General features: G+C 42.6%; 9 protein-coding genes across 14 annotated transcripts in view; 8 read left to right on the top strand and 1 right to left on the bottom strand.

The window, feature by feature from the left end:
- The window catches only part of magixa (MAGI family member, X-linked a), a 43,194-nt gene extending 35,169 nt beyond the window's left edge, over positions 1 to 8,025 (top strand). The window contains exons 17-22 of one of the 3 annotated variants that reach the window (XM_074681482.1): positions 1,140 to 1,334; positions 1,848 to 1,924; positions 2,031 to 2,177; positions 4,545 to 4,683; positions 5,346 to 5,433; positions 5,708 to 5,851. In XM_074681482.1, coding sequence (XP_074537583.1) covers positions 1,140 to 1,334; positions 1,848 to 1,924; positions 2,031 to 2,177; positions 4,545 to 4,683; positions 5,346 to 5,433; positions 5,708 to 5,714 — 653 coding nt within the window. In that variant the 3' untranslated portion in view covers positions 5,715 to 5,851. Of the gene's footprint in view, positions 1 to 1,139; positions 1,335 to 1,847; positions 1,925 to 2,030; positions 2,178 to 4,544; positions 4,684 to 5,345; positions 5,434 to 5,707 lie in introns of all 3 variants that reach the window. The other 2 variants (XM_074681481.1, XM_074681480.1) reach the window with 2 other exon arrangements.
- An 11,183-nt stretch (positions 8,026 to 19,208) lies between these two features.
- On the bottom strand, positions 19,209 to 23,999 carry cdk20 (cyclin dependent kinase 20). The gene is made up of 9 exons (XM_074682366.1): positions 23,343 to 23,999; positions 23,028 to 23,141; positions 22,767 to 22,955; positions 22,542 to 22,663; positions 20,936 to 20,998; positions 20,678 to 20,801; positions 20,419 to 20,574; positions 19,361 to 20,222; positions 19,209 to 19,261 (listed from the first exon to the last, which is right to left on the bottom strand). The coding sequence occupies exons 1-8, from the start codon at positions 23,415 to 23,417 to the stop codon at positions 20,031 to 20,033; spliced, it is 1,035 nt and encodes a 344-aa protein (XP_074538467.1). The 5' UTR covers positions 23,418 to 23,999; the 3' UTR covers positions 19,209 to 19,261; positions 19,361 to 20,030.
- Positions 24,000 to 25,182: 1,183 nt separating this feature from the next.
- On the top strand, positions 25,183 to 28,492 carry uxt (ubiquitously-expressed, prefoldin-like chaperone). Its single transcript, XM_074682367.1, has 6 exons — positions 25,183 to 25,458; positions 25,589 to 25,670; positions 27,316 to 27,383; positions 27,487 to 27,594; positions 27,854 to 27,917; positions 28,008 to 28,492. Exons 1-6 carry the CDS (start codon positions 25,343 to 25,345, stop codon positions 28,068 to 28,070), a joined length of 501 nt encoding a protein of 166 aa, XP_074538468.1. The 5' UTR covers positions 25,183 to 25,342; the 3' UTR covers positions 28,071 to 28,492.
- A 4,234-nt stretch (positions 28,493 to 32,726) lies between these two features.
- elk1 (ETS transcription factor ELK1) lies at positions 32,727 to 57,608 on the top strand. Of its 2 annotated transcripts, none has more exons than XM_074681205.1 (11): positions 32,727 to 34,095; positions 41,992 to 42,200; positions 44,203 to 44,388; positions 44,474 to 44,644; positions 44,721 to 44,864; positions 44,987 to 45,424; positions 45,510 to 45,654; positions 47,232 to 47,347; positions 47,442 to 47,525; positions 47,602 to 47,703; positions 51,801 to 57,608. In XM_074681205.1, the coding sequence occupies exons 1-11, from the start codon at positions 34,071 to 34,073 to the stop codon at positions 51,897 to 51,899; spliced, it is 1,719 nt and encodes a 572-aa protein (XP_074537306.1). In that variant the 5' UTR covers positions 32,727 to 34,070; the 3' UTR covers positions 51,900 to 57,608. The 2 variants fall into 2 exon arrangements, with proteins under 2 accessions (XP_074537306.1, XP_074537305.1); XM_074681204.1 differs by having other exon boundaries at positions 47,190 to 47,347.
- A 7,527-nt stretch (positions 57,609 to 65,135) lies between these two features.
- On the top strand, positions 65,136 to 83,938 carry LOC141799471 (leucine-rich repeat neuronal protein 1). Its single transcript, XM_074681715.1, has 13 exons — positions 65,136 to 65,325; positions 73,993 to 74,139; positions 74,224 to 74,369; positions 74,482 to 74,583; positions 74,667 to 74,851; positions 74,975 to 75,217; positions 75,304 to 75,426; positions 77,128 to 77,250; positions 77,525 to 77,939; positions 78,031 to 78,163; positions 78,589 to 78,773; positions 80,048 to 80,206; positions 80,310 to 83,938. The coding sequence occupies exons 2-13, from the start codon at positions 74,058 to 74,060 to the stop codon at positions 80,853 to 80,855; spliced, it is 2,442 nt and encodes an 813-aa protein (XP_074537816.1). The 5' UTR covers positions 65,136 to 65,325; positions 73,993 to 74,057; the 3' UTR covers positions 80,856 to 83,938.
- A 3,508-nt stretch (positions 83,939 to 87,446) lies between these two features.
- otud5a (OTU deubiquitinase 5a) lies at positions 87,447 to 115,293 on the top strand. Of its 2 annotated transcripts, none has more exons than XM_074682169.1 (9): positions 87,447 to 88,333; positions 94,279 to 94,369; positions 110,640 to 110,704; positions 110,781 to 110,937; positions 111,018 to 111,166; positions 113,108 to 113,293; positions 113,418 to 113,622; positions 113,748 to 113,819; positions 114,310 to 115,293. In XM_074682169.1, the coding sequence occupies exons 1-9, from the start codon at positions 87,746 to 87,748 to the stop codon at positions 114,441 to 114,443; spliced, it is 1,647 nt and encodes a 548-aa protein (XP_074538270.1). In that variant the 5' UTR covers positions 87,447 to 87,745; the 3' UTR covers positions 114,444 to 115,293. The 2 variants fall into 2 exon arrangements, with proteins under 2 accessions (XP_074538270.1, XP_074538269.1); XM_074682168.1 differs by having other exon boundaries at positions 94,276 to 94,369.
- Positions 115,294 to 118,244: 2,951 nt separating this feature from the next.
- pim2 (Pim-2 proto-oncogene, serine/threonine kinase) lies at positions 118,245 to 122,301 on the top strand. Its single transcript, XM_074681585.1, has 7 exons — positions 118,245 to 118,654; positions 119,517 to 119,617; positions 119,770 to 119,820; positions 120,508 to 120,716; positions 120,807 to 120,976; positions 121,062 to 121,238; positions 121,321 to 122,301. The coding sequence occupies exons 1-7, from the start codon at positions 118,597 to 118,599 to the stop codon at positions 121,479 to 121,481; spliced, it is 927 nt and encodes a 308-aa protein (XP_074537686.1). The 5' UTR covers positions 118,245 to 118,596; the 3' UTR covers positions 121,482 to 122,301.
- Positions 122,302 to 123,355: 1,054 nt separating this feature from the next.
- Positions 123,356 to 136,422, top strand: slc35a2 (solute carrier family 35 member 2). The gene is made up of 6 exons (XM_074682478.1): positions 123,356 to 123,708; positions 127,953 to 128,135; positions 129,351 to 129,502; positions 129,613 to 129,735; positions 129,822 to 130,417; positions 135,755 to 136,422. The coding sequence occupies exons 1-6, from the start codon at positions 123,645 to 123,647 to the stop codon at positions 135,780 to 135,782; spliced, it is 1,146 nt and encodes a 381-aa protein (XP_074538579.1). The 5' UTR covers positions 123,356 to 123,644; the 3' UTR covers positions 135,783 to 136,422.
- Positions 136,423 to 137,478: 1,056 nt separating this feature from the next.
- The window catches only part of slc6a8 (solute carrier family 6 member 8), a 49,852-nt gene continuing 47,355 nt past the window's right edge, over positions 137,479 to 139,975 (top strand). For both annotated transcript variants that reach the window (XM_074680581.1, XM_074680579.1), the window contains exons 1-2: positions 137,479 to 137,661; positions 138,418 to 138,478. The gene's annotated coding sequence lies outside the window, so the exon portion shown is untranslated. The remainder of the gene's footprint in view (positions 137,662 to 138,417; positions 138,479 to 139,975) is intronic.

The following is a 139,975-nucleotide window of genomic DNA, read 5'->3' as shown; positions in this document are numbered from 1 at the left end:
TTTGTGAATACCGGTCCTGGTGAAGGTCTGATGTGAGCAACCTGAGAGACAGGTCAGGACTGATTCATAGACGGTTGGTTAGACATGGTCACGGTCATGTGACCTGTCTTGAAGAGTCATGTGACCTTTGTGCAGCAGAACAGTCTCCGTCTGTCTCTGGGCGTCTTTGTTCTCTGGATTTCAGTGATTAGTTTCTGAGCCTGAACATTTTCTCCTCCTCCTCCTCCCCTCCAGGTTTCTACAGCACTAGGTGTGTGTGTGTGTGTGTGTGTGTGTGTGTGTGTGTGTGTGTGTGTGTGTGTGTGGAACCCAGCCATCAGTGTTGTAAGACCTCACTCCCACAGTGTTTTTCTCCGAGTTTCTCTGCGGGTTGCTTCAGACAGTTTAAAGTCCGGTCCTGTTTCTCAGACTGAGGTTTAGTTTTTCCTGTGAGCTCTCAGACGCTCTGCGGCTTTAAGATCAGAGTTTGAAGAGAAAACGTTATAATGACGTGACGTAAACAAGAGAGAAAGTTAAAGAAACTCATAAACACACACATACACACTCTCACAGTGTAGAGTCTGATCTCCAGAGACGTATTTTTAGACGTCATCTGAGAGAAATCTCCACCAAACACTGAAGCTTCACCTCCTCTCACAACTCAAAATCCTTCCCAGCATGCTCCTGGAGCTTTGACACGTGGGGAGGAAGAGGAGGATGAAGAGATGGAGGAGACACAGAGAGGAGCTGGAGTCAGAGCGGAGGTCAAACGGCCAGCAGGGGGCACTGTGAGGTCAACATGAACAGGAAGTTCCTGATGGATGAACGCTCACACACAATCTGTAGCTTCATCATCTGAAGAACAGCTTACTCCTCTTCCTCCTCTTCCTCCTCTTCCTCACCGTGAAGCAGCTGTGAGTTCAGCCGAGCAGAGAGAAGAGAGCTCAATTATTTAACCTCCAACACATTTATTATTACACAGCTGGAGGAGGAGGAGGAGGAGGAGGAGGAGGAGGAGGAGGAGGAGGAGAAAAACAGGGATGGTTCCTCGTTAAAGCCTCAGTCTGTGATTTTTAGGCCTGTTGATGAATTCGCACCACGTTGTCTCTGTGAGCTTCGTTTTCATTGGCTGATGTCTGATCATGTGACCTCCCCCACAGCCCCCTCCCTGATGTCTCATCGCTTCGTGACGGTGCGGCGGGGCAGCCCGGCGGCGCGCAGCGGGCAGATCCAGCCCGGGGACCAGCTGGAGGCGGTGGAGGGACGAGCCGTGGGGGGACTGCAGCACCGGGATCTGGCTCAGATCCTGAGGAGAGCCGGGAACACCCTGAGACTGAGCATCACACCCCGCCACCGTGAGACACACACACACACACACACACACACACACACACACACACACACACACACACACACACACACACACACACAGGAACACAGCTGAAAACAGATGTAAAACTTTGTGAACTTACATGAACTTTTCCTTCTCTCCTTGTTTCCTCTCCTTACTTCCTCTGTTTATTCCCTTCACCTGTGTCCTTCCCTCATCTTCACTTCTTCAACTCCTCATGTCTGACATCTTATCCCCACACCTTTCCTTGTCTCCTTTCCTTCTCCCCCTTCTCCTTTGTTCCCTTTCTTCACATCCACTTCATGTTTCTTTTCCTTGTCTCCTTTCCTCCTTTCCTTGATTTTTTACTTGCTTTCCTTCCTTCACCCTTGTTTGTTCTCTCTTTCTTGTTTGTTCTCCTTTTTTGTATCCTTTGGTGTTCCCTTTCCTCCTTGTCTTCTTGTGTCCTTTCATCTATTTGTCTTCTTTCTTCCCTTGTCTCCTGTCTTCATCTCCTTCCCTTGCCTCCTGTCCTCAGACTCCTCCTCTCTGTCAGAAGGAGCAGAGTTGGATATTGATGGTCGGTTGATGAAAGGATCCAGAGGGAGGTCAAAGGTCAGTGCAGGGACATCCACTATCCTTAGCTTGCTACAAGCTAGCATCGCTAACATCGCTAACAACGCTAACAATGCTAACACCACACGTTCCCTCCTTCTCTCAGGATGAGTCCAGGTTCTACAGCGTGGATCTTGAACGAGGTCCCACGGGATTCGGTTTCTCTCTGAGGGGGGGCAGCGAGTACAACATGGGTCTGTATGTGCTGGGACTGATGGACGGGGGGCCGGCTCAACGCAGCAACAAGATACAGGTACACACACTCTCACACACACTCCTCCCGTTCAGTGTGCTGGTGGAGAAATGATCTGTTCAGACTGGAGTCCTGAGTTGAACCAGGCTGTGAACATGTTTGTTTCTGCTGTATCAGCTCTATGAATGGGTGTGTTTGTGGTTTCTGCTGTTTCTGCACAGCCTCTAGTGGACACTCAGGGAACTGCAGCGTGTAGCACACTTAGAGATATGAAGGACTCTGGTTTTATGACAAAGAGATGAAAAACAGCAGACTGCTCCTTTAACTGACGTCATGTCGTGTTGTAACATCAACATTAGACAGTGACAGCAGACGATGTGATGATGGCAGAGATTTAATAAATAAGCTGTTTTCTGGAGTTGTCTTAAGTGTCTGTCACTGATATACAGAGAGTCGTCCTAGTATCTGGTCATTAAGTTGTATCTGTCTTCATTTCTTTGTAACTTTAAAACGAAATTGCTAACACTAGCTAGCCTGAGGTAGAAGCTTTGCTTTTGTGTGTAAAGTAATAAAGACCCCGTCCTGCTTCAGCTTAGTTGTACTTTAAAGAAATCATTTGTGAATACCTCTTACCTCATGGGTCAGGATCAGTACCTTTAATTAAGTATCAGGTGAAAACGGGGCTACACATGAGATCTCTGTGAGCGCTCACTGATACATAACTTCCTCACCGGAGATTCCTGTTCCACACATTTAACATGTTGGACATCTAGATGTATGTTTTCATATCGTTTTTATATTGTTTACCAAACCAATATAAAAACTTAGTGCTAGCTTGACGCTAACATACAGAGGAAAACTGCATCGGTATGCTAGTTAGCATACATTGCTATAACCTTGGTTTTACAGCATAATTTCAACTTTCATCACTGAACACACAAACAAGTCCAATGTACGTCCATCTCTCACAGGAGATTCCTGATTCAACATGTTATGAGGGGTGGGAACCTTTCACATTTGAAATTATACGGTACCGATGCCTGGAACCTGGCAGTCGGTATTAGTTCTCAACGGTACCAATTTTTTTGTACTTTTGTGTTTATATGTTTTTTTGATTTCACAGATTTTTTTTCCGATATATAACCTTGCAATGCTGTGTTCATGTCCAGCACAGAAAATCAGCTTCTCTTCTACTCCCTTACAGTCACAAGGATGCGTTTAGGTACCAAAATATGGTACCGTTTGATTTTACACAAATTGGTTCCTGGTGCTACAGACATAATTCAGTTGGTACCTATAAAAGTACCCAAATCCCATCCCTACATGTTGTACATCTCCTAGTGTATATTCTCTGTATGTACCAAAATCAGTATGGAAGACTTTGCGCTAGCTTGATGCTAACATACATAGGAAGTTGCATTGATATGCTAGCGCTTAGCATACATTGACATAACTAAAGTTTTCCAGTGAAAAAAGCTGTCATCCCATCTCTGAAGGGACACTTTTGTATGTTTACATGTGATCGCGTTAAGCGTGAAAAGAATTTGGCAACACTTAAAAACATCAACATAAACAACACAACAACAACGACAATAAACAGTTTTGGATGTTTTGACGACAAACCTTCAGTGGTATCACACTGTAGCACAGCACTCTACAGTAACCTGAGACTTAACCAGAAATACGTCATGATCACCTGTGTGTAATGCAGGCAGAATCCTCTTCATCTGCTTCCTGCTGTTTCTGCAGACGGCCTCTAGTGGACACTCTAGGTACTGCAGTTTATAACACTCCAGCATCAGTTTCATATTTTAAGGGCTGATTTTGCAGCTTCCAACAAGAAATCAGCTCCTGATCAGTTTCTCTACAGATCGATTAGTTTGGTCTGAAAACCTGAACAGGATGAACTTCCTCTCTCCGTCCAGCAGGGGCGACCTCAGAGTCAAACATCTGAGAGGAAGAAGACATTTGTAGGTCTTATTGGTAAAAACAGCGCTCACACTTATAAAAGAGTGTGTGAGAGTGTGTGTGTGTGTGTGTGAGGCACGCTAACTACTTTTATTATTTAAAACATTTCCGTCTGTTTCTGGAGCCTGAGCATCAAACTTTAAAGATCACAGCTGTTAACACGCTCTCTGCTTCCTCTGCTTTAAATATTCAAACACTCTGACTCTGAGGGGCTCACAGCGCCCTCTGCTGGCTGCTATCTATCAGGATCAGGCTCATTAAAGGGACAGTACGCTGTTTATGCATCTTATTAGCCATGCTAGAGTTAGCTAAAAACTTAGCATCAAGGTTGCTAAAGGCTCCAGGATACAGTTCCTGTCCGCTCCTCTCCTCAGTCTGAGGTATAAATACCTGAGTGCTCTGGCTCTCAGCAGGGGGCGCTCTCTGTCTGTGAAGCTGTAACCATGTACCTGTCCCCAGGTGTCAGACCAGCTGGTGGAGATAAACGGAGACAGCACGTCAGGGATGACTCACAGTCAGGCTGTGGAGCAGATCAGGAGAGGAGGACACCGGATCCACCTGGTCCTCAAGAAAGGCAACGGATACGTGCCCGACTACGGTGAGACAAACTGAAACAGGTAGAGCTGAACACCTGAGAGCACAGGTGACTCACCTCTCAGTCAGTATTCATCACTGTGTTAGTTTTAGAGTGATACCTGACCTCTCTGAAGCTGAAAAACAGCTCAACAGCGAACAATACTTTAAAGAGGGGGTGTTGTGTTTTTCTTTTTGTCTTTATTTTGTCCCTCTGGTGCCCCTGTAGTATCGTCACATGATTTTTAGCTCTGTTTTTCTCTTCTTGGTGTTTCAGAAACCCTTATTTCAGTCTCTGTCTGAAACACTTTCTTTAAGCTGCCCCCCTCAATCTGATTGGCCAGCCCTTTGGAGGCCTGTATGGGCAGAACTTGGTGTTTGAGATCCTTATGTGATGAATGATGATGTATGAATATTTAGAGGTTTGAAAATCTGCATATGCTCAGTCCGAAACTCACAGGATTGTTCATTTATATCCATGTTTGGTACAGCTGAGTACCCCCTCTTTAAGTTCAGATACCTCTCTCTGAGTCTGCTAATAGACGTCACTAACTGGAGCTTTAATACCTGAAATATTTTCTCTCTGAGTCTGAAATCAGCCAATCACAGCTCTGGGATTCTCTGGGTTTCTCCTTTCTGACTTGCCTTTTTTCCCTTCTTCCTCCTCTTCCTCCTCTTCCTCCTCAGTGGAGCTGTCCAGTCTGTCTCTCTGTATGACAAACTCCAAACAGGGGGAGCCCTGCTTCTACGTGATTGGGCGCACGGAGAACTCGCGGTTGGTATTTCTCTGATCTGATCTTCACTTTTGTTTCCTCTCACTGTCTCTCATCCTTTCATCTTCATGTGTTCATCCGTGTTTCCATCCTCAGCGCGTTGTCTCGGTGTCAGGTGACCACTCTGATCTGACGTTTCAGGACGTATAAGTCTTAAATTAAAACATTAAAAAAGATCAGAGCAGAGTCTGACCTCAGGAGGTGAAAACTGTTTGGTCACAGCTCCCCCTGGTGGCCGCCCAATGAACTGCAGCTCACTCTCACTCTGTTTTTCAGGCCCTGAGGAAGAAGCCCTCTCCCCTTCCTCCTCCTCACACATGGAGGAGCAGGACACCGTTACCATGACACCCGCCTCCCTCAGCCCGCACAGGGGAGGAGGAGGTGGTACAGGAGGAGGAGGAGGAGGAGAGAGGAGGAGGAGGAGGGGAGAGGGAGTAACCAAACGAAGAACAGGAGGAGGAGGAGGAGGGTTAGGACCTCCTGATCTAGACCTGGACCTAGTGGAGGAGGAAGCACGGGAGGAGGAGAGGAAGAGGGAGGAGGAGCAGGAAAGGAGGAGGAGGAGTCAGCAGAGGGAGCAGGGGAGGAGCAGCAGGAGCTTACCCAGCAGCAGTGCTCCATCCTGGGACACGGGGAGGGGGGAGGAGAGGGAGGAGGTGGAGGAATCAGGAGGAAGAGCACAGGAGAGGAGGAGGAGGAGGAGCGAGACAAAGAGCAGGAGGAGAGCCATGGAGGCCGACAGAGAGGAGGAGCAAGAGCAGAGCGCCACGCGACACGCAAAGCATGCTGGGACAAGCTCGGCGTCTCCTCAGAAAGCAGCGTTCTCCTTCCTTATGCCCATGAACGACGAAGACGACGGGAGCGAATCAGCAGCCAGCTTCTCAGACGTCAGCCTATCAGCAGCCAGCATCGCCACCGCCAGCTGGAGGAAGGATTCTGATTGGAGGAGAGAGGAATCACCATGGCAACAGGGGGACACGTCGGGACGGTGGCTGAAGCCGACACCTCAGAGACTGACGCAGGTTCTGACTGGCAGTCGACTCGGTGGGCGGGACCTAGCAGGAGGACTCTCTCTCTGATTGGCTCACGTTAAGACATCCTTTTAATTGGCTTTAAATAAGGGCTTTTTTGATTGGCTCGCTGAGAGAAGACACGCCTCTGCCTGCATCTGATTGGATTACAGACATTAACAATTGGGAAGCAGAAATGACTTATTGGTTGGCTGGTGGGCGGAGTTTAGAGGCCTCTGATTGGCCAATGACATAACAGCTGCACACAGAGCCAGCGATTTAACAAAGTACCGGTTTTTATTTTACCCATCATCCCTCAGGGCAGCCTGAGACCTGCTGATCCAGCTTCACATCCTGGTTTCATGACGCTGGTTCCTCTCTGACCACAGGAAGTCATCACAGCGAGCCTCATGTCAAGGTCACATGACCTCAGAGAGAGAGATCAGCGCCATGATCCCAGCGGTCAGGGCCCCTCATGTTGGACTGATACCTTCATCATCATCCTCCTCATCCTCTGCCACTCCTAACTCGTATGCAAACAACATGAGAACCTTAGAGACTGAGCCGTCAGCCGGTGGCGCCGTGTGTGATTCTGTAATCTGAGCATGTGAATATTCTGGAATGATTTTTTATTTTTATAAACCTGTAAACGCTCAAACACCTGAGGATGATTATTACTGTTCTTATTATTAGAGATTACATAGAGATGAACTGTTTGCCTGCTTGCTTGTAAAAAAGAAAAAAACTACCCTGATGATGTAACAGAGCCATACACACACACACACACACACACACACACACAGTCATGCCATGGAGGAGCAGGCGCCGTCCTGCAGCTCCGATCATAAAAAGTGCCTCTTTATATTTCAGCCTTCGTCGTGCAGAGACGCCGAGGCTGCAGGCAGAGACACCGTCATGACACCTGCACCACTTCCTGTTCACACCCCCTGACTTCCTGTCTGCAATCACCTCTTCTGTCTCATCATGTCCCGAAAGAAATCAGAAAGATGAGCGCTGGTTTTGTATTCCCAGTTAGTCTGAGATCTTCAAAGATTGTTTATGAAGTAAGGATGCTCCACTCTGTAACACTGATCAGGATCTGTCGTTTAAATCTGGCACAGAGTGAGACCTCTGCTTTTCATTAACATCTCAAATTTAGATTTTAGTTTAGACCCTCATCTTCCTCAGATCGTTAACGTCATTTTACCCTCCATCCATCCGTCCATCTGCCTGCACCCTCTGCAGGTAAAACTACAACTCCCACTCTCCTTTGCGCTGCCCTTTAGCCCCGCCCCTCAGCCCGCGCTCTCTTTTTCTCTCTGGGCATCTGGATCTTTGTCTCTATGCATTTTCTCAGACTGTCAGCTGATTGGTTCTCTGATCAGCTGATTGATCAGAGACCAGATTCTGGACTATGACGGGTCCGCCTATCAGGAACCCGTCTGATGAACAGGAAGCAGCGAGGTGTAAACAGGAAACAGTTTGATCCTCAGACAGGTGGAGGATGGTCACATGACTGAACTGTTGTTGCTTTAATAAAACTTTGAACAGTCAGCTAACTGACCGGCTTCCTGTGGTCTGTTCATACAAACATGTCTCTGTTAGCGTCAGGCTAACTGCTAGCTGTTAGCTTGCTAGCCTGCCAGCAGCTTCATCACAAAAAAACACGAGAGGGTAAGTCACTCTGAGATTATTATTTTATTTTTTAAATCTAGCGTTTGTGTTTAAATATAAAGCTAGAGTTAGCATGTGTTAGCTTAGCTTAGCATAAACACCCAGAATAAGTGGAAACAGCTAGCCAGGCTCTCAAAAATACACCCAACAGAGCATCTGAAATGTTTGAGTTTCAGAGAAGAATGCTATGATTACATTTTTCTTGATTTCCTTTATTTATGCTAAGCTAGGCTAACTATATTTGACTCCAGGTCTTAACACACTGATAAGTGAATAATAAACATTTATCTCTCACATAAAGAAATAAAGAGGATAAAATGATCTTAAATATTTTCTTTAACATGCTAGTGTTAGCCTGCGTTAGCTTTTAGCCTGTAGGATGATTAAACCTCTATGGATAAACAGGAAGCAGTTTTTTTTATGTGAAAGTGTCAAACAGGTTAAAACACAGACATCACTTGAAAGAGGTCCTTTCACGTCTCATTTCTCTTTGAATAAATGTCCTTGTTTCCTCTGTCCTCTCTTCAGCTCCTTGTTTCTTCTCTCCTTGTTCCATTCAGATATTTAAACATGACTGACAAACATCAGATGGACGTTTTTGTTCATTCATCTTATTCTCAAACACTGTGACGACTGTTTATAAACGGAGTTATCAAATATTACAGGTGGGTCATATTCATACTGCAGAGTTTTCATTGGTCAGTTCACACACTTAGCTCCTCCCTCTCCTCCAGGGGACTCTGCTCCTGTTGGACAAACACAGCGTCAGTCGGACAGAGAGATAACAGACTCGTAAAATGATTAAACATCAAACCACAGTTTTACCGTCAGCCCCACGTCTCCAAGACTCATCCCCCCGAGCTCCTGGAGAGTTTAACAGAGAGCGGTCAGATTTAGACGGGAGTTTGCGCCTGGTTCACAGTAAAATAACGTTAAAATGCTTGCAGTAATGGCGATGGTGTTTTTTAACCGTAAGTAAATAGGAAACACAGTGGACATAAGAGCATGCTACATGTTAAAATGTGATTCGGCAGGCGCAGGCCGTCTGTGCTCCAATCAAACCACTTCCCCAGTAGCAGTATCTTCAGTAAACTGAAACAAAACTTTTGTTTTTAAAAGTCATTTTAAAATTGGCTAACAGGGTAAAATCATTGGGTACTTTGTCCATGCCATGTGGAGTACAGACAGCAATTCATAACAGCTATGTGTAACTGAGCAGAGGAAGCCATTCTGTGCTATTTAGAGCATAGACAGCTGGTTCGTGCCATAAGAAGCAAAGACACCTGATTCATGCCATGTCGAGCACAGACAGCCAGTTTATGCCATGTGGAACACAGACAGCCAGTCACTCCCATGTGGAGTACAGACCACTGGTCCATGCCATGTGGAACAAAGACTGCCAATTCATGCCACATGGAGCACAGAAAAACAGAATCAGAATCAGAATCACCTTTATTCGCCAAGTATTTTCAAGAATACAAGGAATTTGACTCTGGTTTAAACGTGGTCCATGCTATTTAGAGCATAGACAGATGGTTCATGCCATGAGAAGCACAGACAGACAGTTTATGCCATGTGGATCACAGACAGCCAGTCACTCCCATGTGGAGCATAGACCACTGGTCCATGTCATGTGAAGCAAAGACTCCCAGTTTGTGCCATGTGGAGCACAGACAGTTTATTTGTGCTATGTGGAACACAGACAGACAGCTTATGCCATGTTGAACACAGACAGCCAGTTCTTCCCATGTGGAGCACAGGCAGCTGATCCATGCCATGTGGAGCAAAGACTCCCAGTTCGTGCCATGTGGAGTACAGACAGACAGTTTGTGCCATGTGGAGCACAGACAGTTTGTGCTATTTGGAGCACAGACAGAGAGTTTATGCCATGTGGAACACAGACAGACAGTTTGTGCTATGTGGAGCACAGACTGACAGTTTGTGCCATGTGGAGCACAGACAGACAGTGCCTTCTGTAACATCTCAATGTATGGCAGGGTCTCAAATCCCTTATTGAAACATCACAGAATTTTTACTGATGAAATTTCCTCACATATTTAAAGTTATTTGTTACAGTGTAGATGAAACTCAGCAGGTATGTAGAGAGCGTTATCAACCTGATGAGGGCGATAGTGGGAGCTGTCACCAGCTTTCTTCTGTAAAAACAACTTCAGGCTGAAGAAACGAGCTTTAGACTCATCACTTAGAGCAGAAACCTCCCTGAGCTCACAGACTCACAGACTCAGGGTCTAGAGACGGTCTCTAAGCATGTGTGATCTCACCTGCCCCTCTGAAGCTCCTCCCACTGAGGCCTCAGGTCTCACTGACCTAGTGACCAGCTCCTCGGCAACGTCGAAACAGTCCTCCCAGCGCCTCCCGTGGATCCGGGCCTGGATCTCTTTAGTCAGCTGGTCTTGAGCTGATTTCCTCAGGACCTCCTTCAGGATGCCGCCCTCCTCCTTCAGGATCAGTTTGTAGTACAGGAACTTCCTGTTACAGACGGTGGAGTTCCTGCAGCACTTTATCCGTACCAACAGTTTCATGAGGAACCCCAAAGTGATGATCAGCAGGAGCAGGATCCCCCCCCAAAACTGGGACAAAGACAAACATCAAACATCATATTTTATTTGTTTTGTTGAAATTTTGACCTTTATTTTGGTAAATATATCACCATTACTTGCACAAAACTTTGATCATTAGTCTGGTCAAAGTCTGACTTTTATTTTCTAAAACGTTATTATTTTTTCCGGTTAAGTTCAGACTTTATTCATGTTAAATTTGACCTTTATTTCTATCTCCATGTTCTTTTGTTTGTCTGGTAATCTGGCTCATGGTATCAACATGTTCGTTTATCGCCCTTCCTGTATTTAAATAACCTTTGACCCCATGGCGTGTGGACCAGACTCACCCTGGAGCTGTTCTTCAGCTCGGCGATCTTCCCGTGCTCGGTGTCTGTGAGGCGCTCTGCAGACTTACAGCCCAGCAGCAGCTCGCCGTCCGAGCCGTCGTTCTGACAGCACACGAACCAGTCGCCATCGATTAGCACGAACGCCACCCACAGCAGCCCCACGAGCACCGCGCCCGCCACCTTTGAGGAAGAGAAGAGCAGGAACCTGCAGCCCTCACTGCCACAGAAGGTACAGGTGTACCTGCAGACCCCCAGGAAGGACCTGCTGGTCCACAGGGTCAGGATGAGGATGATGAGGAAAGGCAGAACCATGTAGGAGTGACACTCCAGGTGTTGCAGCACACAGGTGCAGGCCAGGTCCCGGTCCAGCAGGATGGTGTAGGTGAACATCAGGAAGATGGTGGCCCCCGTGCTGAAGTGGTGCTTTGGGGTCAGTTTGTTCAGAAAGCTCTCCATGTTTGACGGCGTCCGGCGTCTGAGGACGAGAGGACGAAGTCTGGGGACGAGGAGTTTCTGCCAGCCTAAATGGGACCAGCAGGAACCACAGATTCCTCTTTCTGAAGTCCATCAGAGCCACACAGGGTTCAAGGTGCTGAGTCATCCTCAGAAAGAGAAAGAGTCTGACGTGGTCTCTCATGTGAAAACAGACCTGTGGGAAACAGACCGAGTGTTCCTGAAAACACTGAGTCCGTCTGAGGTAAACTCACCAACTGCTGCTTTAACTCGTTTGACAGTTTTGACTTTTATCATCATTATTATTATCGCTGTTGGTTTTACAGTTTTTGTCTGATTCAGTGGTTCCCACGGCACAGGTCTGGACCCCCTGAGGGGTCAGGAAACACTGAGAGGGAGGTCATAAAATTCTTTAGAAAATCAAAAACTGTTTAAGTTTCATATAAAATTCATTATTTTTAAACTCAAATATGAAGATTACATCAAATCTATAAAACCTGAATAATGAAAATTGGTTAACTCAGCACTTTGAAGTCGCTGAGCCAGCTGGGAAACTTTCTGTGTGTGTGTGTGTGTGTGTGTGTGTGTGGTTGTGTGTGTGTGTTAACCAGTGTGTTAACCAGTGTTTGACTCTGAATAAACCTTAAGTTTCATCAGCTGAGCACAGTGAGTCACAGTGAGACACTTTCTCTTTCAGCTTTTTCTCAGAAATGATCATGAATAAAATGTAAAAAATTAAAAAGAAAGTTCCACAGAGCAGTTTGTTAAAGTGATTTAAAAATGATTGTAAAGTGTGCCATATCACTGACAGCATCAACAACTAACTCAATCTCTTTTTTCTGATACACTGACCTAATTACATTTTGTGTCGTGAGATCAATTGTCAGATAATCCTGAAGAATCTATCACTTCATGGTGAGCAACAACAGAAAAAAAACCTTGAAACAAAAAAACACTTCATTGCACAGACTTTTTGAAGGGCAGGGGCAAAAGAAGAAGGAAAGTGCACATACAATTTGCATTTATGCCACCCAAAGAAAAGTTTATAATATTTTAACCGACCAAAAAGCAGTAGAGTGTATTTTGCCAACAATGAGGGCCCTTTAGCACACGTTTTTGGGTCACAAGGGGGTTAACCATGTTTCTTAAAGAGACAGTTTCATGGTGTGTGTTTTTCTTAAAGTATGCCTTGATTTGTCTTAAAGGGACAGTTCCATAGAGCTTTGATGTCATTTAAAGAGACAGTGTCACTAAGACTAGATCTTTCTTAAAGGGACTGTTCCATAAAGCCTTGATGTTATCTAAACAGATATCCACTTAGCCTTTATGTTCTCTTAAAGAGACAGTATCACTGGGCCTCAATGTTTCGTTAAAAGACCGTTTCATAGAGTCTTAAATTTTCTTAAAGAGACAGTGTCACCAAGACTTAATATTTCTTATCGAGACAGTTTCATGGAGCCTTAAAGTTGTTTAAAGAGAAGGATCCATAGAGCCTTTATATTTCTTAAAGAGACAGTTCCATAGAGCATTATTGTTTCTTGAAGAGACAGTTCTATAAAGCCTAACTGTGTCTTAAAGAGACAGTTCCATAGAGCCTTAATGTGTCATAAAGAGACACTTCCATAGAGCCTTTATATTTCTTAAAGAGACAGTTCCATAGAGCCTTTATATTTCTTAAAGAGACAGTTTCATAGAGCCTTAAAGTTTCTTAAAGAGACAGTTTCATAGAGCCTTAAAGTTTCTTAAAGAGACAGTTCCATAGAGCCTTAAAGTTTCTTAAAGAGACAGTTCCATAGAGCCTTTATATTTCTTAAAGAGACAGTTCCATAGAGCCTTTATATTTCTTAAAGAGACAGTTCCATAGAGCCTTTATATTTCTTAAAGAGACTGTTTCATAGAGCCTTAAAGTTTCTTAAAGAGACAGTTCCATAGAGCCTTTATATTTCTTAAAGAGACAGTTCCATAGTGACTTGATGTTTTTTAAAGAGACAGTTTTTTTGTTATGTCTCTAATGTTACACCCTTTTATCCCCAGCAGGATGGAGACAGCTACTGCACATGCTCAGAGTTCATTCAAGAGTCAGGTAATGACACACTCTGGATCTGGATTATCAGCACTCTAAATGGGACGGCACATCATAATGTAGGCTACCAGCTCTGTAAAGAAAAACAGGTAGAAAAGCAAACATGGGGTCATTGAAGGTGTTTATTTTATTTTTTTGAGAAAAAATAAAATAAAATAAAATAAAATAACATGAACATCCACTTCTATTTTTTATTTTATTTATGAGCCCTTATCTGAGCCACAACAAATGAATAAATGTACATAAAAAATACAAAGTGAATATTCTGAAAATGTCTGAAATGTTGAAATCCTTCTCTCTCCATTGAACAACTGTTCCTGAGGGATTCCTGTAATCTCCAGCAGAGGGCGCTCTTTGACACAGAACGGTCTGATCTCTGATTTCTGCAGGCTGTTCATCAAATCAGCCAAAGTTTTTATTCTGCATTGTTTGGGATCAGTTTCTCTGCTTCACACTGAGCCTGAACAAATAGACAGGAAGTAGTAGAAATAATAATTATAATAAAGATAATGAAAGTTTATTATTCATATAATTAAACAAGTTAAAAAAAGATTTGGAACGTAAATGTGCAGATTTAGAGAAGAAGCTCTACATTTGTTCAGTCTTTTCCAAGTTTATCAGAAAGGTCAAAGGTCAGTGTGACCTTGTTTCACTGTTGGGGAGATTCCTATGAAGGGGATATCCTGAACACACCTGTAGGTTTTTTCATGCAGGTGAATGTGAAGTCAGGACTCAGCCGTTGGAGTCAGAGACGTTGGTTTTTCGCCGTCTGTTAGAGAGCAGGATGCTTCAACGCGTTCCTCAGAAGAGAGGACACGATGTCAACATACTGTACCCTCACCAACCGTTACCCTGACTGTGAGTGGGTATAAATGTATGTGTGCTGTGGTTGCCTATCATTAGCACACACACACACACACACACACACACACACACGCTGACAGTGGCAGCAAAGCTCTGGCCAGCCTCAGACCACTAACCGCCCTCTGTTCATCTCCCTTTTCCTCTCTTAGCCTTTTTTTTCTGACTCCGGAAAACCAGAAGCCTCCTGCTTGCACAACCTGGCCTCCAGCAGGTCTGGGAGGAAAGGGGGGCAGCGTGGTGCCTTCACTGTCTGATGCTCTCTGACAAACTGAGGCCCCCCTACACGGAGCCGTGAGGTGTCATCAGCGTATATGTTTAGCCTCTTTTAGCTCCTCTCTTTGGAACAGAATGTCTCTAAATCTCAGGATGTCTATCGGGTGAATCTACTCTCTGAAAGTTCCTGTTTCTGTCCCCGACAGGCTCAGATAGTTCCCAAACCTCACAGAAAGGATCCTGCAGAGAGAGTCTGGTGTGTTTTCTTCATGTTCAGATCACTCTGAATCAGTTTCACATCATTACACTCTTCACCGATCTTAGCCTGACGTTACCACACTTATTCCAGCTACTCTCCCTTTTCTGTCAAAAATACTGGAACGTGCCATTGCCTCCCAGCTCAAAACCCACCTCTCTTCCAATAACCTGTTCGAACCATTCCAATCCGGCTTCAGACCCAAACACAGCACTGAAACAGCTCTTCTCAAAGTCTTTAATGACCTTCTTATCTCTGCAGACTCTGGACACCTCAGCATTCTCATCCTTCTTGATCTCACTGCAGCTTTTGATACCATCAACCACACCATCCTCCTCTCCCGTCTACAATCAACCCTACACATCACCGGCACTGCACTCTCTTGGATAAGATCATACCTCACAGACAGATACCAGTTCATTCATATCAACAACTGTACCTCCACCACAGCTCCCTTGACCCATGGCGTCCCCCAGGGCTCGGTGCTTGGTCCCCTCCTGTTTATTCTCTACATCCTTCCCATTGGCAAAATAATCCGTCGTCATGGTCTTCAGTATCACTGCTATGCTGACGACATCCAACTGTACATCTCCACCAACTCCATCACTGCTCCAACCCTCTCCACCCTGACCAGCTGCCTCTCAGACATCAAATCCTGGATGAAAGCCAACTACCTCCAACTGAACTGTGATAAATCTAACCTTTTGATCATCGGCCCAAAATCCCTCACCACTACCACAAAAAACATTACACTCTCACTCGACAACGTTTCCCTTGCTCCATCCTTACATGCACACAACCTTGGTATCCTATTTGACTCCCATCTCACTCTGGATTACCATATCAACCAACTTACCAGAACTGCTTTCTTCCACTTAAAAAACATTGCCCGTCTTCGTTCATCTCTCTCCTTCTCCACCGCAGAAACCCTCATCCATGCCTTTATCACTTCCAGACTCGACTACTGCAATAGCATTTTCTACGGCCTCCCCTTGAAACAACTCAATAAACTACAATACATCCAAAACTCTGCTGCCCGCCTGCTCACTCGTACCCGCTCCCGAGATCACATCACTCCTGTTCTCCAGAAACTTCACTGGCTCCCCGTCAAACAGCGAATAAACTTTAAAATCCTCCTCCTCACATACAAAGCCCTCCACAACCAGGCCCCTTCCTACCTCTCCAGCCTGCTCCACCACTACACCCCCTCTCGAATCCTTCGATCATCTGAAGCCCACCTCCTCGCCGTTCCACCTGACACCAAGCACCGAACCTGGGGGGACAGAGCTTTCTCTGTTGCTGCCCCCACCCTCTGGAATACTCTACCACTAAACATCCGTACATGCCCCAACCTCTCCACCTTCAAAAAACTCATCAAAACCCACCTTTTTAAAGATGCTTTTAATGTCTGATTTGTCTCTGAGTTTACTTGGCTGTTCTTGTCTATTTTGTCTTGATTCTTCCTGCTTTATCTTCTGTGTTATTTTATATGCTTTTTTTTAAATATTTACCTATGTAAAGCGTCTTTGAGTACCTTGAAAAGCGCTCTATAAATAAAATGTATTATTATTATTATTATTACTGTCTCTTTCAGAAATATAGACCAGCCAAATAACGTAAAACCAGGTCACAGTCTTGTTAATTAATGTTTTTTTATTAAAAAAGTCTTTAAGTACAGATAATTGATCTATAAAGACACAAAAATTCAGAAAACATTTCAAACCGTTATAGAAAAGAGGTTTTAAATGTTTGTGGCTGGAGGTCACAGAGAGAAGGAGGGAAATAAAGCCTCCTCAGTGGGCGGGGCCACCCTGCAAAGCTCAGTATCTGATTGGTCAGTGTTCTCTCTCCTCTTGTTCTTATTGGTCAGTTTTCTCTTCCTAGTTTGAATCCCATCTCTCCTCAGTGACAGCGGCCTGTTCACCTGCAACACACAAAACACTAAATATTTTAAAAATCCTGTAGTTTACCTGGTGTAATTTGTTGTATTCCAGGTGAAGTTTGGTGTAGTTTACCTGGTGTAGTTTGTCATTCACTTGGAGTAGTTAACTTGGTGTAGTTTGTAGTGAAAGTGGTGTTGTTAGCCTGGTATAGAGTGTAGCATAACTGTAGTTTGAAGTTAACGTGGTGTAGTTTGTTGTCCACCAAGTTTATCAGGGGAAGTTAGCTTGGTGTAGTTTGTAGTGTTACTAATATAGTTTACATGGTGTAGTGTGTAGTTTAACTGTAGTTTAACTGTAGTTTGCAGTTTACCTGGTGCATTTTCACTTGGTGTAGTTTGTAATGTTCCTGGTGAAGTTTGTAGTTTACCTTATGTTAGTAGTAAGTAGTTATAGTTTTCTTAGTCTAGTCTAATTTTGGTAGTTTGTTGCATTTCTGTGAAGTTTAACTATTGTAGTTTACCTGGTGTAGTCTATTGTGTGCACTCAGTTTAAAATACATTTTGTAGTTCGTAGTTTAACTGGTGTAGTTTGTAGTTTAGCTGGTGTTATTTGTTGTTAAGCTAATTTGGTTTCCCTGGTGTGTTTTTCTTGGTTACCCTGTGGGTCACCTGGTGTAGTTTGTTGTCAACCATGTGTAGTTTACCTGGTGTAATTTATCCTTTGCCATTAGAGTTTACATGCCTTTGTTTACCTTATGTAGTTTCAAATACACCTCTTGTGGATTGTACTTTACCATGTGTAGTTTACCTGATGTGGTTTAACCTGGTGTAGTTTGTAGTCTTTCTGGTGAAGTTTGTAGTTTACGCAGTGAAGTCAAACTCTTGTAGTTTGCAGTATACCTGGGGTTGTCCAAATTTAAAGTATTGTAGTTTACTTGTGAAGTTTACCTGCTGTAGCTTGTAGTTTACCTAGTGAAACTAACGTTTTGTAGTTATGAGTTTACTTGTTTACCCAGTGTAGTCTAAAGTATACCTGTTGTGGATTGTAGTTTTCCATGTGTAGTTTACCTGATGTGGTTTGTTGTTTACGTACTGAAGTCAAACTCTTGTAGTTTGCAGTATACCTGGGGTTGTCCAAATTTAAAGTATTGTAGTTTACTTGTGAAGTTTACCTGCTGTAGCTTGTAGTTTACCTAGTGAAACTAACGTTTTGTAGTTATGAGTTTACTTGTTTACCCAGTGTAGTCTAAAGTATACCTGTTGTGGATTGTAGTTTTCCATGTGTAGTTTACCTGATGTGGTTTATTGTTTACGTACTGAAGTCAAACTCTTGTAGTTTGTGGTATAACTGGGGTTGTGTGAAGTTAAACTATTGTAGTTTACTTATGAAGTTTACCTGCTATAGCTTGTAGTTTACCTAGTGAAACTAATCTTTTGTAGTTTGTTAGAGTTTACCTGGTGTTATTTACCTGGTGTAGTTTGAAGTATGGAGTTTTTTTAAGGTTTAGGAACCTGAACCTTTAAGGAACCTGTAGTTCATCTGGTTTTGTTTACCTGGTGTAGTATGTAGTATACCTGGTGTAATTTCCCTTTTTTAGTTTGTAGTTTACCTGGTATTATTTGTTGTTTACCTGGTTTGAATTTCTTTTTGTAGCGTATAGTTTACCTGATGTAGTTTGTAATATACCCCGTGTTAATTGTAGTTTATAAAGTGTAGTATACCCCGTGTTAATTGTAGTTTATAATGTGTAGTTTACCTGGTGTAGTTTACCTGGTGTAGTTTATCATGTGTAGTTTACCTGGTGTAGTTTGTAGTAGAGGCCACAGGCGTTGCAGACAGGCTGACCAGCAGAGCTCCTCCTCCACAGAGTCGTAGTCAGAGTGAAACAGTTCACACACTGGAGGCCTTTCCTCTGAGACACCGTCTAAAGAAGATTTAATGTTTTAGTCCAGACAGCCAGCAGGGGGAGCTCTACATGTACTGGCTCTTTTCTGGAGCAGCTGTGATGTGTGTGAGTCTCACCGCTCTCCTCTTCGGTCCCAGCAGAGGTCTGTTATTGGTCCTTCGCTGGGTGCTGCAGGTGTGACACAGGTGACCACCTGCAGTGTCTCTCCTCCACAGGGGGGCGCTCCCCGTCCCACAGCTCACACACTCACGCTGCTCTGAAAACACACACATTTAAACACACATCACTGTCTGACACACAGCAGACTCAGCTGAGATACACAGGTACACAACTCACCTGGTGATAGGCTCCGCCCCCATGGGAGAGGAGGAAACGCCAAAGCAGAGGAGGAGTAAACGTTGTAGTTGCTGTTAAATCCAGGTGTTGAGGAGAGGGTGCAGGTGGAGGGCGGAGTCTCAGTACGACTTCCATAAAAGGATAAAGATGGAGGCGGGATGACAGAGCTCTTTGATTGACAGGTGGAGTCATCCAACCAGGGGTGGTTCATGTGGGGGATGTTTGGAGAAGGGGCGGGGCTAACCTGTGGATGAAATCAAACTCTTTTAGAGCAGAAGAAGAAAGAGCGTCTGAAGCTGACGTGACAGGAAACAGAAATATCAAATCTGAGCGTGATCCTGACCTGTGGAAGGAACCTGGAGGTTTCTTTCTGTGATGTCATGACTGCAGGGAACCAATCAGATGTCTGCAAATAATCTGACATGATCACTGTGAGTCTGGAAGACAAAAGTTAGAGAGAGTGAGACTTTTTCATAAATTACAATCTCTGCTCTGTGAGCTGAGGAATGACGACAGAATTTGGAACAGAGTGAGACCTCCTCTGGTCGTCAGCAGGAGGAGCTCAGGTAAAGGTAAAAACCCTCAATGGTGAGAGGGGGTGATACTCACTGAGGTGATGCTCTGCTCGGACTCTTCTCTCCTCTCTGGCTGCTGAGAGCTGAGAGTTCAGACCCAGAAGGAGGAGGAGGCGGAGGAAGAGGAGGAGGAGACAGGAGGTGTAGGAGGAGACCAGCTCCTTCAGTCCATCAGAAAAACTCAAACTAACTTTAATTTCTTCTCCAGTTTGAAAGACTTTTTATTTCATTGCACTGTTTTTTACAGACTGATTCATTTTCTTTTTCATGTTTCTGACATTACCCAGAATCCCCAGAGGTCTTCATTCATAGGTCAGATATAAACGATACTATAAAGATATATTTGTCAGTTTGGAATAATCAAAGAGATAAATGAATGAATAAATGAATAAATAAATAAACACGTCTCTGTGTGAAGATGAGAGTCTGTTTGTTCCCTCAGAGGCAGGAGGCGTGATCCTTCAGCAGTGCGGGGTTTACCACGCTGCTCTGAAGGGGCAGGTCCAGAGAGAAGTCAGTGGGCGGAGCTTGCAGGCGCTGGCGGGGCGGTCGACCCCCCCTGTGAGGGATGGGCAGCTCTGAGTGATGAGCGGGAAGAGGGGAGGAGAAGAAGTACGGATGGAGGAGAGCCTGCAGAGGACGAGAGGTCAATCTTACCCACACGTTAATCAAAATCCTACATTTCCCATGATGCACTTTAACAACAGACTCCTCCTTTAGCAGCAGAGATCTCTATTTCTGATAACAGACAAAGCTCAGGGGACCTGAACCTGAGCCCTGAGGAGCTCCTCCTCCTCCTCACCTGTCCACACCTGAGGCCTCCTACCTGTGGGGCTGAGCAGCGCTGCTTGGACGGATAAACCAGGAACTTGTAGAGCAGGTCGACGGCCTGAGGACACGTGTCAGGGACGATCTCCTCCAATGGGATCGCAGGATTCTCCTTAAAGGTGATTTTGTTGTAATCAGGCAGCTCCACGATTTCCTGAAAAGGAATAAAAACACACACTCTGTAATGGCTTTATTCATTAGTAACTTCAGTTCTGAGTGTGTGTAGGTGTGTGTGTGTGTGTGTGTGTGTGTCTTACAGGCCAGCTGTCCTGCGTCGGGGTTCCCAGCACTCTGAGGACACAGCAAAGCTGTTCGATGTCGTTTTCTCCAGGAAACAGAGGAGACGAGTTCAACAGCTCCCCGAAAATACAGCCGACAGCCCTGAAACACACAAGACCTCAGCTCCTCTTTGTTTTTTATTCAAAATCAAAGTTTAGAAAAAAGGAAACAGGTGATACAGGTGGGCTGAGTGTCAGGTAACAGCTACAGGAAGCAACACTCTGAGAGTTTCTCACCACAGGTCGACTCCCTCGTCGTACTTCCTGGCTCCATACAGCAGCTCAGGAGCTCTGTACCACCTGAACACACACACACACACACACACACAGGCTCAGAAACTCTACTCTGAGACCCTTCACTGACGTGCAGTAACAGCAGATGACCAGGAGGTGGCACTAGACATAGCTGCACACATAAAAACACAGCTTCTGTTCCTGGTGGAGTGTGTAAATGTTGTAAACGTGACTCTCTGAAGAAGAGGAGAGAAAGATCTGTGAATTTTTTTCCAGGCTGCTAAATTTCTTCCTCATACACAAAAGTCTGAGTCATGAAATAACTTTTACACTAATTCACAGTCAACGTCAAAAATCACAGTCATCAAAAATATGTGCGCGCATTTTGGCGACAGCAGCGTTAAGTTCCATTCATTCAGACGAGTTATCATTCTTTGAAAACTAAATTAAAGCTGTAAGCAGCATAAAAACAACTGGTTGTTCTAAAGTCAGTTGTCAGAAACGATACTACACCATGGAGTCGACTTTTATCCAGTTTTGAATGTTACAGAGCTACAGGTGTTATGGAGCAAAGCGTGACCGTGCTAACTGGTGACAAATGTGTCAGTGATCGTGGGCTGGCAGTCCCCAGTTAACAGGGTCACACTTTACACTGAAACACCAGCGATGCCTGCAGCTGTGTTATTAAATGTGTCTCCTCTATCCAACCTCAGGTAAAATGGTTGAACTGCAAAGAAATAATTTTAAATGCAGATATTCCAAATCCAGCTTTTACTTTCTGTGTTTAATGAAAAAGTTGCTTTTAGGCTGAGGTTATGACCAAACATGGACTCACTATGGAGGGGAATAAAACACTTTGGTGTATCATCAAACTATTAACCAGTCTTATCAGTAGTCATTAAATACAAAACCATTAATATTCTGATAGATTTGGTGCAGTTCTCTGTCTGGACATAGTTTTCTGGCTTCTTTATCATAACCCAGGTCTTAGACTCAGCAGTCTGTGGGCGGGAGTGTGAATTTGCATGTTAGCTAAATATTTAGAAATCATGGCTAACAATCTAGAAATCTTGACTTAATATTTAAAAATCTTGGCAAATATCTTGAAATCTTTGCAAAAGATTAATAAATGTTTGCTTAAGATTAAGTCTTAGCTAAATATTTAGAATGAAACTAAATGTGTAGAAACATAGCTAAATATCTAAAATAAGGACATCCATTTATAACATTTATAAATAACACTTAACATTTAGATAAAACATTCAACGCTTACTTATAATATTTATCAAATATATTTCACAAATATTTCTCTAAATCTGCAGAAAAAGTGATGTTTTAGAGCTAAATGTGGAGAAACGTTGTTATTTGCAGTATGTGCAACTTTACAATCTGCACCCCTGATACTCAGCATCTGTCAAATTGTTGTTATTTAGGTCAAAAATGTGTTTTGTGGTGGTTAACACCCTCACGCTGCTTGACAAACCATTGTACTCTACAGCACTTCTGTTGCCAAGATGCTTGCACAGCCGTAACTATAAAAACAGTAAATTTGTCTCTAAGCCAAGTTGTAAGGACTGACTCTGAACCCTGATTGGTCGAGGTGTGTTACCTGGTCGCCACCTGGTGGCTGTACAGTCTGTCCCCCTGCTCACTGAAGAGCCGAGCCAAACCGAAGTCTGCGATCTTCAGGTGACCAGAGGAGCTGATGAGGAGGTTTGCTGGCTTCAGGTCCTACACACACACACACACACACACACACACACACAGTTGAAGACTTTTATTCTGAAGGGTTGCAGGACAGGAATGTTGGCTGTATCCCAGACCTGACACTGACCCGGTGCATGATGTTGTTGTGATGCAGGAACGCCACGCCCTTCAGCAGCATCATCATGTAACCTTTGACCTGAGCCGGCGTCAGCGGCCGCTCAGAGTTCCTGATGACCTCAGAGAGGTCGGACAGCATGAAGTCAAACACCAGGACGAAGCCCGTCCCGTGAGGGAAGACGTCCTTCAGCTTCACCACCTGAGGAGGAAGAGGAGGAGAGAGTGACCTCTGGAACACGCTGACCTCTGACCTCTGACCTTTGACACTCACATGCTGGTTGTCCTCTATCTCCTGCAGCGCCTTGATCTCCCTCAGAGCCTGGTTGGGGATGCCGTCCTCCAGCCTCCTCAGAGCGACCTTCTTCAGGGCCACGGTCTCTCCGGTCTGACAGAAACCAGATCACAAAATTATTAGTTTTGACTCTTCTTCTCTTTGTGATCCATGTGGAAACAAAGATTATTTGATCAGCTTAGAGAGGTCACTTTTAAGATTTCTCATATTTAATGACCTCAAGTTAAAAATCTTCCCATTAATTCATGATTTAAATCAAAGTATTCATTATTTGTGTTGTTAGCAGCAGGTTACCTCGATGTGTTTGGCCTTGAACACGATACCATGAGCTCCTTCACCGATCCGACCCAGAATACTGTACTGCTCCATCTCTGCAGGACCTGGACCATTCAGAACCACCAGTCAGAGTCCAGATCCAGAGTCCAGAAAGCTGACAGCGGGTGTTTTCAGTCGGATATTATCTAACAGTGCTCATTTGTTCTCATTCGTTAGGTTGGACCACCTAGAGACGACTTTTCTCAGCTATTATTGAGTCTTAAAACGGACTCAAATCGACAGAAAGACGCTGAAGATCCCAATAATTAAGACTTTATTTTCAAAAACAAAAAATATATCCTTTAAGTTTGTTCTTCAGCCCAGAATCTGCTTAAAAACTCTACAAACCGTCCTCTGAGCAGGTAAACAGCCATCCGACTGTTTGCTAACGTTGCCTTGGTAACCCCCTCGCTCTAACGTCACGTTAAAGCCGTATTTCCCGCCCAAACCCGCAGCAGGTGACATATCACGGGTGTCTGAAGAAGCTGTGTAAGCAAAGGCTCCTGTCTTTGGTCTGACATGAACTTGTTTCACACACAGAGAGGTGTTTTATCATCGTTTTCTGATAGCTTCTGACAGCTAGCAGGGAAGCTAAACAGGGGTCCGCCATGTTTGTTTACCATGACGTCATCAGAAGGGTTCGGATACAGAAGCCGAGAGGGTGAAAGACAAACGCGCTTTGTTATCACCACATTTTTCGTCTGTAAAAAAAACAAAAACATAAACATAAACCGAATTTTAAAACTGTTTTTCTATTGGTGAAACATTTATTAAATTAATAAAGGTTTTAATGACCTTTGACCTTTTCTGCCAGAGCTTCACCCCCTGAAACAACCTGCCTGAGGAGACCAGATCACCAGACCCTTTGCCCTCTTTTAAAAACACATTTTTATCCTTGTATCTTTGCAGGAGATGATATTAAAACACCTTTTCATAATCACAACGCTATTTTATTTTTTCTTAGGGCTAATCGTTAATCTTTTGTTGTTTTATTTGCCATGTTTTTTTTCCTTTCATCTGGCAGTTTTTTAATTCCCTTTTAAGATAAAATAAGATGGAAGGGGATAATTAAAGATTTCAGCAGCAAAGTAAATTGTGCAATCAATTTTTTTTTAAATAAGAATGTAGAATAATGAAATAAATGTAACCCAGAAAAAAATGTGTAGAACTATTAAAGTACAAGAAATGTTTGAAGACCCAAAATACAAGTATCAAATATATATACATGTATATTATTTAATTCTCTTCTGTTATGTTTGGGGTTTTATTCTCTTCTCCCCATTTCTCTCTCTTTTTTAAACCATTTATTTTCATTGTCATTTTAATTTACAGAAAAGAATAGATGATAATAATAATAATGATAATAATAATAATAATGAATAAATAAATAATTAAAAAAGATGAAGGAGAAATATTTTTTTCTTATTTCATTTCTCTTTTTAATTCTCTTTTATCCTTAACGATGACTCTCTTTTACAGTTCATTTTTATTTAATGAAGCACTTTGTTACACTGTTTTGAACAGTGCTACATAAAGAAAACTAGTATCATATATTTTTTCTTCTCTACTAAATAAAAAGGTTAAAAAGAAGAGCTGGAAAAAATATACAAAATGCTTATATGGTTATTTTACCTAACATTGTATACCATTTAAACGTTATTTTGGCATTTACATTTGAACTTTTATGTCTTTCAAATCTCTGAGAATCTGGACAGAACTATTTTTGATTAATCTTTGATTCTGTTTAACTTGTACTACTTTAACGATATGTTTCTGGGGCTCTTACTTTGAAATCCGGAAGCACTCATTTGGGTGAGATGTATTTCCGGGTCAGGGCTCTGTTTTCATGAGGTTCCTCTGAGCTTGCCACAGACACAGTGGAGTGACAGTCTGTTGGTCTGTGATGTCTCTGAAACTTTTAACGGACCGTGTGTGACTCGTTGCAGGACTTCATTTGTTAGAGACTAAGGTTTGGACTGATGGAGGAAACCGAGACCACGTCCGGTCCGGATCAGTCTGAGGCTGGTTCCAGGGTGGAGCAGAAGGTTCTACAGTACGAAAACTTTATCAACGAAGTCCTGAAGAGAGACCTGCAGTAAGACACACACACGTTTTACACACGTACCCTGTAAATGTGTTTAAACTCTGATAGAAAATAAAACGTGTCAGTTAAACTGTGTGAGTGCAGAGATCAGCTGAATATTGAGTTTATTTATTATTTTCAGGAAGGTGTTGGAGCACAGAGACTCTGTTTATGAGAAGATCTCTCAGTACCTGCAGCTGAAAAACACCATCCAGACTCTACAGGTACACACACACACACACACATATATATATATATATATATATATATATATATATAATGTATAATTCAAAATCTACATGAAATTAAAAACAGCGCAAAGACGCAGGCAGGTCAGTTCAGCACCTGGACTATGGAGCTATTGTTAAAGCAAAATTATTTGTATGTGTGTAAATGCATGTGAACTAATCCACAAATGTGTAAATAGAATGAAAAATGTAGAAAATATTTACAAATGCTTGCAAAAATCCACTTATGTTTAGACTGATTCTTAAATAATCTCTAGTCTTAAAAGCTGAAAGTCAAAATGTTTTTTTCTATAAGACCTGAAAATACACACAAATCATCAGTTACACCTCCCAATTGGCCGTCTCCGCACACATGACTGAAGTTTGTGGATTAGTTCATGTGTTTGTGATGCATTTACACACACACAAATATATTTGATCACAACAATAGCTCCATACTGGACTCTTCTCCTTCAGAGCCACACTGTTGTGGTCCAGCAGAATGTGGTTTGTCCTGGTCTCTCTGGAACTCTCTGGATGGCAATGTCAATCAATCAATCTGTCTTTATTTGTATGGCGCCAAATCATAACGTTATCTCAAAACACTTCACAAAAACATTTTATTAGCAGAAACCAAACATCAAGACAAGATAAGGAGTCTTATCTCATCTTAATCCACCATGAGTACAGGACTTTGCAGCATTTAGCAAGTTACAATGGCAAAGAAAAACTTCTCTTTAAAGGGCAACTCCGGTTTTTTGACACCTGGACCTTATTTATAGGTGTGTGCATGCTCATATACTCACTCAGACAAACATCGTGCAGCTCGGAGTCCTTCAGAAGTTATTTAGATCCAGCTGATTTTAGCCGCACTTAGCGGGGGCCACGGCAAGGGAGCTTCAGCGCGGGACATAATCTCTGCAAAATCGCTCTTTTGGGCTATATTTTTTCATCCATCGCCAGTGTTATCATAAAGTCAGCTCGTCTACGTCTTCAGACTACGACTTTTAGTTTGACGGTTGTCCTTACTGGTTTGAGCCTGAGTACACGGACGAGGAGCTCCATGAAAGAAGGATGCAGAGGGAGAGAGACGAAGAGCTGGCTCGAGAACAACAAACAGGAGCACGTCCACGACTCAATGCAAACTGGTGGTGCGCTTGTGGACAGTGTTCGCCTATGGCAACAGAAGAGGAGTGTGTTTGTGATAACGATGGATAGCGATGGATGTAAAAATATAGCAGAAATGAACGATTTTGCAGAGATTATGTCCCGCGCTGAAGCTCCCTTGCCGTGGCCCCCGCTAAGTGCGGCTAAAATCGGTTGGATCTAAATAACTTCCGAAGGACTCTGAGCTGCACGATGTTTGTCTGAGTGAGTATATGAGCATGCACACACCTATAAATAAGGTCCAGGTGTCAAAAAAACAGAGTTGCCCTTTAACGGGCAGAAACCTCAGACAGAACCAGACTTATGTTTGACAGAGATGTACTTCAAATGTGTGTTGCTCCTAAACCTGTAGATGTTGTTTAGCATTGATAAACATCCCTCTCCTCTTTAGAGCTGAGGACACATGGTTTCCTCTCTGTTCCTTTATATACCGAGTCATGTGACTAACCTGTGAGGTGTGTGTGTGTGTGTACAGGAGTCTGGATCACAGCAGCTGAAGACTGAGGTGGATCTGGGCTGTAACTTCTACGTCCAGGCTGAAGTGTAAGCCTCACGGAGCGTTCTCCTTTGTCGTCTTCTGTCTAAAATAAATAAAACTTGAATACGAGGTGGATTAATCTTTCTTCTTCTTCTCTTGCTCTGTCAGGGAGGATGCGTCGAGGATCTTCGTGGCGGTCGGTTACGGTTTCTTCGTGGAGATGACTCACGACGAGGCTCTGAGGTTCATCGACAAGAAGACGAGTCAGCTCACAGCGTCAGTACATCAGTTAAAAACACACGTGATTGGAAACAGCTGAAGAGTTTCTTCTTCTTCTGTGGTTTTAGTGTCTGCAGTAACTGTCGGCCTCCAGCAGAGGGCGGCAGAGCAACAAACAGCAGCTCTGATCAGGCTCAGAGTCCTGCAGAGTTAGAGCTGGCATGAAAAGCAGTGTCTGCTGTGTGTTAGCTTCACGCTAGCTGTTCCCTTTGTTTAAAATGAGAGATGCTAACCATGCTACGTGTGTGTGTTTCAGCTTCACGGAGCAGCTCAGCAAAGACTCTGCCAAGATTAAAGCCAACATCAGGATGGTTCTGGAGGTCAGTTTGTGTTTTACACGTGTGTGTGTGTGTGTGTTTTCAGTCAGACTCTCAAAGCAGACCTCTGATTGGCTCTTCTCTCCCTCTCAGGGTCTGAGGGAGCTGCAGGGACTCGGCGACATGGAGGAGAGCCCGAGGAGAGACGTTTTCTAGACGTCAAGACGGAAGGACGGCGGTTTGAAGATGTTTCAGACGAGCAGCACGGGGATGAAATCTCCTCTCGTCTTCGTTGGCTGCAGACATTTAAACACTGAAGAAACTGAGCTGTAAAGACAGACGCCTCCTCAAGGGGGCGCTGTAGAGGTAACCTACAGCAAACATGTTTGTGTCTCCAGAGAGCGATGAGCCCAGCTCCAAACAAAGACTGGAAGCAGAGGGAAACTGCAGCTACAGAAAAAGTTTGTCCGATTTCTTAAAGTTTGTCTTTTGAAGGTGATCAAAGAAGAAAATGTCTCCAGAGCTTGACGGAGACGGTGACTGAAAAACCTTTGAATGTGATGCAGAAAGTGAGTGAGATTCAGGTTCTGAACCTTCTGTGTGTGGATTGTTCATAAAACCTGAAATCTGTTAAAAACCAGAGGTGTGTGGACAGTCGTGTTTTCTGTCTCATGTCGAGTCAGTGTGACGTCTTGAACAAGCTGCTGACAGCGTTTAAAGGCAGCTGATGGATCTGCACATCAGAGTTTTAAAAGATGTGGTTTAATTTGTATCCAAGAACAGGGGTTTTATTTTGAGTGATTCTTGCAGCAGTTTTTTAGTTTAAAAATGAAGATACACCTGTTGAATTCTCTTCCAGCATCCTGATTGACAAAAAAGGGCCAGACTGATTCACAACATGTCTAAGTCTCTGTGACTTTACCACGCCAGCTGATGAAAATTAGTAGAGAGAAGATGGATTTGAGTTTTTCTCTGCTGAAAACGATTTCTATGATTAATTTTGTAGTGATGGTGGACACTGGAGCCTAACTGTCAGACAGAAAAAGGACAAAAGAGCAGAAGAAAGATAAACAGGAGAGAGATAGAGCACGAGCTAAAGGCTGAAACACAAGATAAAGGCTAATACATGAGCTAAAAGGAAGCTAGAGTCTAAAACACAGGCTTATAGCTTAAACACAAGCTAAAGGCTACAACACAGGCTAAAGATCTAAAACCATAGACTTAATAAAACACAAGATAAAGACTAAAACACTGGCTAAAGAATAAAGAACAAGCTAAATGCTAAAACACAGGCTTAAGGGCTTAAACCATAGTCTGTATAAAACACAAGCTAAGGCTAAAACACAGATTAAAGGCTCAAGCATGAGCTAAAAGTTGAGACATTAGCTAAAAGGAAGCTAGACTCAAAAACAAAGGCTTAAAGCTTAAATACAAGCTGAAGGATAAAACACAGGCTAAAGGGCTTTAACCATGGACTCTTTAAAACACAAACTAAGGCTACAACACAGGCTAAAGACTTAAACACAGGCTAAAGGATAAAGCACAATCTAAAGACTAAAACACGGGCTAAAGGTTAAAGCACAAGCTAAAGGCTAAAACATGAGCTAAAAGGAAGCTAGAATCTAAAACACAGGCTAAAAGTCAAATCACAAGCGAAAACACAAGCTAAAGACTTAAACACAGGCTAAAGGATAAAGCACAATCTAAAGACTAAAACACGGGCTAAAGGTTAAAGCACAAGCTAAAGGCTAAAACATGAGCTAAAAGGAAGCTAGAATCTAAAACACAGGCTAAAAGTCAAATCACAAGCGAAAACACAAGCTAAAGGCTACAACACAGGCTAAAGGATAAAACACAGGCTAAAGACTAAAACAGGGGCTAAAGGCGTAATCATTAGCTAAAGGTTAAAGCACAAGCTAAAGGTTTAAACATGAGATTAAGGAAGCTAGAATCTAAAACACGGGCTCAAAGTCAAAACACAAGCTAAAACACAAACTAAAGGATAAAAGACAGGCTAAAGGATAAAACACAGGCTAAAGGATAAAACACAGGCTAAAGCACGAGCTAAAGGCTTAAACACAAGCTTGATGCTCAAAGGGCTGTACCACTCTGTAACACAGGAGCTAAATTGTTTGTGCTAATGTTGGCTCCAACCCACAGTCAGCAGTTATTCTGCAGTGGTCTGTTCAAACTTGAGAGTCTATCAATAAAATGAAGAGCCAGGTTACGTTAGCTCTGCTTGGTGAGGTTGGAGTTGGTAGATGAGCTCTGGTAGGACAGAACCAGGATTCACTAACGTTACACGTTACAGACACGTCTCAGAACAAAGAATCAAAGAAAATTTGAGTTACATAGATGATCTGATCTCCATTTATTTCCAAAACAAACACACGCCTTGTTTAGAGTCATGTCTTCACGACAGTGTGTGCGACTTTACTGCAGTCCACTTCAAACAGGTCCTCCTCACATCCTCCTCTAGAAAGGAGGTATTTAACTCTTTTAGTCTTTTCCTGTTCCTGTGGGGCCTTCAGTTTGTTAAAGGTGTTAAACATTAAAGGTGTATTCATGTAAAATAATCTCATCCTACTCTCTCACAGCCAGGTGTATCAGTATTTCCTGAGTCTCAGGTGTTTGCAGAGATTATCCACGGGCTGTTTTGTCTCTGACTGTTCAGAAATAATCATGAGTCTGTGGACGTCCTGTCAGCTCCTCTCTAAAGCTTTAAGGAGACAAATCTTTTCACAGAGCTCCTCAGACTGCAGATGTGTCTGAGCTCAGGTTGGTGCACGAGAGCGTCCACGTGCACGCTCAGGTGTCCTGCTCTGCTGTCCGGTTACAGGTGAGGTTATTACTGCGTTGGATTATTTGCACTCAGACTGACGGGATGATAAAAATACAACAGTAGTAGAGTAACAATAAAAAACATAAAGCAGTCGGCACGCTCAGGAGCCGCTCAGTCAACAACACACACTGCCTGTTTCCATGGATACGAGATGCTAAATAGAGTCGTGTGTGAAGAAGCTGACTCTGGAAATAGACACACACACACACAGGAGCACGTCCTGCTGAAGAGGAGACGCGTGACAGAGATGAAGGCTGGGGCCGACACACTGTGTGAGGTTTGGAGTGATGCCTGGCTCAGCGGCTCCTCGGCAGCCGGTTCTCATCTCAGAGACTGAGACACAAAACTGATGAGTCGGATTGTTTTTAAGCTTCATCCTCGTCTCACAGTCTCTGATGAGTTTCAGACCAGCTGAGTTCCTGTTTCTCAAACTGAACCATGAGCTGACGAACACACATCACCTTTACATTAAACTTACTCACAGTGTTTTTATCTATAGATGTCAAAAATCATTTTTAATGTTCCACATGTTCACCTCCAGCAGGTGAGTGTAACATGAAAACGACTCTAAATGTGTTTTTATTTCATGTTACTAATGATAAACACAGTCTGTAAACACCGGGCTCACTCCTCACCCCTTCTGTCCTCACACACTCTCCTCACACACTCTGCTCGTGAACCAACAGGAGGAGCGCAGCCTTGTTGTGCTGACGTCACCGTCATGCTGCTGCATGAGCACTGCCGCGTGCTCTGTCAAGCTACCGGAACTCAAGTGGAGTGTGACGATAATCCTTCAAAACAAAAGCACAACGTAATCCGCTTCAACACACCAGGAAAAAAAAAGAACTCTGACAAAGTGTTTATGACTTAATTTATTAAAAATTGTCTTATTAGACTTAATATGAGAGAATGTCAGAGAAAATATTTTTTTTAAAGATGCTAAATTGTTTGCGAAAAGAAAAGAGATCTGCAATTGGGTTCAGAAAAGTGTACTTATCTCAAAATATCGTCTTAATACAAGAAATTGAACTGTTACATTTTTCTTTGCCATGTTGAAATCCACACATCCTGAAATAAAGATACTTCCTTGAAATAATTAAAGAAGTACGGTGGCCTTTAGGTGTCAGACAATTAGCAAAAGCCAAGGTCAGTTATCACCATAGACAGAGAAAAGTTGTAAAAGTAAGTAAATAATTGTTTTCTTTTTCAACTCTTGCTATGACAAACACAGCTAAAATGCTAACGTTATGGCATTACCTATTCACAAAGCTAAATATAAGGTAAAATAATAGCGGTAAATATAGAAATAAATGTACCATGAAGGATTTCACAAGGTGAGACCCTTATGAAGCTGTATTTATTATGACTGAGGTTGAAAAGAAAACAATGCTTTATTTATTTTCACAAGTTTCCTGAGTCAATTGGGATAAATTACCTCTTTTGACTTCCGCTATGGCTGTACCCCATGTCACCTGACACATACCAGGCACCATAAAAGTGACCCTTATTTCTATATTCCAACAATATGACGCTTTTTCTCCCAGCTTATTGATGCCAAGCATTGGCAAAAAAAATGTAGTTTCAATATTTAAGACTCTGTGAATGAGATTTCTTCAAACTTTTGATAGCCTGAATCCCATACTACTCCCTTGTCATATGATATAGATGTGTGAAATATTTTTGCAGCATGTTGTAACCATCAGATGTCTATGAAACTCTGCACAAGAACTGTTTATAATAACCAAAACCATGTTTGACCAACACTAGTTTCACCTGCATTCAAATTTTACATTTTGACCCATGTCCCATCTGCTAACATGGAGGACGCAGGGCTTATCACCTCCACAGCAGACAGTCAGGGGGTGCATGTTGGGGCACCCCTGGCCCCCTTTTGGATGTGCCACTGATTTAATGGGAAATTCTGTCATTTTAAATGAGCAGCAGCTCAACTTTGCAGTTCACCAGGTAAGCTTTATTTTGAAATCCCACCCCGGAAGTGCGCCTGTTTTGCTTGCCGCTGCTGTGACAGGTTAAAGTAGTGAAGAGGCGTCAAACAGGAAGAAACTGAAAACATCCCCAGTGATGGATTTATTTATCACGGAGGGACCCTGAAGACCGAACACCTCCCAACCACCACCTGGAGGTTTTTAGAGACACTTTCCCTCCGTGTCTGAGGAGTCTGGACGGTCTCCGGTGAACTCTGGGTCCTCTCCGCAGTCTCAGCGCTGTTTGGGGGCTGACGCTTCAGCGGCAGAGGGAGGCGGGGGGCGGTCAGAGCCGCAGCGGCAGGCTAGGCTAGGCTACTTAGTTAGCAGGCTAGGCTAACACTCAAACCTTCTTGAAATAACACTTAAAACATCAACTCTGTGTGGTGTTATAAGACGGGAACAGCCTTACTTTTAGACTTACACTTTTCGGCTCACAGAGAAGACTTACATTAAAACCTTTCCGCTGAATTAGAACCGTTAGCCTGCTAGTGTTAGCATTCGTGGTGACGGATTGGACGCGCTGTAAGCGAACTGACGCGGTAACTTCGCTCTCAGTGCGACGCGAACCAGACTTGTAGCGCCACTTTTTAAATATCTTTTCTCCTCAGTTCTGTCATAACAGTTAATTTTATGAAAAGAGTGGTGAACTGTTGAGTGTTAAAAACCCCTACAGGAAGGATTTTGGCCTGAAAGGTAGTTTTGTTTAACCAACAAGCGACCGCGCACAGTGTGTCTGCACCGTTAGTCTGTTAGCATTAGCATCAGCGGTTAGCTCCGACCAGCGCTTGACAACAACATCAACATCAGCTGTGCCAGCGAGGGTTTGACAGACAGGGGACACATCAAAATACTGATTGACTTGAACAGGATTTCTCTTCACACGAACACACAGGATATCACAAGGCATTAGCATCATAATTAGCATCGTAATTAGCAGTAAGTTGTGTGCGGCGCCAGGCTGCAGAAGCGCGCGTTGGTGTATTTTGTCTGTTAATGGACTTGTTCAGCGTCTCTCGGTGTGTTTTTCAGACTGTGTTTATTGATCCCAGTCAAGTTTCGATCCCCGAGCTGCTCGGTGTGTTAGCATGGAGACACGGCAGCCTGGCAGCAGCTCAGAGCGGTTACATAACACCCGCAGGTCGCTGGAGAAGCTGCTGCTGAACGTCTCCTCCTCCTCCTCCTCCTCCTCCTCTTCATCCTCCTCAGCCCGGCTCTGACAGCCGTAACCTGCTCCGACCAAACCCTCGGACACACACAGACACACTCACACACACAGACACACACAGACTGGACATTGCAGCAGCATGGAGGAGGAGTGAGCCTGCAGACACACACACACACACACACTCACACACACACAGAACTGGACCCAACATTCAGCTGAAGATGGATTCAAACCCGCTGATAAACGGTGAGTGATGCTGCTTCTGCATGCCTTATCTGTGTGTGTGTGTGTGTGTGCAACAGGTGTGTGTAAGCTGCGGAGGCCTGCAGCAGTCTGCAGCTCATTGACAAACGCTTAGAGAGAGTGTGTGTGTGTGTGATGAGGTTTACTTCTTCACAGCTTGTTGAAACTTGCAGCCCTCTCAGCAGCTGTGCACTCAGCCAAGTGACTCTGAGCGTGTCTCTACAGGTGTGTTTACAGGTAGTGAGGTTCTGTGTTCTCAATGAAGTGTCTGAATTTGACTTTAACACAGTTTTTGTCTCCAGTGTTAGTTTATCTGTTTGTTTCAGGCGCATTTTAAACTTTATTTTGAAACCTGCATACTGTAGACCAAGGATCTTCAACCTGCGGCTCTGAATCATGCGGCTGTTTGACTCCTTTACAGTGGCTCTTTATAGCTTTAAAATATTATTGAAATAAAGAATTTTATTTTTCATACAGAGGGTGTTGATGATTAAAGACACTGACACTAAATAAAATAATGTGTTTAAAAAGCTTCCGTTTTTTTAGATTTTTTTTTTTTAGACTTTTACAACTTTTTTTTGACATTTTTTTAATGTTGGATAAAAAATTAAAATTTTCTTTGAATTTTTGCAAATTATTTGAATTCCCTTTTTTGCAATTTTTTTTGCAAATTTTTCAATTTTATTTTTTTGCAAATTTATGACATTTTGAACAAAATATTAAAATGTTTTGCAAATTGCAATTTTTTTTTACATTCAATTTTTTTCAAAAAATTTTGCAACCTATTGACATTTCACAAATTTTGCAAATTTATGAAATTAATAATATTACAAATTTATGATAATTATTAGTATTATTTTTTGCAAATTTTTTAAACACAGAAGTCTTAGTACAATATACAATGTACAGTTTTATAAACAAAAAAAATCCTTCCCTGTATTTAACCATGTTAAGAATTTTTTTTTACTCTGTTTGTCTTTGTTCTGAAGATAAAGTCAATTTTGTGGCTCCTGAACGACTTTAATCCAGATGAGCTGAGGGAAAACGGCTCTCATGAAAGTATAGGTTGCAGACCCCTGCTGTAGACCAACTGGTGGTTGAAGCGCAGGCTGAAGGAAGGGTCTGCAGGGATTTTTGTTTCTTGTTCGTAAACACAACTTTCAAACTGGGCTCCTCCTTGGATCAGTGCCAGCGGCAGCACACACCCACTGCCTGACCGTGACTATAAGAACACACTCTCTAGCCTAGCAACCACCTGTAGCATCGCATTCCTAAATGATTATTTCTAAATGATATCTTTCAATATTTACGGTTGGATCGAACGTGAATCTATGTATGGCACGTCCAAAAGCTGACCAAAAGCCTCTGAGAGAGAGATCTATCTTTTCTCCAGAAGAAGAGGATTTCCTTGATTTATTTTGTGGTATATTTTTGACTCTGGAGCTGAACTGAACATGCACACAGGTGTTTTCAATCTGCATCTGGTGATTGTTTTCTTTATTGGACATTTCTAAAGATTTGCGCCAAAATACTTGATAAAGTTGTGATTTGATGAGTCTGAAGATGCAGGGGACGATTCTCCTACAACCTCTGGTGTCGTCCTGTCTTGTGTCATTTCACCAGGTTTGCACCTATTGCATGATTAAAAAGTCAGCAAGTTTTTCCTGCTTTATTTGTGTCTTAGTCCCAACTTCATCCGAGCTTTGACCTCGAGGGCCGAGGAGGAACAATCCAGAGCAAAGCTGGGGTGAAAGTCCGTCTTCATACCCTCAGCTCGCCCTGAAAATGTGGTGCAGTTTTCGTGGGTTTGCTGGATTCTGTGGGGGTTTGGTGGATTCTGTGGGGTTTGTTGGATTTTGTGGGGTTCCTTGGAAATTGTGGGGTTCCGTTGATTCTGTGGGGTTCGGTGGATCCTGTGGGGTTGGGTGGATTCTGTGGGGTATGGTGGATTCTGTGGGGTTTGGTGGATTCTGTGGGGTTTGGTGGATTCTGTGGGGTTCCGTTGATTCCGTGAGGGTTTGATGGATTCTGTGGGGTTCCGTGGATTCCGTGGGGTTCCGTAAATTCTGTGGGGTTCTGTGGATTCTGTGGGGTTCTGTGGATTCTGTGGGGTTCCGTCGATTCTGTGGGGTTCCGTTGATTCTGTTGGGTTCTGTGGATTCTGTGGGGTCTGAAAAAGAGAAATCTGTGGCTGCAGCTTGGCGATAACCCAGCTGTGAGGTTTGGAGTGTTTTGCAGCAGAAACACTCGTATTGATAAATGTTAACAGCCGGCCTCATTGACGCTGGCTGATTGTGTGGACGGGCTGAATGCAGTGATTTAATATTCACACGCTGTCATGGAAACACTGACGCACTCACGGCGCCCGTGTTAAACAGCGTTTGTGAGATGTGACATGTTTCTGATCTGAGTCACAGACTGAAGGAACACAGGGAGGCTGACAGGGAGTCTCAGAAACACCAGGACTACACACACACACATACACTGTTAGTGTGTGTGTGTGGAGGTCATCGGTGTGTAATCTGACTGTCGTACTGACTGACTGACAGGAAGCGCTGAAACCTCAGCAGAACAGGAAGTGGTAAAGAAAACACCTTCTTCTTCTCTGGTGGAGGAAGTGGTTTGTTTCTGTCTTCCTGAGCTTCACCTCCACACTCAGACACTCAGATTATACGACTCACAGATTAAAGAGGATTATGGGTCATTCGTACTTTTTAGATTTTTAAAAGTTCCTGGAACTTCTGGTCAATTTAAATCCTGAGAAGTTCCTTCCTTTTTTTCCCCACACGTCATGAATCACGTTTCCATTACACCTGGAGTTACACAAAACCTAAGTAACGCCAAAAATAAATGGTAATGGAAACACCAAAGTTTCAAAAACTTCTCAAACTTTTCATAATAAGTTTTTACGCTCTCATGAGGTGGTTTTTTGGAAGTTTTGATGTTGAAGTTTATTCCAAAAGAGCAACGGAAACCCCTTTTTCTCAAAAATACCTCACCTGACGTGGATAACAGACGCCTCTTCCTCACCTCCTCGGCCACGATCCTCTCCCAGAAGTTCCTAGTATAGAAGGACTTACGTGATTCCTGACTCAGTGGTTTCGACTTTACAACCCAATAAATATATGTACGTAAGAAAAAAGAGATGGTTTCAAAGTTACACCGCTTTCTCTGTAAGCTCCTACGACATGTACTAGTTTTTGACGCGTATGAATACACAGCTACGCAGTCATCAGCATCGTCCACTTTGTTTCGAGTCGTGTCACAGTATTGATTGTGTTTTTGCGCCGTAGTTTTCTAGCTATCCTCACCTTTTACGCATCATGGACACAAAAAAGAAAGCAGGATCTGTTTTCCCATGAATATGAAGTAAAGTACATAACACACTTGGATAGATATTTAGAGATTTAGGGTAAAAATCCAACTTACGCAGAATTTTGGGTTACGACGCGCAAGAACGGAACTTGTGCATGACTCAAGGACCGCCTGTACTTGGCCACTGGACTTTGGCGTTCATATCCTATCCAGAGGCTGTTTACATGAAGACAGTTTTAGGATGAAACACAAAGGTATTGTTGCGTTTCAGCCTCGTTTACACGGAAATGGCGTTCTAGCCGACTTAAAACGGAAACTTTTGAAAACGGCCTCCAGAGTGGGATTTTCTGAAATGCTGCGGCTGCTGTTGCCGTGTAAACAGCAAGTCTGAGTTTTCAGCTGATGTCATGCTCTACTTCGGGCTTTACACTTTCAATGTGGCAACTTAAATTGCTAAGTTCCAATCAGATAACAACAATGGCCGACTACCGTGTTGTGCTTGTGTTGCTTAATCTGCTGTATCTACCGACTTCCTTCCAACAAACAGTGAATCTGTTGCTCTACTTCTGCGATTCTCCTTCTTTTGATGCAAACACAGATTTTTTTAACTGCGTTTTTTGCATTTTTGGGTCAAACATTGGGTAAATGGGGACTGGTTATTAGGGGTAAGTATTGGCAAGAACCTCACGATACGATAAAATCACGATATCATAACATTGGTATCTATTGCGATATTCTACCCAGTTAACTATTTGATTGGAAACAACTTTTCTATTTTATTGTGGTTAAAACAAATTAAGTCAGACGCAACTTGAAAACATAAAGTTTGTCAAGTTTGTCCCTTTAACTACTGTGACATTAAACTTATGTTGCAAAAAAATGATTTGTTGAAAGACGTGGTCAGATGGAGAAACCGATAAATGTCACTTGGTGTCACCAATGTTGCTCACAAAAATATGACATTGCACAAAACATGACTCTGATTATTATTTTATCAGTCTACTACACTGTAAAAAAATAAATTTTGAATGATTTAAAACTAACTGACCCAAGAACAGAAAAAAAACATTGACGTTTGAGATTATATCTATCATACAGTTTATGGGCAACAAAGTGCGGAGTAGCTCTTTGGCGCCATCTACTGCAGTGGAGGTGCAGAAGACTTCAAGTTCTTCCAACTCACCTAAAATTTTATTTTTTATTTTCATTATTTAATAATTATAATTACTATAATTAATTAATAAATAATTGTAATAATAATTGATTTAAAATAAAGATAATTATATAAAATATTAAAATAATTATAAAAATTGTTGAATAGTATAATATATAATAATATAATTAATAATTTTAATAATAATAACAATGATAAAAAATATAATAATTATATAATTATATAATATAAATAATTGTCATATAATTAATAATTATTTTAATTATCTTTTATTGAAATTTAATTTATTTTATTTTTCCTCTCTTTGCAATTCCGTTGTACCTGTTGCAATGACAAATAAAGTTCTATTCTTATTTTTATTTTAACAAAAATATCCATAAAGAGTTGAAATATCGATATTTTATTGCAGGTCAAAGTATTGCGATATATTACAGAATCGATATGTTTCACACCTCTAGTTCTGTGTTCAGTGCTGACGTTGGTGTTTCTGAGTGTCAGTAAAGGCTTCAAGAAGGCTGAGAGAGTTGCAAGCTGGAAATGATGATTTTCATTCAATGTTTTGTCCTTCCTGTTTTGAGTTGGCGTGGTCACGGCCGACAGTTTGACCAGAGAATAAAAACACAAGTGTTCATCAGTCAGCATCATCATCATTATAGCATCCTTTGTTTAGGGTATCCATGGTTACCACCGGCTACAGTCCGCCTTCTCTCATGGGACCGGTTTTTTACTCAAGTCGTACAAAATTCTAGTCGTAATGGGAACACTGGATGAGGGCCACGGGAACCATTTAGTTCCTGGAACTTTTGGTTGAAAAGCACCGCCTAAAACAGACACTCTGAGGTCAGACCCATCTCCTGTCTGCTCAAAGACAAAGTTTATATCCTGGTTTTAGGATGTTTGTCTGAGTAAGTTCTGTGTAAAGTGACTGAATGATGTGTTGTTTAAAATGTCAGTTGCAGGTTTTTTAATGATTCAGAGAAACGCTTCACTACCTGGGAAAGATGGAGTCGGTCTCCAGAGGTTGTGCGGTGTTTGATATCGCTCCCTGCGTCTGATCCCTCTGTGAAGTGAGTCAGACTGGGATGAAGAGCAGAGAGGAGCGCCGTCTGTCTCTGTGGAAATCAAACATCTACAGAGTCTGTTTTGGTGCTGAGCGGCCCACAGGATGGAGATAAGCACAGCTGTGTGTGTGTGTGTGTGTGTGTTAGACCTGCAGGGATCAGGTTTCCTCTGTGAGGCGTCTCCAGCGTCATCTCTGAGCCGACGCAGAGACAACCTGTCGCTGACGTTCAGTGAAACAAAGAGAGCTGTCAGTCCGTGGTTAAAGCAGAGACTCTCATCATCTCTCCGCCTGTTCCTGTGTTATCACTAACAGATAAAATCACGCCGTGCGAGCTGGGAACATGAAACAGATCTGCTACAGTCGCTCACAAAGTCTCATCCAAACCGGGCTCAGTCTGAGGATGAAACTCTAACGAGGAGCATGAAGGTGAATCTAACAGCTCTGACAGAGAGGAGAAGAAAAGCAGCCTGTGCTCAGTCAAACACTGTCACTTAATGCTGGAAATAAAGCACACAAACTGACAGGCGCTCTGCCACAGCGCTCAATAAGAACAGAGGAGGGGGAGGAGTCACATGTAGCGAGGAACAAAAGAGAAGCGATGGCGCCGAATCATAAAACAAACAAAAGCAGCACGCTTTCTGAGCCCACAGATCCCCCACGGACTCACTGCGGCTGAATGAAGGACACAGAGCTGCTCCAGCGTACCTGAGGAAGAAAAACACACACCTGCAACACACACCACCTGAGAGCCCCACTTCATAACCTGAAGCTCAAGATATCACAACAAATAAAGTAACATCGCTGATCCTTCGTCTTTAACGTGGGCTCTGTGTTTTCAGCAGGTGTGTGAATCCTGCGGCAGGTACAGCTGAAACCTCTGCAACATAATAAACAATGGATCAGAGTCAGTCCAAATGAAACTCTTGTTATGGTCCAAAGGTCAGATAAGAGTTCAAAACCCTTCTTTCAGTTACTGTCTCTTTCAGAAACATCAAGGAACTAAGAAACTGTCTGTTAAAGAAAAATATCGAGGAACTTCGGAAATTTTCTCTTTCAAAAACATCGAGGAACTATGGAACCGTCTCTTAAAGAAACATCAAGGAAGTATGGAACTGTCTCTTTAAGAAACATTAAGGAACAAAGGAACTGTCTCTTTAGGAAACATCAAAGAACTATGAAACTGTCTCTTTAAGAAACATTAAGGAACTATGAAACTGTCTCTTTAAGGAACATCAAAGAACCATAGAACTGTCTCTTTAAGGAACATCAAGGAACCATAGAACTGTCTCTTTAAGGAACATCAAGGAACCATAGAACTGTCTCTTTAAGGAACATCAAGGAACCATAGAACTGTCTCTTTAAGGAACATCAAGGAACTATGAAACTGTCTCTTTAAGGAACATTAAGGAACTATGAAACTGTCTCTTTAAGGAACATCAAGAAAATATGAAACTGTCTCTTTAAGGAACATCAAGGAACAAAGGAACTGTCTCTTTAAGGAACATCAAGGAACTATGAAACTGTCTCTTTAAGAAACATCAAGGAACCATAGAACTGTCTCTTTAAGGAACATCAAGGAACCATAGAACTATCTCTTTAAGAAACATTGAAAATTAAAGAGTGGCCCTTTAAAGAAACATAAAGGAACTATGGAATTGTCTTTTTACGAAATGTCAAGGAACTAGGGAACTGTCTCTTTAAGAAACATTAAGGAACTGTCTCTTTAAAAAACATGAAGGAACCATTGAACTTTCTTTTTTTGAAAATTAGAGAACTATGGAACTGTCTCTTTAAGAAAAATCAAGGAATTCAGGAACTGTCTTTTTAAGAAATGTCAAGGAACTATGGAACTGTCTCTTTAAGAAACATTAAGAAACCATGGAACTGGGAGATTTCATGGTCAAGTGGGCTGCTTTGTATTGGATTCCCACCTGTGGCCTGTTTTCTGCAGGGTCATTTTCATCCATTGTCTTCTCCTCTCACAGCAAAGTTAGATAAGTAAATATTTTAAAATCAAAGCACTTTGGAGCTGTCTCTTTAACAAACATCAAGGTGGTTGTTGTGCCTTTGAGCAGGGCAGCAGCAGACTGATCCTCTTGTTGCTGTTACCCTCCTCTCTCCTGGTAACCACTGATGAAAGGTCTCTCACCATGGCGATGGTTTACACAGGGTTTGACAGGTCGGCCAATGGTGACGAGGCTCGTTTACATCCTTGGGTCTCGCTGTCAGAGACAGAGATAATGATCTGTGAAGTTTATCACACACAGGAAACGTGAGCGTCAAACCTTAAAGAAACCTCTTGACTGATATTAAACTGCCCTCTGTCTCTTTCTGTCTGTCTCTTCAGCCATGGACCCGTCCATCACGCTGTGGCAGTTCCTGCTCCACCTGCTGGAGGACCAGCGGCAGCGTCACCTGATCTCCTGGACAGGTGAGGACGGAGAGTTCAAGCTGCTGGACGCCGAGGAGGTGGCTCGACTGTGGGGGCTGCGCAAGAACAAACACAACATGAACTACGACAAGCTGAGCCGAGCGCTGCGATACTACTACGACAAGGTACAACGTTCACTACACCTACAGAAATCACATTCTGAACTACAACTAAACTACACCTTAAACTTCACTGAACTGTGAAATCACACTCTGAACTACACCTTAGACAACACTTTCTACTAAACTACACTTGAAACTGCATTGCCCCTTAGACTACAACTTAAACTGAACTACACCCAGAAATTCCCCTTGAACTGCACTATCTTAAATTACACCTTCAGCTACAACTTTTATTGAACTACACCTTGAACTACAACTTGAACTAAACACCTTGAATTGCTCTGCACCTTAAACTACACCTTTAAATACACTACACCTTAAACAGTGGCGGCTGCTGGTCAGTCAAGGAGGGGAAGCTAATTTTTTTCCAGCCTACATCATAAATTTATTTATTTATTTAAACGTAAATTCTACCCTCCGTGTCAGCGTGTTAGCAGCTGGAGCTGCTACATGAGACTAGAGCTGCACGATTTGGGGAAAAGGTGCGATTTGCGATTAGGTGGAAAATATTGCGATTGCGATAGTGCTTGCGATTTAATAAAAAAGGTTGTGTCATGATGAGTCTACAGATTTGCTTGGTTATCATGGAGAAAAATCTGAATTGCATGTGCTGACATTGCGATTGCGATTGCGATTGCGATAATCGTGCAGCCCTACATGAGACTACGACAGGCTGTAAGTGTGAGTGACAGGGGGAGAAGCTCCTCAGCTGTAGCTGTAGCTGCTTATTGGTGAAAAGAGAGAGAATCTTTAAACACAACGCTCGTCGTTTTTAAGAAAGGTAAACTCACTGGGGATCAATAAAACCTCTGGATCAGTCCAGAACAACTGACTGTAAAACTGAGAAGATGCTCCGGTGGAGGGTTATACTTCAAGATCTCTGACTGGCTCATTTCACTGTCAATCAAAAAGGGATTCAGCCTCAGACAGATCATCCAATCATCATGCAGAAGCCCAGCGTCCAGGCCAGCCCACTGCCTCATAGACCCCCAGAGACGCTGAGCGTCCAATGGGCGGGACAAAGCCCAGCGTTTATCCAATGACCGGCCAGTTTCCACAGTGGAACAACCCACTCTACGCTTCCCCGCTGAAGTCAGAAGACGCTCAGCGTCCGACTGTGTTAAAGCGCTGAGACGCTGCGGGGATGAATGAGAAGGAGGTGGAGCCAGTTACCTGTGATAGGAGCTGATTCTGAACTAAAGATGAAGGAATTCTATTCTTCTTCGCCACTGACCTTAAACTACACCTGAAACTAAAACAAAACTTAAACTTAGCTGAACTTTCAACTACACTGTAAACTACACTACACCTAACATTACAACTTAACCTACACCGCACCTTGAACTACACCTAAAACTAAACCTCAAACCAAACTCTACTTAAAAACTACACCTTTAACTACATTTTAAAATAAACTACACCTGAAACTAAACTAAACCTAAACTACACCACTTTTAACAACATCATAAACTACACTAAGCCTCAAACTACACTTTGAACTACACTACACTGTAAACTACACTTCACCTGAAACTACAGCTTGAACTAAAAGACACTTTAAACTACACTAAAGGCAGGGTTGGCAGTCCTGAAAAACTAACTGGCTGATGTTTCCCTGGGTTTTCTCCTGCTGTAGAAAGCGGATATTATTCGCCCTCTTTAAGAACACATCATGTATTGCTGCCATCGGGACAAATAGATCATTTTAACCAGTATAACAAAAAGTGTATCTAAATGAATAGACCAATTATAACTTTAAACCACATTTTAAACTTAAGATTTAATTAAACTACACTTCAATCTACACTGTAAACTACACCTTGTTCAGTCTCAGAGCTCCACATGTTGAGTAAACAGCTGTTTGTCTCATCGAGCAGCAGCAGCGTCTGTGTGGGAGAAACAAAGGACCCAGAACAAAGCTTTGTCTTCTCTGAAGTGCTTCGTGAGCTTTTTTTCTTCCTCAGAGTCGAGTTAAACGCCCTGAATAATCTCTCTCATCCTCCAGAACATCATCAAGAAGGTGAGCGGCCAGAAGTTCGTCTATAAGTTTGTGAGCCAGCCCGACCCGTCTCTACCTGACGGGGTCCGCAACGGGGACGAGAGCCAGAGGAGGGACAGCACGGACCCTAACGGCCAATCGAGAGTGCTCGGGGGCGTGTCTTCAAACTGTCAATCAAAGGGCTTACCCCAGGTGATTTAACCTCCCCAGATCATCGACCAACGCTGATGTCACATGACCGTCCTGTGTCTCTGACTGTTTCCTGTTTGGTCCTCAGCGCTCGTCTCCCAGCAGCTCTCAGAAAAGCTCTCGTAACGACTACATGAAGTCCGGCCTCTACTCCACCTTCACCATCCAATCACTGCAGGCCTCCCCCAACCCACGGCCAATCAAATCAGAGCTGCTGATACAAGAGCCCGCCCCCAAGATGGACCGCACACCAAGAGAGGTGAGAGTGACCAGGTCCTTTAAGTGTCCTTTAAAGACTCCTTTCCTACCTTCACCTCCTCTCTCCTCCTCCTCAGGTGGTGGTGTTAGAGTCTAAAGGCCCTCCATCAGTAGGGGGCGCTGTTGATCCAGCTCTCCAGGTGATCGTCACTCAGCCGTCTCCCTGTCCCACTCCGGCCGTCAGCCCACAGATTCCTGCCAGCTCCACCAGCCAATCACAGGTCAGAGTCCACACACACACACACACACACACACACACACACACACACACACACACACACAGGTATCCTTCCCCTGAGTCCAAACCCACCTGACCTCACCTGTCCGTCTGTTTATTTCCCAGAATCCTCCCCTCCCTCCTCTCAGCGACCCCCCTCAGATTTATCTCACCAGCGTCGGCGACCCGTCCTCCCTCACCCCGCTCATCCCGCTCGGTCCCGTGGGTGGGTCCATGAGCCCGGTCCCTCCCCCGCACGTCCCCTTGGGCCCCCAGGGGCCCCAGCAGGACAGCTGTGGAGGGGTCCCCAGCCCCGCCAGCTTCCCTCCTCACCCCCACGCCGCCCCTCACCCGTCTCACCCTCCGCCCGTCTTCGTCATCATCAACCCTCCTCCTCAGCAGCAGCAGGCGGCAGCGGTGCCCATGACGGCAGCTCCTCCTCCTGTGTCTGCTCCTCACCCCGCCCGGCCCCCTCCTCCCCCCATTGTCATCAAAGAGGAGAACCTGCCGTCAGAGGAGGAGCTGCTGGAGATGGTGTCTCTGGAGGAGAAGCAGGTGGAGGAGGTGAGAGGAGGGGAGCTGAGGAGGACACGCCCAGCGAGGAGGTGTTTAATGTCTGATGACGACGTCTCTCTGCTCCTCCCTTCAGGTTCCTCAGCTCATCTCAGGAGAACCAGAGCCCCCCCTCACCATCGTGGAGAGCCCGCCTCCCACCTGCCTGGAGCCTGGGGTCGAAGGTCAGCAGCCTGCGGGGGAGGAGAGAGGAGAGGGGGAGAGGAAGGAGGCGCTGACAGGTAACCAGGGACGATCTCTGATGCTGTTTACTCCTGACGAGTCTAACAAGTCTGAGAGTTTGACCAGTCCAGCAAGTCCAACAAATCTGACAAGTCTAAGAGTTTGACCAGTCCAGCAAGTCTAACCAGTCCAACCAGTCTACCAGTCTAAGACTTTGATGAGTTCAACAAGTCCACTAAGTCTGACGAGTCTGATGAGTCTAACACTATCAAGATTCAGTCCATCCAGTCTAACAAGTCTAAAGTTTAATTGATCTAAGGAATTGGACAAGTGTAATAGGTCCAAGACTCTGATGAGTCCAATGAGTCCATCAAGTCTAAGAACTGGCTGAATCTAATGAGTCTTAAAAGTCCAACAAGTCTAAAGGTCTGATCAGTCTGATAAGTCTATCAAATCTCAGAGTTTAACGACTCCAAACAGTCTATCCAGCAGAACAAGTCCAAGAGATTTACCGGTCTAAAGAGTCTGACAAGTCTAATGGGTCTAACACTCTGATCAATCTGATGAAACTAAAAGTGCGATAAGTCTAAGAAGTTTGTCAAGTCTTAAAATTTGATAAGTACAACAAGCCTTACGAGTCTGTTGAGCCTAATGAGTCTTAAGAGTTTAAGTCCAACCGGCCTAAGGAGTCTGACAAGTCACAGAGTCCAAGGGTTTGACCAGTCTAATAGGTCTAAAAATCTAATGAGTCAAACGAGTCTGAGAAGTCTAGGTCCAAACGAAAAATATAAAGTCCGCTTTTGGTCCGGACCAAACAAGTGGACCAAAGGACTTTTCTGGTCTGAATACAGCCTCAGAGTTTGACCAGTCTAAAGAGTCTGACAAGTCTAGTGTTACGGAGTCTGATGAGTCTAACAAGTCTAATGAGTCTGACTGGTCTTATCACTTTGAGTCTGATGAGCTTAAAAGTTTAAAAAGTTTAAAAAGTTGAACTGGTCTTACCAGTCCAACATGTCTTACTGGTCTAACAAGTATCAGGGTTTGATGGGTCTCAAGGGTCGGACAAGTCTAGTGGGTCTAAGACTCTGTTGAGTCAAATAAATCTAAAATTGTCAAACAAGTCTTAGAATTGGATAGGTCCAACGGTCTGAGTCTAATGAGTCCAAGAGTCTGATCAGTCTAACAGGTCTAATGAGTCTTACAAGTCAATGAGTCTAAGAGTCTGATGAGTCTAACAGGTCTACGAGTTTAACTAGTCTATGAAGTCTAAGAGTTTGACCGGTCTAAAAAGTCTGGACAAGTCTAATGGGTCTAAGACTCTCGTGAGTCTAATGAATCAAAGAGTGTTTAGGTCTAATAGGTCTGTCAAGTCTCACAGGTCTAAGAGTTTGATAAGTCCAACAAATCCAAGAATTTTACCTGTTTAATGAGTTTATGACTAATGAGTCAAATGACTGATGAGTCCAATGAGTCAAAGAGTCTATTGAGTCTAACAAGTCTAAGAGTCTGATGTGCTTGATGACCGGTCTAATGAGTCTGGGAGTCTAATTTATCCTACGAGAGTCTAATCTGATGTTTCTGATTTCCTCCTCAGACTCCTCCGTCCCTCCTCTGACCTCCTCCTTGTCCTCCTCAGCAGTGACTCCTGCTCCCTCCTCCTCTTCAGATGCAGCTCCTCCAAAACCAAAGAAGCCTCGAGGCCTGGAGCTGCCGTCCTCCCCCTCTCTCCCCCCTGGTCTCTCTCTGGATAAGGTCTGGAGTCCTGATCCGACCCTTCTAGAGAGTTTCTGATCTTCCTGGTCGTTGTTTCCGCTCAAACTCTGACCTACCTGTGTGTCCTCTGCAGGTGAACGCAGCCGTTAACAGTTTATTGGCTCCTGGATCAGCGACCAACACGCTCACACCGACTGTCATCACCTCCCACGCTCTGGTAAACTCTCACCTGTCTCACCTCTCTCCTGTCTCACCTGTATGTGAGTGTTTATCTGACATCTGTCTCTCCTCAGACGCCGGTCCTGTTGACGCCCAGCCCTCTCCCCTCCACCATCCACTTCTGGAGCACGCTCAGTCCCATCGCCCCGCGCTCACCTGCCAAACTCTCCTTTCAGGTACGTTTACGTGTTTTCACATCGACAGAAGGTTTTAAACCCATAAAAAAAGACTCATACATGAACTTATGAAGCAGTAAAATCAAAGCATGTTGTTGATGAATTAACGAGACACAGAGGATTAAAGGAGGTATGTTTAGATAAAGAGCGACGTAAACAAGAAGCTGCTCTGTTTGTTTATAAACCGCCTTAAAAACATGTTTAACTTCGATTCAGCCACAACGAGAGTCTCACACTCGAGCACACAGAGCTGGTGTCTCTGCAGGTTTCTGGCTCCGTGTTTCCTCCATCTGTTCTCTAAAACCAGGAAACCTTTAAAGGTGCAGTTCGCACAAATCAGACCCTGAACATTCAGAACAGGTGATTTATTCTCGACTCCTTCTGGTTTCAGTTTTTGGTCCAGAGACAGTTTTTTTTTGCTTTTTAGAGTGTGAGAAATCACAGCTTTTGAGTATCAATGGTTTAGTGTCATGAGAGTGTATTTGTAACACTCTGTCGCCTCCTTGTGGCCAATATGAGTATTACAGGATGTGATCACTAAGATATTTATACATATAAAACACACTCATTTGTTTAATTTCCAACAGTTTTCAGAAAATTTTGATCACAGAGATTATTTGTTTGGTTTTATTTAATCAATCTCGTGTTTTTTAGAGATTTTTTCTTGCTTTTTTTTTTTTTTGTCAAAAATTTTGTAATCCTCTTTTGGTGCTGATGGAAATCATAAATCAGATTCTCCACGCCGCTCTGGTTTCAGCTTCCATCACAGAAACAAAATGCTTTGATACAATATTCCTCATCTTATAAATGTGTTTTTGTCCCTGCAGCTCGTTCCTGTTTGCCTCTGACAGAAGAATAAATAGAGCAGTTTAATGTATGTCAGCAGCTTTGATGGAGGAAACACTCAGAGCAGATTATTCCTGATGAACAGAAGCTTTATCTCTGTGTCTCTGTGTCTCTGTGGTATAGAAGTTTGGGATTAAAATAATCTAATGTCTGTTAAATCTGCAGTTTATTTATAAATCTGTGCTTTGACATTAAATCAGATTTACTGTAGAATAAATAACAGATGGTGTTTCTACGACCGTTGGAGCAGGCATCCCCAGTGCAGAGGAGACAGGCTCGCATTTCCTGTCTCTGTCTCAAAACTGTCCTTTCAAAATAAAAGAGGGAAAAAATCTTAAAAAAAAAAACTAAAGCAGTGGTCACCAACCTTCTTGAGCCCAAGATCTCTAAACCCAACAGACATGAAGGCAACATCTACCAACTGATGGTTTGAGGAAAAATGGAAAACACTTTATGTCATGTTAAGTTTTCTCCTCAAATTAACACTAGAAAACATGTTTGTGTTTATTATTTCAGCATTTGTTTAAAATATTCATTAAAACATGACAAAAGTGTTTTATAAACTGTTTTAATAATTTATATGGATAAAATAATTCACTTTCTGTGTGTCTGAGAAATCAGCGTCAACTGTGTTACCTGTTAAAAAACCCTATAAATCAGCAATGGTTTGCTCCAAAGTCACATGACCCAAATCAGCTGAGGTCCCATCCTTTTTGGTGTGAACCTTGAAGAAAGTGTGTCATGTTTCAGCTCCTCCTCATCAATATTTCATCAGAATGATTGTCAGTACATGGGGCGCATTAACTGTTCATCACCTGTGTTACCAACATTTTCTGCTCTTCTTACTGTAGATGTTATAAAGAGCATACTGTGAAGAAAAGGAGCAAAAATATGAGCTGATGGAGGTCAGGTGGAGGCTAAACTAGGGAGCGTAGTCTGACAGAGAAATGTTGAATAACTCTACATTCTGTGTAATTTGGATGTATGTTGAAAATAGTCACAACTTTTGTCCATAACATGATTGATAAAATTATGCTCCAATTTTTTTTTGTAACTCAAATATTTAAGAATTCATTAGAGTTTAAAGTGATACTCTGGGATGGAACAAGTTGGGTCCTATCACAAGGTTTAGGGCAGAAATTACCCCTACAGCAGTGTTTTTGTGCAGCAGAAGCCCAGAGCGCTCACACCAAACACCCCCTCCCTGCTCCTCTGCCGGTTTCCTCTGCACTCAGACGGGGCCATATTTTACTTGACCAAAAACACAAATAAACGGACTCCCACTGAAAAAATCTGATATCTGTCTGCATTCACGCTTTATTTAGAGAATTTTCAGCGCATTACTTTCACACAAAAACACCGCTAAATAAGGCTCTAGTTCTCATTGTGTCGTAAAACGGCGCTACCTCCGCTGCAGAGCCACAGATGGCTACGAGGCGCTCGCCTCTTAGTGTATCAGTCCGCGTGTGCGGCGTGCCAGATATAAACAAACAGAATTTGTTTCATTTCCTGTTGTTATACTCTCCTCATCGTGCAGTCACTCTAATAAAACTTGCTGAATGGAGATTCAATTAAGAGACAGGGAGATTATTACAGTCGTATTATTATTTGATACAGAGGTCGCCAACCCATCGATCGGATCAACTGGTCGATCTTAGAAACTTCCCTGGTAGATCTTCGAAATAATAGAAAAATGTATCATTTCGTATCACATATGATGGAGTTCTGCCCCGTAGCTCACACATTATAGACAGATGCAGACCATGGCTGGAAAAGTCACTGGAGGAAATCAAATTTGTGCTTTCTATTCTTATTTACCAGTGTTTACAGACGGGGCACGAAGTACACACTTACTAATCCCAGTTTGTGGTTTTAGTATAAAAATGTATTGTACATAATGTGCATCAGCCACTCTATTATTTCAAAGCAGTACAGACAAAATTGAAAAGATAAACCTTTAATATACTACAAAAGGGACATTTAAAGCAGTAATGGTAACAAAATATTCTAGTGATTCTATAATTAGGGGAACATTTCAGGGTTTTTTTTGTTTCATATTCGATTAAATCTGATATCTGTCTGCATTCACGCTTTATTTAGAGAATTTTCAGTGCGTTACTTTCACACAAAAACACCGCTAAATAAGGCTCTAGTTCTCATCGTGTCGTAAAACGGCGCTTCCTCCGCTGCAGAGCCACAGCTGGCTACGAGGCGCTCGCCACTTAGTGTATCAGTCCGCGCGCGGCGTGCCAGATATAAACAAACACAGGTAGTCTGCCAGGACGAAGAGACACGATGAGAACTAGAGCCTTATTTAGCTGTGTTTTTGTGTGAAAGTAACGCGCTAAAAATTCTCTAAATAAAGCGTGAATGCAGACCCATATCTGATTTTTTCAGTGGGAGTCCGTTTATTTGTGTTTTTGGTCAAGTAAAATATGGCCCCGTCTGAGTGCAGAGGAAACCTGCAGAGGAGCAGGGAGGGGGTGTTTGGTGCGAGCGCTCTGGGCTTCTGCTGCACAAAAACACTGCTGTAGGGGTAATTTCTGCCCTAAACCTTGTGATAGCACCCACCTTGTTCCATCCCGGAGTATCACTTTAAGCTTAACTAATGAATTTAGTACATTCCAGGTGTATCACTTGCAATCAAATAGAATATGAAACAAAAAAAACCTAAAAAGTTCCCCTAATTATAGAATCACTAGAATATGTTGTTGCCATTACTGCTTTAAATGTCCCTTTTGTAGTAATTTAAAAGTTTATCTTTTCAATTTTGTCTGTACTGCTTTAAAATAATAGAGTGGCTGAAGCACGTTATGTACAATTCATTTTTATACTAAAACCACAAACTGGGATCAGTAAGTGTGTACATCCTGCCCCGTCTGTAAACACTGGTATACTGGTCTGCATCTGTCTATAATGTGCGTGCTACGGGGCAGAACTCCATCATATGTGATGCAGAATGATTCATTTTTCTATTATTTTGAAGATCTACCAGGGAAGTTTCAAAGATCGACCAGTCGATCGCGATCGACTGGTTGGCGACCTCTGTGTCAAAGTGAAATAATCTCCCTGTCTCTTAATTGAATCTCCATTCAGCAAGTTTTATTAGAGTGACTGCACCATGATGAGAAGAGTATAACGACAGGAAATGAAACAAATTCTGTTTGATTATGACAGCCAATAAATGGAGTTTACCAAATCAGATCAATTTCACAGGAAATGATACGAACGTTTTCTTTCTTTCTCTGTAGTTTCCGTCTAACGGCAGTAATCAGATTCACATCCCGGCTCTGAGCGTGGACGGTCTCTCCACGCCCGTCGTCCTCTCTCCTGGACCGCAGAAACCCTGATTTTTTCACACCAGGCTCTGAACTCGCCTCACCCCCCCTGGAGGGTCGGAGGGGAACTGCATCTGACTCTGAGACGCTGTGTGAGCCTCTTGGCTCGGTTTGCAGCGCGTCCAGGCCGGGGAGACGGGACTTTTCACCCGACAGGAGGAACTTTGATGTTTTTAAAGGTGCAGGGAGGATGTCTGGGCCTCATCCTCCGTCTGTCCTGCTGGCTCTGAGAGTTTCTGTCCGTGCTCTTGAGATAATCCAGCGTAAGAAAAAAACTGGAGTGAAGACGGACTGTGGGATGAAACTTTTTGATGATCTCAGTCGTCTGGAAAACATTTCTTTTGAGAGAAGCAGAAAACTGGAAGCAGATCTTTTTATTTTTACTGGAAGGTGTGGATTATTTCCTCGCTGACTGTCTCCTGGATTAAAAACCTGTCCGGTTTCTCTCGGCAGACAAACGTTTCTCTGGCTGAAGGAAACATAGACTCACAGATTATTTTACACCTTCTCTCCGGATGTTTCCGCCGTTTGTCGCCTGCTTTATTTTTTCTACCTGCTTATTTATTGACTGAGCTGGCCGTCTTTATTCACTCCCCAAACGGCGCTCTGAGGGTTCCTCTCTGCTCTTATTGGCCGCTTTTTAAGGCCACGCCTTCCTTACAGTTATGCATGGCCTGTTATTGGACCGACACCTCTGAGCTGACCAATCAGAGAGGAGGGTTGACGGTGATGGAGTTTTTAAACAGCCAAGTTCTTCTCTCTAAGTGTCTCCATGTGACAGATTGTATATTTGATGAAGACTGTTCCTCCAGAGGGCGCTGTGCTCCTCTTCTTTAAGCGTTTTATGGTCAGTGGAGCTCTTTGTTTTACTGGTAGATGATTGGTTTGTTTCTTCTTGGCGTTGTGTAGACGATCAGCTGCTCTTTCTCTGTGTTTCCTGTTCCTCTCAGCCTCGGACTCTGCGTCTGTTTTCGTCTGCAGCTCAAAGACTTTTTTAACTCGTGTTAAAGCAGCAGACGTGTTTTTGAAGAGCAGCGTGATCCTTTCTAACCTCAGCGTCTTTGTTTTCAGCCGGAGCTCCTTTAAAGTTTCTGCAGAGGCTTCAAAACAAGAGGAGGAAGTTTATTATTTTACCTTTCAAAGTTAAAGTCCAGACGTTGGGAAACATCAGTTTATTTTGGCTGAATTTCACAAATTGTATTTCCTTCCTTTTATTTTGAAAATCAAAAAACATTCGGGCTCTAAAACTCTTCGTTCTCTCAGATATAAAGTCTGTGAGTAAGTCGTGGCTCACGCTGACTGCTGACCTCTGAGTTTTTGTTCTTTAGCTTTAAAGAGTTCAGTCCTCGGGTCACCAGATTACGCCTGAGGACGGTTTATACTGACGTCTCTCACTCATGAACTTCCTGTAAGACATTATTCTGTTTCCAAGAAACTGAACGAGGACGTTTTTCGTTGCTCTATACGATCAATCCAGGCTACATTTTTGTCTTTTTACATCTTGAATTCAGACATTTCCTCCCTAAAACAGTCCAACTGCAGACCTCCACTCTCGGGGAGGGAAGTGACGTCAGGATTTACAGTTTTTCAGTTTCATTCAGCAGACACTTTTTTCCAAAGCGACATACAACACAAGCAAGAATTTAGACAGAAGGGAAAACCTCAGTGCAGTGGATCGTATAGAGTTCGGTAATTCATTCACCATTTGGGAACAACAGAGGAGAAAAGTCTGGCTAGAGATTTGGAGCCAAGCTGGGCTGGGAGCACCAGGCGTCTTTCACAAGCAGAGCGTGAAATGTAAAACTTTGGTTAATCTGAGTTCTCGATAGAGTTACGTTGAAATAACAAAGCATAAAAGTCTTTTCATCAGTAACACTAGCCACGTTTACATGGACCCAAATATTCCGCATGCATTCGGTTTATTTGCTCAAACGGAAAGAGTTTAACCTTTGTTTACACCTCATTCTGAAAGAAAACTGCCAATCAGAGTGGACATTTAATCGGTTTCACAGGGGTGGAATATTCCTTTCCCCAAACTGATTGAGGTTTCATGTATCCACTCAAACGGAAAGTTGTCAGGGTGCGTTTGTTCAGCGCATGCTCAAATATGACGTAAGACGCAACTAGAGACGTTCCCCAACTTAAAAAATGGCGGTGAGCCGACAACACTGGACTGCTGCGGAAAGTTTGTTTTTGATCCAAATGAACATAATTTCAAGACTGGATGGGCGAAAAACTCGCAACACGGAGTATTGCAACACCGTGATAAACAAACTTGTCCTCCAGCTTTGATAAATCTCGTGATGTTTACGTTTTTCTGCGCATGCCTCATTGACTATTCTGTTTGATTACAGCGGCCCATGTAGACCAGAGATTGGAATATTCCTTTCCATGTATACTACTGTTTTCAGAAAAGTCATTCGGAAAGATTCCATTCGGAAAGACGAAAAGCTCCTCATGTAACCGTGGCTACTGTTTGGTGTGATGACCTCAACCATTTTAATTTCCTCAAATATTTCAATAGTAGATCCATGAAATAACAGTGAATAGATTCAATGAGGTTTACTTTTATTATTACTGAGGTAAATGTAGTGATGGGTATCGAGAACTGGCCCTTGTTAAGAACCGATAAGACATGGTCCAGTCCATCGACATCTTTAGCCTTAAAGCTATGGTCTATGATCTGAAACCCAGTTTGGCTGAGACACATTTGAAAAACGCAGCCTCACTCATCCCTCCCCTCCGTGTTCCAAGATCCCGCCCCCCAGCTCGTATGGCCCTCTTCGCCTTCTAACAACACACACCCTCCAAAAGTGCAAGAAGCGGCCAGCAGAAAATGTAACAAACAAGACAGTCATCCTCCTTGTAACACATAGTGATAGCTTTTTCCACCGGTCGTACATTTCTCCAATATTCAGTCTCTGTTGGCACCTGTATCGCTCATGATTCTTCCTTGCTTCAGCCTTTTGCTTGAAACTTTTTCGTTTTCTTCCCTTCCCTGTGGAGGTTATCAGTAACAGCTTCCTGGTTTCGGTCTCCTCTGGCTCCATGATGCTTTTGTAGCTGAGCAGCTAGCTGACGTGAGAGGGGTAGTGGGGAAGGACGAGGTGGGACCATGGGCATGACAGTGTGAATCGAGGGAGACAGGGGATTGGATGGACTCACGGACGAATCCAAATATTGCTATGCGCGGTTTGGATTTGTCAACTAGTATGCAGCTTTGCAGCGGATATACTGAATGGATTTTTTTCATTCTTTTTGGTCTTTATATTGTGTAGATTGGACCATAACAGCCCTATAACTGGTGTTATTAAGATGTACAAAGCTTCCAAATCGTAGACCATAGCTTTAACGCTTGATGATTCCATGGTCGATTATTTACATCACATCAGAGCGGCCTGACCTTAGCTTAGCAAATGATTAACAGTTTCAGAAGAAAAATCTGATTCTGGATTTTCTTCTTGAAGTTTTACTAAAGAACTGGACACACAAAGAAGTGTACAATACTCTGTCACAAGAGATTCCTGTTCAACACATTCAACATACTTGACCCCTGACCCCTTTCACGTAGACCTGATCATGGGGGATCAGTGATTGGCCCACCCTTACATATGAAACTGATGTCATATACCTCCAGGAAGGTCTGCTTTTTGCTCTGAGACCTAAAACTCAGGACACTTTATTAGAGAATAAAGATTTTATTGTTTCACAGGTATTGTCCAATGATTTCCGATCCGTATCGGCAGGTCAGGCTTTTTAAAGATCAGTGTTCGGCCAGAAAATTGAGACTGGTGCACCCCTTGTATTTATACTTTTCAAGTAATTCATTTTGCAAACTTAGAGAAAATGTTGGCTTCAAAGCGTTTTTTGTGTTTTATTTATTTTTCCTAAAGCACAAAGAAGTGAAAGACATGTCAAGAGGCTATGGTTTTTGGACCCCACTTTGAGAATCGCTGCCCTAAAGTACCAAAAACAATGTAGAAAAAGATAGAGCTAGCTTGATGCTAAAGTATATGTGAAATTGCATTGATATGCTAGCAGTTAGCATGCGTTGATATAACTTCAGTCTTAAACCAGAGCATCAACTTTCATCACAGATACACATTACAGTTACTCTATGTAAACGATACCAAAAACTCCAAATGTTAAAATACTGAAAGCATTGCTGTAACCACTTTGAAACACTAGATGGCCTACTCAGTCTATAACATAAAACAATACATCAGAAACTTCACTTCCTGATGTCACTTCCTTCTGACAGTGGAGGGGATCCCAGAGTGGAGAAGAGAGAGGTGTTTGTTAATGTTCAGGATCTTGGTTCATGTGTGAGAGAAGCTTCAGAGCTCAGCAGCCAGGTGAGTCACCTGAAGAGGATCAGCTGACTGTGGCTCCTCAGACACCCACATGTTCCTGTGTGTCTCCAAAAACTCAGAGTTCACACACTCTGACACACACTTTCAAACGACTGTTCTTCTCCTCTTCTTCTTCTTCTTCTTCTTCTTCTTCTCTGTCGCTGTCGTTCTCGTTCCCGGCGCTTGCTGACTTCTGTTGCTGACCCGACTGTTGTTCTTGTTGTTGTTGCTGCGGAGCTGATGCTCCCCATGATCAGGCTGTTAATGTGTTTCTATGCTTCTGTGTGTGACGACGAGGCTGCAGACACACGCACACACACACACGTCAGGAACTGAGGGATGCTGGGAGTCGTAGTTTCAGAGTTAAAGGTTGTTATTTGTCTCTAAGGTGAAATTTCACAAACTTTCGAGGTGTGTTCGATTTGAACACCTGAGGAATTCAGATGATTTGTCGACTTGAGCTCAGTTCCTGACGGCGTTGTGATCTCCCAGCCTCGGCGGTGACGTAAACGCAGCACTAAGCCATCGTGTTCGACTGTTCTTTACAGCATGACTCTATTTTTCTACCTGAGCGTTTTTAACGAGATGAACGAGCCTTAAAGATCCCAGCCGAGGGAAGACCGCCTCACGGTCTCTGAAAGGATCCCCACCATGAACTAAAAGCCATCGAGTGTGACATCTTTAAACTTTCTCCACCAGCAGAACATGAAGAATGTTTTTATACTGATTCCTAGCAGCCGTGCACTCTGGGTAATGTCCAGAGTCGCCGTTTTTATATGAGCCGTCATGAAGGCCACGTTTACACTGTAAAAAATGATGTGCCAATTTACAGAGAGCGCTGAGGTCAAAGAGAGACGGATATTTTTGTAAAGAGGGGCGCACAGACGCATGAAAACATTTATATCGTGACAAAGAAAAACTTCAACGAGACAATCCAGAGCAGAGAGGGTTAATCCTGACAGCAGCCAGCAGTTAGTCCTCCTCCCCTCAGAGGTGAGATGATCTGCTGTGAAGGTGATGCAAATTAACGCTTTGTAAAACTGGCACAACATTTTTCACACCTGTGTGTCTGCCGGAGAAGGTGTGAGCGCCGCTGACGTGCGGATCAGATATTTTAAACTCTCAGCACGTGAGAGAGAAACTTTCTCCTGCAGGCGCGTTCAAACAGGCCTCAGACCTCGCTAACGTGCTAACGTGCTAACATGTTCCACCTGCTGATTGTTTTCACATTTATTACAGACCATCTTTGGGTCTGCTGTTCAAAACCAGAGCTTCCTGTCTGTGTTTACATCCTGTGAATGAGAAGCAAAGCACTCTGGGACATCTTTGTTCTCTGAGGTTTAGAGTCTGATGATGATGATGATGATGATGATGATGATGATGAAATGACACGGCCCAAAGTGTGGAGACGTTCACACCCTTGATCTGCTTTGTTAAACCTGTTTCCCTCTGTGAGGTGTGATCTACTCCACAAACACGCTGCTGTTCACGAGAGGCGTCACCTTTCTATCCAGGAATAACTCAGAGCACACTTCAGTGAGCTGAGCTCCTTCGTCTTTCCTTCAGACTTCATCTGAAACACTTAAAGAATCAGGATCCCCTCCTGAAGTCTGCATCAACCCAAGGATCATGGTCCACAAACCCCCGTTTCCACCAAGCGGTTTAGTTCGGTTCGTCTTGGTACGGTACACATTTTGTGACGTTTCCTTTAACCAAAATTGGGACAGGTCTTCAAATTACCAACCCGTACAGTCCCACTTTTTGGTACCCTACCCCAGAAGTTGGAACTAGAATCATGCAGTCCTTTGATTGGTTGAAAGAATCACCACTTCCTGTGCGACAGTGGCTGCTGTATTTCTCATGGTGGCACTTCTCTGAAACAAAGCTTGATTGTTCTTTGTAACAAAGAGCCACATGCCAATCGCAAAAAAGACGAATTGCTGCATGTCTTCCATCGTTGCTCTTTGTTTACTGTATCATGTTTTTCTTCTTCCTTTCATTTATAAGTGCGGTACATTGTGCCATGCTGCTATGCTATGCTGTTACCAAGCGGCAACCTCCGGTCTAAGAATTTGAGACAATGCTGAAGTGCTAAAATCTGCTGTTTCTCGAGTGTACGAGTAGCAGAAGTCACAAACACACCAAGCCAAAAAAAGCTGTTTTCAAAGCAGAAATTAACCTATTTACAGCCTGGTTCAAAAATCTTCTCCTGTCTGAGTCGCTATTTTTACTACCGGCACACACCGTACGGGGGTGCACTTTTTTCTACCTCGGCCGTTTGGAGGATATCAAGATCGCGAGCTCCCCCAATAAGAGGCACAGCTGAGGGTCACGTGACGACCGGCGCCCTATGGCTGTAGGCGAAGCCTTTGCCACTACCAATTTGGCCGCTATAGCCGATCTGCTTCATTTTCCGTTTCAGAAACAGACGGGTGACGACGGCGAGGCTACGTCCATGTTTTATACAGTCTATAGCTGTTACGTAGCTGACATGGCTATCAGCATTCGGCTTACAAGCCGCTTACAAAGAAGGGCACGGTTGGCCGTGGAAATGCAAACATAACCAGGCTTCACTGATCCGATCTGTACAGGACCACTTGGTGGGAACAAGGCTATAGATTCACCTGTGACAGTTTACTTGTGTTGTTTAAGGCTTTGTTTTTGTCGCTTGCACAATCACCACAAGGGGGTGCTTTGGGTAAACAAGCAGCTGAAAGCTACAAAAGGGGGAGCAGGTGAAGCAAGTGATCATGGGAACAGGAAGAGCACATGATTTTCAGCGCAAAAATCCTAGACACCACACTTGGCACCATTGCGCAGATCACCTTTCAAGTAAGTTATGTACCTTTTATTGTTTTGGATCCTTTTAGAAGCGCATCAATTGCCCCGTTTCCACCAAGCACTTCAGTTCAGTCAGGTCTTTGGACCCAGTGGTATTCATGGATGTAAACAATGGGCCACATGGGATTTTTATACCAGGAACTAAAAGTTCCCAGACTCAACGGTTGTAAGGTACAATACGCATTTCATCACATTTCCAGGCTTGCGTACTTGTATGACTTGCACATACACAGCCTACCAAGAAGAGGCACAGTTGGAAACACAAACATTGTCAGGCTTTCCCCCATCTGACCCGTACCAAACTGTGCTGATCCTAACCGGACCGCTTGGTGGAATCAGGGCTCCAAACACCTCAGTCCCGTGCCCCTGGAACTAGTCAGATCAGGATTCTCACTACAGACTGCACACACTCTTTGGGCTATGTGGTGTTTTATGGCCTCATCAGTCTTCACAAGTTTATGTCCCACAATGCTTTGCAGCAGGATGACATCACACAGGAAGCTCTGTGACTGTAACATGTTTCCTATATTTCTGTATATAATTGAATATAACCTGAATCTATATATTCTGTACGTGTGTGACGGCCCCGACATGTTCCCCGTGGCCTATCGTCGCTGTCACATCCGGCGTGGCCCCCTGCCCCTCCTCGGCTGTGATTGGCCGAGGGTTTATTGATGTAAAGGGGCGGGGCCTGCTCTTATTTTTCTGAGACAGAGCTCTTCTTGTTGTTCCACGTGTCGTTTACTGGAGACGTTCGAAAAGAGAAGCTATTTTTTATGGACATAACTTTAGTTTCCGTTTGTGTAAATGTTTAAAGACGAATCCTCTGCTTTTCTACAAACACACACACACACTCACACACACACAAACACACACATGATGAGGATAAGAATAAAATATTTTGTTCTGTATGGACTGTCTAATCTCTGACTCAACGGAATTCTAGATTTCTGACATCACAGGCGGAATTCTACAGCAACACCTGATTGGTCGATACTACTCAGACTCAAAAGAAGCAATGATGTCACAGGTAATTCTCCAGTGCTGTCGTGTGATTGGCCGGTTTGAAATGAGTTCTCCTTGACTAACAGTGGAGTTCAGGGGTTAAAGGTCTCAATCAGCCCCAGGGTTCACTGTAGCTTTAATGATGCTGATTCTGTGTGTGAGTGAGAGTGTGTGGGTGTGTGTGTGTGTAAGCAGCTCATTAAAGAAGCACAGAGGAGCAGACTCAGCAGGACGTCCAGCCCCACACGTCATGAAGAAGATGATGAAAGGATGAAGATGAAAGGAGGGAGGAGGAAGAGACAGAGGAGAGGCTCTCTGAGGCAGAAAACACGACTCTGAGATGTTTTCACCCAGGTTTCATCCACGGAAGAGGTGTGTGTGTGAGTGTGTGTGTGAAGAAACTGTTTTTTTTTTAATATCGGGTCTCAGCTGAAAAAAACACAAAACAGGGTGGAATGATCCTTTATTTATAATCATTAACATAAACCTGATGAGACGGTCACCGTCATGTTTACAAATCTGCTGAGTCATCAGTGATTTAATACCTGCTCAATAACAAGTTGTAGAGGGCTGTCCCCGTCACACACACATACACACACACACACACACACACACTCTCTCAGTGATCAATAAGCTCTCCCCTGAGCTGTAAACATCCACAGAGCAGCTCTGAGTCACAGCTACAGGAGCAGGATTCATATTTCATGTGTTTACTGTAACGTGTGGCTGAGTCCAGGTGAGGAGTGTTTCCCAGGTTAAACACACCTGAGCTCTGATTGGACGTCACCGTAAGCAGAAAGGTTCAGTGTCAGCTGCTGAGTAGATCAGAGAGAAATCTCACATCCTGTTATATCCCACAATGCAACTTTTTCGCCTCCCTCAACCACACACAAACACCCACACACACACACACACACACACACACACAGAAAAACACACACTGGTGGTATTATTGTTTACTTCAGTGTTAATCCACACTAAGCTGGATTTCAGAGGCAGAAGGATTGTTTTCACTCAGAGCACGAAACACAGCAGTGACAGACTCTAGTGGACACTCAGGGAACTGCAGTTTATTTTAACATGGAGCTCTATGGGGACTGACTCACTGCTGGAGACAGACCCTAGTGGACACTCAAGGAACTATTTGCAATTTACAATTTCACTTAACAGACACTTTTGTCCAAAGCAGCGTACAACATTAAGCATTTCAGGGGTATGGAACCTTGCTCAAGGGCAGCTTGAAATGCTATTAGCCTAATTCCCAATCTTTGTCAATGCTGGGACTTGAACCAACAACCAGAGAGTTACAAACCCAAGTCCTTATGGGAGTGGACACAGCCTAATTTATTTTAACTTGGAGCTCTATGTGGACTGACTCACTGCTGGGGGCAGACCCTAGTGGAAACTCAAGGATCTATAGCTTATTGTAACATGTTTGGAACATCTTTGCTAGCCTTTAGCTGGTGCTTTAGCTTCTAGCTCGTGTTTTAGCCTTAAGCTCATGTTTAAGCCTTAGGCTCTTGCTTTGAGCCCATGTTTGAGCCAGGAGCTTATGTTTCAGCCTTTAGCTAGTGTTTTAGCTTCTAGCTCATGTTTTAGCTTTAAGCTTGTTTTTTAGCATTTAGCTAGTATTTTAGCCTTTAGCTCTTGCTTAAGCCTTTAGCTCATGTTGTAGCGCACAGCTCTTGTTTTAGCCCAAAGCATGTTTAAGCGTTTAGCTTGTGTTTCAGCTTTTAGCTTTTGCTTGTGTTTTAGTATCTAACTCATTTTTCAACCTTAAGCTTATGTTTTAGCTTTTATCTGGTGTTTTAGCATTTAGCTAATGTTTTATTTTCTAGCTTGTGTTTAAGCCTTTGGCTCATGTTTTAGCCTTAAGCTCATGTTTGAGCCAGAAACTTGTTTTTTTTTTTTTTATCTTTAAGCTCAAGTTTATGTGCTAAGCTATTGTTTTAGCCTTTAGCTCATGTTGTAGCTTCTAGCTCGTGTTTCAGCTTCTAGCTTTTACCCTGCGTTTTAGCTTCTGGCTCGTTTTTTAGCCTCTAGCTCATGTTATAGCCTTTAGCTCTTGCTTTAAATTGTAGCCCATTATTTAGCCATGAGCTTATGTTTTAGCCTTTAGCTAGTGTTTTAGTTTCTAGCTCGTGTTTTAGCTTCAAACATGGAGCTCAATGGGGACTGACTCACTGCTCGGGGCAGACTCCAGTGGACACACAGGGAACTGCACATTTTACCACCTCAGCACTGCTTATATTTTGTGACACTTCAGGTTTTTGTCTTTAAGAGACCAAAATGAGCAGCTTTAACAACTGTTATAAAAACTGAAACAGACAGAAATCAGGTTACACACTGAGAGAAGATGAATAGATAAGTATGTGTGATAGTGTGAGACTGAAGCCACACACACACACACACACTCTCAGAGGCTGAGAGAACAGCCTGACACACATTTAAAGATAAAACAGTTTGGCAGGAGGAGCTGAAGTGCATTGTGGGAGAATTTAGGTTGAGCAGACAGGGAGAGAAATTTTGATATGAAGATGAAATCTCTGAAGTTTGTCTCCTCTGGAACAAACAGAGGAAATGTTTCCGTGGAGTCTTCTGCACATGCTCAGTAGAGACGAGCTGTGAAACCATGAGTCTGACATATTCCTGGGCTGGTCAGATATTAAAGATATATAATACTCTCTGCCTTTTTCCCTCATAATAACAAAACTTAATGATTGAAGTTACTGTATTCTAATGAAGTCATGATCTCATCCTCCAAAGTCTGAGCTGGTTTCTTTCCAGAGCGATTTCAAACTCCATCCCGATCTTTAGTCATGACCCATGATTCAATCTGTGCGGTGAATTCTCCTCAGAGTGAGAGTCTGATGAAGAGAGCAGCTTTGAGCAGATCCAGACATGAAACCTGACGATGCGCTGACTTTGTTTACAGCTCACAGAGATGATGACATCCTTCTCCTCCTCTATCTGTCCATCGCTCTTCGCTCTGTGGTCATCCCCATCTTCATCGCTCCAACAAGAACGCTGACTCAGCCTGAAGATTTCCTGGATGGCTGTGACATCACTGATGATGTCATCACCTCTCTCTGGTGTTTGTTTTCCTTCCTCTGGTAGTGACCCAGTCGTCCTGTCAGCAGGTTGACTTCATCAAACTGTGTTTGTTTTCATTTTGATAACTCATGCCTATCAGACAGAATCTGAGATCATTAAAATATTTTCTTCAGATTGATCAATAAACAGATATGAAACACAGAAATCTCTAACTTCTGTAAAAGATACTTATCAACAGTTGGTAGAGCTACGCTCTGAAACCTGACAACAAGCTAACTTTGTCAGTTTGTAGCGTAGTTTAGCAGCTGCTATATTTCTCTCTCCTCACAGCCCGGTGCTCTGAGACGTGTCTGTAACGTGTAACGTTAGTGAATCCTGGTTCTGTCCTACCAGAGCTCATCTACCAACTCCAACCTCACCAAGCAGAGCTAACGTAACCTGGCTCTTCATTTTATTGATAGACTCTCAAGTTTGAACAGACCACTGCAGAATAACTGCTGACTGTGGGTTGGAGCCAACATTAGCACAAACAGTTTAGCCTGGGTTTTAGCCTTTAGCTTATGCTTTAGCCTTAAGCCTGTGTTTTTGGCACTTAGCTCATGTCTAAGTGCTTAGTTCATGTTTTGCCTTCAACTCATGTTTTAGCGTATAGCTTCTTTAAGCTTTTAGCTGGTGTTTTGAATTCTTATTCATGTTTGAGCTTTAAGCTTTTGTTATAGCTTCTAGCTTATGTTTTAGCCTTTAGCTCATGTTAGAGCAAGGAGCTTGTGTTTTAGCCTTTAGCTCATGTTTTAGTGCTAAGCTCTTGTTTAAGCCATAGCTGGTTTTATCTTTTTGCTTGTTTTTCAGCTTCTAGCTAATGTCTCAGCCTTAAGCATGTGTTTTAGCTTTTAGCTTGTGTTTTAGCCTTAATCTCATGTTTTAGCCTTAAACCCGTGTTAGAGCACCTAGCTCATGTTTTAGCCTTTGGCTCATGTTTAAACTTCTAGATTATGATTTAGCATTTAGCTTGTGTTTTAGCTTTCAGCAGGTGTTTCAGCTTCTAGCTTGTGTTAAAGCATTTAGCTTATGTTTTAGCCTGTAGCTAGTGTTTCAGCTTCTAGCTTGTGTTTAAGCATTTGCTCGTGTTTTAGCGCTTAGCTCATGTTTTAGCCTATAGCTTGTTTTAGCTTTCAGCTTGTGTCTCTACTTCTAGCTCGTGTTTTAGCCCCTAGCTCATGTTTTAGAGTGTGGCTCTCTCTCTGGCCTTTGGCTCATGTTTTAGCCTATAGCTTGTTTTAGCTTTCAGCATGTGTTCTAACTTCTCACTTATATTTCAGCTTCTAGCTCGTGTTCCAGCTTTTAGCTTGTTTTTTTTAGCCTTTTGATTATGTTTTAGCCTTTAGTCTGTGTGTTAGCCTTAAGCTCATGCTCTATCTGTCTCCTATTTATCGTTTTTCTGCTCTTTTGTCTTTTTTTTCTGTCTGACAGTTAGATTCCAGTGTCCACCATCACTACAAAATTAATCACAGAAATCGTTTTTAGCAGAGAAAAACACAGATCTCTCTTCTCTCTCCTAAACTTCATCAGCTAAGAAGTAGCATTTAGACATAACCTAATCTCATTTCAAAATGTGGTTTATAATCTGACATATATCTAGAAATGAGTCTTTTGTAAGATCACTAAGAAAATCCTCTCTGTCCCTTTAAAAGCTTCAGATCTGTTCTGTATCTTACTCATTAACATCATGTATAATTACCACAGTAGTATGCTGTGTTGAGCACCTGTCAGGTGTGACTCTGTGACTCTGTCAAAGTTTGAACTCTTCCTCCTTCAGCTCCATCAGAGAGAGACGGGGAGGGAGTCATTAGGAGAATCTAGAGCATTACGTCATGTTCACCTCCCTCCTCCTCCCCCTCTCCTTCATCACCGCTGCAGCATCCGCGCTCTGATTGGCCCGTCATCTGGTGGCCTACAAACCTCATTGGCTGCCTCCGCGTCAGCTGCTGCGGACCTGATAGAGGACAAGAGAGGAGAGAGGGAGGGATGCTTCGGATAAAAGCGGCTTCAGGACTCGGTCCGACCTCATCCGGATCAACAAAAACCTGAACAAACCGGAGAACCTGAAGGACTCAGCTGGTCTGAACCGAACCGGACTGTCCCGGTGTGAGGTCCCGGAGCAGGAGGAGCTGCAGGCGGAGGAGAAGGTGAGGCGCTGGGCGTCTGAGCTCCGGAGGGGTCGGTGTTAGAGAGGGGAGGTCTGGAGGAGGTCTGAGGTGTTAGCATGAAGGTAACATCCTCTCATCTTCATCACCACTCCGTCCTGACCTGCTGGGTGTGTGTGTGTGGGTGTGTGAGGCAGAGTGTGTGTTTGTGCAGCTGTAACTGTGTGTGTGTCTATGTGTGTGTGTGTGTTATTATGGGATGTTCCGGGACAAAGCAGCTCAAAGTTTAGTATGAATAATGGATCAGCAGAAGGAAAGCCTCTCTTCATTATCTCGGGGTTATTTCAGGACTTTTTTTGTAAACTGACTCAAAGTTTGGTCATGGTGACTTCCTGTTAGCTTCACTTTGAGATTATTTGAATTATGGGATGTTTGTTTGTCCCAAAGAGAAGCGTTACCAGGCTGTGAGTGTGACCTGGAGCATGTTTTTAACATGAAAATATGCTAAACTTTGACATAAATGCTGTTTTTAACCTCTTATGTTACATATTGATATCCTGTATTAAGTTATGTTGGTGCTCTGTTTGGTGAACCAGGGGCTAAAGCTGTTAGCTAGCAGCTCAAAGTCAGATAAACATGGTTTGGTTCCCTGTTCAGACCCAGTTCCTGCTCTTTAGTCATGTTTTTGTTTCTACAGTTTGATTTTTTAAAGTAGTTTCCGCTCTCATGTTGTCAACCTCAGCTCTAAGCGCAAAGCTAGCAGCTAGCTTAGCTCAGTGTAGCTTATGAGCTTTAGCGCTGTGTTGTGATTGGTTGTGATGAATCTTTCAGTCAAAACCTCAGAGTAAATGCTAAAGCCCATTCCAGCTCCTTTAGATAAAGATGCAGCATTTAACATTAGCAAAACTTTATGTGTACATTAAGCTAGCTTACTAACCATAAAACCACTGTTTCCACCTGACGTATGAATGAAATTAAAACATAACGTAAGAACAAAAGTACGGAAGCCCATTACTGCCTCACTAGAAATAAAAAAAAAAAAATCTCAACAGTGTCACGTTGTAACATGAGAAGTTTCACGTGCTAATGGGATACAGAATTTTCAGATTTTTATTTTTATTTTTGGTTTGTTAGTTATCGAACACCGTGGATGAAATAATGTTGCGTTCACTAAGATCGACAACCTGGAGGAGCTATAGAAGGCTGTACCAGTACAACGCTGCCAAAAACTAGTCTCATTATAACTGTCAGGTTTTTTTAAATTTGTAGCTAAGTACGTTGGCCTGTAGGTCTTAGCCGATTTGCAAAAGCAGCCACTGGAAGTGCAGCCACTACGTAAGTTAAGTGGACAGTTATCCTAGCAGACACAGAAAAGTTGTGAAAGAAACGTTTGTTGTTTTTTTTTACTCTCAGCTATGATGAATATAGCTTTAATGCTAACACTAATGATTCATAAAGCTAAATATAAGATGACATTTTCTGGTAAATAAAAAAATATAAGTACTATTACAAAGAATATTCCAGTGTGAGACCTCTATGAAACTTTATTGATCATAGATGAAGTCAAAAAAGAAAATCCTTTACTTACTTAAGCAACTTTTCTGTGTCTGTTTGAATAACTAGCCTCTTTTCACTTCGTTGTGTTTTCGTTCGTAGCTTTTGCAAATGGTCCGACACCCACCGGCCACCGTATAGAAGTAAAATATGTAACTATGTAAAATATGAATGGACAACAGACCATAGTAACAGATACTTCTTGAAGGTTAACTCCGTCTTCATTAACTGTCCCCAGAGTAACTGCTAACACACAAAGGTTCCTACGTGGATATGTCTTGTTTCTCAATTCATTCAACCTCTGTTAACCAGGAAAAAACACAATTCAGCATCTTAAGGTAAAAAATAAGTATCACATCAAGAAAAATTATCAGGTTATAATGTGATAATTTTTTTCCCTGGCGTGGCAGTAATACACTCGATATGCTTTTCTTCTGATTCAAATCTGTCACATTTTTTTTCCAATTTTATTAAAATTGCGATTCTTCAGTATTTTCAATTTTTTGCAATTTTTAGTTCTCGTTTTGAATGTTGATGATGATGTCCTCATTCTTTATCATATTACCCCAAAAATGCACATTACAGGTCTTAAGATTTGTTTAGGGCAGGAGTTCCCAAACTTTACTAAGCCAAGGCCCCCCAAACAGCATTTGCTTCTGGCCGAGGACCCCCACTGGAAACCAACAGTCTATGTACTTTTTAACTTCTATTCACTTTTCAATAATTATTACATTTGTTAAGATAAGAAATAATAAACAAACGCCAGCAAAAGCCAGACTCACATAAGAAGGTTGTTGCAAAGGGAGATTGGTGTTTCAGGGCTCTGTCAACCAAAGTGGGATACTCCTTTCTTACATGTAGCCAGTAATTAGACAGAGGAAGAGCCTTAAAGTTTAGTTCATTTTCAAAACCACCTAAAGACAATACTGGGACTTAACATGTTCCATGTTCAGGACAAATTGTTATAGAAAAAAACACCAGTTTCTATTTTTTCAGTTTCTTCCAATTTTCTGAGGCCCTCACTTTGAAAACCACTGGTTTAGGGGATCTGACATCTCTATATATACTTCCCTATACACTTCTGTATGAAAGTATACATAAGGATTAAATAATGATACAGATGTGTAGATAAAGATAATAACTCAATAAACTTAACTTGATAAAAAGGACGTCCAGCTAGCTGCTATAATAATACAACATGGTACACAGAATAAAACTGAGATTGGAAAGACTAGAAGCAGTTTGTCGCTTGATTCTAGCCTGAAACTCCTCCTCACTCACCTCTCCTGTTGAGAAGCTACAGTGGCCTTGAAGGACAAAAAGCTCCAGCGATACAGGATCAAGAGACTAACAAGAAGCTTGCTCGACAAAGAATAAGTAAGATCTACCGTGTTCAATTCTTGCTTTTATTTTACATTGCCACATGAATTCAAAAGCTGTGTGGTGCCATCAAAAAAAAAAAGAAAAATGTGAAAAAGCCAACTTTAAGTGTGGTTGGCAAAAAGTTGGACCTCTTCCTCTCACCCTCCTTCCACCAATGTCATTCAAACCTCTACGGTTGGAGTTTCCATTCATCCTCAGATTTAACCGGTAACAGTTCCGTTCTGTCCCTGATGACATCAGAGTTCTAGAACTCCTGCTGTTGCTCTGCAAACAGACTGTTTTGCATGCATGCTCCTGATTGGTCGATTCTCCTCAAGCTACAAACCGTAACCTGACACCTCTGATTTAGTCTGAGACTAACTTTAAGGGGTTAAAAGTCAGTTTAGGAAGCAGAGAGGAAGTTTTTATCCAGCAGAGACTCCGAGCTGATGGTGTTTCAGTCAAACTTGTGTGTTTGAAGCAGCTCGTCGTGACAAAGAGAGGAGAATCTTCGGTTGGTGCAGAGTTGAGGAGGTCAGGAAGGAGTGATTACATAAAGGAGGATGCTCGTTACCGTGGAAACCCTCTGAATGTGAAACAAGTGGAGTGAAGTGAAGAAAACTCTGCGACCCAGTTTCATCCCCGAGTTTCTGAAGAATCATTACGCAACAACAACTCAACTCATCCAACTCTGCTCTTCATCTCTGACAGAACACTGCTCCTCCAGGGAGGAACCAGGAGGAGGAGAGGAGGAGAGAGGAAACAAGTTTCCAGCACACATCTCTGGTTTCAGTTTGGGTCCATATCACAGAATAATCAAACTTTAATCTCCGCTGTGATTTCAAACCAGCATGATTAACATCTCAAACTACAACCTGAACGACATAAAACCATTTCATCTGCAAACATCTGGCTGTCACCCAGCAGACCAACATCTGTTAAACACCACTGTACCTGGATGAAACAGGGACCTGGACTCTGTGACATCACCATGTGTTTCTGATCCAGAGTTTAAAAGAGGGGGAAAAGAGGCGGGGGTTCAGCCTCCTCACTAACGGCTACCTTTATCACTCAGGAGCCACAAAATCTACTTTATCTTCACAATAAAGACGACAAGTGCGTAAAATTCCTTACAAAGTTAAAACCTAGTAAATGACTATCTGAACAATAATTTATAAATTTGCACAAGTGATCTCTTAGTTTTTAAATTAATTATTTTTTTGCAAATATTAGAAAAAATTATGTTTAAATTATATGCAAAAACTTTCAGCATAAATTTCAGCATTTAATTTTGGAAAATTGCAGAGAAAAAAATATTTGCAAAAAAATTGAATTGAAAAAGTTGTAAAAATAAAATAAGGAATTAAAAAGATAGACCAAAGATTTTTAGAAATTAAAATTTTTTTTTGAAATGTCAAACATTTGCAAAAATAAAAAAAATGTTCAATGTAAAAAATATGCAAAAAAATGCAAGATGTATGAAAACTCTGAAATGTAAAAAAGAATGCAAAAATATCAAACAATTTTGTAATGTCAAGAGGTTGCAAGAGTTTTTGAAACTGAAAAAAGTGCAGAATTTCAAAAATTCTCTAAATTTTAAATTTTCCTTTTTTATTTGAAATATGCAAAACTATAACACAATTTTAAAATTTCAAAAAGTTGCAAAAATGGAAAAAAATTGAAACTTCAAAAATCCACAAAAATTGCAAAATGTATAAAAATTCTGAAATGTAAAAAATATGCAAAAATATCAAACAATTTTGAAATGTAAAGAGGTTGCCAAAAATTTTGAAACTGAAAAAAATAGCGGTTTCAAAATTCTCTACATTTCAAAATTTGCTTTTTTTATTCGAAACATGCAAACTTTAAACACAATTATGAAATTTCAAAAAGTTGCAAAAATTGAAAAAAATTGAAACTTCAAAAATCCACAAAAATTGCAAAATGTATAAAAATTCTGAAGCTTCAAAAATATGCAAAAATATCAAACAATTTGGAAATGTCAAGAAGTTGCAAACATTTTTGAAACTTACATTTTTGCAGAATTTTAAAAATTGTCTTAATTTTATATTTTGCTTTTTTGATTTGAAACATGCAAAACTTAAAAACATTTTTGTAGATGTAGTTATCTTCCCAGGGCTGTAAAACTTGAGGTTAGCCACAGGTGCATGGAAAGTTGGTGGGCTGTTGATGTTGTAGGAGGTGAAGTAGAGCGGTGGCAGGCTTTATTGACAGATGGGATGAAGATTTAGTTCAACTAAATGTTAATGCAGGATTTTATTTAGTGTCAGTGTCTTTAATCATCAATACCCTCTGGAAGAAAAATTACAACTCTTTATTTTAATAATATTTTTAAAGCTACAAGAAGCCACTGCAGAGGAGTCAAAGAGCCGCACGAGTCATAGTAACTTCTCCCCCTGATCAGTTTGTGCTGACAGAGAAATAATCACTTCAGACTGAAATCCTGTTTTGAACCAGGCTGTGAACATGTTTGTTTCTGCTGTAAAAATCAGCCATTTTGAATGGGTGTGTATGTGGTTTCTGCTGTTTCTGCACACAGCCTCTAGTGGACACTTATGGAACTGCAGTCTGTAACACTTCAGCATCAGCTTCACGTTCTGAGACCAGAGTTTGGAAAGAGTCGTCTCCAAGAGGCTCCTCCATCAGACAGGCTAACAGGAAGTTAGTCTTCAGAGTAAACAAACTCTCCTTGTTCGATGAGTTTGTTCTTAATGTGGAGACAAACCTGACTTCCTGTTTATGTGAGAGTTCATAAGCAGTGTTTGTTCTGTGTGTGTGTGTGTGTGTGTGTGTGTGTGTGTGTGTGTGTCACAGTTAATTAAGCAGCGTCCCTCCCTCTCCTCCAATCACAGCCTCTGCAGCAGGACACTTAACGAGGCGCTCACAGCTCGTTAAATAATTAATACCAGCTCATCAATATTCCATCTGCTCAGCAGCAGAGGGAGGGGGGAGGAGAGGGGAGGAATGGGGGAGGAATGGGGGAGGACGGGGGAGGAGATGCTTAGATGTCGGGCTCGCAGACGAACCTCCTTCAGTCTGTCGTTCAGCAGCAGGAGGAGGTTCAGACGATTGAACGATCTGTCAGACACAAAGCTGCTCCCCGCGCTGCCTTCAGGGACGGCTGGGAAAGCAGAGCTCTGCTGAAATAACCAGGAGATGAAACCCTGAACTCCTCCTGCCTCTTCTCCCTCCTGACTCTGTTTCCTGTCAGCGTTGGAGGAGATGAAGCCGTTCAGAGGGTTTCTGCGGCGTGAACGTAAACAGCGCTGACCTCAGGAGGAGGCTGCCAGCTGCATGACCCCAGGGCATGATGGGAAAAGGATGAAAGCAGGTGAACTTCACGTACACGTCTGGAAGAGTCAGAAAGTCTCTGTTGAAAGAATCTGAAGTTTGGGAGAAGTTTGGAGGGAGAAACAAACAGCCTCCATCTCCTCCCCTGTCTGTCAAGAATCAGTTACAATGGCTGCTTGTTAGCTTAGCATACTTAGCATAAAGCTGTTAGCATTGTTATTGAGCATAACTTTACATTTGGTGCTGTTTTTAAACCTTTGCTGCCCTGATGGGTCAGATTTTGACCTTTGAGCTGTGAAGAAAAAGAAATGACACGTTAGATGTTTGCTGACTTTTAGACCCTGTGTGACTCAGTTTCCCATCATGCCTTGGGTGAGGCTTGAAGACATCATGTACATGCTGTTCTATGTCTCAAAAGTGAAGCCAAAATGTCTCATAATCATTGCAAACATCTTGCACATAAGCCCCGCCTCTTCCTCTGACACACCCACCTCTAATTCGTCTCTGAAGCTCAGGTGTGTCCCTCAGGTGTCACAGGGTCTCACAGGGCTACGGAAGCCTCATTGGTCCACAGTGCTGTCAATCATGACATCACATGTAACTTTAAAGTTCAAAACAACTTCTAGTAAGTTTGAAACCATCTCCACCAATCAGGCTTCAGTCTCCGCCCCCCTGTGTGTGTGTCACTTCCTGGCTGGTTGCCATGGCTCCAGTGGCAAGGTGTCCCCGTTTCCTGCTCCACGCTGTGTGTGTGTGTGTGTGTGTGTGTGTGTGTGTGTGTGTGTGTGTGTGTGTGTGTTTGTGTGTGTGTGAGAGATGTAAACGAGGGATCTGTTGTCGGCTGCAGAGTGAGGTGGAGAGACTTTGATGCGATTATATTCGTCCCCGGGCTCCGTTCTCATGCAACACACACAAACACACACACACACACACACACACACACACACACACACACACACACACACACACACACACACACACACACACACACACACACACACACACACACACACACACACAGAGTCTCAGCGTTGTTAGAGCGTGTTAACATTTGCTGCAACATGAATTTGACACAGTTACTGCTAATGCGCAGTGTGTAGCTTCACTCTGTGTGTGTGTGTGTGTGTGTGTGTGTGTGTGTGTGTGTGTGTGTGTGTGTGTGTGTGTGTGTGTGTGTGTGTGTGTGTGTGTGTGTGTGTGTACAGCTGTTAGACTCCTGCTGAGTAATATCTGGAGGTCTCATTTACAGGGTTATTGTTGGAGGAAGCGTCTCCATGTTTTTAATTAAACACCTCAGGAGATGAGCTAACAGCTAGGCTAACACCTGCTTCAGGTAGCAGCAGCTCGTTAAAGCTCGTTAAGGCTCGTTATAAATCTGAAAATCAGACATTTATTCTGGACCTGTAAGCTGACTGTGGCTCAGATTAAAGGGGACATATCATGCTGATGCCTGATTTAATACTTGCATATAATAAAATAAATTTGAAAACAAGACCTTTCACCCCCTGAATTTTCAAAAAATGAGATATTGTATTTTTTCTGATATCCTAGAACGAGATTCGATGCCTCTGAAAATAGGTCATTGCCAGTTGGCCGCGAGATTTCGACCGTCGTGACGACACGAGGATCCTTTCTTTTTATTGGAGTAACCTGATAAAGCAGCTCCTCCTCTGTGATGTCAGTTAGTCACACAACCACCACCGAGGGATACACCCACTACGAGCCGAGTATCCCCCCTCAGATGCTGGATGCAGGGACTCTGCTCTGCTGAGCAGCTTGGCTTTACATGGTGAATTAGCAGTTAAAACACTGTAGTTTTAGCAGACTTCGTAATACTTGTGAGACTGTGATATTTGCATGCTTGTTCTGACATGCACTGTGAACCTGGACCACAATAATGCTGCGGTAATAACATAGTGAGGAACTGACGGTAGAGGCGATCTTTAGACGACACTTTCAGCATGATGGATAAAACAGACAGAGAAAAGTGAAGGAGCAGGATGGAGCCCTGTTATAGAAATAGGTTATTGGTGAAGTCTGCCTATATTTCCACGTATAAACTATACATGTTACAGTACCGGTTTGACTCACCACACTGAAGCGTCCTGAGATGATCTGTGTTCAGGTGGATTTTCATCCTCCTGAGCTGCAGAACCGTCCGGGTCTGACTCAGGGTCCAATAGAAAAGGACGTATCCTACACTCTGCCATTTTATTAGTGCTATCAATGCCTTACGGGGAAGTTTTGGCAAACAGCAAACTCGCTCGGTCTGCCCCATCCAATATGGCGATTTTGTAAATACTGCCATGCTGCAAAAACCGCCCCCTGGCTCTACCCCCTCCGCCCCTCTGATAGAACTGACCAATCAGAGCACAAAGGGCTGTGACGTTGCGAGGTTACTGGAGGTCATTCTCCAAACGGAGCATTGTATTAAATGAACAATTAACCTGCATTGATGACATCACTTCCTGTTTCCTCCAGCTGTTCATGTGACCCTTTGGAGGACTTTAACCACCACTTCCTCTGTGCCCCGCCCCCAGTGCACCATGGGATCTGCAGTTTGTTTAAGTCTCCTCCTCTTCCTGGTGACATCATCAGTGTGTGCTGGAGTGGGCGGAGCCAGTGACGGTAAGGATCAGATTACAGAATGATTTTAAAGGTTATTTCAGGTTGATATGATCAGCTGTAAGAGTGTTTCTGTGTGTCCTGTAGGTGGCGCTGTGCTGTGTCCTCTGCAGTGTGTGTGTGAGACCAGGCCCTGGTACACCCCTCAGTCCGTGTACCACCAGGCCCGGACCGTGGACTGTAACGAGCTCCACCTGCAGAGGGTCCCAGCGAACGTCTCGTCAGACACTCAGGTCAGTGTGGGGGGCTAACTTTGGGGGGGGGGGGGGGGGGGGGGGGGGGGGGTTATTATGGGATGTGTCAGGGCGCCGTGAACCTGATCCCACCTGTCGTTCTGTGTTTCAGGTGCTGCTCCTGCAGAGTAACAACATCTCCTCCATCACCTCCGAGCTCCAGAGTCTGACCAACCTGACAGAGCTGGATCTGTCCCAGAACCACTTCACACAGGTACCACACCTCTTCCTCATGGTCCAGGTCCTCTTCCTCCTCCTCCAGGTGCTGAATAACGCTCTGTCTCTGTCTCTGACCAGGTGAGCTCCATGGGTCTGTCCTCGCTGGGCCGGCTGGTGACTCTGTACCTGGAGGAGAACCACATCGAGGAGCTGGAGGACTTCAGTCTGAGGAACCTGTCCAGTCTAGAGGAGCTCTACATCAACCACAACCAGATCTCCTCCATCGGACCCAAAGCCTTCGCCGGGCTCACCAACCTGCTCAGGTCACAAACACTTCCTGTTCCTCCTTTTCCCTCCAAAACCCTCAGACCTCTACAGGGTCTCATGAAGACTCCTTACAGAGCAGGTCCTGAATGAGTCTTGGTGCCCTCTTCCTGCTCTTCCAGGCTCCACCTGAACTCAAACCGGCTCGTGGCCATCGACAGCCGCTGGTTCGAGTCCCTGCCGTCCCTGGAGATCCTGATGATCGGGGAGAACCCCATCCTGGGTCTGGAGGAGAAGAACTTCCTGCCCCTGTCCCGCCTGCACAGCCTGGTCCTGGCTGGGATGGGTCTAGCCTCGGTCCCCTCTGCTGCCTTCTTGGGTCTTGACTACCTGGAGAGTTTGAGCTTCTATGACAACCGGCTCAGGTGGGTCAGCGGGTGAGAGGTTGCTGGTTTGATTCCCCTCCAGCTGTGTCTCTAACATTCCCACTGAAAACCTGTTTCTCTAACAGGTCGGTTCCTCGAGACGCTCTGAGCGTGCTCCCTAACCTCAAGTTCCTGGATCTGAACAGGAACCCGATCAGCCGAGTCCAGCAGGGAGACTTCCAGAACCTGCAGCACCTGGAGGAGCTCAGGTGAGAGGGAAACACAGAGACGTCAGATTTCCACAAAGTCCTTCTTTAAAGACAGAGGCTCAGATCCTGGAGCGGGAGATTCATGAGCCTGAATTATTGAGCTGATGGGAGGAAAGTCTCACCAGAGGAGGCCTCCTGAAGATCTGAGATCGTCTGCAGTGAGGATATTTACGCCAAACCTTAAACCACACCAGAACCACACTGTCTGACTGTGAGAGAGAGTTAACCCAAACCTGAAGTCATGACTTCTCTGAAAGAACAATCTTTAAAGAGGGGGTACTGTGCCTTGCCAAATTTGGGGTGGTCCGTCAAAAAATAAAACCACATCTTCACGAGACTCGCTGAAATAATGAGGTCATCGCGAAAATGGTTTCGGGCCTCAAACACTAAGAACTGCCATAGTTCTCCTTATAACTGTGCGTTCACACCAAAAGAGGAAAAAGCGGCTAAATATTTTATTAAACACCTGCGCAGCCTGTGCGTATTCCCCGTTCCAAAATAAATCACAACCAAAATAAAACAATAATCTCAACGTTCATAAACCCCAAATCAGGAAAAAGTTCCCAACTAATGAAAAAATACAAGCTGTCCTTCTTCACACTATTTTAAACGCTCCTTTAATCCTGTTTTTTCCGTCCTCTTTAGTCCGTAACACAAAACAACGTTGATCCACAAGAAACGAAAGATAAATCCTCAAGGAAGAAAAAAGGTCGCCCAAAACAGACAAGAGAAAACCAGGTTACCGGCGTCCGTTCAGATCCTGGCGCACAGTCTGGTACGAAGCCATCCACGGAAGGATCCAGAAGGATCCAGTGGAGACTGTTTGGTAATAAAGTAACCTGCACCCCCCAGCGTCTGAAGCCCTGGTGTCATCTCATTCAGATGAAGCAAGAAATGCTAGCATGCTAGGCTAGGCTACATCTTTGCCACAGACTACACTTCACTTCACTATTTTCTGCTATTACTGCACATTTTTTTTAACTCACCAGAACAATCTACCACCTCAATGACACAAAATTTTTTTGTTGTTGGTGGTAGCTAAAAAGGCGGACATTAAAAAGAACAGGATGAGCCGGAACACAGTTTATGAGCTTTTCTGTTTCCAAGACGGAACGAGGAACCAAAGTTACATGCGTTGTTCCTTTGGCCCACTCGGTCGAAGGACATCTCTACTCTGATTGGTTGCCATCGCTTGGCGCTGAACTGCGTCGTAGCTAATTACCATAAAGTTGACCGAGGCTCAACTTCTCATCTGTTGACGCTTTTGACACTTTAGCCGCTTTAATAAATGAACTTCTGGTGTGCTTGCCTCTTTTGCCTCTTTTGCCTCTTTTGGCGTGAACGCACAGTAAGGGCTGACCAATCAGAGTGAAGGGGGTTTGTGGAGCAGGGAGCCTTAAAGAGACAGCAGCTAAAACAAAATGTTTCAGACTGAGGCTGAAATAAGAGTTTTCTAAAACACCAGGGAGAGAAAAACAGAGATTTTTATCAGCAGTGAACCATGAAAAGAAACTACGGGGGCACCAGAGGGACAAAATAAAGACTAAACAAAGAAAAACACCCCCTCTTTAATGTTAGTGTGATTGTTTGTTTTAGCGATGTGAAGTTTGGTAATGTGGATGAATGAAGCAGCCCCCCCTGCTGGATTGACTTTCAGGTGTGTTTTAGTGACAAGTGTGTGTGTGTGTGTGTGTGTTTTAGTCTGAACAACATGGATGAACTTCTGATGGTGGAGCGAGCAGCTTTCCAGAATCTTCCAGAAATCGCCAAACTGGAAATCTGCAGCAACCCCAGACTGTCCTACGTCGACCCACAGGCCTTCAGGTGACTCTACACACCTGACACCTGTCTGTCTCTTACCTGTCCGTCTCTAACCTGTCTGTCTGTCTGTGAATGATGTTGACTTTAAATTTTTCTCTTCTTTATTTCCTTCCCTCTCTTTTACTCTCTCCTTGTTTCCTCTTCTTGTTTTGTTCACTTTTTTTCCTTGCTTCCTTTGTATCTTCCTTCTATTCCTCATTACCTTCTGTCCTTGGTTTCTTCTTGTCCCTTGTTTCCTTTCCTTGCTTCCTTAATCCTCTCCTTGTTGTCTCCTCAGCGACCTGTCCTCCCTGCGGACGCTCCTCCTGCACAGTAACCAGCTGAGCCTCCTCTCCGGTGACCTCCTCTCCTCGCTTCCTTCCCTTGAGGAGCTGTCTGTGCACTCGAACCCTCTCAGGTGTGACTGTCTGTCTTCCTGGGGGCCTCACCTGGGGAACCAGTCTCACCTGAAGCTGCTGGAGTCTTCCATCAGCCTCTGCTCCTCCCCGCCTCACCTGATCGGCCGGGAGCTGCAGGAGGTGGTCGCGCTCGGGTGGGGAGGGGGCGGAGCCAACAGCTGCCTGCCTCACATCAGTCCTCACACCTTCCCGCCTGCCATGAACGTCAGCGCCGGGCAGCCAATCACGCTGGAGTGCTGGGCCGACGCTGACCCCGCCCCTCAGTTCTACTGGGTGACGCCCACTGGAGACAAGGTGGGCGGAGTCAGAGTGAGCAGAGAGTGTGTACGTCACATAAAGGTCAGGAGGAAGTTAACGCTTTCATGTCTCTTTCCTACCTGGCCAGGTGAGCTCGGAGGCTGTGGCTGCACCAATCATATCAGAGGAGGGGCGTGGCCTGAGCGTTAAGAAGAAGAAGAAGCATCGCATGTCAGAGCCTGGAGCGCTGGTCATCGAGCACGCCGAGGCGTCAGACACAGGTCGGTCTGAGCTGCTGGGTCAGGGGGGGCGTTCCATTCTGTTTACCTGACACCTCTTCATCTTCACTAATCACTCACGACCTGAGAGCCAGATGAGGGTGTACGAGTCTTGTCAGACAGGTAGAGAGAAGTGATCTGAAGTGATGTGGTGAGGTTGCAGTAAAATGAAATGGGACGCACCCCGATCCGAATTCTAGAGATTGAAGTTTAAAAACTGTTAAGTGTCAGGATCAGCTGGTTGCTTTAATATTTGTTGAGCTTCTCCTTCACTGTCAGAGGGTTTGGCGCCCCCTGGTGGTGGGATGATGACAGGCATTGACACACGTCACTTCAATTAACTGAAAATGATTATTTAAGAAAAATCTGTCATTTAATGTCAAAATCTGAAATCATTCTAACATCCTCCCTCTGTCTCTTTGTCTCAGGTGTGTATACCTGCGTGGCGTGGAACATGGAGGGCGCTGACACGAAGAGTGTCTCAGTTTTCGTGGACTCTCAGGGGTCTGGGATCTCGTGGTCTGGCGGGGCGAGCTGGTGGGGCGCTGATCCCGGCAGAGAGCAGGCGTGGACGGGGAACTCGTCGGCTGCTTCCCTCGTGCTGATGGCCAAGGTGAGACCACCACCTGTCTCACCTGTCTCACCTGTCTCACCTGTCTCACCTGTTAGAGTCTGTACCTGAAGTTAGACACAGATCCATCATCAGCGTCAGTTTGTAGTCGGACATGTTTGTAGCTCACTCAGAGAGATGATGGCGTTTGTGCGCAGGGTTGCCACAGTTACCTTGAAAAAGTAATCCAATTGCTGATTACTCTTTAAAAAGTAACTTAGTTACTTTACTGATTACTTGATTTTAAAGAAACTAAGTTATTTACAAGTTACTTTATGCGTTACATTCATCAGCTGCTGACAACACCTGGCAAAATTTTGCGATTGTGATTAAAATGAATAATAAAATGATGTTTTTTTAAAGGAACATGCAGAGATTGTTTGTAGTTGTGAAACATGTACTTTACAATTCAAAACAAAAATATTATTTTTGTACATTTTAAATTTCAAAATCCATCTAGAGGAAGCTTTTACAGGACTATTTTTGCTGCACTACAGAACTGTTCAGTTTCTTTTTAGATTTAAGTCATTTTTTGTAACACTTTGTTTCAGTCTAGATTGGTTTTTATCAGTTTCATTTTTTTGTCAAAGCTGTCGTCTGTTAATCCTCTAATGCAATAAGCAAAAATAAATGTTATTAGACAGTCTGCTCTAGGGCTGCAGCTAACAAATATCTTAGTATTCTACTGAAAATCCACCGATTAATCGGTTAAAACACATTTTTGTTTAGTTAAAGGATAAGTTCGGTTCATACAGCATTTGCATTGTTTATAGCATGAAGTAGAACAAAATACTCACCCAGAAGGTTTTCCTGATCCAAGCAGTGCTTCGGGAGATATTTAGATCCAAAATCGTGCAGCGGACGTCCGTAAAATGGGATCCATCGGGGCATAGACAGCGCCGCTCCTAAAACTGCATTAATCGTCCAAACACTCGTGTTTTTCACCAAAATTCCATCATGGTCCGCTCTGGGTTAGTCCTCTGCTGCAGTCTGTGTCACTCCAGACAGCGCTGTGTGGCTGTACTGACCTCTGAACTGACGAAGACTTTGGTTACGTTTGTCCCTCAAAGAAAGGAGTCAGCTCTCCAGAGAGTACTGCCCACGCCTGGAGGGGCAAATGTAAACAAAGTCTTCGTCAGTTCAGAGGTCAGTACAGCCACACAGCGCTGTCTGGAGTGACACAGAAAAAAAATGAAAAGAAAAGTAACACACAGTGATTTGGATAAGTAACTTTAATCTGATTACTGGTTTGGAAAAAGTAACGTGTGTGTGTGCAGGTGGTGCACGCTCAGTCCGTGGTCTTGGAGTGGAAGCTGTTTCCCAGTCGAGGTTCTTCCTCTGTGGGTCAGAACCATCAGGAAGCAGGACTCCCTCTGCCGCGCTGGACCAGCGCCACTGTGCACATCGACAACCCTCAGATCAGCTACACCGCCAAGGTAGGAGGAAGGGAGAGCGCCACCTGAGTGTGTTCACTGAAAAATCACACACACTGTTTATATCGCCTCGTTTTCTCCCCCGTCTCCCCCGTCTCCCCCTCAGGTCCCGGTGGACGTCCAGGAGTATAACCTGACTCACCTCCTCCCGTCCACCGAGTACCACGTCTGCCTCACCGTCTCCTCATCTCCTTCCCCCCTCTCCTCTCCCTCCTCCTCTCCCAGCTCCTCCCTCACCTCCACCCCTCCCTCCTCCTCCTCGCCTTCCTCCCCCGTCCACACCTCCTGTCTGAACATCACCACGAAGGAGGCGGGCTTCCTGGTGGAGATGGTGGCGTCCCGGCGCAGCAGCGTGGCGCTGGCGGCGGTCATGGGCTCCATGTTCGCTCTGTCCATCATGGCGCTCCTGGTGGTGTACATGGGGCGCCGCGTGCAGCAGCACAAGTCCTGCGGCCACTCGCTGAAGAAGTACATGCAGCACGCCACCTCCATCCCCCTGAACGAGCTGTACCCGCCGCTCATCACGCTGTGGGAGAGCGAAGCCGAGAAGGACAAGGACGACAAGGAGGAGGAGGAGCGGGCGGCGGCGGGGAGGCAGGAGGAGGAGGCCGGGGGGAGTCAGATCGACACCACAAAGACCTACATGTGGTAGCTGCAGGAGGGGGGAGGGGACACCTGAGGGGGGAGGAGCCAAGAGACACCAGCAAACACACTGAGGTCATGTGACTCCAGAGGAGCCTGACAGACGCAGAGGAGGGTTTGAAGATGTCAACACACACACACACACACACACACACACACACACACACACACACACACACACAGAAAGAGGAGGGATAAGCGACATGTGATGTCAGTTAAAGGAGCAGTCTGCTGTTTTTCATCTCTTCATTATAAAACCTAAGACCCTCATTTTGTTAAATGTGTCACAAACTGCAGTTCCCTGAGTGTCCACTAGAGGCTGTGTGCAGAAACAGCAGAAACCACATACACACCCATTCAAAAAGACCATTTTTACAGCCTGGTTGTAAATGTGATGTTAGTCTGAAGAGACCAATTTACTGTTTTGAAAGTAACGGCTGGGCGTGCATTTTGGCAACACAGCTGCGGGGTACAATGGTTTGTCAAGCAACGTGAGGATGGACAGGTCTGAGATCTGGGTTATGGTTAAGGAGCCAGAAAACTACGTCCAGACAGAGAACTGCACCAAATTTATCAGAATAATAATTGTTTGTTTTAAAAGATTACTAATGGGGCTAGTTAATAGTTTGATAATATACCAAAGTTTGACTTTCAGTATAAAATCTGGCGGTTAGAATTATTTCTTTATGGTCAAACCTGGTTAACTGAGGTTGGATAAAGAAGAAATTTTGCAGCACAGCCTCAGACGTTGCTGGTGTTTTAGGGGCTGTTTACAGGACAAAGGTTTCAGGTTGAAACGCAAAAGTATTGTTGCGTTTCAGCCTCTTGTTGACACGGAAACAGCGTTTTCGTCGTCTTGAATTTTTCTGAAACGTTACCGACACCGTTGTTAACAGTAAGCTGGAGTATTGAGTGGAAACGCTAACGTCACACTCCGCCTCACAAAAATGAGCATCTGTTGCTCCACTTCTGCTCGTAGCATTCACCAATACACCAGATGATTGGCCCAACTTTACTTCAGTGGAGATCTACCAAAAGCTGCTTCTGGACATGACAGTTATAGTGGCACCTACAGGCCTGACACGCTAACTACAGCGTTCTCAGTCCCTCAGCGTTTCCGCATTTTTGTGTTTTAGGGTGAAACGTTGTGTAAACAGGGCTTTAGTGTAAAGTGTGACCGTGTTCACTGGTGACTGTTAGCGAACAATAACTGACACGTTTGGCTAAGTCACCAGTTAGCACGGTCACTCTTTGCTACATAACACCTGTAGCTCTGTAACATTCAAAACTGGATAGACGCTGATTCCATGGTGTAGTATTGTTTCTGATACTGACCACAGAACAACAACAGACATTTTTATGCTGTTTACAGTTAAAATTTAGCGAAAATAAGAACGCTAATTCATCTAAATGACGAATGAATGGAGCTGAACGCTGCTTCCATTGCCAAAATGTGCGCAAACCTCCATGATAACGTCAACTGTAAATTTATGTATAGATCATTTCAGCACAAACTAAATGGAGCAGGATGAGGAGGATTCCACCCAAAACTCTGAGGTCATCAATGACAGAATTCCGTCTATGACCTCAGAGTTCTAGAACTCCTGCTGTTGCTCTGCAAACAGACTGTTTTTGCATGCATGCTCCTGATTGGTCGATTCTCCTCGAGCTAAAAAGTGAAGTCAGAAAAGTACATGCTCAATGAAAAATAAAATGTGAATTTTCGTAACAGATGTGGGGGACTAAAAGTGCCAAAAAGAGATATATATAAATAATCAAATAAATATATAAATAATTAAATGTGTTAAATTTTTGATATTGAAAAAAATAATTAAATAAATCTTTCATTATTTAAAACGTCAATTTGTCTCATTTAAAACCTAATTTGATTAGTTAATTTTTTTGTTATATTTTATTTTGGCACTATGAGTCTTCCATAGACGGCATGGTGATGGGATGATGAGGCTTTAAAGTGAACAAATTGAAGGATGAAAAACAGCAGCATGTCCCCTAACAGCGTCACTGATGGCGATCGGTGATACACGCTCCAACTGGCACGATTCCTCCTCCGACAGCAGCGGGTGAAACTCCTCGACAGTGTTCTCAGTGAGTCAGATGTTTCCTCCTCAGCAGACTTCCTCCCTGTCTCCTCCTCTTCCCGTCCCCTGTCCTCCCCGTCGTCTCCTCTCTGTGGAGCACACTGACAGTAGCTTACTGTTAAATCAGATTATTGTAATTTAGTTCATGTGATGAACACGAACGCAGCACTAACACTGAGCACAGGCAGCGCCTCCAAAAAAACTTCACTTTAAACCTTTTAGAGCTGCACTTAAGGGTCCCGTATTCAAACCTGCCGTCCTCACACACACACACACACACGTCAGAGAGATTTACCCTGACACATGCTGAGTTTCACAGCGCCACGTCCTCTTCTTCCTGTTTCCAGCTCAACTGTAGCTCCAGACCTCCAACAGCATCACACCGTACGCAGACGACACCTTACTTTACAGAGTTTCTCTATATATCTATATTTTTGCATGTTTTTATGCACTGAAGAACAACACGTGTCCTTTTGTGAGCATGACAAGAGACATGAACACATGAACAAAGATTATATGCTTTAAATATATTCTGTTTTTATACTTTGTGTGTGAGAGACAGCAGCCGGTCAACAGTTCGTCATTGTCATCCTTCGAGAGACGGGTCAGAAATTTGAGCAGGGTGGAGAGAGAAAAACTATGTTTTCAGATCTGAGACTTAAGTTTGAAGTGAGACGAACAAAAATCTTACCACAGTTTAAATCAGTTTCAAAAAGTCAAAACTGAGACAAAAACATGAATAAATAAAATATTAGAGACAAACCTCAGTGTAATCCAATCTGCAGTTTGTGGAAGAAAAATGTCACTTTGTGTTTCAGACGACCAGGGGTGTGTCCAGGTGGTCCAGCAGGGGGCGCTAACTCGTGTAGAAACATGTCTAAATCACTTTCATTCACTGTCTCTGTCCTTGTGATGATATCTGTTTAAAACATGGACATCATCTTGTCGGACAGGTGTCAGGCTTCTCCATGTAGATTTTAATTTATCAAAAAAAAAAAAAGAGAAAATAAAAATCTCCTAAGATGATTCATTAGGACTCAAGAAAAGCTTTGATTCTTTTTACAAAGTAGGGATTTAAAAAAAAAAATAAAACTGCAGCTTTCACATATAGGAGAGAAAAAGTACTGCTTTGTCCACAGGGGGCGCCAAACATGAACCAGAAGTTGTTCACCGAAGCTTTACACGGCATTAACAACCCAAAAATCTTTCATTTTCATTAAAAAACTGTGATAACATGACATGACAGCACACTGAAAATGCTGCAGTACGCATGCCAGACCAGTAGTTGGCAGTATAACTTTGTGCATTAAGATATTTTTTGACTACGGTGAACACAAAACCAAAAAGCAGTTCGTTTTGTGAGGAGGAGAATTGTAGCAGTTAATCCTCTACTCACGCATAGCTTTTTGGCGGGAAACGTAACACAGCGAATGTAGCTGTGATGTCATCGTTTTCAGATGATGTTGTTAATTTACACGGTGAAGAAACAGGGTGTTTTTTTCTGTCACTTCTAATGAAGTCTCCATTTGAATAAACAGAAACAGAAATAAACTTTTTTAAAGAGACAGGAGAGTCGGCCAATCAGATTTTAGCTTGACCCCTGGACACGCCCCCTACTGACATTTTGCTTACGTTCAGTCTGAGTACGGGACCTTTAATCCTGCAGAGTCGTCTCTGTACTCACCTGCTGACCTCATCAGCATGAACGCCTCACTTCCTGTCACCAACACCTGTTCACCTGTCAGCAGCAGGACGTCTTCAGGTGAAACTCCGCCGCTGTTTGAAACTTTATTGACACCCTGAGCACGGACGCTGACAGCAGCCGGGCTGAGGTCTCAGTTCTCTGTCCTCTCTCCTCCTCTGTGCGTGTTGATGGCGTTGCTCTGGGAGCTGGAGGCCGCGGTGCTGCATGCCTTTGCACTCATGTTTAGGACTGTTTGTATAAAACCACGTCTGTGGGACGAACCTGCCACCTGATGGAGGAACCACCCAGAGACGAGACAGAGAAAGTCTTTACCTCGATCATCAGACTGAGAAAAATCTTATGAAAAAACAGATTTAGATTTGTTCAGCTTTTTATTTATAGAAAGAAAAATAAGATATTATGGGATAGAGTAGATATAAACCCTGAGATGAACTGTGATAGCATATGTAAAATATATCTATTTGTTTTTTAATCATCAGCAAGGACAAAAAAGATATCCAAAAGCTTTTTTTTAAATGTTAGACATAAAATAGATCTTGAACTTGGTAAGACACTAATAAAGGAATCTAAATACTATAACTAACGTACAGTAAACAGGTGATTTAAACCTCCATCAGTTTGCAGGTTTGTCATCACTTTTAGCCAAATATTCCTTCAACTGTCACGGAAACACTTCAGGAACAAACACCCAAAGGATGCTGTGGGCATTTCAATAAGCATACACTGTATATATGATACATTATTATTATTATTATTATTATTATTATTATTATTATGGAGAGGTTTCTTTGGTTCTCTGGTTGCAGCTTCTTACAGAGAGGGGATTGTCTGTTTATATCACAGTGAACTGAACAGATAAGATGTTAAAGACGTCACCCTGAACTCTGGGGGTTAATAACTTAAAATTAAAGATTCAGAAAATAAATTTCAGATGAGATGATAATGAGATAATCCCAGAGTAATGGCTTTATGATACTCTTAATCTGCTCTGGGGATGGATTATGTTTTTAACACGTCACTTCTGAGCCCTTTGATCCTGAAACCTCCAGAGTTCACGGTGACGTTAGAGCTGCAGCGCCCTCTGGTGGTAAACCCGGTGAACAGCAGTCAGTCACTGCATCCCACTGCTCTCCTCATGACACAAAAATAAACTTGACAGTTATATGCAGGGTATTTTGTATAAAACGTGTATTGCTCTATATTTGAAGACAACTATTGCTTATATTATGATTATTATGATTATTACTCGACACTGAGCACCAACTGTAACTAAAGATGTGTGTGTTTGAATGAGAGAGTGTGTGTATGAGTGTATATTTGTGTGTGAGAAGAAAGTTATATAAATAAACACTTTGTCACTCCACAGTCTTAGTCCTGATTCCTAACAGTGTGTGCTTATTTTTTCTTTGTTTGTGTTTATGTGTAATGTAAATATTAAATTCAAAAGGTAAACTTATATATTGAATTGGATTGAAAATCTTTAAGGTCCCCTAAGGGCAATCTGATTAACAACAGGATTCAAATAAATACATTCATACAACTCAAACACAATAAAAAAGTAGTAAAAGAAGAAACAAATATAGCACAATAAATAAATAAATAAATACAGAGTCACCACGTATCACTGGAGCATCAGTTTAAACCTGGCTCGCCTAAAAAAAACTATGGCCACAGGGAGGAATGATTACAGGTATCTATTTGATATTATCATATATATATATATATTATTGATATCTATTTTGTATTCTATAGATTCAGTACAGACAGAGTGAAATATCGCAGAAATCATGTATTTTAATTGTGTTTATTATGGCTCAGACCAATGACAGTAACTTAGGACTTGGCTCCTGCCCACAGTGCCAAAAGATTCAAAATTCAAAGGTTTTTTATTGTTTTTTTAATGTCTTCCTGTAGCACATTGAGATTTCTAGAAATAAAAAGTGCATTACAAATAAATACATAAATAAATAAATAATAATGACAATAGTATGCTAGTATGCTAAAAATAAAATAAAATAATAATAATAATAACAACAACAATAATAATGATGATGATGATGATGATGATAATAATAATAATAATAATAATAATAATAATTATTATTATTATTATTATTGTAAAAATTATTGTTATTATATTTTATATTATAATCATTATTATTTATTTGTGTATTTATTTATTTTCTATATATATATGAGAAAAAAACAGAAAAATCTACATTTTTTCCTCTCTTCCAAGGATATGAATAAAGAATTGAATATAAAGAACAGTAAATACGGAAATACAGTCAAATTATTACAAGTTGAAGGACTGATACAAACTTAGTGGGTCCAGAGGGCCGGTCCTCCATATCCACACTCACTGACTTTTACGTCTCTTTTATCAAGAAAACATCCCAGCTGACTAAAAAAAATACAGAGCCAATGTAGTTTATAATGTGATTTTAACAATTTTATTAACATTTATCATTAATTTTGACCAATGACCTTAAAATATTTGCATAAGAATGCATTCATCGCATGCTGTAAGGATCTCTTTTCACCCCTAATTACTGCTGTTTATTAAAGACATATTGTACCGATAGAATAGGGAAAAAATAAAAATGAAATTAATAAACATAATTATCTAGAAGAATCCATCCTTTTCTAAACTATTTCATATAATTTATGGAAGAAATGGATGAAATAATGAGATAAAGGATGTAAACAAAGCTAGAAGCGTTTCATCACACAACACAAATACAGGTCGATGAACGGCCTGACGTATGACGTGCCGTCCTATCCAGGAACTGACGTCAGCGCGCTCAGTCAGTTGTGTTGATGTTTTGTGATCGGGCTGTGGAGACGGTTCTTGTTTTTGTTCAACAAACCGTCGAAAGGAGCCGAGTCCGGTCTCATCCTGATCGTTCCTGGTCGATAGGAGCCTCAGCTCGGTGTTTAGAGCCGAGCCACCGGGCCGGAGGGCGAACACACCGAACCATTTGATCCAGAAAGGGAGGACTCGTCACCCTCTGACCCCCTCCCTGCCTTCCTCACACACACTGACACACACACACATACACACAACGACACACACACAAACACACACACACCACCATGACGATTCTACCGAAGAAGAAGCCGAGCTCTGGAGTTGGCGTTTCGGACCACACCGATGACAGCGACCGTCGAAGCGGCTCAGACCCCCACCAACACCCGCACCCTCACGCAGGGCGGACCGGTGCCCGACCGAGGGCTTCCCCTCCGCCTTGGTCCTATCAGCCCGCACCGCCCTCTGCGAGGGATGACCGGCGGAGCATTGAGGCGAGCTCCCGGCCGCAGCAGGCCTCTCCGCCGCCCGTCGGTTCCGTGTCCCCGGTTGGGCCCGGTGACGGTCGAGACAGCAGCGGTGGGATGGTAGCTGGATCCCGGGGGGAGCTTGTCGTGTCAGCGGGCGTCGTCGGTTGCGGTGGAGGCATCGGCAGCTGCTGCTCCGGGCCCGGGCTGAGCAAGAGGCGGCGGCAGGCAGGCACCTGCTCCGGTGGGGTGGTGGCAGCTCTGGCCGGTGGTGGCCAACCCGGGGTGACCGGACCGGGGGGTGTAGGGTCCAGCCAAGACACCGAAGAAGGAGCCGGGAACAACAGCGAGGACGAGTATGAGAACGCGGCCCGGCTGCAGTCCATGGACCCGGCTACAGTGGAGCAGGTAGGGAGCTAACGTTAGCTCTAATAACATTAGCTCTATGCTAATAACACAGCAGGGCTCCTATGGAGCTGCTAGCACCAAGCTAATGCTAATGAGGCTACACAGCTGACATAAACAGGTAAAGGTGAGCTTAGCATTAGCTTCAGTGTAATTAACAGTAACTATCAGAGTGACAGACAGGTAATAACAGCAGTATTGTCACACCTTTGAACATTAAACTAAAGGTCAGAGAGGATTACAACTGATGATGTTTCATTTAAATGCACAGAAAATTAATTATAAACAGGTTTATTATTAAAATTTGACTTTTGAGTTACATAATCAGCAGTTTTCTGGTTGTAAACAAATGACATAATGTCCATTTTGTATAATCAAAAATAAAAACATGGCTTTATTTTAATCTAAAACAAATATCACAGCATCAGATGATCATATCATTATTACAGGTGTTTGTTTGTGTGCAGGTAGCTCACCGCCAGTGTATTTAAAGTGGGTCATTGAATACACAGAATATTAATTAGTGTTGAGTTATTGATCTGAATATTGTTAAATGATCATTTCTGGTGTTTTAGATCATTTGGATGAAACTATGTGATGTGTTATTATGTGAGGCACCATCACAGAGAAGACTGACACAGAAGACTGAACAAGATATTTAATGGAACATTTGTCTTTATTATTTCATGTAAATGAGCCCTTTAAACTAGAGGAGTGAGTCCTAATCGACTTTTATTTATATAGGTATTATTTTTAATTGGTTTGTTGTAGTAAAATAATAATAAAACACATGGGAGTCGTCCCACAGCTGTCACAGGAGCTGGGCCCAACTCACTGATTCACAGTGTTGTTGTTTTTGCACATGACAAAATAAACCTATTAAATAATAATAAGAGTAGCTGTTATTCCAAGCATGTTGCAGTGTATTATGTAGGTTATCTTAGCTTGTCAAATGTTTTAGATTAATTATCCCAGAAGCAGGACTCAGAATTGTATTTATGTTGAACGTTAGACGATAACTGAATTAGAGATTTCCCAAACCAAACACGGACAGAAACAAGCAAAAAGGCTTAAAGACTGTACCATAAACAATAAAAAATAATGACGTTCACAACGGATAAACATCACTATGGAAACGTCCTCCACCTTTACCTGTGGAGCAGGAAACAGCCAACTTCAGCGTCGTCCTTCAGACCAAACTTTTTCATTGATGACTCCCAGTTTGGAAACTCTACGCCCATGTTTACTCTCCTTTTAGTTGCTGTCTGTCCCAGTTTCTCTTCTTTTCTTCCTGATCTTTTTGGACCGAAACATGATATTTACAGTCATGTGATGCATGTTTGTGATTTTTCTTCATAAAATACTCTCAATACCACTTATTTCTGGCAAAATAACAAAACATACTCTCTTATTTTTCTTCTACTGTAAAAACTAGGGATGCACTAATATGAAAATTTGGCTGATACTGAAATCCGATATTAGTATTGTTGTTACAGCCGATATTTACCGATATCAATATTGGTAAAAAAAACAAACAAACAAAAAGTAAAAACAAAACAAAAACAATCTGAGATGATGTGTCGAGGTAGTTCACAGAGAAAGAGTGGTGCAGTTGTAAGAAAGACGATCAAAGGATGGAGCGCCCGGGATAAACATCAAAAAAGTACATTTTGTCTGTTTTTTGGATCAAAAACAGGAAGAGAGACATAAAAGAAGAGAGTCCACTCTTCTTCAGTAGTGTTGGTGTTTACATAGTCAGAGAAAACAAGATTATTTGGGTTTTGAAAGATCGTTCAAGATGCTCTGAAAATGCCGGCAGCTAATGAGTAAATATCGGCCGATACCGATATTGATACCGATATATCGTGCATCCCTAGTAAAAACAACAGGACCCTCCACAATGTAAACACCAAAAACTTGTTTCTAACTTGATAAAAAGAAAAGCAAGGTTTTATGGAGATTATTTTTCACTTATTTTAAGATACTTCTCAGATTGAAGCATCATATCCCATTTTCACCGTTTCTGTTCAGACAAATGCTGAAAACTTCTCCATACTGCTCCTTTAAGAAGCTTCATTTATCCTCTCGGTATAAATTGAGTCTCCCTTTTGTGGCAATGAGGAAAACAGATCAAAGATTTTCTGTTTTCTCAGTCTGATATCAAATGTAACCTCTAATTTTTTTTACTAGGGATGCACGAAATATCGGTATCAATATCGGTATCGGCTGATATTTACTCATTGGCTTTCGGCATTTTCAAGGCATCTTGACGATCTTAAAGACCCAAATAATCTTGTTTTCTCTGACTATGTAAACACCAAAACTACTGAAGAAGAGTGGACTCTGTTCTTTTATGTCTCTCTTCCTGTTTTCGATAAAAAAAAAAAAAACAGACAAAACGTACTTTTTGATTGCGTTTGTCCATCCCTTGATCCTCTTCATGGTCATCTTTTTCTCACGATCTCTTTCTCTGCGTCAAGATTTTTATTTTTTTATTTACCAATATTGATGTTGGTATATCGGCTATGACAGCAATATTAATATCGGTATTGGTCAAAGTTTTCATATCGGTGTATCCCTATTTTCCTATAACGGTTCAAATATGGAGGTGTAAACAGTTTTTGGTTTTGGAAGGCGTGTTGTGACCCCTCTCAATTTGCCTTTGAAAAAGCAGAAGTAGTAGTAAGATATATTCAGTCTTTAAACATTATACATTATTTTTCACAAGAAAGACTTTTTAAAACAAACTTAGAAAAAAAAAAAAAAGAGAAAGTCCTTGTGTTAAATTTTGACCGAAAAGGCCTAGGCAGAAGCAGGATGCTTATCCAGGCGTAGCCTACGTATTCAACAAAATTAACAAAATTAAGGGGCCAAAAAACAAATATTAGAGAGAATCAACATTATTAACATTTATAATTTCAAAAATAACTTTACTAACCATTTTTCTGAAAATATAAGGTGAATTACAAGTTTTTAAGTTTATATATGCATTATTCCACAGTTTAACCCCCAACAACAGAAACACGTCTCTTTCTTAGACCTTTCTTTGCTTTTTGATCAGAAAACTTGAAAACACCTCTTAATCATATTGGGTCTCTCCAATTGAAAATAACTGACGCTGTGTGTGTGATGATGATGCTCCTCTTAGATCTAAAACCAGGACTGGGACCTACTTTCCTGTCACAGTTTCGTTTTCTGTGATTTAAGAGGGTTTCAGGATTATTGTTTTCAGAATCAGAACACACACACACACACACACACACACAGCTGAGTGTGTGAAGTTTATGCTCTTAAATGGCACCAAAACAGCGAAGACAAAGGGAAAATGACACTTAACTCTAACCCTGCTTCAAAGTTCAGGCAGAAAAAAAATAAATAAATATATATATATATATATATATATATATATATATATATATATATATATATATATATATATATATCAAAACAAAAAAAGACATGTAGACATTAACCTTCTCCTGCAGCGACGCGGTGTTAAGTCATAAAGCTTCAGAGAATCATGAAAGCATTAATTTAGTGCATCACATGTAAAGATAAAACAGAAATCTGAGCCATGATGAGCTGAAACCAGAGAGCAAACTGTGATTTGACGACGTTTCCTCCTCTCTGTAGCAGCTGTGCGTTCGGTGCTGAACACCTGTTTGGTTTGGAGTAAACAGCTGTTTCCTGTTCCTGGACTGTCAGAAATGATCATACGAGTTAATCACATCACTACCTATGACTATTCGAGGTCTTTCTCAAGTACATTGTTAAGCGTCCACACTGCGGGCGTGTTTAACCAGACTAGAGCATGTTGGCGCCATCACAACACACGGTTTCAGCCTCGTTGTTTTGGTGAAAAAGTCTTTCAACTGAAAAGCAAATTTGCACTTTTGAGACTTTTGTGGATTAAATTTTTGTTTACATGCAGAAATCAGACTATGAGCTTAGTCAGACTGAGATCAGACTATTAAAATTAAGGATCCACCAATAAGCTGATAAAAACTAAAATTAACACGCTGATTCCAAAACTGCAGTCAGTTTTTTCCTAAAACATCAACTTTTTTTCTCCAGATAAGCAAAATTCCTCTGGTTCGCTGTAGTTAGACTTGTCAGCTGATTACGACTGGACTCATCTCTTGTTTGTGTAGTCACAGTTCAGACAGGCGCAGTGAGAAGTGTGTTTCTTTCATATTTCATTGTATGTCAGTATTAGAAGACTTTTATTGAAAAAACACACATATTGGTTGAGTATTTTTCACATTTTTAAGAAAGTGGGGATCCTATAGTTCAAAACTTGACACGATAGAGAAAAACTGAGATCAGTTTTGGATTCTGGACCCAAAAATTAGTGAAAAACAGCTCTAAGACCCAACTCAACGAAAACTGCGTTCCCCCAGTGTTATCAACAGTTAATGTGGCCACTAACTGATATTTGGAGCCGATATTCATTTGCAGCAAAAGTAAAATTAATGATGTCAAATTTTGAAAAATACAAACCCCAACTGCTTAACTTTGTTGAAATACCTTTATACGTATGTTTATGGCTCTGTGTGTAGCCAATCAGATGGTACTGTGGGCAGGACAGTGCTGTAGACAGAGACTGGCTGTGTTAATTTAAAAAAGCTGATGCCAATATGCTTCAAAATGCCAAGTATCGACGCCGATTATCGTTCTGTTCCTAATTGAAAGGCTCGTAAACAGCTTCGTCGAACTAAAATCGGACTAAGCATAGCTCGATTAACACACCTTGATAATCTGATTGCGGGTTGTTGGACGTGGACTCGGTACACCTTGGTGTGAAGCTCAGAGAAGAATTAAATAACCATGATAAATAGGATCACTGCACTCAGACAGTTTATGTCCCAAACACAACAAACAAACACCACGGTACAAACTGACGTAATAACACAAAGAGCTACAGCTGAGTGTTGCTTCCTCTTCAGGTGAAATGAAACTAGTTTGACGCATCTGCAGCTTCACTTCTTAAAAAGGACACAGAGCCCCATATTTATTTTTGTTTATTTATTTTTATTTAACCTTCAGAATCAGAATCAAGTTTTATTGCCAAGTTCATTTGCATGTACATGGAATTTGTCTTGGTGTGTTGATGCAAACAGTTAGCAAGAAAATAATAAAAATGCAGATAGAATATAGAAAAGTTTAAGATATTAAATATACAAAAATACAAGAATATATATAGAAAGAAAAAATAAAATAAAATAGAAAAAGATCAAATTTAAAAAAAAAAAAAATAAAATAAATAAATAAATATATATATATATATATATATATATATATATATATATATATATATATATATATATATATATATATATATATATATATATATATATAAAATAAGATAGAATAAAATAAAGTATAAATAAAAATAATAATGTAAAAAATAATAATAACAAAAAAACCGGAATATTTACAGAAAAACAAAATAATAATTAATATAATTATTATATTCTTGGTCAAAAGTTTGATTCTCTTCCCTGCATTTTTACTCATACAAAACCAGCCCCTTGCTGTGACTTTCTGATGGAGCTTTGACCTTAGTCTGACTGCTGTGTGTGTGTGTAAACGCACTGACTGGCTGAGTTTTGGTACAATCCTCGTTGTTGTGATAAAAACACTGAGGTGTCTTTAATCCCTCCTGTGTCTTACTGATGATTATCTAGATCTTTGGAGTCGTTTTCTCCTGATGTTAAACGTTTTCATCAGCAAATTCAGGATTATTTATCAGAAACATGATGAGCTGTAGGTGTAGATCTTTATTTTTGAGTTTAAATATCTGTGTGTGTGTTCAGAGAGAAAGGAATTCTGGGTAAAGAAGTTCTCTGTGTGAGCTCAGAGGACTATTTCTGTTTATGTGTGCAGGTTAAACTCACAGCTTAATGTGTGTGTGTGTGTGTGTGTGTGTGTGTGTGTGTGTTCAGCAGGAGCACTGGTTTGAAAAAGCTCTGAGGGAAAAGAAAGGCTTCGTCATCAAGAAGATGAAGGAGGATGGAGCGTGTCTGTTCAGAGCCGTGGGTAAGTTCTGAAGACACACACACACACACACACACACACACACACACACACACACACACACAAACACACACACACACACACACACACACACACACACACAGGTGTGTCCTCAGGTGTGTCCCTGCAGTTCCTCTGGTCACCACCGGGTGTCAGTGTTGAGCTGTTTCTGATGTTTACGTCTGATTTCAATCAATAATTCTTTATGTCGATCAAAGTGGAAAATTTTAGACTTCAACTCACCAGATTAGAAGACAGAGAGCACTAAGATACAAACATTTAAAACATTTTGAAAAGACATTTTTTGGGGGGGTAACAGATTCAAAACACATCTGAAACAAAGAACTTAATATGCAAAGACCTTTAATATGTGGATGAAATCTACAGACCATCACCAAGAGTCGCCGTGAGCGTTTCTTCAAGGTTAAATCTGTGTTTTCACAGAGACTCAAGAGCTGTTTTCAGATATTTGAAGCTTTCCACAGTTTCAACAAGTTGACCATCAAGTGACACTGGCTGTATCAGTTTTTGCTTTGTGTGAAAAACAAGTTTCTTTGTTTTAGACACTGGTTTCTGTCAAGACATCAAGCTTCAAAAGTTTTAGAGTGGGTGAGAAAGGAGGCTGATTTCAGGCCAATATTAAAGCTAGAAAAGCCTTCAGAGAGCACAGACCTCCGCCAAGCATATTGTGATTGTCACCAACACTTTAGTCCGACTTTTATGTTATACTCCCTTTCAGCAGACTGTCTGCTACAATTTGGTGTTAGTTTCAGGTTTGTACGTTAATTTGTTTCCTGACAGTGTTGAATATTATGATGACCCAGTACATATTTCATATTCTGGATCTTAGTGTCCAGAATATTGCCAGGATCTGGATCATACTTCAACATCTGTCAGAAATTATAGTGACCTTTTCTTGTGTTGTTTTACAAAGCAATCCGACCATTTATGGTGGAGTTATATACACATATGGTGAAAACAGCTCTATCTCACAAAAGAGTCCTGGATCCAGACGGTGATCCAGATCACCTCCAAAATTTAACCACTTCTTCCTTATCCACTTTTGAACATTTCCTGAAAATTTCATCAAGATCTGTTCATTCGTTTATGAGCTATCTTGTTCACAGACAGACAAACCGTTCCAAAACATAACCTCCTTGGCGGAGCAACACACTCTTTCAAATGCAATAAACTTTTGTTTCTCACGAGTATTTTTTACTTCTTTTGCCATGAAACCAACTTCACTTTTTGTGTCCATGTTAAGTCTCATCATCCAGCTCAGAGTTACTCTGAAAAGCAGAAAACTGGACTGTTCAGAGTTCGTGGAGACCTTTAAAACAGAGGAACAAGGGGGAGGAGACAGAGTGACAGTGGGATTAGGGATGGGTACTGAATCAGGTTCTTTTAAAGGTACCGACCGAATACCGATTCAGGTGAAGTCAAAAGGTACCATATTAAGTTCCTAAATGCATCCTTGTGACTGTGAGGGAGTGGAAGAGAAGGAGATTTTCCATGCTGGACATGAACACAGCATTGCAAGGTTTCATAATGAAGGGGAAATATGTTAAATTGAAAAAGAAACCACTTTATTATTGAAAAATATATATTTTTACCACATAAACACAAAAAAGTACCAAAAAATTGGTACTGTTGAGTACCTGTACCGTTTCAGATGTGAACGGTCCCCATCCCTCAGTGGGATTGTCCTGAAGTCTCTGATCCACAGCGCCCCCTTTTTCTGTAATCTGTAAATCTGCCAGTTGTTCCAGGAGAATCCTAAATGTTAGAATCTAAACTCTGACGGCGTTTCGTTTCAGGACGTCTCAAACTTTATTTTTGTCTCCAAGAGGACAAAAATGGACTCTGTGGTTTAAACAGTGTTCATTTGTCAACGAAGACTATGACAAAAAATATTCGTCGACGAACCTTTTTCACGGACGAAAAATAAATACAGACTAAACAAAAAGTCAGGCATGATGACGAAAACTGTGACAAAATATTACTGAAAAAATGATGAGGCAAAAATGTTTGAGAGGAACGAAGGCCTGGAGCGAAGGCCTGAACCATCTTCGCTTTTTTTCCTCATAAACAGCCGCCGTTACCTTGGCAACACAGTATCATAAAGTCTGTCCGGCTGCTGAAAGGATGATGCCCACAAGAGGCTGTGACAGCAGGGGGCGCTCTGACACTGGCTCTTTATGTGTGTGTGTGTGTGTGTGTGTGTGTGTGTGTGTGTGTGTGTGTGTGTGTGTGTGTGTGTGTGTGTGTGTGTGTGTGTGTGTGTGTGTGTGTGTGGTGGGAAGGTATGCAGTAATGTGGGTCAGAGTGAATGATGATGGTTTCAGTCCTTTCAGAGTCCGGCTTCTGTTTCAGATAACACAGATTATGTTTCTGCTCTTATGTCATCACACTCTTACCTGTGTGTGTGTGTGTGTGTTACCTGTAACCACACACCTGTCCTCCAGTTGTTGGATAAAACACTCTGTTCCTGAGTTTCAGTGCGTCGACCCGTTCACACACCTGCACCTCTGCCCCAGTTCAGCGCCCTCATTTAAAGCCCGTTTTACCCAGCATGCTCTGGGAGCTGACCTGCAGGTGTGTGTTCTCTGTAGCTGATCAGATGAGTGTGTTGTTACCCTGAAGGTGTGGAAAGGTGTGATGAGAAAAACCCACTCAGTGCGTGGTCTTCTTCCTGAAACAGACGGTTTGATAAAGTGACGTCCTCCATCTGTGGCCCCACTGAGTCTGTGGGTCTGATCAGGGCCTGAAGGAAAACCCAGACCACAGAGACCGTCTTATGGGCTCATCAGGGTCTGAAGGAAAACCCAGACCACAGAGACCGTCTTATGGGCTAGAGTGTGTCTCATGAGTCCTTCAATGATGATTTGTTGATGACGAAGCACCAAAGCACCTGTCACCTGAAGACTGACTAGAGGACAAATCTGAAGAGGATGAATTCAAATTATAGCTTCACTCCTTAATTCTCTATCCTCCATCCTCTGTCCTCTTTCCTCCATCCCCTCTTCTCCATCCTCATTCCACACTCTTCCATTCTCTTTTCTTCTTTCTCTCTCCTCTGTCCTCTTTCATCCATCCTTTTCCTTCAACCTCTCACATCTATCCTCTTCCCTCTGTCCTTTCACCTCCATCCTCCATCCTCTCTCCTCCGTCCTCCTCCCTCCATCATCCCTCCTCTGACCTTTGTCCTCTTTACTCCCTCCTCTCTCCTCCATCCCTTCTGCTCCCACCTCTGTCCTCTGTCCTCTCTCTTCTCTCTTTTATTCTTTTTCATCCATCTTCAGTCCTCTCTCCTATATCCTCTGTCCTTCATCCTCTCCCCTCCCCCCTCTCTCCTCTGTCCCTTTCCTCCATTCTTATTCCTTCATCCTCTCTCCTTCATCCTCTCCCTTCCAGCTTGTGTCCTCTTTCCTCCCTCCTCTCTCCTCCATCCTCCCTCCTCTGTCCTCTCTCCTCTGTTCTATTTCATTCCTCCTCTCTCCTCCGCCCTCTACACTCCATCCTCTCTCCCCCCTCCTCTTTCCTCTGTCCTTTTACGTCCATCCTCTGTCCTTCATCCTCCCTCCTTTTTCCTCTGTCCTCTTTTCTCCCTCCTCTGTCCCTTCTGCTCCATCCTCCCTCCTCTGCTCTCTCACCTCTATTCTATTTCATTCCTCCTCTGTCCTCTCTCCTCCACCCTCTGTCCTCTTTTATCCATCCTCTGTCCTTCATCCTTCCTCCTTTTTCCGCTCTCCTCTTTTTTCCCTCCTCTTTCCTCTGTCCTTTTTCATCCATCCTCTGTCCTTCATCCACCCTCCTTTTTCCTCTGTCCTCTCTCCTCCCTCCTCTGTCCTCTATCATATTTCCTCCATCCTCTGTCCTTCATCCTCACTTCTTTCTCTTCTGTCCCTTTCCTCCATTCTTGTTCCTTCATCCTCTGTCCGTCCTTTTTCCTCTCTCCTCTGTCCTCTCCTCTTCTCCTCTTTGTCTTGGGGTTATTAAAACACTGTTTAAATGTTCTCTAACCTTTGACCTTTGCCCTTTGAAAAGCTCAGGTGTGTAGTCTCCAGGTGTCAGGGTCTCTGTGTTTGACTGAAACTGGGACGTTTGTCTCAGTCGACTTCATTTTGCTCTTACTTCTGTTTTCAGAGACTCATTTCTTCACAGTCAGACCCATTTCACAGAAAAGACACACACACACTCTTTCACACACACCTGCCCACCTGAAACAGAAAGTGGACAGCTGGGTGTTATAACAGGTTTCAGGGCTTCACACACTAAACTGTGTGTGTGTTTGTGGTGTTAATGTGTGTTAAAGTGTGTGTCAAAGTGTGTGTGGTCTCAATCTTCAGCTTCATGTTCAGAGTTTTCCAGAAAGAGGTTTTGGTTAAGTGATGATTTTTTCTGTCTCTGTGATGAAGACTGTGTGAGGATGAGCGCGGCCTGTAGGGGGCGCTCTCTGCTCCTCCCTTTGTCGTCTCTGTATGTAAACGAGTCAGGGTGACGTGCAGGGTGTGGAGATGCTGCTGCTGTAAACTTGTTTTTATCTCTCAGCTGATTCCTGCACAACAACAGATTACACACACACACACACACACACACATACACACACACACACACACACACACACACACACACACACACAGTCAGCTGATTCACTTCATTCCAACACTGCTGCTCAGAAACACTCAGCCAATCACAATCCACCTGTAAATATTCAAATGTGACACAAACAGCCTGGAGGCTTTAGCACACAGCTAAAGGCTAAAAGCTAACGAGCTAACACAACGAGCTGAGTCAGAGGATCGACCACAGCTGGAGCTGAGGGTCCATCTGATTTAAGGTCCTGTCTTCGGATCCAGCACACATCAGTTATTCTTCAAAAACAACTTTATTATTTCATTTTCTATGATGTGACGACGCCTGTTTTCAAATGAGAGAAAAACTTCCTCAAACAACCTGTGACAGATAAATTCTGATTATCAGCAGGTGCCCCACATTTCCTGCTCCTCCCAAAGAAACCCTTCTGCCGTAACACGATGAAAAACACCCAGAATGATTGTAAAAAGGGACAGAGTGTTTAACTTCCATCAAAGAACAAAAAAAAATTAATAAAAGAGATACAGAAATTTGGAAAGTAAACAATTTTTTATCAAATCCGAGAAAAAGAGCATGAGATCAAACAGTAGATTGAGATAAGCATTATAAAATGAGATCATAATAATAGAATGATATCAAAACAAGAGAATGAGATCAAAAAAATGGATCGAGATCAGAAACATAATGTGATAAAAGAAACTGTTTGAGATTAAAAACAGAGGGATTTAAATTAGACTGATAAAATGAGATGAAAACAATAGAATGAGATAAAAGTGACGGAATGAGATCAGGACAATAAAAGATATTGAAACAAAAGACTGAGATAAAGAACAGTATGAGACAATAGAGTAAAATAAAAAAGCAGTGAAGTGACAAAATGAGATCAAAACAACAGAATGAGAATCAGAAAGAGAATGAGATCAGAGCGATAGAATGAGACCCAAAAAGTGAAATGAGGTTTAAGAGATAATTTGAGATCAGAGCAATCAAAGAGATCAAAGCAAGAGATTGTGGTAAAAAAAAGAGTTTGAGATCAAAACAGAAAAATGAGAATCTAAAAGAGAATGAGAGTAAAACAACAAAATGACATTTAAGATATTGAAGAGTTTAAAACAACAGATTGAGATTAAAAAACATTATGACATCGAGACAAAAAAATAAGAAAACAGTGAAAAAACGAGATAAAAACAATGGAATGAGAATGAAAACGTGACAAAATCAGAGTGACAGAATGAGATCAAAACTGCAAAATGAGATTAAAGTTTTATAATGAGATCGGAACAGTTAAAGAGATCAAAGTAATAAAACTAGAAAACAGTGACACAATGAGAAAAAAAACAATGAGAACCAAAACATGAATGAGATCAGAATGATAGACATAAAAACAATGGAATGACATTTTAAAAAACTGGGATTTTAGAGATTGAGGGGATCAAAACAACAGATTGAGATTAAAAAAAGAGTATGAGATTAAAATGAGAAAATGAGAAAACAGTGAAAACTTACATAAAAACAGCAGAATGAGAATCAAACAGAGAATGAGATCAAAGAGATAGAATAAGATTAAACAGCAGATTTCTTTTTTTGTATTTTCTTGGTATCTTGAAACTCATCAACGTGTCTCTAAGCGCTGGTTCATGATGTACGAAGTGTGATCCCTCTCTGCTGTTTGTCTCTGACTCTGACCTGTAGAAGCTGTTTCAGACGTTAAAATAACCTTTAGAGACATGAAATCTTCACACTGATGATCTCCTCTGATATTTATATCTCAGAGAAACATCAGTTCCTCTGTGTGCGGCTCTGAATGCCTCTTTGTCCCAGATCAACGACATTTACACACACAGGACTCATCAAACCGATGAACATGAGACGTTTGATAATTTGGTGAAAATGATAATGAAGAAGTGAGATGGTGACTTTTAAAATGAGCCTGTTGTTCAGTTGTTGGCGTGTCACAGCCTGAATAACGAGCCCTGGTCACGGCGTGGGGCTTTCTCCTCCGTCCTCCTGTGTGTCAGCTCCTCTCGGCGTGTGACGCTCAGTCAGATGTTTCCCACACACATGTGGAAACTCAGCGTGTGTGACTCAGACCTGTTGAGCAACGTCAGCTCTGAGTTCCCTTCATGCTCCCTGCGTGCTCAGGCTTCCCAGCATGCACTGCAGCAGCTGGTCACGGTCAGTCAGAGAGGCAGTGATCTTTCTTCTCTGTGCTCATCCTTTATCTGAGTGAAATCACGGTCAGCTGACTGGTGGTCAGAAGTCTGAGCGTCCCTGAACGCAGCACGAGGACGACATGCGAGCAGCTCGTGTGGTGATGGCGTCTGTGCTCAGGATGAACCGGTTCCTCTCAGCTGATCCGGTCCGTCTGATCCCTGAAGGTGTTTTCCTCCAGGTACAAACATCCTGTCAGGCCTGTCACGTCTGGAGGACTCAACAACACACAGCTGATGGTCACATGACCAACTTTCACCAAAAACAACATCAGAGTCAGCGTGACGTTTCCCTCTCTGCTCCACAACGCTAAGTTTAGCCTCTGTGGTCAGAGAGGGAGGACAGAGGAAAGGAAGCAAGGAGGAAACACAGGAGAGGGAGAAAGGATTGACGTCAGCTGTTTAGTTAGAACAAGAAAAGGAAGGAAGGAATGAAGGAAAGGATGGACGGGAAATAAATAAAGGAGAAGAGGCAAAGATTACTGAAAATAGAGTGTCAAACAAAAATGTAGAGCTCATAAGCAGGAGAGGAAACAGACTGAAGACAAAACAGATCAATAAAAAACAAGGAAACAAACAAGGGGACAAACAAAGAGACAAACAAGGGGACAAACAAGGAGGCAAACAACAACAGAAGAAAACAAACACAAGAAGGGAAGGTCGAAAGGAAAGCTGGAAGGACAAAACAAACCAACAAATTGACGTTTGGACATTTTTAGTGGTTCTGAGGAAAGAAAGAAAGAAAGAAAGAAAGAAAGAAAAAAAGGAAAAAAACAAAGAAAAAAACAAAGAAAGAAAAAAAACAAATAAAAAGAAGACATGAAAGATGAAAGGAACAAATAAAAAAAGAAAGAAACAAATAAAGAAAAAAGAAAGAAAAGTAGTTAGAAAAGATGGAAGAAAGACGAATGAAAGAAGAAAAGGAAGGAAGAAAGGAAGACACAAAAGTAAGAAGCAAAGAAAAAGAGAAACAAAAAAAGGAAAACAGGTATATGGAAGGACAAAAGAAAGAAAGAAAGAGAAACAGAAAAAAAGAAAAAAAGGAAATATGGAAGGACTAAAGAAGAATGAAAGATGAAAGGATCAAATAAAAAAGAAATAAACAAAGAAAGAAAAGGAGTGAGGAAGAAAGAAAAAGAAAGATAGGGAGTATTAAAAGATGGAAGAAAGAAGAATGAAAGAAGGAAAGGAAGAGAAAAAAGAAATAGAGAAACTAAAAAAATACAGAAAAAAGGGAAGATGAAAGAAAAACAGAAAGAAAGAAGGAAAAAGGGAAAGATGGAAGAACAAATAATTTAAGAAACAAAGAAATTAAAAAAGAAGGGGAAGAAAAAAGACAGATAAAAGGAAAGAAAGAAACGGTGCAGTAAGAAAGAAACAAGAAAGAAAAGATGGAAGAAAGAAAAAAGCAGAAAAGGAAGGAAGGACAAATAAAAATGGAAGAAGGAAAGAAAGAAAGGTAGTAAGAAAGGAAGGAAGCAAATAAGAAAGCAAGCAAGCAGTAAAGATAGCACAGAAGGGGGGAGCAATTGAAACAGCACACTAGGAAGCAAGGAAGTATGCAAGGGTGGAAGGAAGGACAGAAGGATGGAAAAACAGGTGACGTGTAGGAAAAAAAATAAAAACTACAAATGTAAACAAAAAACAAGGAAACAACTAAAGAGAAAGAAGGCACGAACAGAGGAAGGATGGAGGGAGCAAGGGAAGGAAAGGAAACGAGGAATGAGTGAAGGAATGAAGGAGGTGGGTGTGAACTCATAGGTCGACCTCTGGTCACTCTCAGATGATTCTCAGTCACATGAACCAACAGTTAGCTGCTGTAAACATCTCTGAGGTCACTTCCTGTGTGTTTCAGTGACAGGGTCATGTCAGGGGGACTTAACCAGAGGCCGTTGACCTCTGACCTCTGAGTGTTTTCACTCAGTACTGTGTCTGAATCGTCAGACTGATGAGTTAATGGATGAACTTTGTAGATTGGTCCGGTTTGTTGACTCTTCACAGAGCTCGATTGTGTCTTTATGTTAAAGGTCTTAGTTTGTTAACCGCGCCCAGCGCTCGCTGCTCATTGGACGACACGTTTGACTCAATCTCCTTTTAAAGTCGCGCCTTTTTAGTGTTTTTTGGTTTGAGGGAACTCCTTTCTGCCTTTTCAGGACTCAAACTTTAATCTTGAGTTTGTTCAACTCGTCACTTTATCACTTATCCACTGCGTCACCTCGTCCTGTAGTAACACCTGCTGCCACAGGGGGCGCCACTGAGCCATCAGCCTTAAAGGGGTTGTTAAAGGGGTTGAACTTTGAGGGCAAACAGTTGATTCTGATTGGTTGAAGAGAGACGCACGTTTCTAACATTTCGCTCCGTGCGTCTTTAAGTTTTTCCCCTCGCTCTGATAAATCAGGCCTTTCATCCACTTTAAATGTCGTGCAGCGTTTCAAATCAGCCCCACAGCCACAAAAGATTCAGTTTATATCCATGAGAGCCTGAATCAGAGAATGAACACACTCAGAAATGTGTGTGTGTGTGTATGTGTGTGTGTGTGTGTGTGTGTGTGTGTGTGTGTGTGTGTGTGTGTGTGTGTGTGTGTGTGTGTGTACAGATCTGTTCTGACTCCAGGCCTGACGTGTTTGTGACCTTTTGTCAGCTCGATCTCTGACCTGCTTCTCCAAAACACCAACATCTGTTTGTCTCCAGGACAGAGTGTGTGTTTCTCCGTCATTCTGATCTGTGTGTGTGTGTGTGTGTGTGTGAGTGTGTGTCAGAGTCAGATCGGGGTCTAAGGTGGACCCAGCAGCAGGTCGTGTGTGTCTTTGAGTTGAGTTCAGTTATCTGCAGGGACACACAGTGACCACACATCGGGTCATTGTGGTAACACCTGCACACACACACACTCACACACACACCGCACACACACACACACACACTGAGCAGTGAGTCTGAAGTATTGATGATCCAAAGAGACTGGGTCTGAACACAAACCACTTTGGATTCATCGTGAATTCGTGGATTATTGGTTTAGTTTATATTCATCATAAATCAAAAAGCAAAATATTAAAAAATGATACATTTTCTGCCTTCTTTTTTTTTTTAAATGAAAACAAATAAATGAAAACCCGTTCATTTTTCACCCATTCAATTTCTGTGATTAATTTTGTAGTGATGGTGGACACTGGAGCCTAACTGTCAGACAGAAAAAGGACAGAAGAGCAGAAGAAAGAGAAACAGGAGAGAGATAGAGCACGAGCTAAAGGCTAAAAAGGTTTATGTGTTTGTTCTAATGTAGCCTCCAACCCACAGTCAGCAGTTATTCTGCAGTGGTCTGTTCAAACTTGAGAGTCTATCAATAAAATGAAGAGCCAGGTTACGTTAGCTCTGATTGGTAGATGACTGGCAGGATATAGCCAGGATTTACTGACGTTACATATTACGGACACGCCTCAAAGCACCTGTCTGTCAGTAGCGCTAAGTATAGACAGCTACTTAACTACTGTACGAACTGACAATGTTTACCTGTTGTCACTAGAGCTGAAATGATTCGAGGTACTCGATAACAAAAATTACTCGAGTAATTTTCTCCGCCTCGAGGAATTGTTTAATTTTAAAAAAGATCAAAGAGTGGTATTTCAAATAGAGCTGAGGCCATATTAAGAGAGTTTTCAGACCCCTCAAGCTACCTCTTATACAAAATAGCAACTAGCAACAAATCTAGCTTCTTTTCTGGAGTTTGGAGACTAATGGGTCATTCTACGAAACGGTGTACAAGGCACAAAAAATGTGTCAAAGTGTGTTTACAAGTTTTGGAGCTACCAAACCAAGTGCTCTTATTGACATGCTGTATCAGAAAATTAACTGCTCTTTAACTAAACAAAAATGTGATTTATCCGATTTCTCGATTAATCGATGGGATTTTCAGTAGAATACTCGAATACTAAAATATTCGATAGCTGCAGCCCTAGTTCTCACGTTAGCCTACAGATAACGTCAGAGCATTGGGCTGCCGATAGCACTACATATAGCTGGCTACTACAATACCTTACCTCGGTGCGTTGTATCCAATAAAAAGTTGTCTTGAACAAAGAAAAGATGGTTTGGTCCAAACTCCTTTTGATTCCCCAACAAACACAGACCTCGCTGAAAGTGACATTTTTACAGTAGTGTGTGTGAGACTCCGGGCCAGAAGGTGGCGATGGAGTCCATTTATAACAGATTATCCTCACAGCAGCTTAAACAATTTTAAATTGTGATTTTTTTTTTGTTTATTTTTTCCTCAATTTTAGGTCCTTCATTTTAGTCTTTGTTTATAAGCTGGGTTGGAAAAACGTTAAGATTAGGGATGGGTACCTTTCACGTTTGATGCTGGCACTCAGTACCGGTTATCAATGGTACCAAATTTTTTGTACTTTTTTGTGTTTATGTTGTAAAAAATATAAGTTTGTTTAAAAATAAAATGTGTTTTTTTTCAATGTAGCATATTTATTCTACCTTGTAATGCTGTGTTCATGTCCAGCATAGAAAATCACCTACTCTTCTACTCCCTCACAATCACAAAGATGCATTCAGGTACCAAAGCATGGTACCTTTTGATTTTACGTGAATCGGTACCTGGTACTTTTGACAGAATTCGGTCTGTACCCATAGAAGTACCTAAACTGGTACCCATCCCTGTTTGAGATGACAGGTACCCTGAATGATTCCTCAAAGCTGACTCACATGTGATGAGCATTTTTGGGGTAAATATGGCTCCTGATACAGTCTGTAGATATCTTCATCATTATCATCATTCAACTTTTTTGTGTAGTCTGGACTTAAAAAAGCAAACTAAAAAATGCAAAAATGTTTGAGATTCTGAAATGAAGATTTTAAATTCGAATTGAAACGGTATCCCCAAAAATCGTAAAAAGAATCGAATCAGGAGAAAATAAATCGCCCCAGCTCTCAACACGAGCTCTCTCTGCTTTATGGAGTGTGTTAAAGTTCAGCTCCAAGCCGACCTGAACCTTTAACTCAGTGTGTCAGAGGTCAGAGGTCAAACATGTGACCGGTCACTTCGAGCTGGTCACTGAGATCTGACCTCAGCACACACACACACACACACAGACGCACACTCTCAAACACACACACACACACACACACACACACTCACAGTGGCGTGTGCAGGCTGTGTGTTTTTTTGGGTCATGTTTTGCGTCTGAGGTATTAACAGGAAGTTGTTTTGCTCAGAAACAGGAAGAGGAACTTCTGCAGAAATATAAAGTTTGTGTCATATCAGACCTGACCTACACACATGACATCACAGCTCCGCTCTGATTGGTCCGTGGATCAGGTCTGGGGGTCCAGATAAAAACTTTATCGACGCTAACCAGACGGGACCCGCCCCTTTCTGATAAATACGTCTAAACTGACCAATCAGAGCGCTCGCTGTGGTTTCCTGTTTTCGTCAGTGTGTGTGTGTGTGTGTGTGTGTGTGTGTGTGTGTGTGTGTGTGTGTGTGTGTGTGTGTGTGTGAGAGACATTAATAATTCTCTTGAAGTCTATCTTCTGTGGTGTTTCAAAGGAACTGCCGCATATTTACCCTTTAGTGTTTCCTCCTTTGTCTCCTTCTCTTGTTTCCTTTCCTTTTGTCCTTGACCATTTTCTTATCCTTTATGGTTCTCGTCTTCATTCTCACTTTCTTCTCTTTTCCCCCTTTGTCTCCTCTACCCTCCTTCCTATCCCCTTGTTCCCTTCTTTTTCTTGTTGCATCCTTCATTAATCACCCTAACCTTTCCTCCTCTCTCCTTTCCTTGTCCATCCTTGTTTCCTCCCTATTCCCCATCCCTTGTTAGTCTCCTTTTGGTTGTTTTTATCTACTCTTTTCTTTCTTCCTCTTTTCCATCCTTTTCACTTGTTTCATCTCCTCTTCCTGTCCATTCCTTTCCCTCTTTTCATATCCCCTTGTTTCCTGATATCCTTGTTTATCTCCTCCTAATATCTTTTGCTTCATTTCCTTTCCTTTCCTTTCCTTTCCTTTCCTTTCCTTTCCTTTCCTTTCCTTTCCTTTCATTCCTTTCCATTCCTTTTCTTTCTTTTCCTTTCCTTTCCTTTCCTTTCCTTTCCTTCCTTTCCTTTCCTTTCCTTTCCTTTCCTTTCATTTCCTTTTCTTATTTTCCTTTCCTTTCATTCCTTTCCATTCCTTTTCTTTCTTTTACTTTCCTTTCCTTTCCTTTCCTTTCCTTCCTTTCCTTTCCTTTCCTTTCCTTTCCTTTCCTTTCATTTCCTTTTCTTATTTTCCTTTCCTTTCATTCCTTTCCATTCCTTTTCTTTCTTTTCCTTTTCTTTCCGTTCCTTTCCTTCCCTTTCCTTTCCTTTCCTTTCCTTTCCTTCCTTTCCTTCCTTTCCTTTCATTTCCTTTCCTTTCCTTTCCTTTCCTTCCTTTCCTTTCTTTTTTCCTTTCCTTTCCTTTCCTTTCCTTTCATTTCCTTTTCTTATTTTCCTTTCCTTTCATTCCTTTTCTTGTTTGCCTTCTTGCCCCATCCTTCTTGCTCTTTATTTCCCTTTCTTCTTGTCCTCTCCGTGTCTCCTCCTCTCCTTGTCTCCTCCTCTCCTCTCCTTGTCTCCTTGTCTCTGACTCATGTTGGTGATCTGTGGGGAGTTTCCCTCTGACTCACAGCTGTTCCGAGTGTGTGTTTGTGTATAATGATGATTTGCATGAAGCTGAGTGTGTGTGTGTGTGTTTTGTCTGATGATGTTGATGCTGATCTTCATCTCCACGCTTGTTGGAGAAAAGTTTAAACTTCTTTTTCTTAAACGTTCGTTCAGTGTCGTCTCCTCTGATTGGAGGAAACACTCTGAGAATGTTTCTGATAAACATCCAGCTGATCACATGACCCGAGCCACTTAAACACTCTGAACTGCATGAACTTAGAAGTGCACACACACACACACACACACACACACACACACACACACACACACACACACACACACACACACACACACACACACACACACACACACACACACACACACACACACACACACACTCACACACACACACTCACACACATACTTCCGCTGCGGTATGCAAATGAGCCCCACTTTGGTCTGATTTCCAGCAAGTCACATGGTCCGTCACCACGGAGATTCTCAGAACCCCCCCGACTACTTCCTTTTTCTCACCAGCAGTTTGAGAGTGTGTGTGTGTGTGTGCATTTGAGTGTGATGTAGATGGAGGGACTGATGAGGGGTATATGACACACACACTCAAAACAAAACTAACACACACAGGTGGGCAGCAGCAGGTGTTATCAGACGTGGAATCTCTGAACTCATCATCCACCTCCGAGTGTGTGTGTGTGTGTGTGTGTGTGTGTGTGTGTGTGTGTGTGTGTGTGTATGGACTCTGTGAAATTATAGTGAGTGTAAAGGCTCAGTTCAACATTATTGTAAGCCTGTCTCCTGATGGTCGTTAAGCTCCGCCTCCTCGTCTTACAGACAGAGGTAGAGTGTTGGAGAGTGTGTGTTAAAGTGAAACATTAAAACATAAAGCGTCTGATTTCAGGGGTGACATGATGCTCAGACGTTGGGCATAATAAGTAAAAATCAGTAAATTTTTCCCAATCAGTTTGTTCTAAACAGAAACAGTATTTTAACACTTTCGATTTTGTGTTCTACCCCAAAATTTGCGTTCCCGACTTGGTTACAACCAAAAAAACAGTTAACATTGTTCCACGTCAGCCATAGGACTTTAAATTGGTAGATCAAACATTAGGGAATGAAACAGGAAGTGATTGGTTTGGGAATCAAATTCAAAGCTCTTCTCAAGGCTTACTTACTAAATTAGTGACAAGAACGACTCCTCGCCCACTACACTCTGCTTGTGAAAGACGCCTGGTGCTCCCAGCCCAGCGCGGCTCCAAATCTCTAGCCAGACTCTTCTCCTCTGTTGTTCCCAAATGGTGAATGAATTACCTAACTCTATATGATCCACAGAGTCCCTTTCTACCTTTAAGTGATACTCCAGGATGGAACAAGTTGGGTCCTATCACAAGGTTTAGGGCAGAAATTACCCCTACAGCAGTGTTTTTGTGCAGCAGAAGCCCAGAGCGCTCGCACCAAACACCCCCTCCCTGCTCCTCTGCTGGTTTCCTCTGCACTCAGACGGGGCCATATTTTACTTGACCAAAAACACAAATAAACAGACTCCCACCGAAAAAATCTGATATCAGTCTGCATTCACGCTTTATTTAGAGAATTTAGCTCTAGTTCTCATCGTGTCTCTTCATTTGTTTATATCTGGCACGCCGCGCGTGGACTGATACACTAAGCGGCGAGCGCCTCGTAGCCAGCTGTGGCTCTGCAGCGGAGGTAGCACCGTTTTACGACACGATGAGAACTAGAGCCTTATTTAGCGGTGTTTTTGTGTGAAAGTAACGCACTGAAAATTCTCTAAATAAAGCGTGAATGCAGACCCATATCAGATTTTTTCAGTGGGAGTCTGTTTATTTGTGTTTTTGGTCAAGTAAAATATGGCCCCGTCTGAGTGCAGAGGAAACCTGCAGAGGAGCAGGGAGGGGGTGTTTGGTGCGTGCGCTCTGGGCTTCTGCTGCACAAAAACACTGCTGTAGGGGTAATTTCTGCCCTAAACCTTGTGATAGGACCCAACTTGTTCCATCCCAGAGTATCACTTTAAGAGATGTCTGAAGACTCACCTGTCCAGGGAACACTTAGGCCATTAATCTGAGCCTTCTCCTCTTTTTCCTCAGGGGCAGAATGAGTCAGAAGGTCTCAGACCCAGCACTTAGTGAATTTTCAGCACTAATTACTGAATGTCGTTGAAGGTTGAACAACATTGTTGCAGCAATTAATGGCAGAGCCTGCAGCCAAATACTAGCAGCACTTTGTCGCACTAACTAGGTTTTCCTTCTGTCTGAATTCTTGCTTGTGCTGTATGTCGCTTTGGACAAAAGCGTCTGCTAAATGAAACTTACAACATGACAGACGTTTCAAAAACAAAAACAAAAAAAAAACGTGTTAATTTTCCAGTTCTGCTCCCGAACATTTTAAAAAAAAGAAAAGTTCAAAAGCTTCTGATTTTTGTTTTCATTACACAAACTGGTTCAAAACTCTGTTTCATCAATGTAAAATTCAAATTGAAGTCATTTGTGTTTCTGTTTAACTGTTAAGGATTGATTTAGCTCACAGTGGAGCTCTCCTGACGCCCTCAGAGGGAGAACCACGGATTAACATAAAGATCAGAGAATAACTGAACCTCAGGGCTTTTCCCTCTGAGACAGAAATAGACGAACCATCGACGCAGAAAGAGTTAATGAACAGAAACCGAGAGCAGAACAGACGATGAAAGATAAGATCAGACGTGTTTACAGGGGAAAGTTTGAGCCAAATCAGAGGTTGATTTAAATATGTTTGTTTGTATCTCAGTGAAGTGACTGTGAGGTGTTTAATCTGACCTCTCCTCTGTCCTCCCACAGCTGATCAGGTGTACGGGGATCAGGACATGCATGAAGTGGTCAGGAAACACTGTATGGACTACCTGGTGAGTCACCCTGACCTCTGACCTCTGAGCCCGTCTCTGAAGCGCTCTGTGTTGATAACGTCTCATTCCCCTCCAGATGAAGAACGCCGACTATTTCTCCAACTACGTGACGGAGGACTTCACCACATACATCAACAGGAAGAGGAAAAACAACTGCCACGGCAACCACATCGAGATGCAGGCCATGGCTGAGATGTACAACAGACCCGTGGAGGTGTACCAGTACGGCACAGGTGAGTCCTGGAGGGAAGTCCAGGTCTGTCATCAGCCAATCACATCGCACCAACCTCACCACATCCGTCCTCCTCCACAGAGCCAATCAACACGTTCCACGGCATCCACCAGAACAACGACGAGCCAATCAGAGTGAGCTACCACCGCAACATCCACTACAACTCCGTGGTCAACCCCAACAAGGCCACGATCGGGGTCGGTCTGGGACTGCCCGCCTTCAAACCAGGGGTATGTTCACAAGCAGCAGGCAGACCAGCAACCAGAGGGTCAAACAGGGCGGCTACAGGGGGCGCTGTTAGAGGGTTCTAGAATGTTGGGTTAAATAGGGTCACACTCGGGACAGCTGTGAGTCAGAGGGAAACTCCCCACTGATCTCCATAATTAGTTTTTTAAAGAGACAGTTTTTTAGGTCTTTGATGTTTCTTAAAGAGACAGAACTGTAGTGTCTTGATGCTTCCCAAAGGGACAGTTCCATCAAGAATTGATGTTTCTTAAAGAGACAGTTCAACAGAGCCGTAACGTTCCTTAAAGAGGCAGTTAAACAGAGCCATGAGGTTTTTCAAGAGACAGTTCCTTAGTTTTTTTTATGTTTCTTAAAGAGACAGTCCCTTTAAGACTTGATGTTTCTTTAAGAGACAGTTCCATCAATCCTTGATGTGTTTCTTAAAGTGACAGTTCCATCAATGTTTGGCATTCCTTAAAGGGATAGTTTAATAGAGCTGTTAAGTTTCTTAAAGAGACATTTTCTAAGTTTCCTGATGTTTCTTAAAGAGACAGAACCGTAATGTCTGAATGTTTCTGAAAGAGACCATCCCTTTAAGATTTGATGTTTCTTAAAGAGACAGTTCCAAAAGTCTTGATGTTTCTTAAAGAGACAAAACCGTAGTGTCTGAATAATTCTTAAAGAGACAGTCCCTTTAAGATTTGATGTCTAAAAGAAACAGTTCCTTACAGACTTCACATTTCTTGTAAAGATAGTTAAATTAATCTGTGAAGTTTCTTAAAGTGACAGTTTCATCAATGTTTGGTGTTTCTTAAAGAGAAAGTTGAACAGAGCCACAAGGTTTTTAAATAGACAGTTCCTTAGTTTCCTGATGAGTTTCTTAAAGAGACAGAACCGTAATGACTGAATGTTTCTTAAAGAGACAGTCTCTTTAAGAGACAGTCTCTTTAAGATTTGATGCTTCTTAAAGAGACAAAACTGTATTGTCGAAATGTTTCTTAAAGAGACAGTCCCTTTAAGATCTGATATTTCTTAAAGAGACAGTCCATCAAGCCTTGATGTGTTTCTTAAAGAGGCAGCTCCAAAAGTCTTGATGTTTCTTAAAGAGACAGAACCGTAGTGTCTGAATAATTCTTAAAGAGACGATCCCTTCGAGATTTAAATTTCTTAAAGAAACAGTTCCTTACAGACTTGACATTTCTTGAAAAAACAGTTAAATGAATCTGTGAAGTTTCTTAAAGGGACAGTTCCATCAATGTTTTGTGTTTCTTAAAGAGATGGTTCCACAGAGCCACAAGGTTTTTAAATAGACAGTTCCTTAGTTTCCTGATGAGTTTCTTAAAGAGACAGAACTGTATTGTCTAAGTGTTTCTTAAAGAGACAGTTGCTTCAAGATCTGATATTTCTTAAGGAGACAGTCCATCAAGCCTTGATGTGTTTCTTAAAGAGGCAGTTCCAAAACTGTATTGTCTGAATGTTTTTTTAAAGAGACGGTCCCTTTAAGATTTGATGTCTTAAAGAGACAGTTCCTTACAGACTTGACATTTCTTGGAAAGACAGTTGAATGAATCTGTGATGTTTTTTAAATTGACTGTTCCATCTATGTTTTGTGTTACTTAGAGAGATAGTTCAACAGAGCCATGAGGTTTCTTAAAGAGACAGTTCCTCAGTTTCTTGATGTGTTTCTTAAACAGACAGAACCGTAGGGACTGAATCTTTCTTGAAGAGACAGTTCCAAAAGTCTTGACGTCTCTTAAAGAGACAGTTCCATCAAGCCTTGATGGGTTTTGAAGAGACATTTCTGTAGGTCCTTGCTGTTTCTTTAAGAGACAGTTCTTTACAGACTTGATGTTTCTTAAAGGGACAGTAGCTGAATTTATAGTTTTACAGACAGCAGTCTGAGATCAGTGAGGAGTGTTTGGGTTGATGGTTCGATTCCCGCTCAGTACGCAGATCAGTCTCTGATGAAGTCGGCCATCAAGACGTCGGAGGAGTCGTGGATCGAGCAGCAGATGTTGGAGGACAAGAAAAGAGCGACGGACTGGGAGGCGACCAACGAGGCCATCGAGGAGCAGGTGGCCAGAGAGTCCTACCTGCAGTGGCTCCAGGACCAGGAGAAGCAGGCCAGACAGGTACGGGTGGGGAGGAGGCTCAGTTAGCATGTTAGCATGAAATACAGGCAGCTTGTTAGTCCCGCCCCTCTGAGTGCTCAGCTGTCAATCAACCATGATCCATGTGTTGTTATGTCACCATCAGCCCCGTAAGGCCAGCGCCACCTGCAGCTCAGCGACGGCAGCAGCTTCCAGCGGACTGGACGACTGGAGCGCCCGGTCGCCACGGCAAAGGGACTCTGACCCCTCCCACTCTGACCTCACCACCGCCCCGTCGACCAATAACAAGCCTCCTTCCCCGGCAGGAGCTGCTCTCATCCTGAGCAAACCCCCGTCACCCTGCGCGCCAGGTAGCACACACACACACACACACACACACACACACACACACACACACACACACACACTCAGACAGGTGTGTCATAGCATATTCAAACATTTTGTTATGTGTGTGTGTGTGTGTGTGTGTGTGTAGGTCCCAGTAATCAGAGTCGTCATCATTTGGAGTACAGAGCCATCATGCAGGAGATGTCGCCGACAGCCTTCGGTAAGACGTCCTCCTTCCTCCAGAGTGTGTGTGGAGCTGTTTTCAGGCTGTGAGCAGAAACAGATCTGTGTGTGTGTGTGTGTGTGTGTGTGTGTGAACAGAAGGTGTGTGCAGGTACCATCACCTGAGGTCAGAGCTCTGCAGAGGAGCAGATGCTCTCAGTCATCGAGTGTTGTTTACAGACAAAACTCAGCAGGAAGCACCCGTGCGGAGAGTGTGTGTGTTTGTGTGTGTGTGTGTGTGTGGGTGAGAAACAGGCCATTGTCAGTGAAACCACACACACACTCAGAGTTTCGGTGTGTGTGTGTGTGTGTGTGTGTGTGCTACTGAGCACTGAACGAACAGAGACTTCTCGGCTTGGAGTTTCTGTGTTTGTTTTCTTCAGAGATAATCAGGAGTCATCTTCTGTTCTTCTGTGTGTGTGTGTGTGTGTGTGTGTGTGTGTGTGTGTGTGTGTGTGTGTGTGTGTGTGTGTGTGTGTGTGTGTCAGGTCTCACAGACTGGGAGGACGATGAGATCCTGGCCTCGGTGCTGGCCGTCTCTCAGCAGGAGTACATGGACAGCATGAAGCACCAGAGCGCCGCCATGCACCGAGAGAGGGAGCCGTCACCCGACAGCAGCTGATAACCGGCCAACCCGCGCACATATACACACACACACACACACACATTCGCACACACGCATTCACACACACACAGCGATGACCTTTGACCTCCTCCCCTGCCCCCCACTCTGCCCCCTCCCTCCCTCGCCTCTGACCCTCTGAAGGAGACCGACCAGGGAAAAAATAACATTAAACCAAGAAATGCACATTAGTTTTTTCTCCAGCTCTTCATCTCTCCATCCTGTCGTCTCCTCCTTCCTTCCTTCCTGCCTTCCTTCCTTTCCTGTTTCCTTACCTCCTCTCTACTCTGTCTCCTGTCCTCCTCCATGGCGCCCTGGTGATCCGCCGTCATTCAGAGATTAGCGACAGGTTTTGATTCTGCGCTGATTTGGGATCAGTCCTGATTTTCATTTCCTGACATCGAACGTTTAGCCGCTCTCAGCTTCGTCTCCTCCTCCTCCTCCTCCTCCTGCTCCCTGAGCTCTCTACTTTCTCCTCACAGGATGTTAGCTTTGAAGCTAACAGTGCCGTTGGTTTGACTGAGGAATGCTAATGAGAACTCTGACGTGGTTTACAGTGATTCAGCATCCCCTGGGCTGTGTTAGCATCAAGCTAACACCTGAAGTCTTACTTTGTTTAGAGCTGCTCACTCTGAACACGCTCACTTGACTCACTTTAGCTTCTTCTTTAGCCTCATTCGTTTTGTGTCAGGAATGCTAATCAGTTAGCACGCTCTTCAGAGAGCGAGCTAATACCTGAAGTCTTACTTTATCGCCAAGCTAGCTCCTGCGGTTTACAGGTCCATCACTGACAAGGTGCGTAGCTGTTAGCTTAGCCACAGATAGCATTATTATTATATTATTTCCTGACCAACCCAGCCCTTCTGTTAGCGCCATCTTGCCGCCATTTTGATTGAGGAATGCTAGCCACATGCTAATCAGAGCTGAATCGACCTCCTTGAAGGTACAATACGTTTGTTTCCTTTAGCAACGTTAGCGTGTTAGCACCACCTGAAGTCTTACTATGTTGTAAAGCTAACTCCTTTGGTTTTCAGGTTCACTGCTAACAATGCTAACAGGCTGCTGACGCGTAGGTTAGCGGCTAACGGCTAAATCATGTCCTGCTGTTTTCAGCTCTTTAAGTTTTTATTTCCACTAAACGCCGGCCAGCAGCGACGTCACCTTCCACCTCCTCCTCCTCCTCTTCCTCCTCCCTCTCTTCCTCCTTTCTCCATCTTCATCATCCTCATCTTCATCATCGGACTTATTTAGCTGCATGTTTAATTGACCACGACCAATATCATCTTAGAGAAAAAGCGACAAATAAAAAAAAGGAGAGAAAAATTGATAATTGTCATACTTATCCTCTTAATGATTGATTATTGTTGTTATTATTAATATTATAAGTTTGTTTTATTTTATTTTCTTGTTTGGGATGAAAAGATCTTTTTTTCTTGGAATAAAAAGAGGAAAATGTTTCTGAAAAAAGTCACGTCTTTGAGTTTTTCTTTTCTGCTCTCAGACTCTCTGCTCCTGTCTCTGACTTCACCTCAAACTTCCTTTTTTTAACTCCATCAACCCGACGAGCTTCCTTTGTCTGCTCCTCTTCCCTTTTCTCAACAATTCATGAGTTTACACTTTGTCTTTCACACACTCTGAGTTCTCCTTTCTTCCCTTTTCTCTGAGACTTCAAACGTAAACAGAGGCAGTGCTCACGTCGAGATGAACGAATCAGAGAGGCTGCCGGCTCCACGGGTATTTATAAATGAACACAAAGGGCAGATATGATTACAGTAACATGTTGATCCAGCCTCCGTGACTCAGATACAGATAACAAAAGCTCCTCTGTGTGCACTGGAAAAAAATAGCTACATAAAAGGCAGTTTGAGCTTTAGGCTCTTCTAACTACGGAAGCCCAAAGCAGACATACACCCGCACACTTAATCATCCAGTGGTGTCAAATACTTGATTCTGATTGGACAATTCCCATAATTAAAGCTGGTGACCACTTAAAGAAAAGTTGATTGAAGGAACAAATTGATTCACAGGAAGAAAGAGATTGGTAGACTAAAGTATGGTGGCCCTGAAGTGCAAAAAGAAAAAACTGCAAAAGCACTACACAGAAAAATGTTAACATCCCTTATGGTGACAAAAATTGTCGCTAATTGGATAAAAACAGTTGTCCGTGAGAGTCAGATGTTCTCCTGCTACTGGCCCTTTAAGAAGCATCAGGGCACTTTGGAACCCAACATTCCGGAACCTTCCTCCAGAAGTGTTTCCTCCTAGAAATTTCACATGTAAATAATGCAGCCATGGTTAAATGAAGGATCTCCAGACAAACACAGAAGAAAAGAAAGTAAAAATATCACTGGAGACACAAAAAGTTTGGTTTCCATGACCAACAATAAACCATACAAAGTAATGGTCCACTCCAAATACAAATATTACGAAAAAGAGACGAAAAAAATTACAAGAAATGGACAAAGAAGAGAGAGCTGCTGCAACAGGCAGCCATAGCCAACAGGGTGGCGCCTAGCAATCAATCTGAGTTTTCTCCTCTTTGTCCTCGGGGGGAATGAATCAGAGGGTCTAAGTAAATATTTAGCACTGACAATGCTGAATACTGAATGTTTCTGAGGGTTGACCACTTTTTTCCCAGCACTAGATGGCAGCACCTTTGGCTGATCAAACTTGAACCACTGAATCACACTAAGGTTTTTCCCTTCTGTCTGAATTCTTACCTGTAATCCTTGTAGATACATCCGCAATTAGAAATTTAAAAACTGGTGATATCACAGTTTAAGCAAATCCTGTGTTCACGTGAAATCTTGAGACTCAAAGTCTCGACCTGAAATTAATCCAACATACCTCAGAGTCTGAAAACTGAACTCATATTTATTGTGGCCATCCAACTGAAACATCAAAGCTCTGAGAAGGAGAACTGAATGTTGGAAATGACTTTAATGTCAATTACAACAAACAAGAAGGCTAATCCTTTGTCCTGCTCACCCTGTCAGGATTCTATTCCACACAACCACCTGATCACCATACATTAGATTGATGTCGCACATTTAAAAATTCTGTTCAGTTATTTACTCAAGATCTTAACTTGACATCAGATGATTCAAACTTAAATCCCCCCAAAAGTCCCGAAAGAAATAGTTAATTCTCCTTATGTTGCTGTTTGAAGGTCAGAGATATCACAGAGACCAGATAATGGTTTTGTTTTAACTATGGCCTAAAAAGAGATTACCAGTTTTGTTATAATAAAACTTTTTTCTAATGCTTAATGAGGAAAACTGTATCTGTTACAACTTAAGTAAAAGAAATCAATCGATTATTGCTTGTTAAGATGCAATGACATAAGGTTTTGTTTTACAGGTAAAGGCTACTCAAAGGAATTTCCCTCTAAATGTGATGTGTATGATAAGTTTCTTCTGTAACTCTGGCGGTCAGTGTTCTCATTTGGTCTTTCTTGTAACTTTTCTTGCTGACACATTCTTCTGACAGGAACAGGAACCCTGTCTGTCCGACTATTTTAACAAAGAGGCGCTTTTAAACTGCGGTCAGTCGCTTTTGTACCAGGAAAGCCTTTAGCGCGGGTCACACAGGTAAGTAGAAACGAGTGCGCGTGCGTGAAGGAGGAAGCGAAAGCGCGCGGTTACAGAAGTAACCGTCGTTGAGTGTGTGTATGCGCGTGTGTGTGTGTGTTAGGGGAAACCGTCCTCTGTCTTCCCGGCATCTTCTCTCTACGCACTAATTCTTCGAATTCTTCTCGCGGCTTTTGAATATTCATATCTTTAAGTCAAGCTTCAAGCTGATTGGTGCCACGGTTCAAAACATTGAGCACAAGGCTCCGCTCTGATTGGTCCTCTGGTGGAGGGCGGGGCCTAACACAGGCGGCGGTATAAATACAGAAGAAAACAGTAACGTAGACAGACAAGGCGGTCAGCTGAAGTTTGAGAATATTTCAGACGTTAGCGTTTGATTCAAATTCTAACAGTTTACTAGTGAAGTTAACGGAATACGTCCTTTTTGTCTCACTGGATTTCTTGGACCGTTTGAAGGAAACGAAAACTTCACAGATACAACTTTCAAAAACTCACCTTCGAAGGAATTTAACAAAGAGCAGGATGGATTTTATCTGCCTACACTGACGGAAATCTGCCAGAAAATGTTGGAGAAACGATCTTTGGAGCATCATGTGGAGGAAGAAGCTGAAGGGAAAAACGGTGAGAACAACGGAACAGTTAAAAAGTTAATATTGGTCCAAATGAAACTGAAACAGGTTTAAAATTTAGTTAGGTAACGTTTACAATGCTATCTTAGTTTACTGTGTACAAATAGTCTCTATAGTGCAATTAAATATTGTGAAAATTAACGTTTCTGCATGTAATGCTGACGCATTTACGACGCGAACCAAATTACATTCAAGAAAACAACAATTTTCAACGTCCGGATTAACGTTCAAACGACACAACATCCCGTCTGTAAGAGAAATACTCGACTGCTCAGTTTGTTTATCTGACACCGAACAGCTCATATTGTTCCTATCTTCGATTTAAAGAAATTTGTTTGATCTTATGTGATTAAAAATAACCCTTAAAGGGAGTTTTTATAAAGCGTTTAAAAAGTAAACAGGATTCTGTATGAAGGAAATTCCCGCGGAATCTCGCGACAGTTGAAACTTCGATTAAAGTGGGAAAAGTAGATATTTTAGTTAAATTTCAGGGTTTGTTTAATTTAATTTAGAAAGTTTTGTGCTTCTATGAAACATGTTGTGTCTCCTGTTAAACAGCAGGGCGCCAACAGTCACCACAACAAACACTAATAACACCTCAGAGACGTGTGGGAATAAATTATAGTGCCTTTTAAAACAGCTGTAGGTCATTTTGATTATCTCCTTGGCTTTAAACTAAATCTTAATTACCTATTTGCTATTAATTTTAGGTTGTAGAATTTGTTTTGGTTACTTTTTAAGCCCTTTTCAGTATCATACCTTCCAGGATTAGTCATAAAAACATGTGTGACTCCTTTCTGTCATATTAAACCTCCACAGTTTTCTGACATTGTGTGTTTTTTTGTGTGTTGCAGTGAAACAGCCGTTCTGCACTCAGTATCAGTGTGGCTCTCTGCTCGGCAGCGGGGGTTTCGGGTCGGTGTTTACAGGACAGAGACTCTGTGATGGACTGCAGGTGAGACTATGACGTTTAATTACATATCACAACAACTTTCATCCCCTTAAACCCAGCTCACCGTAAAGAAAATTATATACTTTTGCAGCATGTTAGTCATCTCAGTCTTCTGCACGTGGAAAGTAGTTAATGTGCTCGTTTTGTCCATGCAGGTTGCCATTAAGGAGATCCACAGTGACAGAGTGCAGCAGTGGGCCATACTGGTGAGTGTACATGACTCTTAAATCACTCGGTCAGTCTGAAACTTTGTTAAAAGATACCTTAAAGGCTTTAAGATGCTTAAATGTAAAAAAAAAAAAGTGAAGTTAGGGAAGGTAAGGGTAGAAATCAGCTGTTTTTTATTTAAAAATGGTCAAACTCACAGTTTAACTCACTTCTATTCATAAAATGAAAAGTTTCAGTCATTAAACTTTTCAAAAAAATCAAAATAAAGAGATAAATATTAAATTTATTGCACAGATTTCACCCTCCACCTTGTTGTTTTGGTTGTTTCGGTTGAGCAGAGACGTCAGGGCCTGTTAGTTTTGTTTTCCTTTTAATGAGACCTTAGCTCAGCTCCGCCCCCTGCTGGACAGACAGGTGAATTACACCTGTGGGTGGGGGCCGGCCCGCTGATGATCACGGAAACCTGTGAAGTCACCGTTAGGAAAATGATGCTGCAGGATTTCCCCTCAGCTTCAAAGTCAAAACAACGTCAGCGGGACGTTCCCCGACTGCAAAAACACCTGAAAAACACCTGCACGGCAAAATAACACCCCCAAAAAAACTTCACGAGTCATAAAAAGGAGAAAGAAACTTTATTTATCGTCAGGAAAGCTTCAGAGGTTTTCTGTCAGAGTGAAAATACAATCTGATGTTATTCTGAGTTTAACCGTTTCGTTCCTCCTCAGCCCGGCGAGGTCGATCCTGTTCCCATGGAGATCGCTCTGCTGCATCGACTGTCAGAGGTCGGAGGTCACGGGGGCGTCATCCGTATGCTGGACTGGTTCGAGGCAGAGGGGCGGGGCTTCCTGCTGGTGCTGGAGCGACCGCCGCAGTGTCAGGATCTGTTCGACTTCATCACAGAGAGAGGAGCGCTGCCCGAACGCCTCGCCCTCAGGTACCACTTCCTGTTCTGATCCACTTCCTCCCTCTTCAGACCCGGTTCTCCTCTGGTTCTTGGTGCTGAACGTCTCTGTTTGTCCCTCAGATTCTTCCGCCAGATCGTGGAGGCGCTGCGGTTTGTTCACGCTCAGGGGGTTGTGCATCGAGACATCAAAGACGAGAACATCGTGGTCGACACGAGGACGCTCGAGGTCAAAATCATCGACTTTGGGTCGGGAGCGCCGCTCAAAGAGGCGCCGTACAGCGAGTTTGAAGGTACGCAGAGTTGACTTTACCAGAGCAGGTCTCAGTTTGTAGCGTGTGATGTCACAGATGGTTGACCCTGATCCTCCGCCCTCAGGGACCCGGGTCTACAGTCCTCCTGAGTGGATCATGTCTCAGTCCTACGAAGCTGTCCCCCTCACCGTCTGGTCTCTGGGCGTCCTGCTCTTCGACATGGTCTGCGGCGACATCCCGTTCGAGCGCGACCATGAGATCGTCAGAGGCACGCCCATTTTCACCAGACGAGTCTCCAAAGGTGAGCTGAGGCCCCGCCCACATTCCTGTCTCTTGTGTGATGGTGACGCTTCAACCTAACGTCCTCCTGCTTCTCTCCTCAGAGTGTCAGTCCCTGATCCGCTGGTGCCTCTCCTACCGCCCTGAGGAGCGCCCCTCTCTGGAGGAGATCCTGTCCCACCCCTGGATGGAGGGAGGAGACGAGGAGGAGGAAGGAGGAGACCTGCAGGAGGAGCACAGCTCTCTGCCAAACCAGTCCCTATAACAGAGACCCTGAGTCTGATCTCTGTGGGCCAGCTCAGACCCTCACTGTGACTCTGTGTAACACTGCGCTCAGCCAGCAGGGCGGCGACACATGCTGAAGCCTCACACTGGACGTAAAGAAGCTGGACAGACGTGTTCTCCTGTTTCAGTTTCCAGAGCCTGTAGGGCGTCAAGTCTTCACCAGGTCTCCTGAAGAATGTAGAAACACTGGATTGTTTCTGTTCCAAAGAAAAAGTATTTATAGAAACTGTCTGTGGGTTTTGTTTGAGACAACCTGTTGGAGTATTTATTCAGTATTTATTTTATTTCATTTCCTTTACCTTCCTGCTCCGTCAGAGAGCTGCTGTGGTTTTGGTTCTTCAAACACTCTATCATAAATCCTCACTCCTAAAACTTCCAGAGTGATCAGAAAAACACCTTAAACAGGAGATATTTTTTTTATACTTTAGCATCATTTGTTCTCCTTTGGCTGTTTTTACATCCTGATGTTATCAAAGTTGTGTCAAAGTTGAAAAAAAAAAACTCTACAGTGATGTTTTATCACCTGAGCGTTTATTTTCTAACACAGGACCAAACTACAGACCGTACAGAGGAAAAGTTCAGAGGCTTTCTCTGAATGTCTCAGGATCAGACATGAGGAGAAAAACTGGAGCAGTCTGGATCTGGTTCAGTTTCTGCGGCTGTAAATACTTGTGTATTGTTATGGTCTTGGTTCATATCAAAGTGTCCCGTTGGTCACTTGTTCCTGTTTATTTACATTAAATAACAGTTTATGGATCAAATTTAAAAAAGATCCAACAGTTGAATAAAAACAGTTTTTGTTAAACCTCAATGTGGTCTTTGGTTTATTTTTTAAACACTCCTTTGAACCAGCAGGGGGCGCCGAGTACGCACATCTGTCAGGTGAGGTGTTCACTCATCAGCCAATAGGATCTCTCCATTTTCAACCTGAGGCAGAACAAGGAAGTGATTGTTTGGGGTGAATCAGAGATGGGAAAAGAAAGACAGAGGACTCACTCCGTTAATTTTATAACTCAATGTACTCAGTTTTAGATAAGCTTCACTTTGATACCTTCAGCTCTGTCCATCTGAGTATATATTACGCTAATATTTGTTTTTCTTAATAATCTATCTGTCTGCAAATAACTGATGTTAGTTTAGTTACCGTTAAAACTGAAATCAAGTCACGTTAGAAGTCGAAATCCAAGAAACTGAACAAATTTTTATTTCTCACTCCAGTGGCAGCTTTTACACATGTTTACATTTAGGTGAATCAATGATAATTCGTTTTATTCGGAATAAAAGGAAATAAATAAATAGAAAACTAAATAATAATAATAATGATAATAATGATTATAATGATAATAGTAATAATAATAATAACAAAAAATAACCATTTTTTTTTCAAAGATATAATAAAAGAAATTCCAATTAAGTTAAATGTTAAAGCTCAATCACACAACATTAACAACAAAAGCATGTAAAAGTTTTTGTGTCATATCTATTTACCTTAACTTTAAAAAAAAAGAAGAAGAAGAAGAAGAAGAAGAAGAAGAAGCAAAAGAAAGCTAAGAAAAATGCAGAAAAACAAAGATTAGACAGAAGAACGCTGTTATAGAAATACCTTTATATAAAATAAAATGCATACAGTAAAGTAAATAAAATAAAATAAACCAAAAGACCACAAAATTATTCATGGCAAAGAAAGTAGATGAATAAAAGAATTAAAATGATAAAACATCTTTGTAAATTTTAGCACTGATTTCCCACGGAAGTTAAGTTTATATTTATGACACTTGAGTTTTTGGTTCCAATGCTGCGCAGTGTATCAGATGTAAACTCTGTTTTTGCCTCGGAGTGATACCTCCTGTCTGTCAGTGCTCCTATCTTTGCAGCAGTGGAGTCTTCAGTTCCTGAACCCCTCACAGCTCCACGGACTGTTTCCATCCCAGGCATCCTGGAGAGCCTTCCTCGGCTCTCAGACCCCCATTTCCCGTTTCCCCATCAGCCTGTCAGACCCTCTGCTCCACGTCAGCCCGGGGCTCGGTGCTTCTTCTCCGGCTGGGTGTCCACTGTGAGTCGCGGCTAGCTCGGGAAGCTAGCAGTGCGTTAGCCGAGCAGGCAGCGGGGTTACGGCTGAGTCCGGGCGGGCAGCGCGAGAAGCATGGCCGCGGAGAACCACAACAAGACGGCGGAGGAGAAGACGGGGAGCCGGGGTCAGGGCGAAGGTAGGAGGGAGAACCGAGAGGCGGTGTAGCGCTGTAACGTGTGACCATGTTAACTGGGGACTTCCAGCTGAACGCGCTGCCAGCCTGCAGACACGTTCACCTGGAGGTCTTCAGTAAACACGGTAACACTTTAGAGCAAAACACCAGCAGCGGAGTTGACTGCTCCTGGCCTGAACTCACAGCTGTTCAATCAAAGAAAGGGTGTTTTAAAGAATTTAGTAAATTATTTTCTGTTGATTATTAAGAGACATGCTAGCTGTCTGTTTTCATCAGTGGGCAGGACTAGTTAGCTTTTGGCTAGACTAACTAAACTTACTGACTCCATGAGGATGAGTTATTGTCGAAGTTAACCAACAAGTTAAACAAATAGACAGCACGTTTCCGTCCGGAGTGTTTAATGTGGTGACACAACGTTACTGTACTTCTTTACTGCCTTAGCTGTTAGCATGTTAGCTGGAGGCTAGTGAGGCTAACCTACAACAGCTAACTTCACTCTGAGCTGGTCTGTACTAGTCTCCTTCTCTCTAACCTCAGATAACTAACCCCTCAGAGTTGGTTAGTGTAGTTAAAGTGTGTGTAGAGGCGGGAGCTCCTAGCTAGCTCTAAATGCAGGTAAATGGCTTAAATACAGGTGTGTAAAACAGGTAAGTGAGTGTTTAAATGGCAGCTGGTGACGTGGAAGTTTGTCTGAAACAGGATATTATGGTAAAGCTGGCGTGGTCCCTGCTTTAGGTCTAAAGGAGGCTACACACACACACACACACACACACACACACACACACACCTTTATGCACAAACACACACACTTCTCTCTGCAGGTTTGTCCACCTTAAGGCTGCACAGCCTCCTCCTACTACAGTCATCAGGTGAATGTGTCTGAGTTTAAGCCAATTATGACAAAATGATGTTGAAAATAAAACTTAAACACTGGATTAGATGTCATTCTTTTCCAATCTGACTTAATCCAGCTTAATCTCAGGTTGTGAAATCCTCAAACTAGCATTTGTCACAAACTCCTGCATCTGTAACCTGTCAAACAAGTCCACACGTGCACTCTCTTCTTAGCTAAACTGCTTCATTACTGTCATTTTATTCCTGCTGAAGCTTTAAAAAGTTAGGGTCAAACAGCTTTAGTCTTTAGGACTGGGGTCTGCAACCTTTACTTTCGAAAGAGCCGTTTTGCCTCAGCTCACATGGATGAAAGTCATTCGGGAGCCACAATTAAGACAAAAAAGTTTATAATCTGTTAAATAATTGTATAAGCTTTTGTGTTAATAAAATTGAAAATGTAATTTTTTAGGTTTTTTTTTTAAATTATTTTCAATAGATTTGCACATTTAAGGAAAAAAAGAAATTTTTAATGTGATGGATTAATAAATATGCAAAATTTATGAAAATTAAATTTTTTCAAAAAAATAAAAAATTGAAAATAAAAAAATGAAAAATAAAAATGTGCAAAATTTTGCCATTTCAAAAAATTGCTGAAATGTCATAAATTTGCAAAAAAAAACCCTGATTAATGCAATTTTAAAATTTTGCTAGGTTTTGAAAAATTGTAAAACTTTCTTAAATTGCAAAAAAAAAGGGTATTTATTTACATATAAAAGATTTTCAAAATCTGTTAAATCTCCCCAAAAAATGGGGTATTCTTTTTCTTAATCTGCAAAAATCTCAAAAAATTGAAATAAAAAAAAAAAAATCAAACTCAAAAAATTTGAAAAAAAAACACAAAAAAATGTTAAATCTCCCAAGAATCTCCCAAAAAATGGGGTATTCTTTTTCTTAATCTGCAAAAATCTAAAAAAAAAATTGAAATTAAAAAAAAAAAAATTAAACTCAAAAAATTGAAAAAAAAACACAAAAAAATTTAAAGCTTTATTTCAAGGGGTGATGTATTTTAAGTACAAAATGTTAAATCATGATTTTACATAGTGTCTGTGTTGTTTTCATTAATACCCTCTGTAAGAAAAATTAAACACCCCCTGTATTTCAATAATATTTCAAAGCTACAAGGAGCCACTGCAAAGGAGTCAAAGAGCCGCATGAGGCTCCAGAGCCACAGGTTGAGGACCCCTGCTTTAGGAGAACACACCTGAGGAGTTGAGACCTCTCTGAAATTTAAACCAAAGAGATTCAGTGTCAGGAAGCAGCTGTTTTTGTTGTTGTGTTGATTTTCTCTGCTGGTGGTTATAAAGGAGGAGGAGCAGGCGTGTTCGTTAAACATGCTGAATGTGACAGAGCGGCTGTGCTGGTTTAACATGTTACTAACAAGGCTGGGTGGACCAGCCAGAGACAACACAGCTTCTAACCATTTGATTGGGAGTTCCTGTCAGGTGTGGTTGGATATTATACAGGTGTCAGGCAAACAAACAGCTGATTCGCATTTTCCTGTGAGACAGAATGAGAATCTGGTTTTTGAACTCTCATGATTAGGAAATTTACAACAAGAACGATCTGTTTTTAAACCGATAGTGGCACAAGATGATGAATTTAATCAACGCATGTAAGTACGTGTTTAATATATTACATTAGGTTTAACTTTTAATTGTGCACTCACAGTCTGAAGGATCAGTCTGATCAGTCAAGTCATAAAGAGGCGTGAGGAGTTTCTAAGTGATCTAGAAGAAGTCTTCTTTCCTGATATCTGCCTAATCCTAATCCACACTTAAACATGAGATTATCAGCCTCAATATTACAGGTTTCAGGTTATTTCTGAATGCTACTTCTGAGCTCCCTGATCAGGTCGAGCAGGACTGGATTGATTTACAGCAGGTGTAAGTGTCTGTTACAAGCTAGCCGACAAAGTTCAGTCGAGGGAACAGAGATCTGTGCTTTTCTCTGCTGAAAACAAAGGCTATAGGCTACTAAACAGGCTAAAGGCTAAAACATAAGCTAAAGGCTATTAAACAGGCTAAAGGCTAAAATCATTGACTGTTTAAAACACTTGCTGATGGCTAGAACATAGACTTAAGGCTAAAACACAGGCTTAAGGCTAAAACACAGGCTAAAGACTAAAGCACAGGCTAAAGGCTAAAACACAGGCTAAAGGATAAAACACGGGCTAAAGGATAAAACACAGGCTAAAGGCTAAAACATAAGCTAAAGGCTATTAAACACAGGCTAAAGGCTAAAACATAAGCTAAAGGTTAAAACATAGACTTAAGGCTAAAACACAGGCTAAAGGATAAAACACAAGCTAAATACTAAAACACAGGCTAAAGGCTAAAACACAGGCTAAAGGCTAAAACATAAGCTAAAGGCTACCAAACAGGCTAAAGGCTAAAACCATAGACTGTATAAAACACTCGCTGATGGCTAAAACATTGGCTGGCTAAAGGGCAAAACACAGGCGAAAGCACAAGCTAAAGGCTAAAACACTGTTTAACAGTTTATGCTAATGTTGTCTCCAACCCACAGTCAGCAGTTATTCTGCAGTGGTCTGTTCAAACTTGAGAGTCTATCAATAAAATGAAGAGTGAGGTTACGTTAGCTCTGATTAGTGAGGTATAAATATAGCCGGCTACTAAACTACGGTACAAACTGACAAAGTTAGCTTGCTGTCAGGTTTGACAGTGTAGCCCTACCTAACTGTTGGTAAGTACCTTACCTTGTGGCATAAAAGTTGACTTGAACAAAGAGAATTTGTTTCAAACTGATCTCCTCTTAATTAAAAAACTAACACGTCTTTACGACAGTGTGTGTGAGACTCCGGACCAAAAGGGGGCGAGGCAGTCCGATTAAACCAGCCCCTCCTCATAGCACCTTGAAAGAATCCACAGATCTGTTTGTGATCTGATAAAAACCGCTGTTCCAAAATTTGGACCAGATAACACCAACCTCCAAAGGGCCTCCAGAGTGTTGTCCAATCAGAGTGAAGTGGGTTTGTGGGGCCGGGAGTCTTAAAGAGACAGCAGCTACAATGCCTTGTTTAAGACAGAGGCTGAAATAAGAGTTTACCAAAAGGCAAGGAGTAGAGAATCATGTTGAGATACTACGGGGGCACCTGAGGGACAAAATAAAGACTAAAAAAAAATACAACACCCTCTCTTTAATGTTGACAAACACATTTGGAATCAGCTGTTTCTCTTTGGTTTTAATATCTCACTGATCATAGAGTCCAGCTTTCATTGGTGGAACACAAGTCACCAGCCAATCAGACACAAGCAGTTTATAATGTGAGGAGTATTTGTGTAATGTGTGTGTAATGTGTGTGTAATGTGTGTGTGTATTGTGTGTGTGTGCAGTGAACGTGAGGTTAAAGTACATCAGTCTGGCCGTCCTGGTCGTCCAGAATGCGTCGCTCATCCTCAGCATCAGATACGTTCGCACGCTGCCGGGAGACCGCTTCTACACCACGTCCGCCGTGGTCATGGCGGAGGTGCTGAAGGTGATGACGTGTGTGGTTATCATCCTGCTGCAGAGGAGATGTAAGAATACACACACACACACACACACACACACACGAAAAAACAACAACACAACCTGACTGTCTGTCTGTCTGTGTCTGTCCATTTGTCTGCCTGTCTGTCTTTTTGTCTGTCTTTCTGTCTGTGTCTGTCTGTCCGTCTGTGTCCATCTGGCTGCTCGTCTGTCTCTGTCTGTCTGTCCATCTCTTTATCTGTCTGTCTGCCTGTCTGTCCATCTATCTGTATCTGTCTCTCTCTCTCTCTCTGTCTGTCTGTATGCCCCTGTTTGTCTGTCTGTCCATCTGTCTGTCTCTTTCTATCTGTCTCTGTCTGTCTGTCCATTTTCTGCCTGTCTGTTGCCTGTCTCTGTGTGTCTGTCTGTTCGTCTGCCTGTTTCTGTTTGTCTGTCTCTATGTCTGTTTATGTCTGTCCATCTGCCTGTCTGTTTGTTTGTCTGTCTGTCGGTCTGCCTGTCTGTCTGTGTCTGCCTGTGTCTGTCTGTCTGTTTGTTTGTTTGTTTATCTGTGTCTGTCCCTCTGTCTGCCTGTCTGTCTGTGTCTGTCCGTCTGTCTGTCTGTGACTGTCTGTCTCTCTTTCTATCTGTCTCTGTCTGTCTGTCCATTTTCTGCCCGTCTGTTGCCTGTCTCTATGTGTCTGTCTGTTCATCTTCCTGTTTCTGTTTGTCTGTCTCTATGTCTGTCCGTCTGCCTGTCTGTTTGTCTGTCTGTCTGTCTGTGTCTGTCTGTCTGTCTGTCTGTCTGTTTGTTTATCTGTGTCTGTCCCTCTGTCTGCCTGTCTGTCTGTGTCTGTCCGTCTGTCTGCCTGTCTGTCTGTGTCTGTCTGTGTCTGTCTGTGTCTGTCTGTCTCTGTGTGTCTGTTTGTTTGTTTGTTTGTCTGTGTCTGTCCCTCTGTCTGCCTGTCTGTCTGTGTCTGTCTGTTTGTTGATCTGTGTCTGTCTCTTTCCTGTCTGTCTGTCCATCTCTTTATCTGCATGTCTGTCTATGTCCATCTGTCTGTCTCTTTCTGTCTGTCCTGTCTGTCTGTGCCCATTTTTCTGCCTGTCTGTTGCCTGTCTCTGTGTGTCTGTCTCTATGTCTGTCTGTGTGTGTCTGTCCGTCTGCCTGTCTATCTGCCTGTCTGTCTGTTTCTGTTGGTCTGTCTCTTTGTCTCTTTGTCTCTTTTTGTCTGTCTGTCTGTCTGTCTCTCTGTCTCACTCTCTTCCTGTCTGTCTCTCAGGCAGTGTAAAGGACACGGCGGCGTTCCTCCTCGACTCCATCGTCTTTCAGTACAAAGACACTCTGAAACTCGCCGTCCCGTCGCTCATCTACACTCTGCAGAATAACCTGCAGTACATCGCCATCTCCAACCTGCCGGCCGCCACCTTCCAGGTCACACACACACACACACACACACACACACACACACAGAGGAAACAGTAGCACTTGTTAAAGATAATCAGCTGATTCTAACTCCTCGTCCTCCTCGTCCTCCTCGTCAGGTGACCTACCAGCTGAAGATCCTGACCACGGCGCTGTTCAGCGTGCTGATGCTGAGGAAGTCTCTGAGCCGGGTCCAGTGGGTGTCTCTGCTGCTGCTGTTTGGGGGCGTGGCCATCGTCCAGGTACGTGCTCTCGCTCGTCTCCTCTGGCGTGAAGCGATGAGAAATGGTCGCTCTGTCGCTCACTGTGCTGATGTCGGTCGCCTCAGGTGCAGCAGGAGCAGGGGAAGGAGGCGGCGCTGACCGACTCCTCCAACCAGAACTACACGGTGGGCCTGGTCGCCGTGATCATCAGCTGCCTGTCGTCGGGCTTCGCCGGCGTCTACTTCGAGAAGATCCTCAAAGGCAGCTCGGCGTCCGTGTGGATGAGGAACGTGCAGCTGGGGATCTTCGGCACGGCGCTCGGCCTGCTGGGCCTGTGGTGGAAAGACGGCGCCGCCATTGCCGAGCGCGGCTTCCTGTTCGGCTACACCGGCATGGTGTGGTGCGTCATCTTCAACCAGGCGTTCGGCGGGCTGCTGGTGGCCGTGGTGGTGAAGTACGCCGACAACATCCTGAAGGGCTTCGCCACGTCCTTCTCCATCATCGTGTCCACCGTGGCGTCCATATACCTCTTCAGCTTCAACGTGGACCTGCTTTTCACGGCGGGGGCGGGGCTCGTCATCGGCGCCGTGTACATGTACAGTCTCCCCAAACGGCCGGGCAGCTCTTCGTCACTGGACTCCTCCTCCACCTCGTCTTCCTCGGCGTCCTCAGCGCTGCCGCGGGCGGGCGCCGCTCAGGAGATGGAGGCGTTTCTGCCAAAGTCAGTGCTGGTCAAGTGATACCTCTCTCTGTCTCACTCGCTCCTGGTGCTCACTTCCTGTCTGCTCTCAGAGGGTCAGAGGTCACGCCGAGCCCTGTGGCCCTCACTGACCTCCTCCTCCTCCTCCTCCTCCTCCTCCTCGTATTAACCCCTCCATCTCTCCCAAACCGTCTCTGCTCTCTGAACTAACCTCGTGGGCCTCTGCACCTCCTCTCTGCTCCTGCTGTGACACAGAGGAGCTGAACGTTTCTGAGGGAGGAGAACAGAGACTTTCTCCTCCTCCTCCACTTCCTCTCTGTCCTCCTCAGAGCTCAGGGAGGCGTTTCGTCTCCTCCCTCTGCTGTTCACACCTCACGACTAACTGCTCAAAGCACAACAGGAGGAGGAGGAGGAGGAGGAGGAGGAGGAGGAGCTGAGCACCTGTCTGTCTGTGTGTGGTGTCTGTCTCTTTGTCTCTGTCTCTCTGCCTTAAACCCGTCTGTCCTGACTGAAGGGGGCGTGGCCTGGCGCGGCGCGGCGTTGATGGTGTCATGTGTTGGGTGGAGACGTTCATCGTGCAGCTTCACATGTTCAGACGTTTATCCGTGTTCTGAAGTGTGTTCTGATCACGGCATCCGCATTTATCCGTAGAATAATGAAGGATCTGGGGTTCGTGGTCTGGGTTTAGTTCCTGGTCTGAGTTTGGATCCAGACCAGGCAGCATGAGTCAATAAAAACAATCAGCGCTAAGATTTCCTGACTCCCCCTGAACGCATCACAAATCATAGATCTACAGTGAAGAGGAGAGTGCAGGAGGTCCAGAATTCTGAATGTGAATTTATTAATAAGAAATATAATTAATTTAATTAATCAGGTTAATTGAATCTAAACACAAGAATTTGTATAAAAATAAAAAAAATATATATATAATTTTTCTGATTTTCCCAAATTTTTAATTTTAATTTTGATTTGTGAATTATTATTGTCAAAAATAAAATCAACCTAAAATATAGTTTAATTAGATAAAATATTTTTTTTAAGACCCCAGAACTAAAAAAGAAAAATCCCCATAAATTAAATTTAGTTTCATTAAATCAGATTTAATTAAATTTAATTTAATTACATTTAATGTCATTAAATAAAATTTAATTACATTTAGTTATATTTAATTTCATTAAATTAAATTTAATTTCATTAAATTAAATTAAATTTCATTACATTATATTTAATTTGATTTAATTTAATTTAATTTAAGAAGGATTCTCGTGTAATCTTCAAATCTTGAAAACTGCATTTGTTGATTTTAAGTTCAGAATTATAATTAAATTTAATTTACTGTGATTAAATATATTTAAATTTATCTTTTCTGATTTAGTTTAAATAAATAATAATAATAATGTGATTAAAAACCGAATCTGTTGATTATGTTAGAATTTTTTTGATTTGATTATTATCTAATTTAACATTCAGAACTCTAGACCTCCTGAGGACCTGATCCTCCTGGTCCTCTGATTTAGACCTCAGTTCATGAAACATATCGGGTGGTGGAGGGGTGATCTGATTGGATGGTAACGATGCAGCCGCACTTGGGGTGGTTCTCAGTCTAACGGCGTGAATCAACCTCAGACGGGTGTTTTCTGTGGAGCTGCATGCTGACACGCCTCCTCGCTGACCTCTTGGCGGCGGCAGCGGGCTCGTTGGGACTCTTTGGACGCACTGTCTGCTCGGTGCCTTTCCTCCATCTGTAAAGAAGCCATATGATTGTGTGGGTGTGGCGTCCAGCTCTCTGGGACAGACCGGACGTTTTAGACTCTGACCTCAGACGAGCGTGGCGGCGTGGCGGGGGGGGGCTGGGTGATGGCGTGCTCGTTGATTGGAGCACCTTTTTAAACTCTCGATGAAGCTGTTGGTCCTGCAGACGTCTCGTTGAAGGCGGCGCTCTGCAGAGACGTCCTGAATGTGTTTCTGTTTCTCCTCGGCTGAATTTCTGTCAGAGTGAGACGTCGTCTTTGTTTCCGCTCTGAGCCGCTTCGCTCTGTTTACGTTGCTCTTTGACTTCAGGACTAAAGGTTTCCATCGCTCTGTCTCCGCTAACTCCAAATAATCCAACTTTATTCTCACATGTTTTGGCCTCATAACAACTCATATCATCTTTTTTTAATCCTTAAAGTCAATCTGTGGGTTGTCTCAGAGATATTTCATGAACACGGAGACCAAACATGGAAACCTTTCTTCCTCTAAGTGCTTAAAACTCTATGTGTGTGTGTGTGTGCGTGTGTGTGTGTGTGTGTGTGTGTGTGTGGGATCAAAGCTGGTTTTCTGAAACTGTGAAAGGAAATGTTCTTTTGCTATTTTCTTTGTTTTGTAAAGAAAAATATAAATATATCGATCAGCCAGCGGACGGTTTCTGTCTCTGAGGATTTCCAAAAAAACACTATCATAGTAATATTAATAATAATAATAATATATCATTTGTTTTATTTAATGTTGGTTTGACGGGCTGTTGGTTGGTTTGTTTGGTGGTGGTGATGAAGAGGAGGAGGAGGAAGGTCAGCAGGACGCTCCAGGCTTCACTTCAGTCAGCTGTTTGAGTCTTTTATTTTGAAAAACTGACCTAAAGTGGAAAAAAAAGTATGTATATTGTTAAATTCAGCCGTCTGAAATGTGACGCGGTTCGGCTACAGCTGACGCCTGAAGTCTGGAGCGCCCCCTGCTGGCAGTTTGAAGAACATCCTGTTACAATCACTGAAAGTGAAGCGTGTCAAAGAAAGATCGGGTTTGTCCGGGTTAAACTTCCTCCTCTGTGTCGCAGCTTTGTGTCTGAATGAATCTGTCATGGAGGGAATCGAACCCTTTTCTGATCTGTTTGCACTTGATTGTTGATTTCTTGTACCGATGCCTCTGAATGTGTAAATACTTCTTTTGGTAAAGTTTTATATAAACAAGGACATGGACTCAAACGCTCTCCACTGTGTCTTAATTTGTAGATCTACAGGAAGTGTCTCAGCCGAGCTTTACGGACTGTTCCTTTAGTTCATGAAACAAGGAAATGATTTAAATCTTATAGAGAGTAAAAGTATTTCATCACAACAGAAACCAGTTTTATCTTCATTCATTATTTGAAGTAAACATTAAAGAGGGTACTGGGTCATCGTTAGACTTAATTTGTCCCTCAGGTGCCTCCATAGTTTATTTAAAGCTCATGAAAATCTCAATTTTTCTCTCTGTGGTGTTCAAATTTCGGTTTCCACCAAGAAGTTCAGTGCGGTACGTCTCAGTACGGTACATCTCAGTTCTGTAAGTTTTAGTGCAGTACGCCTCGGTATGGCACGCCTCAGTACGGTACATCTCAGTTCCGTAAGTTTCAGTCCGGTACGTCTCAGTTTAGTAAGTTTCACTTTGGTATGCCTCAGTACGTTACTTTTAGTTTGCTTAATCTCAGTGGGGTACGTCTCAGTTTGCTAAGTTTCAGTTCTGTACGTCTCAGTACGGTACGTCTCAGTACGGTACGTCTCAGTACGGTACGTCTCAGTACGGTACGTCTCAGTTCTGTAAGTTTAAGTGCGGCACGTCTCAGTATGGTACGCCTTAGTACGGTACGTCTCAGTTCTGTAAGTTTCACTTTGGTACGTCTCAATAGTACATCTCAGTTCCGTAAGTTTAAGTGCGGTACGTCTCAGTATGGTACGCCTCAGTACGGTACGTCTCAGTTGTGTAAGTTTCAGTTCGGTACGTCTCAGTACGGTACATCTCAGTTCCGTAAGTTTTAGTGCGGTACGTCTCAGTATGGTACGCCTTAGTACGGTACGTCTCAGTTCCGTAAGTTTCAGTTTGGAATGTCTCAGTACGGTACATCTCAGTTCCGTAAATTTCAGTACGGGTTGTCTCAGTGTGGTAAGTTTCATTTTGGTACGTCTCAGTTTACTAAGTTTTAGTGTGCGGTACGTCTCAGTACGGAATGCCTCAGTACGGTAGGTCTCAGAACGGCGCGCAGTTTTTGGCGTTTCCTTTTACTAAAACCGGGACAGGTCCCCAATAACTGACCTGTACCATCCCACTTTTTTGACCAAATGAGGTACTTTTTTAGGTACCAACCAAATTCTGTCAAACGTACCGGGTACCGATTTATAAAAAAAACAAAAGGTACCATGTTTAGGTACCTTAACCCATCCTTGTGACTGTGAGGGAGTGGAAGTGGAGGTGATTTTCCATACTGGACATGAACACAGCATTATAAGGTGAAGTGAAACAAATTGATATTTTTTACCAAATAAACACAACAAATATCGAAAATATGTACAGTTGAGAACTGATACCGATTGCCAGGTACTGGGCAGGTACCGGGCCTCAAATGTGAAAGGTGCCCATCCCCATCAAAAATGCTGTTTGGTGACACCATTTCCCAAACAAAACAAAAGTTCTCTTTAGGAAGTCGACTGGAGGTTTAAACATGTCAGGGTTATGTGTTTTTCTTTACTACACACAGGAAGTGACAAGCAGCGTATATTTGACATCCTAACAAAAGGGTGCCAAAAAGTGGGACGGTACAGGTGGGTAATTTGGGGACCTGTCCGAACAAAGCGCCACAAAGTGCAAGATAAATGGAACTGAACCATGAATCAAACTTAATAAAACTAACTCTGAGGCCTTGTCCACACGTAACCACGTATTTTCAAAAACAAATGTCCCCACCTCATTTGTTTTGTTTTTTTTTAAATACTTTCGTCCACACATAACCAGTCAAATCTGCGGATAAGTACGGTTCAAAGCGTGCCAAACACATATGTCAGTGTTTTTCTGACTTGAAACTTATGCCAGCCAATCAGAATGAACCCTGTTGAAACTCTGGTTTCCTGATTTTTACACGAAACCATGAAACCAGAGATTTCCAAAGTTTTCCGTTTGCAGAAAACGTCATTTTTGATGACGTAAAACAGCGGTTTGGTGTGGACGACATGACTTAACAGCTACGTGTGGACATGGCCTCAATCCAAACTCAGACTAACCGTCTGATTCATGGATCAGACCGAACGAGTCGAGCTCAGAGGGCTAGTGGTTGACGATGAGATCAGGTGCGATCAACTGATCCTCCTTGGCTTCCATCGGATGAACTCTTGATTTCACGATCTGTTCTTCGCTTTTCATGACGGAGAAAAGGAAGAGCAGCCGAGGACGTAAACCAGGTTTACTTAGGTCAATGATTGACAGGTTTGTCACATGACTTCCTGTGTGAAGGACAGGAAGAGGTTCAGCACTCTGTGAGCGACTGCGTGAGCGAATAGTTCAACAGTTTTCCCCTTTCTTCTTCTTCTTCTTCTTCTTCTTCTCCTCCTCCTCCTCTTCCTGTCTGTCCTCCAGGTGTGCAAGTAAACAGAAAGGATCCTGAGTGACAGACGGACGGCCTTCATCATCATCATCATCATCATCATCATCTACAGAAACACTCCTTTATTTATGATTAAACCAAAGTCCTCTGCTTTCAGCACTACAGCACTCCTGCTGGTGGGAAACGGTACTGCAGGTATTTTAACACAGGGTGCCTTTAATGTTGGACACTGACGATGTTCACGTCAGCGCCTCTTTACCTTCATGATGATTTGTTTACAGGAGCGACGGCTCTGTTCTGGGTTTTTACCGTTAAAGGGGATAAATTTCAGGTCCTGATCATTTCTGATTTACAGTTTTGTTAAATGTGTTTTGAACACATCAGATCAATACAAATCAAAGTATTTACTCACCAAAAACAAATGAACAGGTGAGCCAATTATTCTGTTGATCTTTATTTTTTGTGTTTTAGGTCTTTATTACATTTCTGTGTCAGTATTTATTCCTAGTGTTGAAAAGTGAAACCAAAGTGCCTCTGAGCTCCAAACTCCTCCCACTCCAAAGGAAAGGGAAATCAGCTTTTATTGTGAAAGTTTACAGAGTTTCCTCCAGAGTGTTCGTCTGATTTAATGTGAATTTTTTTTCTTCTCCTGGTGTTTAATGAAACACTCCTGATTTTAAATATCTCCATGTTTGAGGGTTTGATTCCCTGCCTGTGTGCCTTCAGATCAGTTTGTGTCTTTCAGCTTCAGACTGAATGTTTCAGCTTCATTAAAGTGAAATCTGCTCTTATCGCTCGTCTCTGTCTGAATCCTGAACCTGAGATCCGTCTCACGAACCAAACCTAAGAAAACTTCTTCAAACTGACGTCATTTTTTATTTCACCAAGGAAAAAAAAACAAAATCACTGAAGATAAATGCACAGAAACAAAAACAAACAAATGAATTATAATGTTGATTTAATCAGGGAAACTGAACCCCACCTCTGGGGGGCGCCAAAGAACACATGAAAGTGGAAAATGCATCAGTGCAGGAACTTTTCCTGAGGTGGAGGAACTGTTATTGGAAGCTGGTATATTTCTGATGTGTGGCCCCCTGGTGGGCTGGGGAGGTACTACATTTAAAACAAAAAAAAGAATTAAAATGTTTAAATAAACCTTTCATTATTTTGATAATTATTATTGATCATGTGTATAATTTTTTAGATTTTATTTAAACTTATTCATTTTGTTTCTTTTCTGTTTTCATTTTCTTTTACCTTCAGTGTGTACAACAATTCCTAGATAAGTGCAGTTATTGTTAAGACTATGAGCCCTGAAAATCTGGGGGAAAAACACCCAAATTGAACACTTAAGGCTAAAATATACCTGAATACTTTGAATGGAAAATATTTAAATCTGTTTCTTGGAAATAAAACCCAGAGAGATCTGACCACACTGACAGGAGCAACCTGAAAACAAAGAAATAAAGAAACCAAAGAGTTAAAATAAATAAGTTTGTCTGTAAATCCTGGAGTTGACTGAAACAGGAGCTGCTAACAGGTGATAACACCTTTACCTCCACTCTTTAGTTTAAAACAATAAAAAGGATTCATTTCAGAGCGTCTTTAATCCTGTCAGATGAAGGTCTGGATCTTGAGAGCAGATTGATACCTGCTGGTTGTAGTTTGGTGGAAGAACCAGCAGAGGGAGACAGTGACTGTCAGAAGCATTAATGAAGAGGAAGAAGAAAAGGAGGAGGATGAGCTGCAGGTGAAAGTGAGAGCATCAAACACACCCAGCAGAGCTCAAGAGGTCAAAGTGATGTTTGAACCCTCAAAAACCGTTTCCCTCCAAGCTGAGGAGCTCCTGGAGAGGACCACAAGGAGTCCAGAGCCAGGTGTTAGCCTGGACCAGCAGAGCCCTGCAGACTCTACCTGAACTCCAGATCATGTCTCCCAGGTATTAGTCAGCACCAGCATACAGCAGCTCTTCTTATGCCTCCTCTATCCGTGTTCCTCCAAATATTAGTCTCCTCCCTACAGAAACTTTCCTCCAGTTCATCTCCACTCTCATTCACAGCCTTCAACAAGTTTATCAGTTTAATTTTTTCCCAGGAATTAGTCAGGGTCATTTCATTGCGCTTTGTACTATCTTTCTTTTTATTTCCAGGATTTAGTCAGGGACATTTCATTGTACTTAACACTGTCTTTCCTTTTATTTCCAGGAATTAGTCAGGGTCATTTCATTGTACTTTATGCTGTCTTTCATTTTATTTTCAGGCATTAGACAGGACCGGTTTCTCATTGACCACTCTTGATGGTGGGGACGCTCATCTCCCAGGTGTTAGTCAGTATCATTCACATGTTGCAGGGTGACTCCAGGGTTAGTCAGGGTTATTGAATCCTTCAACGCTTCATGCTGATCTTCCAGTGTTCCTCCAGATATTAGTCTCCTCCCTCCAAAAGCTTTCCCCCTTTCGGCTCTGACCTTCAATCACAGCCCTCAACAAGTTTTTCAGCTATTTTTTTTCTAAGGAATTAGTTAAAGTCATTTAATTGTGCTTAATACTGTCTTTCTTTTTATTTCCAGGAATTAGTCAGGGTCATTCCATTGCACTTTATGCTGTTGTTTTTTTTGTTGTTGTTGTTGTTTTTTATTCCAGGAATTAGTCAGGGTCATTTCATTGTGCTTAATGCTGTCTTTTTTTTTTCCCAGGTATTAGACAGGACCAGATCCTCATTGACCACTCTTGATGGTGGGGACTCTCATATACCAGGTATTAGTCGGTGTCATTCACATGTTGCAGGGTGACTCCAGGAGTTAGTCAGGGTTACTGAACATCCCTCAAAACTTTATGCTGATTTTTTAACTCTGTTCATAGCGCCACCTTGTGGAAAGATGTAGCTCATCTAGTGCATGTTTTGGTCACATGCACAGCGCCCCCTGTTGGAAGCATCTTGTATTAATCGTATGATGAAAACTGATGGGTCGGACGTGAACACATTCTCTCAGTGGTCGCTTGAGACGGCGTTCAGACTCTGGTTGAGGTCTCTGTGAGGTGAATAAAGAGGACACTGAACAGGAAACTGAGGTGACGCTGTGACCTCATGCCGCCAGCAGTGAACAGGGGAGAGATAAGATACGTAGTACTTTACAGGATCCACAGAAATATGCGCTCTGGACTCTGTCCCGCTGTAAAAACCAGACTGCCAACTATAACCACAGAAACATGTTTGACCCCTGTTCCATCTGTTTACGTGGAGGGGGCGGGGCTTATGAGCTGAACTGCAGCCAGTCAGCAGGGGGAGCTCTAAATGTTCTGGCTTCAGGGGAGTCAGGTGTTGAAACGAAGAGTTTTAAAGTTTGTTTTCAGACTTTGACCCTGAGGTTGAACTGGAGACAGGACCAGTTCCTGTTTCTCTGAACTCAGACGTTGGAGCGGAGGAGTGGAGGATTCTCTGAAGTCTTTCCTCACAGGGAGTTTCGGCTTCAGAGGAGTCAGAGGTCACAGACAGGACAGGAAGTACTCCTCACACCTAGGACGAAGCTAGGAGAGATTCACGTTTCGCTCTCAGCTTCACGCCTTCAGTCAGGGTCAGAGTTACTCCACGTCTACAGAAACAAAAGGAAACCTCCAGATCTTAGAAATAAAGAGAATCACACAGTGAAGAAAAAAAAATGTAAACCTGAAGTTCATCATGTGTCCACTAGGGGCTAAATGTAAAAGATAAAAGATGAAGCTACAGTGACATGGACGAGGTCTAAGGATTACAGTGAGGTAAAAACAATAAAATGAGGTCGAAGTAATAGAATGAGATTAATAAACTGGATGAGATTGAAAAAAAAGAATGAGATCGAATGAGATCAAACGAATGAAATGAGAAAGAACAAGATCAAGACAATAGAATGAGATAGAATGAGACATAAAATAGAAAGATATCAAAAGAATTGAATGAGATAGAAAAAGATCAAAAACACAGGATGATATCAAAGAGATAGAAAGAGGAAGAATGAGATTAAAACAATAACGTAAGAGAACGAGATCAAAGAGTAAAATGAGAAGGAATGAGACCAAGAGAATAGAATATGATAAAATGGATAGAATGAAGGTAAAACAATAGAATGACAAAGAATGAGTCCAGAAAATGTATGAGAAAGAATGAGATCTTAGAAATAGAATGAGACCAAAACAATAAATTCAGATCAAAGCAATGAAATGAGATAAAATGAGACCAAAAGAAAATATGATACAGAATGAGATCAAAACAGTAGA

Source organism: Halichoeres trimaculatus, unplaced genomic scaffold (genome assembly GCF_033239565.1).
Source record: "Halichoeres trimaculatus isolate MK-OKI-2021-1 unplaced genomic scaffold, fHalTri1.1 fHalTri1_scaffold_11, whole genome shotgun sequence".
NCBI lineage: Eukaryota > Metazoa > Chordata > Actinopteri > Labriformes > Labridae > Halichoeres > Halichoeres trimaculatus.
The sequence above is the reverse complement of the archived record's forward strand: the minus strand, read 5'-3'. Positions and strand labels throughout refer to the sequence as shown.

Bases quoted from the DNA above. Each gene is read 5' to 3' on its own strand.
- cdk20 (XM_074682366.1), bottom strand. From the start codon at position 23,417: ATGGAGCAGTACAGTATTCTGGGTCGGATCGGTGAAGGAGCTCATGGT. The intron at 22,956-23,027 runs GTGAGTGTCAAA...CTTCCTCCTCAG, and splicing joins AGATAGAGGACAACCAGCAT to GTGGTGAAGCTGAAGGACGT. The intron at 20,575-20,677 runs GTAAGACACACA...ATTCCTTTTCAG, and splicing joins CGACGCAGGACAGCTGGCCT to GAAATCGTGGAGCTGCCTGA.
- uxt (XM_074682367.1), top strand. From the start codon at position 25,343: ATGGAGGAAACCGAGACCACGTCCGGTCCGGATCAGTCTGAGGCTGGT. The intron at 27,384-27,486 runs GTAAGCCTCACG...TTGCTCTGTCAG, and splicing joins TTCTACGTCCAGGCTGAAGT to GGAGGATGCGTCGAGGATCT. The intron at 27,918-28,007 runs GTCAGTTTGTGT...TCTCCCTCTCAG, and splicing joins ACATCAGGATGGTTCTGGAG to GGTCTGAGGGAGCTGCAGGG.
- elk1 (XM_074681204.1), top strand. From the start codon at position 34,071: ATGGATTCAAACCCGCTGATAAACG. The intron at 34,096-41,991 runs GTGAGTGATGCT...CTGTCTCTTCAG, and splicing joins TTCAAACCCGCTGATAAACG to CCATGGACCCGTCCATCACG. The intron at 45,655-47,189 runs GTAACCAGGGAC...TTTCCTCCTCAG, and splicing joins GAGGAAGGAGGCGCTGACAG to ACTCCTCCGTCCCTCCTCTG.
- LOC141799471 (XM_074681715.1), top strand. From the start codon at position 74,058: ATGGGATCTGCAGTTTGTTTAAGTCTCCTCCTCTTCCTGGTGACATCA. The intron at 77,940-78,030 runs GTGGGCGGAGTC...CTACCTGGCCAG, and splicing joins TGACGCCCACTGGAGACAAG to GTGAGCTCGGAGGCTGTGGC. The intron at 78,774-80,047 runs GTGAGACCACCA...GTGTGTGTGCAG, and splicing joins CCCTCGTGCTGATGGCCAAG to GTGGTGCACGCTCAGTCCGT.
- otud5a (XM_074682168.1), top strand. From the start codon at position 87,746: ATGACGATTCTACCGAAGAAGAAGCCGAGCTCTGGAGTTGGCGTTTCG. The intron at 88,334-94,275 runs GTAGGGAGCTAA...GTGTGTGTTCAG, and splicing joins ACCCGGCTACAGTGGAGCAG to CAGGAGCACTGGTTTGAAAA. The intron at 113,623-113,747 runs GTAGCACACACA...GTGTGTGTGTAG, and splicing joins CCCGTCACCCTGCGCGCCAG to GTCCCAGTAATCAGAGTCGT.
- pim2 (XM_074681585.1), top strand. From the start codon at position 118,597: ATGTTGGAGAAACGATCTTTGGAGCATCATGTGGAGGAAGAAGCTGAA. The intron at 119,618-119,769 runs GTGAGACTATGA...TTGTCCATGCAG, and splicing joins GACTCTGTGATGGACTGCAG to GTTGCCATTAAGGAGATCCA. The intron at 120,717-120,806 runs GTACCACTTCCT...TTTGTCCCTCAG, and splicing joins CCCGAACGCCTCGCCCTCAG to ATTCTTCCGCCAGATCGTGG.
- slc35a2 (XM_074682478.1), top strand. From the start codon at position 123,645: ATGGCCGCGGAGAACCACAACAAGACGGCGGAGGAGAAGACGGGGAGC. The intron at 128,136-129,350 runs GTAAGAATACAC...TCTGTCTCTCAG, and splicing joins CATCCTGCTGCAGAGGAGAT to GCAGTGTAAAGGACACGGCG. The intron at 130,418-135,754 runs GTCAGTGCTGGT...TCTGTCCTCCAG, and splicing joins ATGGAGGCGTTTCTGCCAAA to GTGTGCAAGTAAACAGAAAG.